This window comes from Podarcis filfolensis (assembly GCF_964270895.1).
Source record: "Podarcis filfolensis genome assembly, chromosome: 11".
Classification (NCBI taxonomy): domain Eukaryota; kingdom Metazoa; phylum Chordata; class Lepidosauria; order Squamata; family Lacertidae; genus Podarcis; species Podarcis filfolensis.
This window is the reverse complement of record NC_139613.1, coordinates 27981791-28103686: the sequence shown is the minus strand read 5'-3', so window position 1 is coordinate 28103686 and position 121896 is coordinate 27981791. Positions and strand designations below refer to the sequence as shown.

The 121896-nt window shown below is 41.4% G+C and overlaps 2 protein-coding genes and 1 long non-coding RNA gene across 10 annotated transcripts in view; 2 read left to right on the top strand and 1 right to left on the bottom strand.

Moving 5' to 3' along the window:
• Nucleotides 1–2622: 2622 nt before the first annotated feature.
• Nucleotides 2623–49012, top strand: PDE8B (phosphodiesterase 8B). Of its 2 annotated transcripts, none has more exons than XM_083576060.1 (22): nt 2623–3674; nt 15099–15155; nt 18241–18431; nt 20224–20283; nt 21265–21322; nt 28797–28885; nt 29871–29949; nt 30218–30358; nt 30764–30852; nt 33647–33707; nt 34113–34164; nt 34595–34672; nt 35109–35185; nt 37241–37405; nt 38004–38049; nt 38994–39132; nt 40159–40357; nt 41120–41337; nt 42140–42269; nt 43816–43983; nt 45226–45355; nt 46222–49012. In XM_083576060.1, exons 1-22 carry the CDS (start codon nt 3348–3350, stop codon nt 46341–46343), a joined length of 2676 nt encoding a protein of 891 aa, XP_083432186.1. In that variant the 5' UTR covers nt 2623–3347; the 3' UTR covers nt 46344–49012. The 2 variants fall into 2 exon arrangements, with proteins under 2 accessions (XP_083432186.1, XP_083432185.1); XM_083576059.1 differs by having other exon boundaries at nt 2924–3674; nt 15096–15155.
• On the bottom strand, nt 44518–69033 carry WDR41 (WD repeat domain 41). 7 transcript variants are annotated; one of them, XM_083576209.1, is made up of 14 exons: nt 68625–69032; nt 66194–66306; nt 62544–62592; nt 60639–60770; nt 59673–59735; nt 58178–58289; nt 57335–57397; nt 56076–56183; nt 54193–54374; nt 52229–52350; nt 51389–51477; nt 50745–50878; nt 49618–49795; nt 44518–44884 (listed from the first exon to the last, which is right to left on the bottom strand). In XM_083576209.1, the coding sequence occupies exons 1-13, from the start codon at nt 68673–68675 to the stop codon at nt 49643–49645; spliced, it is 1371 nt and encodes a 456-aa protein (XP_083432335.1). In that variant the 5' UTR covers nt 68676–69032; the 3' UTR covers nt 44518–44884; nt 49618–49642. The 7 variants fall into 7 exon arrangements, with proteins under 7 accessions (XP_083432335.1, XP_083432336.1, XP_083432334.1 ...); XM_083576210.1 differs by having other exon boundaries at nt 44518–44874; XM_083576208.1 differs by having other exon boundaries at nt 44518–44847; nt 68625–69029.
• A 50011-nt stretch (nt 69034–119044) lies between these two features.
• The window catches only part of LOC310744729, a 23846-nt gene continuing 20994 nt past the window's right edge, over nt 119045–121896 (top strand). Inside the window, exon 1 of the long non-coding RNA XR_014539711.1 lies at nt 119045–121896. This exon is cut by the window's right edge and continues 234 nt beyond it. This is a non-coding gene — a long non-coding RNA (uncharacterized lncRNA).

Here is a 121896-nt window from a genome sequence, read left to right as displayed (position 1 = left end):
AATAACTGTAGCAATCTTATGAACACAGACTAAGATGAGACAACTCCATCTCCCATCTTAGTCTGTGTTCATAAGATTGCTACAGTTATTTCCCAAGACTTGGAAGACAATAGCAGAGGACTGCTATACCACAGCTGGAGTTTTGAGACATTTCACTTTGTTTGTTTATCCAGTTTATGTTCCCCTCTACAGCATGGCAAACACATCAACAATAAAAAAGCATTTTAAATATAGTTATAAAAACATCATTGTCATCCAGTGATTCTGGACCTCACAAACAGTATATTTTAGCCATCAAACGCCTGGGTAAACAGAAACATTTTAAAAATTGTCCTGAAAGTTAGCAATATTCGAGACAGACACACCTCACCAGGGACAGCATTCCACAAATAGAGAACCACCACCGAAAAGACCCTGTCATCAACCAGGCAGCCGCCAGCAGTAGCACTAATGACAAGGTCCCCCCTGCCAATCATAGGGTGTAATATGGTTGATACTTGTTTGCGTCATCTTCAATTTGTTATCCAATATAGCACATTCAACATAAATTCTTGTGGCACCTGAAAGCCTAACATAGCATAAGTTTTTGTGGCTCGTGGTCTTCATCAGATGCATGAAACGTTATCCTGAATTAACAAGCATACAGACACAATTCAAGATTCCAGTTTATGCATCTGATGAAGTGGACTGTGGTCTATGAAAACTTATACCTTGGCTTTTAAGTTTCTACAAGGTTCTTTGTTGCTTCTGCTACAACAGCCGGATATGACTACTTTTCTGGAAATTATGACACCTACCTCTTTCTCGGAATAGCTGTTGACATACCATCATTATTAGATTTGTATTGTATGTCTGGAATCTTCTTAAATCATTTATTAGGAACACAATGTACTTTTGTAGCACTTTTATCTAAGTGCTTTTAAAATGTGTGTAAAAGTAAGAACTAAGATGTGCCTCTTATGCAGAGCTAAGTGAAAGGAACCATGAAAAAGGGCACCGGAAAGTGTTGTTGCCAGATTTGCATCCTTTTATGCCATCACACTCACAGGAATCACTGGGTGTGCATGCACCCAGATGAACATCACACCCACCATGTGGTCTCCTGTGGATTATGTGTCCCAGCATTGCCTCTCTACATTTAGTGGTATGGAGCAAACACAGCAGATTTGTTTACCTGAGATCTCGAATCCTGCTCTGTAGAAGGATCAACTTTTCTTTCTACTGACCCAAACATGGAAAGCTATGGAAAAGGTGGGGATGAGGCAGCTTTCCCCCACCCCACCATCAGCCTTCTTCAGATAGGCATTCCATCAGGAGGAATAATACAGTAATTATTATTTATTTAATTTGTATACTGCCCTATACCCGTAGACCTTAATTCCGGAATTAAGATTGCCGGAAGAAATATCAACAACCTCAGATATTCAGATGACACAACCTTGATGGCAGAAAGTGAGGAGGAATTAAAGAACCTTTTAATGAGGGTGAAAGAGGAGAGTGCAAAATATGGTCTGAAGCTCAACATCAAAAAAGCGAAGATTGTGGCCACTGGTCCCATCACCTCCTGGCAAATAGAAGGGGAAGAAATGGAGGCAGTGAGAGATTTTACTTTCTTGGGCTCCATGATCATTGCAGATGGTGACAGCAGTCACGAAATTAAAAGATGCCTGCTTCTTGGGAGAAAAGCAATGACAAACCTAGACAGCATCTTAAAAAGCAGAGACACCACCTTGCCAGCAAAGGTCTGTATAATTAAAGCTATGGTTTTCCCAGTAGTGATGTATGGAAGTGAGAGCTGAACCATAAAGAAGGCTTATCACTGAAGAATTGATGCTTTTGAATTATGGTGCTGGAGGAGACTCTTGAGAGTCCCATGGACTGCAAGAAGATCTAACCTATCCATTCTTAAGGAAATCAGTCCTGAGTGCTCACTGGAAGGACAGATCCTGAAGCTGAGGCTCCAATATTTTGGCCACCTGATGAGAAGAGAAGACTCCCTGGAAAAGACCCTGATGTTGCTGAAGATGGAGGGCACAAGGAGAAGGGGATGACAGAGGACGAGATGGTTGGATAGTGTTCTCGAAGCTACCAACATGAGTTTGACCAAACTGCGGGAGGCAGTGGAAGACAGGAGTGCCTGGCGTGCTCTGGTCCATGGGGTCATGAAGAGTCGGACACGACTAAACAACAACAACAACAACACCCGTAGATCTCAGGGGGAAGGAGGAGGCAGCACCAGAACAGAAGACTCAGCCCCTGAACTATGCTCATTCACTGTGTAAATCCCTCTTCATGATCAGGAACCCTGCACAGAGAGAGCCTTGCCCTTTGCATGTACAGCTATAGGTGTGGGGGCACTCTTCACATTATAATACTGTAAATGCACCCCGCCCAGACAGAACCACTATGCTACTCTACCCCATGGGCATTCATATTACCTAAATGAATGTCTGAGGGGTCAATAGTATCCAGAGAAATTCCATTCCCTGGATTGCACCTTAGTGTTTTCGCATTCGATAAGGAAATGGTTCCCATTCATTCCTATGGAGAAAGTGAAGCTGCAGCGCTCCTCACACATCCCTGTTTACCAGCTCGCCATTTCCTTTTGCCGACCCATTGAGATGGGGCAAGTTGTGGCCCTCCGGATGACGGTGGGACTCCAGTTCCCATCAGCCCCAGCCAGCACGGCCAATGGTCAGGGATGATGGGAGCTGGAGTCCAAAGAACAACAACAGGTTGCCAGAGCCAAACAGCCCGGCGCTCTGCCTGTGGCCAGACCTCAGACGTAGGCGCGCAGGGCTGCGTGCGGGTACAGAAAGAGAGAGAGAGATGAGGGCGAGGAGAGATGAGGCTGCCACTAGAGACCGGAGCAGCCGGGATTGCGGCAGCCGCGAAAGGTGAGCGAGGCGGCGGCGGCGGCGCAGCTCCGGGCAGCAGCGCGCAAAGTTCCCCCAGGAGGGCAGTCTTCCGGGTTCCTCTCCCGCCTCCCGGAGCGGGGTATGAAAGGATGCCCTGATGGAGCGCAGCGGCGGGCTCCAGCTGCCCCTCTGCGGCCGGCGGCTCCCGCCTCGCCAAGCAGGCAGCAGCGTCGCGGGGAGCCGATGGGGCGCCGTAGAGAGACCGCCAAGCAAACACCGCTTGGCGCCCTGAGGCGGGCGGCGCGCGCCGCTTGCGCCGAGTGAGAGGCGAGGCGATGTTCAGCAGCACCAGGCCGGCGGCGGCTCCCTAGGCTGGGCTGAGTAGCGCCGGGAGCTCTGAGGGGGCCTCTCTCGGCCGCCTGGGCAGCTCCTCCCGGGGAGCTTCGCGGGCCCCGCCGGCTTGCTGGGCGGCGAGGCGGCAGCGGAGGGATGGGCTGCGCTCCCAGCATCCACGTCTCGCAGAGCGGCGTGATTTACTGCCGGGACTCGGACGAGTCCAACTCCCCGCATCAGACCACCACCATCTCGCAGGGCACCGCCGCCACCTTGCACGGCCTCTTCGTCAAGACCGACGCGGCCGACTCCATCCCGTCGGTCCTCGCCTACCAGAACCGGCAGCCGCCGCCGCCGCCGCCGCCGCCGCCAAACTGCCCGGCCCACAGGCGCAGGAAGCCCGCCGGCCGAGAAGGCAGGAGCGGGGTGCACCACTGCTGTGGCGTCGAGGCGGAGACTCAGACCAGCCAGACCGACGTCAAGGTAAAGGAGGCGAGGGGCGGGTTGGTGCCGGCACCGCGCAGGACAGCCTTGGGGGCCGAGAAGGTGGGAGACTCAGCTGGGGGGGGGCATGAGGTGAAGAAAAGAGTGGGTGGGTGTCCCGTTGCCTCACCAGGGGTCAAGGCGACCGCTTGAAGGAACTACCCTAAGCAGGCTTGGACGAATATCCACCCCAGTGGGGCCTATGCACTGGAAGGCAGAAACTTTTGACTGGCAAATCTTTTTCCCGTGGGACACCCTCCATACATGTTGGCTATTAATTTGACGTGGCCTTGGGCTATGGGAGGTGTCCCACTGGGGTGTGGGTGTGTGCTTTTGAAACTTTAGCCTGTGCCAAGTTTACCACCTTACTCCTTTTCTGACCGACTGCCTGACTCCTAAAGGGCAACTTGGGGTGGGTGACTGCCCCCCAAAAAGGGACTTTTAGATGGGTGTCTCTTTACTTGTTTCCCAGGAGATGAGCAACATGAGCCACAAAGAGAGGAGGGGTAAGGAAATGGCAGCATCAAGTGCGCTCTATGTTTTTGTCTCCTACATGGTGCTGTTTTCACTGGCAGTGGCAAAAAGCCTCTCCTGCTCTGAACGGAAGAGAAGGGAGCATGGTGCTGAAAAGCTGCAGCTTGTGCTGGGCAGAGATGCTGCTGCGGATGCACATGGGATGCAGCTGAAAGGAGCTGTTGCCATGGCACCCCAGTGACTCAGTCCTGCTACAGGTCCCTCCCATTCTGGCCAAGTTCTGGTACATGCACATAGGTGACCACACTCACGTACAGTATTGGCAAGCAGCTACAATGCTGAAGCTCAGGGTCAAAGTTACATCACATCCCGAAGGCTTCTGTGCATTTAGCTTTTGTCAGGCCGTTTGCCTTACTCATGAAAAGTGTGCCTGCATTTATTCAAATATAGTATTCTAAGATGTGGCAGCAGAAAGATGGGTTAATGCAAAGATGTATTCCGAAAGGACAAAAGCATGAATTAATTTAAATGTGACAGTTTCCAGAATGGTAGCCATGTTAATTTGTCTGTTGCAGTAAAAACAAGCCATGGGACCTTAAATGATCAACAGATTTATTATGAACTACAACTGATGGAGTGGACTATAGGTTATAAATGCTTATGCCGTAATAAATGTTAGTCTTTACGGTAAGATGCTGCAAGACCTTGTAATATGAGTGGGAGATGAAGGGTGTGGAATACTGTGTGTCTATCCACCCTGCCCCACAGCTTTTTAATATTCTGGATAAACAATGTGTCAAACTTAGACTGTTTCTGGGAACCTGATTGATTTTTGTTTACAGTAATGGGCGACTAGGCTGTTAGCAGCCAGAAGTATTCTGAGTTCCTGGGACTGGGAGTCCATAGAATTTAGCAAGATCAAACATATACACAGCCAGGGTGGTGTAATGATTGGGGCATTCAACTTACAAAAGGGAGACCAGAGTCATATCCGTATTTGCAGTGAAGTCCAGTAGGCAAACTTGGAGCTAGTTATCATCTCTCACCCCAATGTACTACATAGAATTCTGTAGATAAAATGGGATAAATGCGTGTTACCCTGAACTCTTTGGAGGAAAGATGGGATACAATGGTGAGGAATAAATAAGGCAGGAACCAGTCACAATGGGTAAGGGATATTGAGTTTCTAGCTACAGTATCTCAGATTCATGAAATCAAGGCTAACATCAACATTTAAAAACAGATGTCAGAATTAGAAGGGGGGGGGAAGGATAGGAAAGAGGTAGAGACTAATGGCCAGAATGAAAGATCAGCACCAACTAGACAGTGTCCTGGTTCACATGCAATGCTACATTAAACCATGAATATGTGTGAGTGAGCAAACATGGGTTCCTGGACAAAAGATCATAGCTGCAGTCAAAACCTGGGGCTTAGTCAGACATAATACTAAGCCAAATCATGGCTTAGCTTTCAATAGGGCAGCAGCAGCAGCACGACCAGAGGAGGTGTGCAGTCTCCAGGCACCTGCATGTTTGCTCATCCACGCTAAGGACACAAACTGGGCCAGCGTGTTGAAGACAGTACTGAGGTCTGGAGGAAGGACTAGAGAAACAGAATGAGGCAAGGACCAGGAACAGAGTTGTAGGGTAGATAAAGCTACAGTCATTAGCTTAGGGTGGGGAATTACATACTGTTCAAACAGTGACGCTGTTCAGCTTTCTCAGTGGAACCACAATACAGTCTGAAATACCATTCCTGGTACCTGTGAATTAAGACCTCAGAATTAACAGCAGTATAACAGATGGTAAACCTATTACCCTGCAGTGTTCCCATCATTCTGGACCATTTCCAATACTGGCTGGAAGACCATTGCCATTAACATCTGGAAGAGCACGAGTCCTCACCCTGGCTGCATACAGTCAGTCTAAGTCGATTATGCTTGGCAAAGAGCAAGTTAAATATCCGGCTATGACAGCTAGAAAAGGGATGGGGAACCTCAACTAGCCCAGGTGTTTTTGGACTCCAGCTCACATCAGCCCCAGCAAGCATGGCCAATAGTCAGGGATGATGGGATATTCCAACAACATCTTGAAGTGCTGCATGTTCCCCAACCCTGTTCTGGACTCATGAAAATAACACATTCAGAATGCCTTCAGATTAAATGGGAATATTTGGGTCTCTGTATGTATTTGGAGACATGGCGTTTCCCCTACTGTGTAGGTAAGTGAGTGCAAAGGGCTGTCCAGTACTCCAGTCGCAGAGAGCATGCTGGCAGGAAACCTTTGTAGTTGGGGATGCAACTGGCCAGTGACTTAATCTGGATCACATTTTGTAAATATGGAAACTGATAGAAATAAACATAAACACATGAAAAACTCATGCTGTCAACTTGCAACCAGTTTGGTCTTGGTTGGACATTGTAATTTGCATTTGTTGCTACCACTTTCTGCAAACATTTGAGGGAAGGAGTTTGTAAATTGCTTAAAGGTAAAGGGACCCCTGACAATTAAGTCCAGTCGTGAACGACTCTGGGGTTGCGGCACTCATCTCGCTTTAAAGGCCGAGGGAGCCGACGTTTGTCCTCAGTTTTTCCAGGTCATGCGGCCAGCATGACTAAGCTGCTTCTGGCGAAACCAGAGCAGCGCATGGAAACGGCGTTTACCTTCCCGCCGGAGCGGTACCTGTTTATCTACTTGCACTTTGACGTGCTTTTGAACTGCTAGGTTGGCAGGAGCTGGGACCGAACAACGGGAGCTCACCCCGTCACGGGGATTTGAACCGCCAACTTTTTGATTGGCAAGCCCAAGCGGCACAGTGGTTTAACCCACAGCACCACCCGCGTCTTAACACCACATTTAAAAGGAATGGTAAAGAACAGGAAGAGTCTTCAGTGACACCATTCTCCTCTTACCTCCAATTCATGTAGAGAGAAAATGTGCCACTCTGCCAGGAATTTCACTGGGTGGTTTATCCTTCGGTGGGATAGGCAGGCTTACAGCTGCAATGCCATCTGGCTCTCATGCTGCAAGTAAATCATAACTACCTGGACAAATAGTCCCATTCGGGTACAATCTTATAAATCACAGTGGTGTGTCAGCAACCTTAGCAGCATACATACATTATGGTGATTTGTTTTTCCTGTTCAGCTAAAGTTTAATTACAGCCCCATCTTTTATAGTCAGGGCAGATTAAAGCAGGTATGTTGAATGGGTTTTGAACTCAGAAGTGAAAGTAAGTTCTTAATTATGCCAATTTGCTTTGCAGATAGCTTAGAAGGCTTTGTGTAGGATTTCTATAAATAGGGGTGCTAGTTAAATGATGAGGTGCTGGCAGCAGTTATCATCATTATGAACCAGTTATATAACTCTATTATAACTTTTTTTAGTATTCTTGAGAAGTAGAAAGATGTGTTCACCTCTCTCTTCTTTTATAATAAAGTCTGAAAATTCACCAAGCAATATTATAACATAGGAAGAGCTAGAAGGAATCAATAACAACACCTATTTGCCATGCTGTGCTACAACAGGGACAGCACAGAACTGAGAGATTTCTGGATTAAGAAGGCTACCTTAAATGCTTCATAATGCTGGTTTATATTCCAGACTTTGGAAATCTAAAAATATATCAAGTGTAGCTTTTCTTCATGATGATGAGGACCAGAAACCTATTTTCAAGAGATAGATGAAAATAATTAATAAATTCTTTAGCAACTTGAAGCTGTTGGCTCAGTACACTGCAGAATGCAAGGTCATGTAGTGTGTAAGGCAACACTTTAGGGCACAGAAACCCAGTGCAAGAGTGAGTGTTGAAAAATGTGAAGTTTGGTACATTATTAACAGGTTGTACTTCAAATAGTTATTTTAGTTCTGAGCATTGTTTAGCTAATGAGTGCATTTGTACTGCAGAAATAGTTATCAATATTTCATTCCTTAAATATCAGTCCATTTTGTAGTTTCCTGATACAATACAAATTTTTTTTTATAGGAAATAGTAGCATATATAAATACTACCAGTTACTGCATCAGCCCAATGAAAATACTATAGGATTTCCATATGAATGAAAACAAGTTGCGTTGTAAGGGCACAAACTAGCCAATAAGCACTATGAAAGTTTTATTATTATTATTAGGAAATATTTCTTGGCTTCCTGAAAACTGGCTCTGTGTGGCACATCCAATTATAAAAGGTTTTAAAAACGAATAGCACATGATCTGTGCTGCAGCGAGCTTTGATAAAGCAATTAAAAATTAACAGGAATAGAAAATACAAATATTCTTTCAGTAGGAATTCTACCCAGGCAAGGATTTCATCAAAGAGATGGTATAAAATGAATCAAGAAACAGAATTATACAACTGTAGAGTTGGAAGGGATTCTTGAGCGTCATCTAGTCCAACCCTTGAGAAATGTGTTTTTCTCTTCCTGCTGGCTAATTGTATTCTACCCACACAACACATAGGTAGTGAGTGCTGCTTGCAATTGGCTGAACTCTTCAGATGTTAGAATGGAGCTGGGGTGAAGGCAGTGGGCTCATGGTACCACTGGCATTGGTTTGGGTCTTCTGCTGTCACAGTGAGATAAGCAACACAGAGTAGCAGAATATCTTAGAATTTTAAGACTAAGGACTTGTCCACAATACTTTTTGTCCTATGCCTAGAAAGCATGGGTCCAGGTGGCTTTCTGCTTGACCCACGCTTTCTAGGCATGGGTCCGCGTGGGTTTGCCTTTACCCCAACACTTTCCCCGCAAAAAACCCCTCTAGCGCCAAGTCGGAACAAATGTCAATCTGCAGAAAAGCTGATTGCCATTTGTTCTGATCCAGCACTAAAGACTGGGCTTCCCCGGGAGAAAGTGGCGGGGCAAATGGAGGTGTGGATAATCCCTAAGATTAATGTGTGAGTTTTGTTAAATTAACCATATAAATAGTACCTATAGGCTGATGGCTTTAGAAAGATACACTGATAATGCAAATTGATCAGATGAACTTGGGCCAGTTGTACTCTCTTAGTCTCATCTACTTTCAGAGTAGTTGTAAATTTAAAGTAAAGCAACCCACAGTGTGGCTAGGGTGTTGGACTTGGGAAACCACAGATCAATTTCCAATTTGACTATGAAGCCTACTGGAAAACCTTGGAGGCAGTCATGCACTCCTAACCTGTGTCACCCTACCAGCTCAGAGAGTTGTTATGAAGATAAATATATATTATTTGCCCTATAATATAAACTGGTAGATGATACCATATGCCTTGGGGTTTGATTGATTTTTTAAAAAATACAATTATAGATCAAAGCAATTATTGGAAAGAATGCCATGCAATGCAAAAAGAAAAAGGAACTTACGAACACATTTGGTGGGGTTGTTCCTAAATTACATTTTAAGATTAAGATGATGAGCATGATAAGGACAAATGTGAAATTTGCTTTTTTTGTTTCCCCCCTTCATTTTATTTAGATTCATTATCAGTTATGAACAGTGATCAGATTTGGGCTCTTATGCATTTAGATTTGATGAGTAATTATTAATGGATTAAATCTCTCTCTCTGTGGAGAAAGTAGTTTTTAAAAATATATATAATGGCCTCTTGTTTCAGCCAAGATAGTAGCCAGATTCTGTCCAGAATTTTTGCCCATTCCTAAGCTAGAAAAAACAAATCTCAATCACACAAGCACTTTTTCACTGTGAGATGTCGAGACACTATTATGATAATGCACTTCTAGTAAGTTTTACCTCCTGTTTAATAATTAGCCCTTAATGCAAGGCTCTGTGCTCTTTCTTCTGTCATTTCATGCCAGATGTAGAAAAGGAGCACATCAATTCCATTAAAGCTGTCTTACAGATATTAGCTTGCTATTTTAGGGTTTTGCCTTAAATTGCTAGCAATTTAGTGTCAATGTTCCTTGCCTGCTCTAAATTCCTTTTCATTTTAGACAGGGTTTTAAAATGTGGGTGGGTGGGTTGATGCATCCTTGAGCAGAGGGGAGGATGAGCACACCATGGAATAAAAAGAAAGGAAAAATTGGAGAATAAAATATTCATAAAATAGTGGGGGATAGGTACAGGGGCTTGCTTCTCTTTTGCACTTTTTAAAGAAGCAGAACTGGCTTAGTAAAATCTCCACGGCCTGGTTTGATGTTAGTAAGTGTAGAAGCTTATTTTATTTCACAAAATTTATGTGCCACTTGATTGTAATAAAACCTATAAGTTGTTGGCATCTGTCTGTCTCAGGGCACAATGAAGGAGTGTGTCTTTGGGGGAGAGTTACAGCTGCAGAGTTACAGTGCCTGCTGTGTCTGTAGAGACGGATACAGGAGAGACATGTTTTGCTGCAGCTGGGACAGATGAGGGTGTCCGGTTGTGCTGCTGCAGATGCACCATTTGTTTTCTCTGTACTCCTCCCCTTGGTGATTCCTCCTCTGGTCACTGACGTAGATACATGATCTGGCTGTTTGTCTCCAGGCACTGAGGTCGTCTGCAGGGGGTCCCCAGATGGTGGGGTTGATGTTTCCAGCCTTCATTTCTTGTCATATCTTTGTAACGCTGAGCTGGTCTGCCAATGGGCCTGGTGCCCGAAGGCAGTTCCCCGTACAGCACATCCTTGGGGATCCTGCCATTCCTCCATTTTGTGGACATGACAAAGCCAGCATAGACATCCCTGAGACAGGAGTGCAAACATGCTGGAAATGTGGGATCGGGAAAGCACATCTTTGTTTGAGATTCCATCCTGCCATGTGATGCAAACCTATAAATGTTTTACCAAAACAACAACAACCCACCATTACATTTATTAAGAAAAGGCAGTTGAAACAGGTATTTAAAAACATTCAAAGGATAATTGAAATCAGCACTAAGCTAAAGAGTGATTAAAACATGTATATGGTATCTGAAGAAGTGTGCATGCACACAAAAGCCCATACAAATAAGAAACTTAGTTGGTCTCTAAGGTGCTACTATCTGCAGCGTTGGTGGTATAGTGGTTATCATAGCTGCCTTCCAAGCAGTTGACCTGTGTTCGATTGCTGGCCAACGCAGTATTTTCCCTCGCCCTCTTTTCATTCTTAGGGACACAGGTGGCGCTGTGGGTTAAACCACAGAGCCTAGGACTTGCCGATCAGAAGGTTGGCGGTTCGAATCCCCGCGATGGGGTGAGCTCCCATTGCTTGGTCCCTGCTCCTGCCAACCTAGCTGTTCGAAAGCACCTCAAAGTGCAAGTAGATAAATAGGTACCGCTCCGGCGGGAAGGTAAACAGCGTTTCCGTGTACTGCTCTGGTTCACCAGAAGCGGCTTAGTTATGCTGGCCGCATGACCTAGAAGCTGTACGCCGGCTCCCTCGGCCAATAAAGTGAGATGAGCACCGCAACCCCAGAGTCGGTCACGACTGGACCTAATGGTCAGGGGTCCCTTTACCCTTTACCCAATCCTGCAAGTAACAATTTGTCCCTATAGGCTAGTATTGCCTACTCTGACTGGCAGTGACTGTCAGGACTCCTGGTCATTTTAAGTGGAGATAAGGATTAGATTAGAAATTGCCCTAATCGTTTTGTTGCTTCCCATGCCAGTGTGAGCTGCCAGGCGGTAAGAGGTAACACAGTCATCTGAGCCTCCTTCACACATTGCTGAAGCAACATGGGAGCCAGTCCATTGAGCTGTCCTGGGACTTGCCACACAGCTGTGGCTACAAATGAAATAGAGCTGAGTCACAGCAAAAGGAGCAGAGGAGCATAAGGAACTGAAAGGTGCAGAGGAACGTCTGAAGGCTAGTGCCAGAAGGAAAGCCCATTCCAGGCACACACAGACTGGGCTCTTCCAGCCACTAAGACAGCAGGGATGGTGCTCCAGCACTGATTAGAAGCTCATCTGAACATTTATGTGCTGCTGAAGAAGAAGAAGAAGAAGAAGAAGAAGAAGAAGAAGAAGAAGAAGAGTTTGGATTTGATATCCTGCTTTATCACTACCCAAAGGAGTCTCAAAGCGGCTAACATTCTCCTTTCCCTTCCTCCCCCACAACAAACACCCAATGAGGTGAGTGAGGCTGAGAGACTTCAAAGAAGTGTGACTAGCCCAAGGTCACCCAGCAGCTGCATGTGGAGGAGCGGAGACGTGAACCCGGTTCACCAGATTACGAGTCTATCGCTCTTAACCACTACACCACACTGGCTCTCAGAGGAAGGAACACTAATGCAAAGGGAAATGACTTCAGATCGGAAAAAAGTAGGGAACCCAGCCCCTCCTCTCCACAGAGCAAAACACTCTTAACCACACAGCCACAAGAGCAGGCAGCAGGAAGGCCCCTGGTGTAATCTTCCAGGGCCAAACCCAGATACGGCCTCCTTCCTTCCTCTTGCCCTGTGCATAGGGAGATTCCCAGCCATATATTATGATGGAACTGTGTGTGTGATCACAGCAAGCCAAAGGCTTTAGGTGCTCAAACCATGTCTACAGATTTCAAAGAGAAAGGACTGGGAAGAACCAAACAGAGAAGTAAGGGAAGCTTTCAGAATCACCAACACAAGGACTGTAGCTCAGTGACATAGCACATACTTAGCATGTAAAAAGTCCCAGGCTGAATCTTTGACACCTCCAACTAGTGCTGGGGGAGACCCCTGACGAGCTGCTGCCAGTTAGTGTAGGCATTCCTGAGTTAGAAGGACCATTCATTTGACTTTGCATGAGGCAGCTTTCTGTGTTCCACTCCGGAAGCAACAGGTAAGTAAAGTCTGCCATTGTGAGAAAAGCTTGGTGCAGTTTATCTCACAGTAATATTAATTTAAAAGGCTGGGCAAAAGTCAACAGAAATTTCGCAGTGTGATAATTTTGTATTATTGCTGTGTGTTGCACAGCCACAGCCCTTTGAAGTACTGTTCGAGTAAACCGTAGTGATTGTAAATACTTTGCTGGGTTCTGTGGACAGTATCAGTGAAGTGCACCTAATTCCCACGGAAATTAGCTGTATTTTTATGAGTTTGGGGTGGTAAACTGGGTGCCAGAACTCCTCTAATCCCTGGATCCAGCAAGTGTTAGAATGTAATCAAGGCTTCTAATTCTCGGAAAAGCCAAACTAGCCTCCTGGTGAGGTGATAGCTTGGGTGATGAGCCATTAAAGGGGATTAAGGTGCTGGATGCAAGGCAGCAAATGGGCAGGCCCCTCTCCCTCAGGAGATAAAGCCAGAGTTCTGAGCAGAGGTAGCAGTGATGGGACCTAGGAAGGAAAGCAGCAAGATGGAGAAAGAGAGGGAGAGCAATGTTTGGTTTTTGTTCGATCCAAGGCTGTGGCTATGGGAGAAACAAGACCCTTTTGGGGTGTTAATGCTGTGAACCCCTTCACAGTAGGCTCAGGTTGTATTTATGTGTAAATGAACCATATTTCATAAAGGCACCACAGTCTCCGCTGTGCCTCTTTCCCAAAAGGAAACACGAACCCTGGGTAATTGCCTGGAATCTTGCAGCGCTCTGTGATTGGGGTGGGGTGCAACAGTATTGTGCTTTTTCTGTAACTCACTTTGAGAGCCAGAGTTGAGCTAATTAAGGACGGTATCATTAATATTAGAATAAATAAAGAATGTAACTTGCATCTGGATTCCACTCAGACAGCAGAGTTGAAGGCAGATTATAGGTCAGATTATGAGTCAAATATTGAGTATTCATACTAGATTTGCTTGAGAGCTGTTTCAGGAAGGATATATTATGCTAGTATTATGAAGCACTTTACTTCCCCCTTTGGAAACTGAAGTAGGGGGCATCTCTGACTCCGAGCAAAAGCTGGAGAAGTTTGACTCTCACAGATACCCACCGTCATAACTTTCACAAACATTTTTAATATTAACTTCCATTCACTGAAGGTGAATGGAACCATCATTTTCACAACCATCATTCACTACGTAGGCCAACCTGAACCACATTGCAGTAGTGGCTCAGGTATGCATACTAAAAATAATAAACTACTGGTATATAGACACAGGTGCAGTCCACCAAAAGCTACAAGATTAAATTCATTTTCCAAAGGAGATCCTATGAAGGTAAGAAATTGCTGTTTGCTTATTTGCCCTATGTCCAGAGCAGAAATCAAAACAGAGAATACAATCAGTATTTGCTGCTGCTGTTTTTAGCCTACCAATGACATGTTGTTGATTACTTTCCCCCTATTTGTATTGTGTTTTCTTTGCACTGAAATGAATTATCTTTGCATTGAAATGAATAGTGTGGATAATGTACTTAATTACATAATTACGTAAAATTCCACCACAGTGGAGAGTGAGAGAAATAGTGTGGTTTTTATTGGACACCAAACTGCATCGGAAGAGAAACAGTGGTGTATGGGAAGAACATGGGTTGGAACAGAAATACATCCCAGCTTGGAATTAATATACATTATGCACAACTCAATCTTACGCATTTTTCTTAGGAAATAAGTCTCACTGATGTCAATGGACTTACTCCTTACTTACTCCTTACAATGCTAGTTTGCATGTGGCTATGTCACTCATATTTAAATATTAATTCATTCTAAAGGCATTTAGGGTCATAATGAAACTACTGTAGATTCGAAATTTAGGCTTTTCAAGAAGGTGCAGCTTGCTAGGACATTAAAAGTTAGTCATTTGTTGGGATCATATGCTTTTGTAGCCTTGTTCAGACTGACATTGGGGACTGGTTTACAGTCCTTTGCTGTGAACTTTGAGCTTGAATTCCTGCTCCACCACTGTAATAAGCATTAGAGTCTGCAAATGGATGCTGTGGGATAAATGTGCAGATTCCCAAGGGTCATTCTGGTACCCTGCCACATACATAACCAGGCCATGTGTGAACTAAGCCCTCGTGTAAAACTTGTCATGTTAATGTTTGTTTTGTATTAATTATATTCCCTTTTTATTTTTGTGTAATATATTCAGATAAATGCTGTTAACATGGTCTGACACTGGGGCAGAAATCTTAAACACTGTTTTCATTTAGCAGGCTTCAGCAACCGAGACAGAAATTGGGCCCATGAGGCTGACACAAGATCCTATTCAGGTAGGACATTTTTTCATTTTAGTAATAACTATTAAGTTCAGTATTAAGGTTCAACTAACTGCTACAATCCTTCAGCTCAGGAAAATAACAGATTAAACCATACACTTTCTGTATATGTAAAAAAAGACCTGTACATTTTAAACTTTATTCTTAGGATGACTGCGGAGCTAATAGATCATTTGAAACCAGTTACAAAGATTCAGTAAATTGTGTGATATTCAAATTCTGAAGCAGCTTGCCTTACTTGAGAATTATAAATAAAAAAGTAATATCTGATGGCATCATTTTCTGGGAATATTGAGTGGTATCCAATAAGGTTCTGCTAGTGCAATGATGCCTCTATGCCATCTCCAAATCTGCTCTGCATGGATTGGATATTATCCCCAGAACACACTTATGGAGCACTCAAGAAGAGGAGAAGGGAGCTCTGTGGCACAGATTTTGTGGAAACTGAACTACTTTAGTGGATACCACCTCCAGCATTAGCATTAAAACACCTGCAAATTTGTACTTTCCATCTTCAGTTCTTAGTCTCCAGCATCATCCCAGAGTCAGGCTCTCTCTCAATATGTGGAAGTTGTACTTCTGGCTGTCAGGACAAGTAGCCAAAGACTGACCTATCAAGCATCTTTTTCATTATAGGCCATAATATTCTGCAGCAAAAATTGCACTGGGTAATTGCCTGTGGTATAGAAAAGTACTTAAAACCTCTGGCTTTCAATTTTAACGATGAGTTCCTAAGTTTTGTATTCTGAGAGAAGGAATTAACTTTTTTACTTGCTTGCCATCTCTCAAGCAGAGCTGCCAGATTTCTGTTTTAATTAATCTTCCTGAAAGCCAATCCACATAGTCAGGGCACGGAGTGGGAGAGTCTGTCTGGGACAATTTAGTTTCAGAATGCAGGTGGCAAGTGGCATGTTTGGATATCTCCCCGACCGCAGGGATAAGAAGGCTAGAACAGGTTTTGGCCCTGAAGCCTGAGCATTTGGTACCAAGACATTGAATCGCACATGGTTCTAATGCTTTCTAGAGGAATTCCTTAGTTCCACAGATTCAAGAGCTATTTACTAGGTGTGACTGGTCTGTACAGAAAGAACCAGTTATAGCAAAGTTTAAAAAAGATAGAACTTTTCTGCCTACTTAAGTTTCACGTGCCATACTGGCTTGTCTTAGAACTTTTTGAAGTACATTAATAGTCTACAGCCACAAGCACTCAGCTTTCTTAACAGATTAGTCATACACTGACGTTTGTGGTGGTGCAACAGTCGTATTAATCATCATCTCACTTATTGTTAGGAAGTCAGCACTTCAGATAGCTTTAGATAACACAAAATCAAGGTCACCTTGCCAACCTGCAGATTAAATGCATTGACTTTCATATGGTGATGCCATGGCAAAGCACAGTCGTCAGAAACCAGCTAAAGAGAACAAAACTTTCTTTCCTTAACCTATACACAGGATGTCCCAAGGATACTAACAGGACAATCTATTCATATGAAATAAACTGAACTTTGAAACTCTGTACATTTTATGCTAAAAGAGTTCTAGATGGGTACTTTGAACAGTTCTTGTCAATTTTTTATAAACAACGAATCTTTTCTTTCTTGTATTATATTTATTCTAAAGCAAACATGCTGCACGACCCACTACATCTGCCACTGTTGGAGCATCAGTGCCAGCATTGGCACTGGTTTCAGGCACAGATCTTGTGGATTTCAAGTGAGATCTTATGCAATTTTGGTGAGATGTTGTCTAAAATTAGTGCCAATAGTGGAGGTGGGGGGGGGGAATAGCCACAGGAACACCACATCAGGGGCTCCCACTACCTGAGATGATGGTCTAACCCCACCTAATGGCTGTACCGGCCCTGGTGATTGCTGTGATTTAATAATTTGTGTATATTTCAAAACAGAGCAGTTCAATTTCCTATGCTGCTGGCTATATAAATTTGAAAACGACTAGTAAATGTCACAAAGATGACAACATATTTCCTTCTTAAAGCGCTCTCGTGAAAAATCATGAATTATTTACAGTGTTGCTTTCTCACTCAGCACATTAGAAAGCAGTTCTCATCTTGTCACTGCCTTGGGATTGGCAGATCTACCACAGAGACGCTACAAAAATGTACAGACATTTGAGCACACATAATTCTTTAAAGATGCATGAGTGACAACCCTTGGAAGCAGAAAATCCACAAAAGTATCTATAATATGGCCATTTGGGCACTGTATGTACAGTTCTGAATGTGGTGACATGATATGGAGTATTACCTCCTAGAATGATGAGGACATTATTAAAAGTAGAATGGAAGAGGTTAGGGTGAAGCCCAGGTCTTCCCCGCCATATACTTTATCAGCCCCTGACTCATTCCCTTTGTCTCTTGAGTAGTGTTTGTCAATTCTGAATTGAACGAAACTGTAGCTACCATGGATGAATATATTGCCCAGCCAATTTCTGAGTTGAACATTGAAGGTGTTAAATACTTCTAGTAAAGAAAGCCATTCCATACGATCAAAGGCCTTGGCTGCATTCCAGAATAGTAACTCTGTGGGAAACTTCAAAATGTTTGCAGCAGTCTTAGCATTACTAACCATGCTTCTCAGTTTGCTTAAAAAATAATATCCTCATTATATTAAGACTTTTTGCTAATATTGAAGGCAGGATTTTATAATCAGAGTTCAGTATTAATACAAGACAACATGATATGTTTCCATACCTAGTTGTGAATTACTTAGAATTGTATTGTGGGTCTGATTTCTTGCACTTTCATTACTAATAGGCCAGTTGGTCAGCTGTGTGAGTCTCTTTCCAAATTTAGGAAACAGCGCTTCTGATTTCAGTTATTATTCTCATCATTTAACAGTGTTTTACATTGGCTTTTATGGCAAGCTCATCCATAAATTTCATCATTCAAAAGTGTGTGTTTTAAATGCTGCCAACTTTTGGAAAGTGAGTGGGAGCAGTGTTGCAGTAATTTTAAAAACAAATAGTGTAATTTTAACCGCAAACATTATTAGGTTTAAATCCACAGTATCGGAAGGTGTTTTAAGTGTGACGACAGTAGCTTGCCTTCTATATTTTATAGGTGTTGCTGATCTTTGCGAAAGAAGATAAACAGAGTGATGGATTTTGGTGGGCTTGTGACAGAGCTGGATATAGATGTAACATAGCTCGGACGCCCGAGTCAGCGCTTGAATGCTTTCTTGATAAACACCATGAAATAATTGTCATAGATCATAGAAACTCCAGATACTTTGACGCAGAAGCCATCTGTAGGTAATTAACTGCCCTTGTTTTTCATATGAAACTTGGAGTGTGAGTTAACGGTTCTACAATAGTACTATGGTCACTTTATTTAGTGTTGCCATACATCCAGAATTTCCTGGACATAGCCAGGATTTGGCCGTCAGAAACAGTGTCCAGGTGGAAATCTCTGAAGTGTCAGCAAAAATCCAGATGTATGGCAACCCATGTTGGCAGTGTTGTTTTTTGTGATTTTCCTTAAAAATGGTTCAAAAACTTTTTTGAGATTTTGCACACACACAAAAAGCTCAAACTTTGGGCAGTACTAAAAGAAACACTCAACAACATTTTTGTCTGCATTTTCACCTTTTGAAATATGGGAACTCTACTTTATTTCTAAGGCAAATCAGTGCCTGGACCGTGCCACTTCAGACTGCATAGCAGGAGAGATCACAGAGCATAGTTAAAACTATTTGCTACCACAAGATGTGGTGATAGCCACTAATTTGGACTGTTTCTGGAGGAGAAGACTGCCAGTGGCCGTTAGCTGAGACAGCAATGTGTTTCCGGAGGAAGGCAGTATGTGTCTGAATAGCAGTTACTGAAGATCACACGTGTGCCATGGAGGACTTAGCCAGATTTTGGGCTTATATAAGGATTTAGTTGACAACTATGCATGCCAGACTAGAAAGGCCTTGAAAATGCACTATAAAGGACTTGATAAGCACATATATGCTTTTGTTCTTATGATTATTCTATGATTCCATAGAAGAGCTGAACTCCTGCTTTATAGAAAGTTGAATATCAAAGAGAATAGGAACATAGGAAGCTGCCTGATATTGAACAGATTGTTGGTCCATCTAGGTCTGTGTTGTCTGCACTGACTAGCAGCATCTCACCAATGTTTCAACAGACAATATATATATGGATGATTTTTTTGTATGGAGGAGCATTCAGTTAGGTGAGCCCCTTCCTGCAGTCTGATGTGACATACATTGAGGTTTACCACCTCAACATCAAACTAGACCCTCAACACCAGGAATAAAAGGCATAAATGTGAGGTTGAATACTGCAAGATAGTTCTCTGCAAATCAAGCCAAAAGCAGTATTTTGTTTTCACTTCTGAAAATGAAAAGGTTGTAGGCAACTAAACTTAGAGCTGACTTAGTAACCTTGTACTTGAGCTAATTCAGGGTTGTGTGGGTGTTGCAGAGCCTGGTTGCACGGTGGAACAATCAAATGACCTCCTCTAAAGTCCATCAATAGAATCATAGAACTTTGGCGTTGGAAGGGACCCTGAGGATCATCTAGTACAACCCCCTGCAATTCAGTAATATGTAGCTGTTCCATATGGGAATTGAACCTGCAACCTTGGTGTTAACGACACCATGCTCTAACCAACTAAGCTATCTTACCCAGGTCTGAGAAATATGTAAAGATCGGGTATATGTTGAAAGATGAATGAAACTGATAGTTTCTTTCTTTATTTCAGCTTCTAAAAGTTGCAGATTATACACACACACACACACACACACAAAACCAAAAAACCCCCGGAGAAACACACATGTAGCCACAGCTTTTTAAATTATTTCCTCTGAAGATGTTCTTGCTGCTGAAGAAACAAAACACTGTTTTGCTTATAAAATAGCTTATCTCTTCAGTAATATTAACTGCTTCAGACGAAACAAATTTAACTTTGGTTTTGTGGGCAATTTGCCTGCATAAGTAAGAATCCACTCATAGGTTGAAATATGGTGTTTGCTGTATTAATTTTTGTTGTTAAAGATAGTTTCAATGATTATGACATTGACTTTCCTAATTTCAGGTCAATCCGTGCTACAAAGCCTGCTGAACACACTGTAATATTAGCTGTTGTTCCACAAATGTAAGTATTTTTTGGCAAGAATGTTTTCCAAATGACACTTTTTTAATGGGTAAGGTTAACTAATGAACAAAATATCTTAGCAGTGGTTGGACTTCACATCCATAAATATGCTAGTGATAAGTGTTTTAATTGACTCTCTACTCAGAGAAGGACAATACAAGTCTCTCATTAAAATCTTAGATCAAACTATTAATTCAGACAAGAATGTCTATTCACTTCAGAATGTGGTTTGGCACATTATTGAAAATTCATACATTTCCCAAAACTCCTGCACTTAGGATATGGTGCTGTTGCCATTGAAAAAGGACCCCCCCCCCCGCTGCCGCCGCTGCCTCCACCACCACCACCATTAAATTTATACACTGCTTGATTGTACAAAAACCTCAAAGGGGGTTACAAAAAAAATAATAAAATTATAAATAATACATACAGAAAGTCATCAGCTGCTTCCATGGGAACTCCTATCACAAATCTGCAAGAGCAGAATATGGTGTTTTGAGGTTCCTTCAGGATTTAATACTTGCAGGATTTTTGTTCTCAGGCCAAAATGCAATTAAAGCACATTGTGACCGATAGCACACCAAAGCTATTTGCCTTGTGGGGGTATGATGATGAGTTTAACTACTTAGCCAACATACATTGTGCAGTCTAGATTTCTGACTCGTACCAAGCTCATGTTGGCATAACATAACAAATAAGGAAAGGCAATATCTGCAAAACTGATATTAAGAAGAAAACTCAATGTGCTAGAGTAAATATATATTTTGTGCTTTATGACTTCTATATGTATGAATAATATTATTGCACTAATTCCCAAAGGGGTAGCTATGGTAATCTGTGTTGCAGCAAAAACAACAGGCACTTTAAAGATTAACAAATTGATTGTGGCATAAGCTTATACATACATAAATACACATACTTGAGGGAATTATCAGAATTTTTCAGATCTCTTGGCTGACAACATTTTCTACAATTCTGTAGGTCTGGTAACCAAGAAGAAACGTCTGTCCTACCCATTCTCCATGCAGGTTTTAACAGGGTATGTAGAAGTTATTTTCACTTTCTTTAAGTGATTACTAATTTTTCAGTCTCCAGTTATTTTCTCTCAATGATTTGATGCAGATGTTGTCAGACACCTGTTCATCAGCCACCCTGAGTGATGGTGCATACGCATCAGAATGATGAGGTAGAAATTCTCATAAAAACTGAAAATACATACTTTTGTTGCATGATAGCTTTGAGAGCCCCCCACCTTTACATTTTAACTAAAAATGTCTGAAAAGTAAGCAGGGACATTAAGGGAAAGCTATTTTCAAAAATTAAATCAGGGTTCTCTAAGGGTATCTTAGTAAGCACCTTTAACTGCCTGGTCCTCTGTGGTCAGCCCTGAGCAGAAGAGGACTGGAAAGCTGGCTGCCGCTTTCTTTGCCTTTAAGATCCTTATGTAAACACAAAATGAGTCTGGGTGTAAGGTCAGACTCCACAAGCAACCACCTGAACTTCCCAATAAAGACCTGGTTACACTGGAGAACTGCATTTTTAGATGGATTTAAAAAGAAAAACAAAGAGGGACCAACTGTTTGGTGTGTGTTGGTGTGTGCCCCCTTATTTATTTATTTATTTATTTATATACATTTCATATTTAAATTATATAGATAAGACACATAAACTTTGAATATTCAAATACTGTAAATAAAACACATCATGTATTCTTCGCCTTTAACATTGCAGTTGTATATACATTGCATGTATATGCAGTTGTATTTTACCAACTATTGTTACACCTTTCCCTTTCCCCATGTACCCTTTTGACTCCCCGCCCCCCCGGCATGGCTTCTTTAATTCTATTTACTAATAGTGCTATTGTGTTTATACTTACTATCTAACTTATTCAAAATTCCATCTTCAACATCATAATTCTTGTCTTTGTGAGCTCAGTCTAAGCATAGAGTTGTGTGTGTTTCTTTGGTGCAGCCGCAACGAAAGATTGAAAAGTTCTACTTTTAAACTAATCAGACTTCTGTGTTATTTCTGAATATTCTGGTTAGTTCAAGCTATGGTCATTTCAGAGAAGCCAGGATCAGAAATGACTTATGGTGCTGATTTGTTCAGAGCCAGCAGTGTGTGGGGCATCCCCTTTTCTGTTGTTTTTGCCACCTGCTTTTTTCTTCCTCCCGACTTTGACATCCACATGAATTTAAGCCCAAGAGTCACATAAAATTAGACTTGACTCCTGCTTTTAAGCTATCCAGGGTTATCCAAGTTCACACATAATGAGGATCCTGGTTAGTTTATTAAACAAATAAACTGGTTAGTTTATTGAACTACAACTCCCATCATCCCTGACCACTGGTCATGCTGGTTAGGAATGATGGGAGTTGTAGTCCAACAACATCTGGAGACCCAAGGTTGAGAAAGGCTGGTTAAAAGCAGGTGTAGATACTTCCTATGTCCTCATGACCACGTCAAAGGAGGTGTGTGTGTGTGTGTGTGTGTGTGTGTGTGTGTAGACCTGAGTATGATGCAGGTTCTTGCACGTGATGCTAAACCCAAAGTTCAGTATTTGTGTCTGAATTATTTCAGTGGATATGAGCTTAATGCTCTGATGATGCAATTTAGCACTGAGTCACAAAAATGGCATGCTCATTTGCAGGCTGAATTGATCTGCGTTATAGCTGGCCACCTCACGAATCTGGTGACATTAGCATGCATCCAGATAGAAAATGATCAAACATCACCAACCCACATTTGTAAGCTGTGTCATGGTGCTGTAAATGCAGCTTGGTTTTAAGATGGCCTCATTTTGAACCTGCCACTGATCCATCAGCTCCCTTATGGACAGATCAGTTTGGTCTTGTGAATCAGCATGAATGACCCAGTCTAATAATCTCTTGGTGCGAATTCTATTGTCTTTCTTATCTTTCTCTCTCTCATGTATTTGCTGCAATAATTACAACCAACTTGTTCAGACAGGATCCCATTGAATATCTCCATGCCATCTTTAGGTTGTGTATTATAGCTCATTCTTGTTGCCCTTGTTCTCAAGTGACGGGAAAAGGATTAACATACCAAAGAATAGGCTTTAAAATAATACTGAGTGGGTGGACAGACACTTTCTATGCTTCACTGGTTGCCTTCTGGGCTGCCGTTTGTTCACAGGAAAAGCAGCCAAAGGCTGAGCCTCTGATTCAAAGCACAGTCACCTGGAAGCAACTTCATTAGTATTGATGAGGCCAAGGGAGCAATCCTAACTCCCAGTGGGGGAGCAGTGGGGTTGAAAGGAGCAGCAGGGCCGCCACCACATCCAAAGCTACACAACATATACCAAGGAACAATTTTTTGTTGAGCCTGCTCCAAGCTGGCACAGCAAAGAGGCCAGCTCTCATCCCTCTCTGGCAGCTATAATGGTTTAGGATCCAGTAGATCCAGTTCCAGGCCTTACAGCAGGTACTACTAGTGCGAACTTCACTGACAGTACCCTGTCCACAGTCCACACCAGAGGCAGTGAACTCTGCATCTTCACCAGCAGAGTTGGGGGGAAGGACACCTGTGCTGTATCCTAACTTCCTCCAGCAGCATGGATCAGGGGTTAGGATTGCTGTAGCCATTTCAGAGGTTTAGGGTTTGTGTGTACAATAAGAATAAATGTATATTATTCATAGTAGCCTGCTTTTTTCATTAGGACTTCAAAGTAACTGGTCAAAGAATAAGGAAAATGTAAACAAACATTATAGGGGGACTTCCGGGTTAGCGCCATCGGCAAATGGCGGAGTTCCTCCGACTGGAGGAACTGGCTCCATGGAAACTGGGTCTTCCCGCCGCGGCGAAGGTGGGGACCCGCTAGAAATCCCAGGTGGAGGAAGCATGGGAACGTGGGGTTTGGCAGGGCACCAGGAGCGCCTCCCCTACTCGCGGGGAACCCCATTTTGGGGCTCCGGAGCGAAGTGGGGTGAGCGGCGCGGTGCTGCGAACTGATTGCTACTTTCACGGAGGGAAGCCGCATAGCCATTGCCGGAGAGCACTGAGTTTTTCCTGTGGACAATTGGACGTTAAACAAGTACCCGTGAGTAGAAACGGAAAATTGGATCAAGAAACATTCTAATTTGGCATCGAAGTGGGAAGGTTTAAAACAGGAAGTCCGCCTTCCACTTTTTGTAAATAGACTGAAGCAAAAACCTTGTAAGCTAATAGCCTGGAAAGTCGTTTGTAAAGGTCGAAATCTCCTTCATTTATAACCACTAAAACCCCCTTGGAAGCAGGAGAAAAGGGGGGGGGGAATTTTGACTGTTCAAGCCTGCAGGAGAAAGAGTAAAAGAAAAGTAAGTTTCCACCGTCTCAAACCTGGGAATGGGATGTCAGAGACAGAAATTGTCGGAGACGTTCATTGACTGTGAATGGAACATTTTGAAAGATAGCTAAAAAAAGAGAAACAAACTGATTCCAATGTTGCCTTTTGCATCCTAAAGAAACAAAATATTTGAAAAATGAAAGTAACTTTCCTTTGTTGGATATGTTTTAAAAAGATGGACACAAATAGAAATTGTCTCCTCTAGAGGGAGCTTGTTAAATTGTTGCTGCAGTCCACTAGGGGACTTTACAGCTGCGAGATTAAGATTGTGGGACCAGTCTTCTGACCTTGAATAAAAATGTGTTGGGAGGAAGTCTTGGTGCTGGCTTTTTGTAAAACAAATGCTTTGCTGGAGCATTTGCATGAGAAGATGGACCTGATGAATGAGAAGTTGGACTTGATGACTGTTGTAGTCAGTAAATGTGGACAAACAGGGAATACTGACACAGAAATCATACAGGGACCAACTCAGGAAACTGGTTCGACTGGGCAAGTGCAAGGGCAGATGATAATGGAGGAGGTGGCGGATGCACCTCAAGTAATGCAAATGGAGAGATCCGAGGCCCTGCAGGAGCATAAGCTGCTGTCTTTGAAGATTGAATTTGGAGTGGGCCAGGGGGAGCCTGGAGCTGAGGAGGCTCTTAACTTTGGAGGGACTTTGAAATATGCTGTTAACTATTTTTTGGATCACATTGATGACTGCGGGGAGTGGGACTGTGGGGAATGGGCTGGTCTGATGAGGGGAGATGGGAATAACTATCGGCTGGAATCCCCCAGAGATCTACTCCTCAAGGAGAAAGGAAAGAAATTAAGAAAGAGACCAACAAAAGACAAGGAAAAGTGCAAGTATAAACAAGAAGAAGAAAATCTGCAGAAGGGGCATGGAAGAGACTTAAGGGCCTTGGACATAAAATCACCAGGTTGATGGACTGGATGGAATGGACAGTAAGGACTGACATAACCCGAGACCAGGAAGAAGGGACGTTGGATGAAAATTAGAAGAAAGTATAAAGAAAAATTTTTATTTTGGAAATTAGTGTAAAATTAATGAATATTAGGGAAAATGTTGGAATGAAACTATCTGGCTTTAGTAGAAATGATATAAGGAGTTATGTATAAACAAGTATTAAGTTTTAAGCTTTAAGGTATTTTATGGTAAGATAAGGTTAAACAAATTAAGGCAAACTGAATAACAGAATATGGTGAAAGATGGAAAGGATTTGCTGGGTTAATTAATAGGCTAGACTGTCAAGATAAATTATTCAAATAAAAATTGAGAAAGATGGAAAGAATTTGCTGAAATAACTAATTAAGCTAGAATACAAAAAGGGAGGTGTGAGGAGGTCAAGGAAATAAGCAAATGAAAGATGTAATATGGGATTTGTATTTTTCTTTTTTGTTGTGGTGTTGTTGTATTGGCTTTTATGTATTTTTTCTTCTTTTTTGGTTTTTTTCCCTTCTCTTTTCTGTATTTTTTAAACTCTGAATAAATATCATTTAAAAAAAAACCACAAACATTATAGGGAACTACAGCGTATTAGATGCTGCCATTTGTTCTTCAAGTTCCCCCTCCCAACTCTGTCATTCCTCATCTCAGAAGAAAACTGTTTGTCAGCATTATACTTTTGCTGCTCGTTGCATTTGCCAGACCTGCTTTTTCATATATATAGCCTAAATTACGTGAGAGGGACAGGCAATGTGAAGCCTTCCAGATTTTCTGGGACTCCAGTTCCCATCAGGCCCAGCAGGGGCAGAGGAAGTGGGGTGCAGTGGGGCCATCTACCCCAGGTGTCTACACTGAAGGGTGACAAAATGCCGGGCGGCACTCATCGTGGGGCCTGCAGCGTGCCCGAGCAAAGCATCTCTCCTGGGAGTGATGCAGTAGCTTGGGCATCTGCAGGCTCCGCAGCTTGGAGGCTGAGTGGGAGGAGGCAGGCAGACTCCTTGGAGGCCCCACGGAGCGTCCTGCCCTGGCTGGCCCCACCCCGCGGGTGACTGGCCCCGCCCCTGGGCGCAGGGCACGTGCGCCACCCCAGGCGCCCGATCAGCTTGCTCCACCGCTGAGCACCAGCCAACATCGACAATCATCAGGGATGGTGGAACTTGTAGTACAACATCTGGAAGGCAACACATTGACTACCTCTGCTCTGTACCATTCTGTGCTATTAAAATGACATAATTTTTATCTGACAGCCAGCTTCTCAAAGGTCCATTTCTAGTTCTTCTACTCATGGATTTACTTACCCTGCTGTACAGTGCAGTTGTAGTTGCAAAAGCCACATACATTCTGTTCTCCTGTCTGTTGGTACCACTTTAATTTACAATCACATATGCATGACATTTTAGGGGTTCAGTATGCATAATATGTAGTGCATGCAGTCTCTGCAGTTTGCAGAAGTTTTGCCCAGGCTGGTTCCCCCTCATCCACCAGCCCACATTGCTCACAAAAGCAAGATTAGGATTAGGGCAGGCTCTGCTTGCACAATTCATTTTTCCCCTTTTGCCCCCGAAAACTTCCCCAAAGCATATGGGGCCACCTAAATAATGTGTCTGTCTTGTGGAGGCTATAGTAGGAGAGGGGAATTGCCCAAACTCGGTAAGTGGAACCCTGTTGGATTCAACCCAATAAAAACATAAATAAAAACTTAATTCAGAACATGGAAAACATTAAGATAAGCGTCCAGAGGCAAAAACCAAACTGTTCCCTTACACACTGCAATTTACAATTTGCACAGTTTGCAATGTACAAGGCACAAACCAATGCTCTCCTTCTTTTCCTTCCTAGGAAGAAAGTAAAAATCTAAACTACGGGCATTTGCACATACCAGGCTTAAATTGCCTTTTAGGAATTATTTATGTTGACAGCTGATTCATGTGAAAGAGAAGGTCAAAGAGATGTAATTGTAACATGGATGTTATTTGGCCAGGGCAGATTTTGTATTAATAAAAACAAACTGAAGCAAAGCCTGCTTTAAGACTCATTAATGAATCCCCTACTGGGTCAACACTTGTAATTCTAGAAAAGTGGGGACAGGATATTATGGGTCATGTTTTCCTTATGCAAGAAAATGTAGCATCACACCAATAACTAATACATTAAAATTGGTGAAAGTTATTTTGCACCTACAATGGTGATGGTGACACTGCTACATTTTCAGTGGGGAGGGGAAGTGGAGACTTGTGTGGCATATTCTTACTGCTATAATTCTTTCAGCAAGAGCCTTTGAAGTTTCTTCAAAGGTTTGTTTGCTGGCCATAGAAACGTTTGTTCATTTATAGGGCAAGTAACATCAGAAAGTACCATCTGCTGAGATAGCCATCAAAGTCTCCATGTGCTCTTAAAAAAGCCCCCCCCCCAATCTTCAGTTAACAACCAGTCTTCCAATGCAATACAGCTACCAGTTTCACTGGCAAAAATCTATAATCGTCAGTGGGAACAGAAATAAGACACCAAATGTTGTGGCTCCTGTATGGCGCAAATTATTTTTCTCCTCCGGTTTTTACTCAGCATTGCCAGTGACCTTTCAAGCACCTTAACCTTGAGCAGTTGCTGTCACTCAATACCTGCCTTACTAGGGATAGGGTAAAATGTTAGAGCCTCCCCCACCCTTCCATCTTTTAAATCGCACCTCTTATGACTTCGTGATTCTTATGATTTCATAACTGAATGCTTCATCAGGCTGAACAATTTTAGGGTGAATACACATTCTCTTTTGTGGGGTAGGATTCATGCTTTCAGCACTAAATGGCCATACCTCTTTTCTCCAGTTTTGTGATTGCCTCCTTCAGGCATGAAAAAAAATCCATTCTCCATATCACAATGCAATATGCTTGCAAAAAGCTTGTAGAAACTGTGTAAGGGGCTGGGAAAAGAGACTCATGGAGACATTATTTATGCCCACTGGTGTGGACAGAACATAGTAGGATGCAGACATTAAAAAGTGCAATACTACCAGTAAAAGAGAATAGCAATTTCACTTTTGGCTCATTCTGTGTGGAACTGATGGGAGTCACAGTTCAACAACACCCGGAAGGCACCATTTTGGGTACCCTGGAAGAAACAATTAGCAGGCTAGATGGACCAGTGGTCTGACAGCTTCATATGTTTTCTGTGTTGATATATGGTATCTTAATTGCATATAAGGCTTTTTTTTCTATCCCCTAGAGATTTTTGGAGAATAGTAGCATCACTGCTTGTTACAATGAACTGATTCAAATAGAACATAGTGAGGTGCGATCACAGTTCAAACTACGGTACGTAAAAATATGTGCGAAAACTGTTCATGTTCTTGACAGAAAGTGTCCTTGGCAGAAAGGAGGCGAGCCAGTCGCTAGCATGCAGCCCGGAGGGGGAGGAGAAAGGGGGGGCGGCAGCAGGAGGAACCGCCTCAGCCCGCCCTAGCCAAAATCCCAGACATATGCTTAAATATTTAAAAAATCCCCCCGGATGCCCATGTTCCGTGTACAAGACGACCCACAATTTTTTACTTTTTTTAAAAAAAGCAAATAACCTCGTCTTATACACGGAAAAATACGGTAGTTCCAGGATTTGGGAAGTGCAGACCAAATAATTAACCATCCATCAGGAGTAAGTGCTGTTTGGGGCTTGCACAGGGACCCAGCTTCTAGAAGTGCCTCAGAACATAACCCCTGCATAAATGAGGAAGGTGTACTGGGTCCAGAAAATTCTGCTGGCCCCTCTGCCCCAAAATGTACCACCAGTATTTGCCATCCACAAGTCAAGGGCCTACCCAATAAATCAAAATAAATTTGACCCCCATGTGATACTAGACATTCTCTCAGCAAGTGCACATACCACATTGTAACAGGAATGATGGAGTCATGGGGGTGACTTACAGAGGAGGATTGCTTATCCCCTCCTTCACTTGAGAATCTTCCCCTTTTCCCATTTCCCCTCACTTAAGCTTATTCATTGCTCTGGCTAAAGGGAGCATTTACAGAGAGAGAATAAAAGGCAGGAGAAATGCAGGCAACCAGTATTTTCTTTGCAATATCTACACTGTGAATACATTACATATTACCTAACAATCCTCTCCATAGATGTATTGTAGAAAAATACATTGAAAATCCTGGTAGAAATGAAAACATACAAATGCAAAACATCTTGCAATGTTTTTAAAATCATTTTTTTTTTTTTGCATTCAGTCTATGCACTGATGTAATTCTGACCTGTTACACTTGCAGATATTAATGGTGTATAATAACTTGTTAATTTCAGGGCATGCAATTCAGTGTTCACAGCACTGGAACACTGTCATGAAGCCATAGAAATAACTAGCGAGGATCATGTAATTCAGGTATGGAAAAGGCACATTTTTCTTTCTCTTCAGAAACCTGTGTATCGATATATCAGTTGATTGAACACCATTGACTTCTGTGGTTGTATGTAGACATTTGTGCCATATCCCTCCTTTCCTTCTTAAATATCTGTTGGGGGAGGGAGTTCTACAATGGAAATGTATCTAACAGTATTCATACTGGGGACTGAATGTAGCATAGGCATGCGGAATGCATCTTTAAGTTCACGCTTTCCTTGGTTGCTCACATGGTTTCTTTGGTTTATAGTATGTCAATCCAGCCTTTGAACGGATGATGGGCTATCAAAAGGGAGAGCTAATAGGAAAGGAACTCACTGAGCTTCCAAAGAGTGACAAAAACCGTGTGGACCTACTGGACACGATCAACACTTGTATAAAAAAAGGAAAAGTAGGTGACTAGCTAAATTCTACCTCCTGCCTCCTTAAACCTCCTTAAACTGAACAGACCTTTGAGATCATTTTCCTCTGTTGGTAAATTACAAATCTAGGACACCTTAACTTTATTGGAGAACATGTGCAATTGGATAACCCTGTAACAAATCTGTAAGAGGGAAAGAATTGTGTGTGTGCATGCATAAAATCTGCTTTTGTGCAGAGTTTATTGCCATGTGGAGATTCTGGGATGATGGATTCTCTGCTTGTAGCTTGCTGTCAGTGCATCTATGATTCTCTCACGTAAAAGGTGTCTGAGACTGTGGTGTCACAAAATGCTACCAGCTTAGAAATGTTTATTTTAAGAAAGGGGTTTGTGATCTGAGCTTCCTAGAATGTTGTTTTCACTCAACTTGTTTAGGAATGGCAAGGAGTTTATTATGCACGGAGGAAATCAGGAGACAGTATCCAACAGCATGTGAAGATAACACCTGTAACTGGCCAAGGAGGGTAAGTTTGTTAATTAAAAGTGCACTCTGTTGTAATGGTTTTCTCTGTTATACATACGTATATAAATAGATGGAATCAGGTTTGACTGTGAATATATACACCTATATGCATAATTATATTTCTATCAAATATAATAATTCCATATAATAGTGCCATGTTTCTTGGCACAGGTCTGGGCTTTAAAGCTCTGTGTCTGAGTGTGTATTTCTTCTCTCTCAGTGCTTTCCCTAGGAAAACCTGCGTTTCACCGCCAAATCAGAGTAAATGGCAATTAGGTTTTCTGCAGATTGGACCCAGTTTTATGTGTTTGATTCCCCTGAATCTCTGTTCTATAAGCTGGGTTTTCTGTTTGGTTGTTTTAGGATGTGTTTTTTAACAATATTAAAATAATAATAACAGTACACCGCTTGTATAAATGCTTTAAGATAAAATAAATATTATCCCTGTCTCCCTCCCACCAGCTGCTAATCCTCAACTGTACTTCACCTGTGACTCTCACCAAATGCTAGTGCCATTGCCAAGGCACAAGCCTTGTATTACCTGGATTACCTGAGAGTCAAACTACCGTAATTTTCGCTCCAAAACACGCACTTTTTTGCTCCTAGAAAGTAAGGGAAAATCCCTGTGCGTGTTATGGAGCGAATGCACTCGACCGGAGCCATGGCTGCCGTCAGTCAAGCAAAGCGGGAGCCGCTTGCAGGGCTTTGCACGGCTCTAGCTTTGCTTGCTTTACAGCCAGGAGGAGGGGGAGGAGCCGAGGAGGAGGGAGGGAAGGAGAGCCATGGCAGCAAAGTGGGCAGCAGCCGCTTACACACGAGGAGGGACAAACGGGAGCCATAGCGAGCCGGAAAAGCGCCGTGTAGCCAGCAACAGCTGCTGCAGCCTCAGCTAGCAAAGGTCCGTGTGCTCTCTAAACGGAGCAATGAGGCTGCAGAGGGACGGCAGGGCACAGGAGGGCTCTGAGCCACGAGCGCAGTGAAAACCAGTAAAAAAGTTTTTAAAAAGGCTGCTGGGGACAGGAGGGCACGGGATGAGGGAGAGGGGGAAATTACGATTCTCCCAGCGTCTCAGCTGATCCGCTGAGCAGGACTTGGGTTGCAGGGGATTCACCATTAGCTGCGTAAAGCAGCAAAGAGGGAGAGAAGGAGCAAAGCGGGAGAGGAAAGGAGCTGCTTACACTGCTGTAAGTGACTGCTGTCTGGTTGGCTCCTTTAAAGCAACAGTGCTCTTTCCCTCCCCCCTCCCCGCTCAGCTCACCGAAAAGCTCCTTTTCCACACACCCCACGCGAGCTCCTTCTCCCCTTAAACCCCTCTCCTGCATCATTAGCAGCATCCTTCTCTACACACCCCACGCGTGTTCCTTCTCCCCATAAACCCCTCTCCTGCATCATTAGCAGCATCCTTCTCCACACACCCCACATGAGCTCCTTCTCCCCTTAAACCCATCTCCTGCATCATTAGCAGCATCCTTCTCCACACACCCCACATGAGCTCCTTCTCCCCTTAAACCCATCTCCTGCATCATTAGCAGCATCCTTCTCCACACACCCCACGCATGTTCCTTCTCCCCTTAAACCCCTCTTCTGCATTATTAGCAGCATCCTTCTCCACACACCCCACGCGTGTTCCTTGTCCCTTGAATGCTTTTCCTTCCCTCCCCACTTAAAACGTGGTTACAAAGCACGGATCCACATGGATCCTCAGGATTTTTGCACTGGGTCACCCCAAGTTCACCATCAGATCACATAGCATATCCATGGCTACAGCCTGCACCAAAAAACACACACGCACCCACTGTTTCATGGGGCTGCAATGGCGCAAAAACGTGGTTACAAAGCATGGCTCCACGTGGATCCTCAGGATTTTTGCATTGGGCTACCCCAAACTCACCGTCGGATCACGTCTGTGGCCACAGCATGAACCACAAAAATCATACATCCACTGTTTCGTTTAGAATATTTTTTTTCTTGTTTTCCTCCTCTAAAAACTAAGTGCGTGTTATGGTCAGGTGCGTGTTATAGAGCGAAAAATACGGTACATGTGATGTGGAAATTCCATGGCTGGAACACCCATCAAAGCAGCCTTGGGGTTAGGGGCAAATAGTTGAAATAGGGGCAAATAGTTGAATTCCCCTATGCATCTCTGATTCAAACTACTCTCCATACGTTTTCATAGAAAAAAAAGCTGTGAGGAGTTTCAGACTGCAATCTTGTGCACCTTTACTAAAGAGTAAGTTCCCCTGAATTTAGGAGAGCTACTCACATAGGATTCCACTGCTAGTCATGGAATTCCCATGTTGCACATAGTTAGACTCATAGTTGTCCTTAAATAAGGTCTCATCTCTCAGTCTCATTCTTTAAAATGTGAACATAATTGACCTATTCTGTAGGATGAGATGAATAAACAAGTGACAATAATAATTATAGGATTTTTTTAATTTGGAAAAAAAATATTGAAAATACAGTAATTTTATGCAATCTGTATAATTATAATAAGTCAACAGCATCGTATGACTGAATATTGTCCTGATACTTATCATTCCAAAACATCACAGATTAAAAAAAATCACTCTAAAAAATGTTTCCGTTATTTGCTCTTCTGCAATATGTTAATTTAGACATTAGATTTTCTCAAACCTTTCTGACAGTGATGGAGTAGTTAATTAACAGGTTTCTTTTAATTAATCAGATCTGAATTTTTTATTTAAAGTAAATGGTAACAATTTAATCACCAGTTGTGCCAAAATTATTTTATTTAGTAACAGTGCTTTTGTTGTTTTTGTTAATATTGGCAGGAAAATCCGTCATTTTGTATCTATCAAGAAGCTATGTTGCACCAATGACAGCAACAAACAGGTACTGTGTTTTCTTTGTAGTATACAACCGCCTTTCTTGATATCATCCCATAGTAATAACTGTTTTTCTTCACACAGCCAGTACATTATGTAATATTTAAAATACGAGTGTCAAAACATACTACTTGGAAGACTTCACCAGGCAGCATGCAAGTTTATTTGACCAAGCAAAATGACTGGGCCAGATTTTGGGGAGAGAATTATGCAGTCTTTCAAGTTACACAGAATGCATCATGTAGCAGAATTTGGTCCTAGGGAAAGCTAAATTGTTTACAGGTGCAAATAGAGTTGTCAGAAGAAGAGGAAGCACACACCTGCATACCACAAGGTTGTCTGTGCAGCTAAGGTTTAGCTAAATCAGAAGTTTATGTTTCTATTTCCTTTTCTTTTTTTCACATGACACCAGACCTACAAGACCCATCGTGATGAAAAGTGTGCAGGAGACCAGTTTCAGTCAGGTTAGAGAATAATCTTTCTTCAAATGGCATCGTTTTATAACCATCTAAATTCTTTCAGCGGTGTGTGTGTATGTATATATATTTAAGTACCATCAAGGATCTAGCAGAACTGGTACTTTCCCCCCGAGGGCTTTCCTAGAATTATGCCTACAGATTATGCCTTCTGCCATGTTGGATGGTAGATGCAAAGAGATGCCTATCTCAACAGATTTGCAGGTAGAGAATGTAATCCATTATGTATTGAAATGTGCTTTACATGGTGGTTCAAGGGCAAAATTATTGAGAAACATTTTGGCTAGCTTAACAACCTGATCAAGAAAATAAGTTTTCTTAAATATCTTTATCTGTAAATAAGAAATTAGTTAAAACAAATGTGTATGTGAAAATAAATTCTGGCCACTTTTAAAATACCTTCCTGTAATATTTCTAGACTCTCACTCCTTCAGATGCAAGAACAGGAGAAAAGAATCTATTGATGTCAAATCAATAACTTCTCGAAGCAGCGATGGTAAGGACACCAATGTGTGGAGAATATTTCTAGCAGTTCAGGATCCTGGATTAGATTGCTGCTGCTACTGCCACTGTTCATTTTTGAAGATTTGAGAGAGAGAGGCACTTGATGTGTCTTCAAGGTTTTTGTTAAAAGTAGCTCCCTATTGTCTGGGCTATTGAGCAACAATAATAGAAAGCAGTACAATTTAGAACAGTGGAAAGTATTTGGGGGCAGAGGTGTCTCCATCTCTTACTGGCAAATAATTTATTACTCTCTGAGAACATACGATGGGACTGTAGCTTCTTTATTTATTTTATTACCTTTATATCCTGCCTTTCTTTCAACATGGAACTCAAGATAGACCCACACATCTAAAATAATGCAATGTACGAAGATGCAGATTTTTACTTTTGTTTGTTTTAAATGCCAAAATGTTTCTGTTTAATGGCAGCCCCAAGTTTACAGAATCGTCGGTATTCATCAATGGCAAGAATACACTCCATGACAATAGAAGCCCCAATCACAAAGGTAAGAGTCAACAACTTTCTGATAAAATTTCACACACACCAACAATCTGGACGGATACAGCAAGGCTTGTTGAGGCATTCAGATATCTTATGATGCGCTCAGCCAACACAGTACGTTTCACATCACCCCAATGACCTGGTTTGCATGTAACACTAAGCCAAACCATGGCTAAGTGTGAGCATGATAGTGTGCATGTACTCTCAGTTAAAATCATAACTGCTTCACTCCCCCTCCAGTTATCCAGCTGTTACGCTACCTGGAATTATGTCATGGTTTGGCCTGGCATTATATTGCTGTAGGCAAACTATGAGTTGTAGCCACTATTTGTTTTTCGCTTACTATTCATGGTTTGTCTTGGATACACAAACCATGAGCATGAGTTCGGACATAACACTACATGCATACTGGACCAATAACTATGTAGTTTCTACTATAGCAGATAAATAAAAGGTGTGGCAACTTAAAGCCAAGCTAATTTTAAGATGTTGCTTATCAAACACATGAATGGAGACCATGCTATTTATTCATTCAGATGCCTCTAATAACTTATTGTAAACATGTCCTTGTAAACTCACAAGAAATGGACCAAGGATGTTTTTTCTAAAATATTAACTAATACTTTATGAACTATTATTACATAATAGAACTGCCCAACTTGAATCAGTAATCAACTAAGTGTGCACTCCTGTACATGTTCACTTAGAAGCAAGTACCATTGAGTTCAGTAGGGTTTACTCCCAGGAAAATAGGAATAGGATTACAGGCACGAACTTTAATTGCTTACTCAGTGATGCCAATTTTAATCATGTAGGCAAGTGGTTTTCAACCAGTATGCCGTGGCACCCTACAGTAACTTGAAAGATAATAATAATATTATAATTTATTACTTATACCCTGCACATCTGGCCGGGTCTCCCCAGCCACTCTGGGCGGCTTTCATCAGAATATTAAAAACACAATAAAACATCAAACATAAAAAACTTCCCTAAACAGGGCTACCTTTAGATGTCTTCTAAAAGTCAGATAATTGTTTATTTCTTTGACATCTGGTGGGAGGGCATTCCACAGGGCGGGCGCCACTACCAAGAAGGCCCTCTGCCTGGTTCCCTGTAACCTCACCAACACTTTGAATTATGCTCGGAAACATACTGGGAGCCAATGTAGGTCTTTCAGTGTTATACGGTCTTGGCGACCACTCACAGTCACCAGTCTAGCTGCCGCATTCTGGATTAATTGCAGTTTCTGAGTCACCTTCAAAGGCAGCCCCACCTAGAGTGCATTGCAGTAGTCCAAATGGTCAGGGGTGCCGCAGGCAACACTGCCCTCTCTCCCTCTTTTCTTCCCTCCCTCTTCTGATGCCCTCTCATGTCTCTGCCTCCCAAAGGCTTGCATAGCTGTTTATTGCAGCAGCCCAGGCTATAAGCTCCACAGGCAAATGGTGCCTCTGGCAGGCACCTCTCTTTGGGGCGGGGGGGCACTCCCTGGAGAACTCACAAGGAGAGGGGAGAGGAGAACAAGCCGAGGGAACACTCCACAAGGGAAGGTGTTCAAAAAAGGGTGAGAAGCTGCCAGCGCTGCAGGCAAGGGGTAACATAACTGGGCTCCTGAGCCCCACAGGGGTGCCGCAGAAAGAATGTAGTTGGTTAAGGGAGCTGTAGACTCAAAAAGGTTGAAAACCTCTGATGTAGGCAAATTGTAATCAGTTGTTAATGGTACATTTGTTGCTGTTTAGTGTCTATTTTGCACTCATTGTAACAGGGCTTGAAAATATAAAATACAGTCTGTCCCTATAACAGTAAGTGATAGCTTTTGCTTATAAGTTTTAAATTATCATAGTACTTTCAATATTCTCAAAAAGGCACCTATTTTGAATTTTTAGCAATACATTAATCTAAATGGTAAATTAATTTGTTAATCATTTAAATAAGATGATTAATCAACTGCTTTATTCATCTGATGTTCATTTTACATACTAATTCCTTAATGGTTTCATGTAGACTAAAAATTAGCAATAGCTCTGTTATATGTTTTTCCTTTCTGTTTGTAACCCCGTAGGTCATTAATATAATCAATTCCGCTCAAGAAAACAGCCCTGTAACTGTAGCAGAGGCCTTGGATCGGGTTTTGGAAATCTTACGGACAACAGAACTTTACTCTCCTCAGTTAGGTACCAAAGATGAGGATCCTCACACTAGTGATCTTGTTGGAGGTCTGATGACTGTGAGTAAGAAGACACATATCAAACAACCAATTTCACTCACTGTTGTGGGGTGTTTCAGCTGAGCTGATGTTCTAAGCAAAATTCCTGTGGCTTCTCAATTGCCTCATTACATTGATAGTACTACAAATCATAGCATTCCGTCAACCTTCTGTTGCTGGTGCTTGTTGTGGGAAAAACTGTTAAGATTTATGTAAGCAGCATATGGAACGCACAGTAGGAGGAATATATTGAACTTTGCCCTGGTTCACCAAAGCGGAGCTCTGTGGATACAGAAAATTGCCTCTGTAAACTGCTCCAGATAAGCAGCCATGAAGGAGGATAGCATGCAGCTTTAATGTCAGATTGAATTCTCAGTAGTGTTGCAAGTTTTATAGTGTATTTATTTAAGCAAGCATTCACACATTCATTGTATGTGCTTTTCTAATTATTTGGAGCATAATTTATATTGCTTAGTGCATAAACTTAATGATACCCTAATCCTAATCTTCCCTAACCTTTTGCGGCTTGATCACAATGTCTTTTAAGAGTGCACCCTTCTCCTTTTTTCCTTGGTGTATGGAATCCGGCAGTGTGCAAATATTTTTTGTTTTATTTCAGGATGGCTTGAGAAGGCTGTCAGGAAATGAGTATGTATTTTCCAAAAGTAAGTTCCCACGTCCAACTCTCTTTAACGCATGCCTGATTTATTTGTTGCTATTGTTGCAAAGCAATTAAGTCTTGCTGAAAATCACTGGTGCAGAGGTCCAGTTCTTACACAGTAAAAGGTCCAGCTCTTACACAGCAGTTACTTGGTTCAGTAAGGAATATCTATGTATGGAAGATGTTGAGGCTTATCTTGGTGGGTATATCCAGCTGTGTCATATGGTCAACTTGACCCCGTTGAACTGGCTCATTGCATCTTCTTGATGGGCTTATACATCCCCATTCAGGGTCACCGTTGTTACATGTGATTTGTTGCCTGCAATTAGAGGTGTACCAGGACCAGAGAAGACAGTGTTGAAAAACACAAGCTGGGTGATAGGAGTGTGTTAAATACAGAATTGCCCCCGTCACATAGAAAGAGGGTGCCTGGGCATAAAAACTGCAGGGAGGTAAACTACAGGTGAGGGCAGTGCCTTACCACCATGCATGCCACCTTTGCATATGCACCTCTCCACTCCACATCAGGGCAGTTCCATTTACACACACATGAGATTGTAGCCTCTGGATTGGATCCTGATATAGTTATGCTAAGATTAGACCCATTGAAATCAATGAATCACAACTAACAAGTCCCACTGATTTCAGTTACTGATTTCATCCCGTCGTGTCTACCTTGGTCCAAATACTTAATTACTACTAAGGATTCTTCAGTGTGGTGTAGTGGTTAGAGTGGTGGACTAGGACCTGGGAGACCAGGGTTCAAATCCTCACTTGGGCATGAAACTCATTGGGTGGCCGTGGGCCAATCGCTGCCCCTCTGCCTAACTTATAGGGTTCTTATGTGGATTAACTGAGGAGGAAGAGGAGAACCATGTGCCCCACCTTGAGCTCCTTAGAAGAAAAGGCAGAATGTAATTGAAATAAATAAATTTCTCATTTGGACAGATACCACGAACCAGAGCCATGGTCACCTCTCTGTGCCAATTACTATAAATGACGTTCCACCCTGTATTGCACGCTTACTGGATAATGAAGAGAGCTGGGACTTCAACATTTTTGAACTGGAAGCTGTTACAAATAAAAGGCAAGCCTTCTCTCTGCATTGTGTTAGATAGAGGTGTAGAAGTGGAAGGTGTTGCTGAACAAGCTGTGGCACAAATTAAGCTTGTGTCATCTATGACTTGCTTAGTTGTAGCTGCCTGTCTCTGGCAGATGTTGATACAGGAAGCCAGGAGTAACTTGTGCTTCCCCCTCCTGTGCTTCCTGGTGGATGTGTGGAGTGGGCATGATTCCCAAAGCTGCCAGAATAATACCCTTTTTACCTTATGTTACATTTGTTGTGGTTAGTTTAGCAAAAGCAGGATAGATCTATATGCAGCTCCATCCTTTCTGTCTTGCGACTCCCTTCAAGAGCTACTACATGGTGCCACCAATATTTCTTTTCTTTCTTTCTTTCTTTCTTTCTTTCTTTCTTTCTTTCTTTCTCTTTCTCTCTCTCTCTCTTCACTTCCCATTGAAATTAAGCTTAAGAACATGCAACTGCATGTTAAATCTATTATGCCCCTATGACCCCTTGCCTCTTCAGGCCAGAATACATTAAATACAGTTTGAGGTGTTAAAGCTTTCCCCCCACAAGCTGTCAGCTCTCCTAAAATGCTGCTCAGCTGCTGTTTGGCACAGAAAAGTAACTGCCATTGACATCGATGACAGCTTCTCATCTGTGCCAAACAGCAACTGAGAGAGGGAGCTCTTAATTAGAACTACAGCACTGGAAGATAGTGGTAACCCTTCATGCCTTTGCGCCATGGTCCTGATCCTAATTGCCCCCATGTGGCTGCTGTTTTTAAAAAAGGACTGCACAATGCCAAGCTGTGCATTTCACGTCATGTAATTTGGCTCTTCCTTTCATTCCTTCCTTTTATATAAGTCTCCCCACTGTCAAAATGCTGATTGTCAACTTCACATGGCAAGCAAGCACACACAGGGATAGTGGTGAAATGTATCCAGTAAATGGAAGCTGTTGCTAACCAAAGTCTGCAAGAGCAAGAAGACTGATAATGAATGCCTTTCCTGCCTTGTTTTACCATCTCCCTTTCCAATTATGTTTCAGGCCACTGGTTTACCTGGGTCTGAAAACTTTTGCCCGCTTTGGTGTCTGCGAATTTTTAAACTGTCCTGAAGCCACACTGCGAGCCTGGTTCCAGGTGATTGAAGCCAACTACCACTCCTCCAATTCCTATCATAACTCCACTCATGCAGCTGATGTCTTGCATGCCACAGCTTTCTTTCTGGGGAAAGAGAGAGTTAAGGTACAATTTTTGCTGAGATTTCCTATACTTATGTTCAACAAGTTATGACCGGGTGTTTCCATGGTATTTATTTGAAGTCCCTCACTGCGCTGCTTACTATCTGAGAGTAGTTATACAATCATTTTTATATGGAAAAATGTCACTATGTGGTGGCATCTCCCAATCATTTTTGTATGGTTATTGATATTTATAAATCAGCAGTGGGGAACCTTTGGCCATGAGTCTAAGTAGACACACCGGGCTTCCCCATTTTGGCCAAGCCATGCCCACATGCCCTACACTTGATGTCATATATGAGGTGTGGGGCATGTAATGCAGCTGATTATCAGGGAACTGTGCATGGGGCACACAAAGCATTGACAATCAACTAATGGTCAGTGCTTACATAGCTTTATTCATAACGCTATACAAAAACAGATTACTTGACATTGTTGTGATGTCAGGTGATTTGACAGGTGGAAGGAATAAGAATCTGGTCTGCTGGCCAGATCCAAACCCCAGCTCTGTTGTAAATGGATCTTCAGAAGATGAAAATGAGCTGCATCTATGTAGCCATTGAAACTAATGCTGCATTCCCCATAGTTATGGGTGGATTACACTGGATGGGTAAATTTCCCATCGGGAAAATTACAAGAAACTCCTGCCTCTAGATTCTACAAACTCACCCAGACTTGCATATCAGTGACTCTACTGGTGATTACTGTTACATTTTTATTTTGATAAATACTGTATAGGTGAACGAGACTTAATTCTTTCTTGTAGGCAAGCCTTGATCATTTAGATGAAGTGGCTGCATTAATAGCTGCAACAGTTCATGATGTGGACCACCCAGGACGGACCAATTCTTTCCTGTGCAACGCAAGCAGTGAGCTTGCTGTACTCTACAATGACACGGCTGTGTTGGAAAGCCATCACACAGCTCTGGCGTTCCAGCTCACCGTAAAAGACAACAAGTGCAACATTTTCAAAAGTCTCAATAGGTTAGCTTCCTCACAGTTCTCTTTGTTTTGAGTACATGAAGATACATTTTTTTGTGGTTGTGTGCGAGATCTGCCTCCCCCCCCCCCCAAAAAAAAATTCTGTTTATAGATGGATGTCTGGAATTTTGTGTCAACAATCACATCAGTGCTCCAGAATGCAGAGGGTTGGCCTATATGAGATTGCTAGCATTCATCAGCCTATGTCCAAAACTTGGGTTTTTCTTTTCTTTTCCACACATTTATCTGCTATGGTCAGCATTCTCATGTGAACGTTGCCTTTCTCCAAATTTTGGACACTTATTGTAACATACATATAGTTAAAAAAACACACACAACCCAAGCCTTCCATATCTGTGCAGTGTGTACCAATTATATTCCAAGTTGAAGTGTTATGAAAATGTATTTCTTCTCCAGAAATTTGGGATATTTGCTATTTTTTAGGAAAAATAGTTGGGCCTGTACCTTGGGATTACATAGATGAATACTTACTCACTTTGTATGAATATGTGAAAGTGATTACAAGGGATGTATTCATAATGTGATTCTTTGGCTGGAATGTTAAATGTGAATTTGGAGGCCTGATACCATACCTGGGAAATAGTGAATGGCTGCAGATGGTGAGCCACACTACTGCTTAGCAAAGATTCCTCTTTTTTAACAGTATTTGATAACTTTCTTTAGAGCAATTTTAGCCCACTCCTGCTCTCTCTCCTTTTATAATCCTTTCTCTTAAACCTTCCTGCTTCCTGTGGGGATCCAAATGTTCTGAGTTCTTAAACACTCTTCTTTTCCCTTTTCCCAGAAATCATTACCGAACGCTTCGTCAGGCAATTATCGACATGGTTTTGGCAACAGAAATGACAAAGCATTTTGAGCATGTGAACAAGTTTGTGAACAGCATCACCAAGCCCATGTCCTCGGAAGAAGCACAGGTATTTTAAGTAGATGTATATTATGTGCATTTCAGTGGCACTTTCTTTTCATATTACCAGAATTCATACATCCACAACCAGGATCTGTGTTTTATGCTATTAGGTGCAAACAATGTCCAGGTGCTCAATCTCATAATAATATATTACACAATGTGCATTGTTTCTCTTCTGCTGATGGAAGGCATATAGAGCAAAAAATACAGTAACTGGATTGCATGAACCAAATGTCACATAATGCATCACATTGTCATACAATAAATCCACATCTGTACAATACAATAAAAGGGACATATAACACGGTAGGCTCTCTTGTACTGCTTCCTAAAACAACCAGGTTTGTGCAGGGTTGTTTCTTATATTAAGGTGTAGTTTAAAAGCGTTATGATAGTGTTTTCATAGCAGTTGTGAGCAGTTATGCTAACCCCCACATTTATTTATTTATTTATTTATTTATTTATTTATTTATAATTTTTATTAACTGGCCAATCACATCAAATTAAATCACATCACATAATTCCAAATTACAAAGCCAAATTTTTAAATTTTGTTGGGGGAACCCATACTTCAAGATCCAAAGGGGGATTCAAATCATCTTATTACTGCGTTAATGTCCAAATCAGTCCCATTCCACATCATATCTTGTTCATATAATTTCTATTTTTCCTTTACGATCTCTTCTGTTAGTCTCCTTTAGCCGATAAGCAAAATAATAATCCTGTGTGGATTTCCCGTTCCTCCACTAAGTCCAGATGGTTTCCATATATCTCCTTCGTAGATAGCATCGCTCTTTCCATCATGAATTTGGCATTTGTTGCTCTTAAGTCCCACCGAGGAGTTGATCCACGATATGTAAACAACTCTATTTCTCTTTCTCCTCCCAGACCCAAGAGCTCCAACAATGCCTCCCAAAATGGCGACGGCATTTTTAACTGCGTCATTCCAAAACTCTTAGCTTTCCAGCTTCATCTTGAAACATTGCTTTGGTTCGAAAGTTTATCTCCACACAGCCTTAAATCCACAGCTTAAGTCCTTAGTTTCTGACTCATTAGAGGAGGGGATTCTTGTTAAATCACATAAGAAAAAGGAAGGCAGGTTTTTCCCCCCTCCCCCCTCAGTCATTTGTCATACCATATCTTGACGTATCTTCTCATATTTTATTCTTGTCTTGTTATCAGAGATCTCTTCTGTCAGCAGTCTTTACTCCCCTTTTTCCTTGAAGCATGTGCAATTTATCTCGTCCAAATTGTTTCTTTTGAAGATGCTTGCAACTAGCGGCGCGAATCAGGGACGGCGTCCAGGAGTGCCGGAATCCCACAGGAGGGCTTTGTGCCTAGTGCCCCCACCCCCACAAATTCGGGGGTGGTATAGGGCACAGCAGGCAAGGGCCGTCCCCCCCACAATCCTGGGGGGGTTAAGGAGGCTAATTACCCCCATCATAGCCTCCAAATTACCTCGTGTGGGTCGGAGAGATGTTATTGTCAGCCATCTTCCGATGTGCCACCTAGTGGCCCCCTGCCCCACATTTAACTATGTATCTGCATTTCAGAATGAGGGTAGTGACTGTGAATGTACAACCAATCTCAAGAACATTCCAGATAACCAGACGTTGATTAAGCGCATGATGATCAAATGTGCAGATGTTGCAAATCCATGTCGCCCTCTAGAACTGTGTATTGAATGGGCTGGGAGGATTTCAGAAGAATATTTTGCACAGGTATGGCTTTATAATTTTTAAAACTGAATACTAACATAGCTTTTAGCATGAGAAAAATAATTTTACTTCTAAAATGCTGTTGTGTTTTCAGGTGACTAGAAAGCAAATGCTATCTGTATTTCCCACCTCAGCTTCTACCATCAATAACAGCTTCATATGCCATGACAGAATTCATTAAGTATAATTGATCAGTTTAAGCTAGCAGATGCTAAGCAAGTGCACACACTTTTAAAAAAGATACTGGAGTGATTCAGAAGCACTTTGAACATTGCAGCAAAAAAACAACCAACCAACCTCAATTCGGCAAAGATTTGAAGATTCTGCTGAAAATCTTTGATTAGAATGTGTTATGTAACTGAAAAAAAACATGAAAATAATGAAATCAGACTTGGATGATTGTGATGCAGTCAAAGAATCCCAAATTGTGAAATCTGTTATGTGAAGTGCTATTGGGGGGGGGCTGGGTAGATTATTTGAACAGCCAAGAAAGGCAATGCAGTGCACTGAACAAGTAGAGAAAATGGAAGGAACCAATTTGTGAATTGACACTTTACTTATTTTTTATTGAAGGCATTTATATACCACTTAATCATTATCATTTCTAAGCAGTATACATGAGACTTTATAGCCCGAGAAGGCTGCACTGATGCAATAGGATGGAAATATTTTTGAGTGAGAGTGAAGTTCTTCATGCCTCTACAACATCATAGCTGCTTCCTGGTGTACAGCTATTCCCTAGTCCAGTGGTTCAATCGGCCACCTTTGAAGCAAACCATTCTGGAACTGCATCTGCTCACCTTGCCCTGTCCAACTGGTTTTAGCACTTGAGGCTGAGTGTTCATTCTTTACCTCTGGCTCATTTTCCTGTATGGGAACAGCAGCAGCAAAATCCTAAACTGGACTTAAGAGATATTATTGATTATTTCAATTTGTACCCTCCTTTTCTACATACATGTGCCCATGATGTGCAAAATGCCTGTTCATCTTCTGGGATAGTTTGAAGCAGAAACTAATCTTCAGGTCCCATGGATTTTTTTCTCTCATAATTTTGGGGATAGCAGTTCTGTGCTCCTGCTCCAGGTAGAATATTTTTAATTGCAACTGCAAGTAGGGTTTGTTTTCCTGAGCTATTGCTCTGTACTGTTAAGATCATATATGGTATACACACATACACCCCCCCAAAAATTGTGTAATCTTTGCTTTGGCTGCACAAACTGACTACAATTATTTTGTTTTCTACAGACGGATGAAGAAAAGAGACAGGGTCTGCCAGTTGTTATGCCAGTTTTCGATCGAAACACCTGTAGCATCCCCAAGTCTCAGATATCCTTCATTGATTACTTCATAATGGACATGTTTGATGCTTGGGATGGTGAGAAGTTGCATTTTCTTTTTTGTCTGTGGAAGAACAAATTTCTTACTGTTTCACCCCAAAGGTGGTAGGATATGAAAGTCTAAATCCATATGGCCAGGGACTGTGCATCACAGAATAAGCCCAAGTTCTGGGTTACCCAGCACCCATGGGAAATCTGTGCTAGTGCAGATAGAACAACCTCTCAGGCTGGGGTGATTGGAAATTGCACACTGCTGGTGAATGTGTACTTTTAATGGTGAATGCAGGTGAAAAAGAGCCTCCCCTAATGTACTGATTTTAGGGATTACTATGTTTTATGGCAGCTCAGTAAGGACTACAAAATTGCTTTGGATTATTTTTCAATAATTTTTAAATGGTTGCTGTTCTGAAATAAATAGAAACTATATTCTACAGCAACTGTTTGAGCGCAGAGCACAATTTTATTTTCCAGTTTCCTAACTAATGATCTAATTATGTAGCCAAAATGACACTGTCAACTCACAAGCCATCAGCAGGATTGGGAAAACAGCCCAATAAAAACTGAGCATGACAATGCAGGAATGGAAACTTGAGGGGTGTGTGTATGCTGAGTAACCTGAAAAACAGCATGCCTGGTTGACTGGCACCCTGAACAGGAGCATATTCCATGCTGCAGCATTTTGTTGCAGGTCCCACTTGTGCTTTTGGAGAAAGTTAGCCACTAATAAAACTAGGTATAATTTTTTGTATATACTATTCTTTGTTTAGTACCAGCAGTTGACTAAATAATTCAGTACAAAGGCTGAAGACTATTCACTGTGAGAACACTTCCCTGAAGTTGACGCTATGTTTTTTCAGTTGTTGGGCTTTGACAGTAAAGCATTTCTTTTCTCTTCCTCTCTCAGCTTTTGCACATCTACCTGTTCTGATGCAACACTTGGCAAATAACTACAAACACTGGAAAACACTAGATGAGCTAAAGTGTAGGAGCCTCCGGCTTCCTTCAGAGAACAATAACGGAAGCTGAAGGGAGGATATGGAACATCATAGCCTACCACTCACACTGTGAACCACTTACTGGTATGAACCCAAGAGGGGGCAATTTCCTTCACAATGAAGTAACCAACAGGGCAGCATGGAGAAGACTATTGTTTCTCAATTTTAAATTGTTCTAAATTCTACACAACTTTGTTTTTTTATATAAAAATGATAATCGAGAAACCAATATATGCTTTATAGAGCTATTCTCTTTTTGTGGCACAATGGATCCTTTTAAATGTAATTTTATATAAAACAAATTGTTATAATTTGTCAAATTATATGATTGGTTTAAGTTGTTTGCAGGCCAGGATCAATTATACACATGAACTCCATGTAAGAGGGCAGAATTCTACAAAAAGCTAGCTTCTCTAGAATAACTATCAATAACATTTGATAGACATAAGCATTTTGGGGAAGCCTGGTTTACAGCAAATATCCTTTATGTGAAACGTAACCCAAGAACTTTAAAACAAAACAAAACAAAAAGCAATTGGAGAAAGAAATTTGAGGGGGTAAACAGCAAATTCAACTGTCCTTTCTTAGAGAAAAATAATTATTTTAATAACAAAGTTAGTTAATTAACTATCAACTTTGTTCTCTTTTGTATATGGTACAATTTCTGTGATCTAAACCTGTCTGTGCATACTGCTTCCCTCCTTAAGCTGGCTTTCCTGCGGACTTAAATGTTAGGAGGCCATTTGCATGCACAATAGGAATGCAGCCACAGAAGTAGCTCCATTACTAAAGTTGCACAGTAATGTGGTGACTCTACACACTGTGGTTTCTAGATACACAAGGAGGCCTGGGAGCTGCTTTACTTATTAAACCAATTTTGTATAAAATTTTAGTAGGCAGTAATGAAGCCCATAAATTTGAGCCAATCTGTTCTCTTCTCTGTCTTCTAAACAGGTGACAGTGAGCCATACTGTGAAAGTCCATACAAGCAACTAAAGTCAGGGACTGGCACTTGTTGCATCTGTTGCTTCAATAGCACAATCATGCTTTGTGATGTTGTACAGTTCCAGTTTTACATCTGCCTGCTAGAATGGGGAGCAGTGTGTAACAGATGCTTATTTACATGAGCCATAAGGAAAAGAAACCCTGCTTAGATAGATATGCACACCCTCAAGCCATATTCAAAAAGGTCTCCAGAATCTACACTTGTACAGAGGCATCCTATTATCTTTCTATGAGAAGGGAAATGGCTGCTCATACATTGTATTTCCCTCATAGAGGACAGGAAAGCCCCTGTGCCTTTATAGTGTCCTGGATTGCAGCCATAGTAATTACTCTTAAGACAGTGACCTTAATATCAAGGACCCAAGACAATGTATACGCTAAATATAGTCTATAACGTTAAGAACAGAACAAAAACACAAGGTTCAGGTTGTATTGCTATTTGATGCAAGCTGCTTCAAGAGCCCCAGTTAAGAATGATGTGGGTTTTTTAAATAAAAAGTAATATAGACCTAATAAGATTCATTTTTAAATTACGGATAGGGAGGTCCTCTTGGGCAAGCCCCATAAAAATGGATGGAAGTTGCATTCTTACCCACCTACCATTCATTTCACTAGGGCTCCTGTAGGAGTGAATCCTAGTGAGTTGTGCTATTTTCCAGAGTACGATGGAAAATGATTTCAAGTTTCAGGATACCCCCCTGGAGTGAACACTTTGAATAATTTTTTAATATACAACTGACAGACGGAGAATGGGAAGCTCTTTTTATTTATTTATTTATCTTTCCTTATCATTTTCTCTCTTTTCATTTATTATTTTTATCTTTCTGTTACTTTTTATTTCCCTTTTCTGCTTTGCTCCTGCTTCTGGTTTGTTTGTTTTTTTAATGTCAGTGAGGGGATTTTATGCAAATGAAGGTGGAGGATGGCAGGTGAAAGTCCCTGTGTGAGAGGCAGGGAAGATCTCCCAGGGTGGGAGAAGATTAGGAAGCTTTCAGGTGAGAGTTGGGAGGGGCCACCTCTTTCTGTGTGAGACAAGGATTGAGATCTACCTTTGAGAGAGGAATTCACATTTCCCCTCCTCTTTTTCTGTTTTTGTACTGTAGCATGAAAAGCCTTAATAAAATCTTATCAAAAGAAAGAATATGATTTATAGTTTTTGACCAGTAGTTAGCCAATTTGATGATTTTCTAAGTCAGTACAAGAACTATCAGTGACACAAGGTCCTTCAAATTAGTCAACTATTACTTAACGCTGCACATTACAAGGGACTCTTCTAATGATGAAATGTATATGATCTGATATAAAGTATTACACTGCCCTACCAAAAGAAAAAAAAAACTTTGGCCATCTCCATATTTTTGTGCTGAGTCCAAGGAGGAAAACCAGGTGAAGTAAACAATAGTGTTACTACTGATGAAAAATGATTGTAGCTTACATAATGTGCCAACATTTTTTCAATGTTTTGTATCAAGTTATGTAAAATACTGTAAAACATTCATATACTTTCCATGCAGAGAAATGTATAGAAGCTATATTTTTGTTAGAACTCTAACAGCACCTAACTTCCGTTGCTATGTATTATAATGCTACATTGTGTTGTTTAAAGAATGGTGTGTTCACTGCAGTATTCATAAGTTCCATTATGTACTAATAGCAAAGCCTATATCTGATTAAATTTTAATTCATTTTTATTCACATAGCCTTAGCTCCAGTTCTGTTACAGTTAAATGTGTGTGCCTTCTCTTCATGCTCTCATTCAATCCAATTTTTTCATCATCAGCAGAATACACAGTAATTGAGACAGATGCAACAAAAATCCTGGGGTTCAAGGTATATAACTTACAATTAGACAAAATGCACCAGTGTAAGACTACGTTATCAAAGAAGCTCATCTCATTCAATGCCTCCCTCAGAGCAGTTTTAGTACCTTTTTGTTTGGGCATGCCCCTATTGAGTGCATGTTTTCTGTTAATACATGAGTCAACTTACATTTGACAAACTATCCCAACTGCTCTAGACAACCCTTTCAGAATCCACTGGTAAGAGGGGCCTCTCCCAAAGTTAGCTGTTGATATAAAGCAGTGGTTTCTATGAGAGTAAGATAAGCTCTTTCTGCACCTCACAGTCCACCGTCTTTGGCAGTGTCATAGAGGAAAACTTGGCAGTCTTGTGGGTTAATAGTTCCTCAATGCTGATTAAAGTGTTTTTAAAAAAGGTTCCAGAAAAAAAAATACACACAAGTTTTTTTAAAAAATACTTAAGACTTTAAATAGCTTATTTCTATTATTCATATTCCATACCTTTATCCCATATATTTACGTCCTTTTAGATCCTAAGCTGCAAATCTTCACTTTGTTCTAACTTATGAAATAACAGTAAGCTGCGCAATCTCGACTCTCGTTCTCCATCTTTCCACAAAATAACAAGGTGATCAGCAGAGCATGTTGCCAGGCCATGTTCACTGAAGTACAGGAACATCTACAACAAAAACTGTATCATCAATACAATATACTCAACTATAAGACTTTTTTTATCAACATTCACAAAATAAAGTCAAATAAAGTAACACACTTGCCCAAAATGGTAACGCCTCAAGAACATAAAAGCAACCTGGTTAGGCTCAAGTATGTGGGAGACAGCAAAAGATATAATCATAAAATAAGCCAAACAGAACTAGAGCAGCAGGAAGTATGGAGCCAATTCTGTGCCCCTAAAACAAATTCAAGAAGTGAGAGGAAAAACCAGGACCCAATGAACTATTTTAGGAATGTTCAAGGGCACGGGCACGCCTAGCAGTTTTAAACTTTTTAAAAAAACAAAACAAAACAAAACAAAAGAATATTATGCCTGCTTCTGAAAGTTACCTCAATAAGAAGCAGTTTTTATGAACAAGCCCAACTTTGGGGCATGTTGAGCAAGTTGCATGATTCATTTTACATGCCAAAATACTGGTGCAAACAGGACAAATACATAATTATAGTTGCAGTTCTATACACACTTACCTAGGGATAAGTCTCATGGAATTTAGTGGGACCTACTTCTGGGTAAGCATGTAGAGAATAGCACAGGAAGTATTTTCATATGTAGTAAAGACAATGTTGAATGAAGTAGTTTGCTATTTCTAGTTCCTCTAGTTTATTAGAACTGTAACTAACATACCACTCAAAATATGAGGCACCTGAGAGTCAAGGTAAGAGTTTTCTTCCCTGGTTTGTGTCATAATAGAACACAAAAAGAACACAATGAATGCCTTCTAGGCTGAGACTTCAGTTTTCACAGACTACTGTACTTGCATGTCTCAAGATCCAATTAGGGAAGAAGCTCTGACTCCTTATACAGTCTCAAATAAATCTAGTCCCTATGTAGCTGTTTAAGAGAAATAACCCTTATAGTTACAGGAACAATGGCAGCAATAATTCCAACAAACCTGAACAGCTAAAGAGTGCCCAATCAAATCCCCAATGAGATCCAAGGAGAAAACAGTGGTGCTCTCTGGTGGCTTTTTAGCTGTATGACTGGCTTGTTTACTTGTCCTTCCAAATCCCCACATACTGAAAAAACCTGGAAAATAGACAGTTGGTTGAAGTAAATGAGTTTCCTGCAGACTACATCAGGTTTCTACTTCTTCATTCGTTTGCTTCCTGCCAAAATCCAGGCATTCAAACCAAGTGGATGACCAAACTCCATGAACGTATCAGAAGGGCCATGGGATGTTTTGTTACCACAAGCTAGTGGCTGTCAAATGATGGCCCTTAAGCTAACCAAGGCATATAAAATGGGATGCTGTCAAACTAAATATATTTGGCAAACATAAATATACTTCTATCCAGCCAACTCAATGGTCATTATCTTACAAGCTTCTATATGAGAACAGCTGTGTAAAAATGGCTACATGTACATTCACATTAAAATGTCTCTCTTGCTTTCTGAGCAACTTTCACACAAACAAATTTAGCAGCGTGACTAAATAACATTTTAATTTTGTGCAGCCCTGGTCACTCTACTGGCATTCACCAGCATATTCCTTCTATCTCAGATATTGTGTAAACAATCCTCATTCTGGATACAGACCTGAAGGAACGGGTTCAGCTGTAAGCTGCTGTTTTTCTCGTAATTCCCATATGCGAACACTGCCATCTTCTGAACAGGAGATTATTTGCCTGTAAACCAAATGTGACTTACTTATTACTGGAGCGTCATGCAGAACCATCATATTACCGGAGCGTCATTAGCAGAATTTCACAAAACAAAGACTCTAATTGTGACCTAATGTTTAGAATTAATGTTCCCAGTGGGCCTGCTTTCTGAAGGATACCTTGCTGAACATCAGCCCAGATTCAACTAACATCGACAACAGAGGTGATTCTGGCAGTCCCTGTCAAAGAAGGCAGGCAGGAGATATTGCCTGTCTTGAGTGTGGAGTAAATCCATTGCCACAAAGACCGCTCTTGTCCTAGTGCTATTTAATAACTACGTGCTGCTGCTGGGAGAGATCTTTGGTCAGTGGTGGAGTCTGGGTTCTCAAATCTCAGCAGTGCCCTGTGCAACCCTAAAATCCCTCCCACCTCCGCCTCCTGACCTCCATTCTACGGCATTGTTGTGGCACCGCCTGCAGCATGGCATCCAATGTTAGCAATAATGTGTTTAATGAGCATGAATGGGTTTCTTTTTGTTAATTGTACATCAGAATTTCAGTACTGCAATTTAAAAATAAATAAGTGAGCAATTCAGGCTAAAGACCAGGATTATCATGCAGCCAGGGAAGCAAAATATAACAGGTCAATGGTTGCTCAAATATTTTATAATGAAAGGTTGGGGGGTTGGGTGAAATGAACAAACATCAAGTGTGGCCCTCTTCATCTTTCTGGTGCTTACATTTTCAGCGTATGAAAAATTTAGTGTAACTTGCACCTGTTTGGAACTTTTGTAATGTGCAGGACAGTGGAGTCATGAGCAGTCTTCTGGAAGGCAATCACACGCTTCATTTGAAGGTTATACACGTATATGCCCTTTCCAACAGCAGCGAACACACACTGGAAAGAAAATTCAATAGAACATCTTAACAAAGCAGACATATTACGTTGTGTAATGGATTTCCAGGAGGACTGTGACACTGTTACCTTTCAATCTAAACCAAATGGCTCAGAAGGCAAGAGGTGCGTAGCTCCTTAAACTGTAATTACCACTATAATTACTAAAATAGTTTTTGCATTATGCCTCAATTCATATAAATACTACAATCCTATTGCTGTCGGTGGCATCTAATAAACTATAAAGCACAGCCAGCTATTTCCATCCACAACCTTTTTCAAGGCCCGTAGGTTTGTAAAAACCTTGTTCTGCCAGACCTTTGCTGGCCTATGTGTTCAGTTTCTTTCTAGCCCCCTGCTGCTGACTACAATTTAACAGATTTACTACTGACTGGGTGCATTTGGTCAAAGAAATCTCAGCTTAATAAGCTGAGATATGAAGAAGCCACACATGACCACTTTGTTTCTCCCTTTGTGCAAGCAGGAAAACAAACCAGGAAGTCTCATTTAGCCATAGCTTGCCATTACAACTGAACCAGTAGCTATGATTTATGGCTTTGAAGTAAGAAAGGAAATTAAAAGCCAATGTTAAACTATAACTTTGTATTACGACTTATTTGGAAGCCATTAACCACAGTTTCACCATTTGGAAATTATCAGGAAACTGTGATTAATTTATTATTATTATTATTATTATTATTATTATTATTATTATTATTCTGTATTTGTTAGTTGCTTTTCTTATTGCGTTACTCAAAGTGACATATTAAAACCAATAAAAACTTAAAAACATAACCATTCAAATAAAAAGCTAAACGCAGTTAAACAAAAATGGTAGTTAAGTGAGGCTTCCTGGCTTGTTTCCCTGCTCAAACAAGGGAGCAGCAAAGTGGCTGCCATGGGTACATTATGCTTGTTCATATCTCAGCTTTTTAAGATGAGATTTAATCACCTGAACAGGGCCACTGTGTTCCTTTGCGTTTTATGACAGTATAATGTGTATATTTTATGCTATTGTTTTTATGGCAGAACCACAACCTACAAGCATTAAAAAATGCCTAACACAATGTGCTCTAAAGTAAGTTAGTAAACCTGCAACAAAACATTGCTGTATTGTCCCAGCTGCTAACGTGGGTAGGGAATCCCACAATCCTAATTAGGTCTGCTGGGCCACTTTGGGCAAACCACACCCGCCCATCAGTCAGCTGATGTCATATGCTATCAGGTGCAGAGATCTGTTATTTCCAGACTAAACACTAAGGGTTAAGATTGGAGTTAAGGGTGAACACCACAGCACAAAGACCAGATGTAGGTCTTTGACAGCATCTCTCACTTCTGATCTTGGCACTGTGGGGCTAAGAAGAACAACAAGCAAAAATTGACCATGCTCAGAAATTGATGAAATTGCATCCAAAAAAAGATATCTACTTGACTTCTACTAATCTAATAATTGCTAACTTAACGGAAATGCACATTATTTTTGTGAAGAATACAGCACGCATTGCAAATCTGGCAGCCATGCTGTGTTCCTTGTCCTATTCTATTCAGTGCCCAAACCCCAAAACACACTCCATTTCAAGTCTGAAATGACTGAAATTCTGCAATCATTTAATGGGATTCTCACAGGAGTAGTTTCATTGGATTGATCCTGTAGGAGTTCACTGAAATTTACAAAGCTAAGACAAGTTCTAAAATTAACCTTTCGCTCAGGACTCTTAATCTGCATTTCTTGTTGGGATGTAAAAATAAATAAAGCATAAGTACATACTAAATCAGCATTTTTTTAACCAGGCACAGAGGAAACAATTGTAAGTCTCTTTTTTTAATACTGTTTAAAACGTTCACCTCCTCATCAGAAGCTAAATGTTGAATTGAAACTTCATTTTGACTGTGCGATAATTTTATTTCTTGTTGTGGGTCAACATGAAGAGAAGCATCCCATCTGCGTTCATATGCATGCATGGTCCAGTCCAATGCATCCCAGACTATCAGCTCACCAACATGAGAGCCAGTTGCAAAAGTCAGATCTAGGCACCAAAAATATTAGAGTTTGCATAAACACCTATTTACACAGAGGTTCACAAGCTAATCAGATAACAAGCAAAGTCAATGCAAATTGGGCTCTGCCTGGCCCATTTCCAACTAACTCGGGAGGACAGGACTCTGACAGACTTTAGCAACAAAGCCAGCCAAGGTTACTAGACTACCAAAATGTTTACCAGCCTGCTGTCCCACCTACACAAACCTACAATAGACATTAGTGGCTGTAATGCCTGGTCGCCTGAAGGTACTGGTAAATTTCACTGGCCACATGGGACAACTATTTGCAAGCCTAAGTAAAACTCTAGCCGGTAGCTGGAGGAGAAAGCCAAACGTGGAAGCACCCTTTGCACATAAAATAAGAAATGCAATAAAAATTAAAGAAAAAATACAATCTAAACAAAAATAGTAAAACTACTCTTATCATGTCTAACAAGCAATTGCACAAAATTCAAGCGCAGCAGAAGGCTGCACACTCACTTTTGCACTGCAGAGAGCTGATGGGGGGAGAGGGGGAAAAAGACAACTCTGAGTCCAGAAGTGTTTTTTGTTTTGTTTTTAATCCACCAGCCCTGCACCCCCACCCTGAGAATATCAGAATAATTACGGTTTTGCAGGGACATCTCATATATATCCTGGATAAGTATGGTGAAAGTTGTTGATCCCACAGCAATGTTTCATACTGGAGATGAAGCTAAACACAAGACACTGCTTTCACATTTAAATTGACTCTTCTGGATTAAGATTATTAATTGTACTGTAAAGACTTTACAGTACGCGGGTGGCGCTGTGGGTTAAACCACAGAGCCTAGGGCTTGCTGATCAGAAGGTTGGTGGTTCGAATCCCCACAACAGGGTGAGCTCCCCTTGTTCGGTCCCAGCTCCTACCAACCTAGCAGTTCAAAAGCACGTCAAAGTGCAAGTAGATAAATAGGTACTGCTCTGGCGGGAAGGTAAACGGCGTTTCCGTGCGCTGCTCTGGTTCACCAGAAGCGGCTTAGTCATGCTGGCCACATGACCCGGAAGCTGTACGCTGGCTCCCATGACCAATAAAGCGAGATGAACGGCGCAACCCCAGAGTCGGTCACGACTGGACCTAATGGTCAGGGGTCCCTTTACCTTTACCTAAAGACTTTAACACTAAGAGAGCCAATATGGTGTAGCGGTTAGATTAGAACTGATGAGACCCAGGTTCTAATCCTTGCTCAGCCATGCAGCTTACTGAGTGACCTTGAGCCAATCACCCTCTCTCAGCCAAACCCACCTCATGCTTATTTCAAGGTTAAAATGGGCAGGGAAGAGCTTTGCACCCTGTCCAGAAGAAGGATGTGACCAAAATATAACCACACACTTATTTTAAGACCAATGAAAACATTATGCATTTCATTCCAAATAAAAAAGAAGTCACTGTACATGTAGGTTTAATTGAAATCAGTTAAGCGTAACTGTATTTTGATTGCTATCTCAATAAACAGACAAGCAACTTCATGTTGATTTAGGTACAGGCAAATCTATTGTGCAGAGATGTTTGAAAAAAGAAAAAGTTTTAACACAAATCAACTCAGCTGCATCTCAAATAATAAAAACTTCAGATAAACATTTAGTTACATTTGGGAAGCAACATAAGAAACTTTGTAATTTAAAAATGTGTCATGAGTTACTAGCAATTAAATTAGTAACAGTCTTACCACTGACACTGACCAACGATACAATATTGTCCTCATGGTCAAGAAGGCGCTTCACTTCGATGACATCCCATTCAGTTCCATCTCTGGAAGCTTTCAGTCTAAGAATGACTTCAAAGAGAAAGGCAGGCAACAGCTTGGCATTTATGAGAATACATATAATTAGGACCTGCAACAAAATGTTGCAGTGTAGCCTCACCTAACAGGAATGTTACTTTTCAGAGTTCCAGGCAGGCTGGCACATTCTCCTCCAGAATACTCTTTTGCCCACACACCTCGTTTTCTATTTTTCTTTTCTAAGGACACTCAACATTTTGTGGCTATTGAGCATGCAGTGGCTATTTATCAAGCTCAGGGGAACCCTAAAGTTGACAGTAGGTTTTTTTAAATTAAAATAATATAGAATTTAAACACACACGTCCTCCCAAAACAGCACAAAGAGCACACTCTTTATGTTGTTTTGGGAGGACTTGTGGATTTAAAAAACAAAAGACTACTGCCAACTTTAGGGTTCCCCTGAGCATGATAATGTTTCTGGGTTCTCTGTGGTCCTGCCAATTTGGCTCCACTTCCATCAGCACTCACAGCCTCAGTTTTCTTCAGAAAGAATTATTTCTCTACAAGCAGAGGCGACTACAATTCTGATAGGGAGATCCTTGTGTGCTGAACAGATAAGTAGCCCTGTCACTTCTGAAAGCACTGGTCACCTGACTAATGGGGCAGGTGGTACTTTGCTTGCTCCTGCAAAATTTAAGTCCTTTTAAACACGAAGGGGGTATTACAGGATAGATAGTTAAGAGACAAGTGTTTGGAAATCTAAGACCAAAGCTGTTGGCATGGTATGTATTTACAAAAACTATCTGTTGAAGACTTTAAGATCTCAATATTTTATTTGGTTTTGTATATTAAGAAAATGAAATAAATATATATATTTTTAAAAAACCTACTCTTCTTGTTGCAGCTCCCTCAAGGACTGCTGCTTTCCATGTGCAATGTACTGCTGTACCAACATACCAAATAAATATTGATTGCCCTCCTTAATTTCAACCATTGCATGAAATCATTAAAATATACAACAGCATTATATCAAGGGACAGTAATACAAACACAAAGGCTCCAGGATTAAGTGGAATTAGTGCACAGGTGCTTGAATCTTAACCCCGGTAGACACAATGCATGTTCCTCCACATTTTAAAACATACAGAACACACAGCTAATAACAACATTCAAATATTTATTATACAGTATATAGCAATACTCACTCAGTTCTTTGCCAACTGCTGCTGCCACACAATTTTTAGGCAATTCTATCATAGCACTGATATCTTTATTAAGAAGATGGGGGGGATAGACAGCAAGATATTTTATTACAAGTAAAAAGTGCATGCACACTCAATCTATTATAATTATTTCACAAAATTATAAAACACTATCTGACTTTCTCACAGGAAGGTTACTCAAATCATGAATTTCCATAAAGTTTTTCCTAAGAAAAAATGGAGGGAGGGGATAAGCTATACAAATCTCCCTTATATTTTCATAAAAGCCTTTTCCCTCTGTTTTTAGGACATGCAATTCAGCAAGTCTGTCCTCATTGAAAACTACAGAGCAGATTATGGTGTGCAAACTTTTAAAACACCTTTGTACATCTGCAAATCAAAAACATTTTGCAGCACATTCCTACATTATTATAAGCATCACATTTCTTTATTATATTCCAGTTACATTTCTGTATTTTGCTTATAAGGTTGGGTGGAATCTTACAGCATTTATCTAATGCCTACAGTAGATGGCAGTGGAAGAACCTAATTTAATTTCTAAAGGAATATATATTCATTTAGTGATTTATATATACCGACCCAGCTCAGTTAAGTTAAGTTAACATACAGTTACTGAAGTTTGACATATTCTACAATTCATAGGACACATGAGGCTCCAAGTGCTCTTAATTCAAAAATGATTACACTGACATTTTAAAAATAGAGGTCAGCTTCAATATATGTTATCTTTAGAATTAAAGGGACTTTGCCAATTTGATTTTGTGTCATTATATAGATCCATTTTACTTAACTTTAGCTGCTATAATGAGTCATTTACATTTTTACCTGCATCAATAAGATGACTTGTCTTACACAAGAGATCTAATTTTCGGTTCCAAACACACAGATCACTCCCTCCAGACAGCCATACATCCAGCCTTTGAAGAACTGTCAAACACTGTAGAACCAAGTCAAATAATCATATCATGTCTCATAACAAAGCTCTTTAGGAAAAATTTTCAGTAAGATTGCCACCAGCTTTTTCAGTAAGGGTTTGACTATTACAGAATCAACCTGAAATTCTATTTCCCAGCAACATTTCTTGTGCTTATAAACTACAAAGAAAAGTTGATGGACCATGGTGCTTGATACTGCAAGATCATACAAAGGAGGATATGAGGCAGACACAAAACCGGTCATCTTATTACTAAACTTTTGTTCAAGTCTTTTAAAATATTTTTTATGTCAAATACTGTATATACAACAAGCTTTTCCATAAGATGTTTTATTAAAAAGATACACGTTATATCAAGAGAAGGTCTCTAGTGGTGTAAATTCCAAGACCAATGAAATTCTCCAGCTTTTCAGAGGTATAAAATTAACTTTTCATGATTCACAGAAGTAGCTAGTCATAAAGGCCATGATACTTGAACATAGCTCTGTGACATGAAGACAAGAAGAGGGCAGATGGAACAACAAAAAATTCCCTACGTTTTCCACTGATGGAAGCTTTACTGTCAGCGGAGCTACATCACTGGATACAACTCATTTTATATTAGTTTTTTCTTGTAAGCTACTTGGAGTTTATTTTACTAAGTCAAGCAGGGTGTAGGCTGGGTGATGTATCGATACATCATCCAAAATCTGTAAAGTCCACATTGTGGTAATGGTTTCATAATATTTGACATGGGAAATTACAGTGGTACCTCTGCTTACGAACTTAATTTGTTTCCGTTCTTAACCTGAAACTGTTCTTAACCTGAGGTACCACTTTAGCTAATGGGGCCTCCTACTGCTGCTGTGCCACCAGTGCGTGATTTCTGTTCTCATCCTGGGAAAAAGTTCTTAACCTGAGGTACTACTTCCGGGTTAGTGGAGTCTGTAACCCGAAGTGTTTGTAACCCAAGGTGTTTGTAACCAAAGGTACCACTGTACAATGTGTGTACTATGTAAAAGAATTGTAACGTGGGAAAAACTGTGAATCCAGTCATCCCTTGTCTCATGATTCCTGCCACCCCTGTTGCTCTGTACTATAAAATAACAGTTGTAACACCATATGTTAAAGGTAAGTAAAGTGTATCAGTTTTAGAACCATAAGTAGAGCAGTTGCCAGGGCTTTACCTCTACATAGTTCCATCCTTATTTCAGACATCATGATATAGATATATTGCAATGTTAAGCTGGTAATATATCACAATGTTGAAAACCCGACATTGCTCAGCCCTAGCAGGGTGCATGCTTTTAAATAAATAAAAATACCTCAGATTTGCAAATCACATGAATTGCCCCTTAACTGCCACAATCAGTACACACAAATCAAAGCCAGTTTCATTTTTCTTACCTTTACTGTGGAATGAAAGCAGGATACTTTATGAACTTGCCTACCATTGTCACAATCCCAAACCTGGTTTCATTCATTAAGGATCTCAAGACTACAACAAGTTTAAGGCATGTATCCATATTCAAAGGCAGAACTATAGAAATGGAGATGCACAAGCACAAGTGTATTATTATTATTATTATTATTATTATTATTATTATTGATAATAACAATAATAATAATATACCGACCTATGCCCAGAAGTCTCAGGGTGGATCTACATAAAAACCACAATACAAATATTCAAAATAAAAACAACAACCCAATAACACCCCCCCAAAAGAGCCACATTTTTAAAAGGGCATAGGATGTCAATCAGATCAACCAAAGTCCTGGTTAAAAAGGAATGTTTTTGCCTAGAGCATTCCACAGACAGGGAGCCACTGCAGAGAAGGCTCGTTCTCCTGTTGCCACCCTCCGGACCGCTTGAGGAGGCGACACATGAAGAAGGGCCTCAGAAGAGTCAGGGTCCAGGTAGGTTCATATGGAAAGAGGTGGTTCTTGAGGTATTGTGGTCCTGAGTCACTTAAGACTTTATAGATGAAAACCAGCACTTTGAACTGGGCCTGGAAACTAATTGGTAGCCATTGCAGTAGGACTAGGATCAGTGTAATATGCTCAAACAGTCTTGCTCCGGTGAGCAACCTGGCCACTGAATTCTGCACTAGCTGAAGTTTCCGGACCATTTTCAGAGGCAGCCCTACATATAATGCATTGGAAGGAATCTAACCTTGAGGTTACCAGAGCATAGACAACAGTAGTTAGGCTATCCCTGTCCAGATAGGGATGTAGCATAGGGTGCCACTGAAATTTGAGGCCCCAAGGTCCACCACTGTCACCCGCCACACAAATGTTGGAGGGAAAGGAGTACCAGCAGCACATCTCCCTCCCACAAAGAGTTGGGGTCTGGGTCAGATTAAAGGATACAATAACAGTTCTATCAGCACCTGCTGTCAAGATCAAGTGACATTTTTCTTCACAAGTATCTGATAGAGGAAAAGATGCAAGAGCAGTAATCTTTTGTGTATGTGCATGTAGCTCAAATAGCTTTTCTCCAGTCTGGAAAACAAAAAAGACATCTTAATGATCTGAATGAAATAAAATGTTATAGACCAATGCACATAACAGCATAATCCACTGGGATGTGATTTAATGGAACAATGTGTAACTGGAAATACTGCTTTTACTGGTTTTATGTTGTATTTTCTTCATTTTTGTACCACTTACTGTTTTTATGTTGCAGGCTGCTTAGAGATTTTTAAAGTATTACATGGCTTATAAACATTTTAAATAAATTAATTAATTAACGATTTCAAGAAGGTAACAGTCCTAACTGACACTAAAACTTCTGCACTGAAACAAGGTCAAGAACTTGCCATGGAATTATGGACTGAAGCATGTACTAGGGCTGGGTGATAACTGGTTTTCAATGTCACAATATATCACCAGCTAAACATTGTGATATATCACGATATCTGAAATAAGGAAGAAACTATGCAGAGGCGAACAGAACAATGTCCTGGCAACTGCTACTACTTATGGTCTAAAACTGATAAATGATGATATTATCAATCACTTTATGGTCACTTTCAGCAGTAGGCAAGCCAAAATGAATCCAAATGAGACTCTGGTTCGGGGCTTGGCTACCAAATGGTGGTATTCATGACAATCCAAAGTACAGTGATGAGTCATAGTGAATACAAATAATTTGGGACTGTCAAGACTGCCAGCAGGCCTGCTAGGTGGCAGAAGCAGCATCAGCCTGCGAGGCCTTGTCGTGGTGGTGGCAGTAGCAGTGGCAGCAGGAGGCAGTAGCAGAAGAATAGGTGGCCTTCAAGGCCTTGCTGAGGCAGACTGCCACTGCCTCCCACTACCACCAGGAGGACTTGCAGGCTGCTGCCACTTCTTTCTACCACGGCAAGCTTTTGCAAGCCCCACTGCTTGTGTCGCCACATGGTCTCGCAGGCTGCCTCTACTATTGCCACCATCTTCTGTTGCCGCTGCAAGGCCTCAAAGGCCGCCACCACTGCTGCTGCTGCCTCCCATCACTGCCACTGAGTCCTCGCAGGTCGCTGCTGCTACTGCCATCGCTATCACCACCACAAGGCCTCGCAGGCCGCCACTGTTTGTGCCGCTGCCATTGCACACATTGTGATTCGCCATTTATTGCTAGCTTAAATATTAAGAATCAATGATCATGATGTGAACTTCAAACCAGTTTTGGATGATATATCGCTATATCGCCCAGCCCTAGCATGTACATAATTCAAAATCTCAATTTTTATAAAATTCAGCATCCTTCTAGACATTTTCTGTGTTAGTGAACAGTCCAGTATTAAGGAAACATATCACAAGTACTAAAAGCTTTAAAACATTTCTCTCTCTTACACACACATTTACTTTATCCTTTATCTTTCAGATAGTTATAGAGCAACCTAGATAACTGCTAAGTCAGGAAATAAATGCTTAGCACATAATATACGCAATTCTATGTCAGGATAATGTCACAAAACATGCAATTATACTATTATTGCAGGGACATTACCTTAGTTTCACAGGAAGATGTCAAAATATAAACCTAAAATTTGAAAGTCAATTTTGTCTCCAACTTTTCTAATGAGAATAAGATAAAAAACTCAGTAGGGTCATTCAAGATTATTTACAAAATGGAGTTTTTAAGTTTGAACAACTGCTTCTGTGACCTTTTTTATTATCCAATTATCTTTAATTACTAACTTTATATTTAGATAGCTCATGTGTAATGGAATAGCTCCAATTTAAACTTCACCTAATTTTCATCTGTATGCAATGCATTTCTGAACATAAACAAACCTGAGCATTCCACAAACATACAATCCCATCATCACCAGCAGATGCAAACCTGGGAAACAACAAATCAAAAATTAGATACATATATATAAAGGAAATGCTACATTTATATAGAAACAAAAAGAATAGAAAATGTTACCACTAACCATTCTTTAAATTATCTCACAGATAAGCACAGGGCAAAAACACATGAAAACATGATTTTAGTGGAAGCTGTTCCTTAAAATGTCTAAATCTTCAAAATTAAAAACAGTTTTCAATTATGCAGTGAAGGTGGTCAATGTCCTGTGTGAGGTCCTGTGGAGGCAGTTGGAGGATGGATGGCGGCTAATGGATTGAGGTTGAATCCTGACAAGACAGAAGTACTGTTTTGGGGGGACAGGAGGTGGGCAAGTGTGGAGGACTCCCTGGTCCTGAATGGGGTAACTGTGCCCCTGAAGGACCAGGTGCGCTGCCTAGGAGTAATTTTGGACTCACAGCTGTCCAGGTCCAGGTGCAGGTCAATTCTGTGTCCAGGGCAGCTGTTTACCAGCTCCATCTGGTACGCAGGTTGAGACCCTATCTGCCTGCGGACTGTCTCGCCAGAGTGGTGCATGCTCTAGTTATCTCTCGCTTGGATTACTGCAATGCGCTCTATGTGGGGCTACCTTTGAAGGTGACCTGGAAACTACAACTAATCCAGAATGCGGCAGCTAGACTGGTGACTGGGAGCGGCCGCCGAGACCACATAACACCGGTCTTGAAAGATCTACATTGGCTCCCATTATGTTTCCAAGCACAATTCAAAGTGTTGGTGCTGACCTTTAAAGCCCTAAATGGCCTCGGTCCAGTATACCTGAAGGAGCATCTCCACCCCATCATTCTGCCCGGACACTGAGGTCCAGCTCTGAGAGCCTTCTGGAGGTTCCCTCACTGCGAGAAGCCAAGTTACAGGGAACCAGGCAGAAGGCGTTCTCGCTAGTGGCACCCACTCTGTGGGATGCCCTCCCACCAGATGTCAAAGAGAAGAACAACTACCAGACTTTTAGAAGTCATCTGAAGGCAGCCCTGTTTAGAGAAGCTTTTAATGTTTAACAGACCACTGTATTTTAATATTTTGTTGGAAGCCGCCCAGAGTGGCTGGGGTATAAATACCGTATTTTTCGCCCTATAGGATGCACCGGCCCATAGGACGCACCTAGTTTTCAGGGGGGGAAATCAAGGAAAAAAATATGATTCCCCCCCCCCCGCAGCTCTGGGAGCAGCGGACAGGCTGCACGCAGCCTGTGCGCTACTCCAAGACCTTCTTCCTGCTTTTGCGGGAGGTGGCGGAATTCCCCCACCTCCCGCAAAAGCCCACAGGAGCCGTGCGCAACTCCTGCGGGCTTTTCGACCAGGAGGGAGAAGGGACTGAAACGGCCAGTCAGTCCCTTCTCCCCCCTTGGGGAAAAGCCCCCAAGAGCGGTGCGCTCTTTAAAGGCTGCGCGGCTCCTACAGGCTTTTCTACGAAGTGGGGGAATTCCCCCACCTCCTAGAAAAGCCAGCAGAAGCCGCGCAGCCCCTTTAAAGAGCGCACGGCTTTTGCCTGCTTTTGCGGGAGGTGGGGGAATTCCCCCATCTCCCGCAAAAGCCCACAGGAGCGAGAAGGGACGGACTCCGCCAGTCAGTCCCTTCTCCCTCCTTGGGGAAAAGCCTGCTTTCCCCCACCGCCAGCCTCAAAGCCGGGTTGGAGAGTAGCGGAAAGGTGTCGCGCGCCTTCCCGCTGCCCCCCATCCTCTGGGGCTGGCGATGGGAGAAGCGCTGCTTTCCCCCACCGCCAGCCTCAAAGAGCAGACTCTCCTGGCTTCAGCGGAAGCAACGCGAAGCCTCTGGAGCGCAGGCTTCGGAAGCTTCGCGTTGCTGTCGCTGAAGCCAAGGCGCCTGCATTCACCCCATAAGACGCACACACATTTCCCCTTCATTTTTGGAGGGGAAATAGTGCGTCTTATAGGGCGAAAAATACGGTAATAAGTTATTGTTGTTGTTGTTGTTTATTATTAATATCTCAATTCAAAAATGAACCACAGTCTTTAAAATAGTCTGAAATATGAAGCCCAGGATTTCACATGGAGGGCTCATAGCTGAACTACCAATCCAACAAATGGATTCTTTTCACCAAGCTGGTGTTTCATGGGTCACCTGATTCTTTTCCAGTCATGATCACCATCCTCTATAACCTTGTCTGCTTCCTGGAGGAGCAAGAAATGGTCAAACGAGCAACAGAAAAAGCTATTCTTAAAGTGTGTTATGAATTCAGTCTAGTTTAATGTGTCAAATGCTAGAGTATTACTTGCAATTTTATCTCATTCCATTTTTTGGAAGACTCTTGCTGAGGCTTAGCCTTCTTTAGTGATCTTGCAATCAATATGACCCTCTCTTCATGTTCAAAAACACAAAAGAAAAGAAGTGAAAAGCAGCTGTCGGTTAGGTTGATACAGGATTTATTTAGTATCTTCAGAAACCAATCTGAGAAAATTTTCCACTCACTGGTTTTAGCTGAGCCACCGAGAAAACAAGAAAATCCTTCTGCAAAATTCTCAATAAGATGATATTATCTAAAGAGCTGAAGCGTGAAACCTGGCTTACAACACTCGACAAAAATGCAATGAAAAAACTATGAAAACTAAATAAAACCATTTCAGAAACCAAGTAACAATGCTAATGCTATTGGAAAGAATCAAACAAGGTGGTGGTGCCTGGTTAAAACAATGCTCTTAATGACTATATGCACGCAAAAGATTTAAAAAGTTGGAATACCTACCAAATTAAACTAGTCAAAGAATAAGCATTATTTTACTGCTTATATTAGATAAAAGCATTATTTTTTCTCGGTACATATACAGCATTTTGCTAATATGACTATAAAGCACCCAGTATTTTGAACCAGCTTTGCATTTCCCCCATATTTTTAGATATATTTCAAGCTGCTTGGTGACAACAGGAAGTCAGCTTAGAAGCCATGAAGTGCAAGGAGAAGGAAGTGGGAAAGAGAGAGAAAAGGAAGTGCACAAGCCTAAGGCTCAGCTCTTCTCATGTTTGCTTGTGCGTGTAGCTTTACATCTGAATGCGAAGATGTAACTACTTAGTAGCCATTTTGGCATACAAGCAGTGTATTAATAAAAATAATTAATAATGAAGATAGTTTTCTCAATGTAAAACTTTATATTAAAGGGAATGCACTAAAAGGCACCAAAGTCCAACAATGTTTGTGGTGGTTATGGGATAATTTTTTCTGACATTACTGTGTCATATGAAGTATAAAGAAGTTGCAGCCAAAGGCAGGAAAATCACTGATGATTGAGCGCCTAAACACTGGCTCAGTACTGCACTGAGAGAAAATATGTAATGTAATTTCTGTAATAAATGGCTCACTCATGCATTAAGATTTTGTATGTAAACTGCCAATACTTTGGCAAAGAATACTATTTAAGTCAAAATCAGTGGGGGGGCATATTTTACTTAGATTTCACCTAAAAGTTTTGCAAAAATTTCCCTTCCCTATGTATACTTTAGATCTAAGCTACCTGTCATATATTCTTCAGTTCTGAGGAAAAGAAACAGAAGATTTGATTTTTAAGACTTGCAGTGAAATCATCCCTATGGTGCAAAAGGAGGTTATGAAAGTAATGTATTACCTGTAATCATCTATTGGCACTAGAAACCGCACTATATCATGATGACCTTTCAGTACAAGCAGCTCAGTGTAGGGATTTTGTGTTTGTTCTTCGCCAATGGTCTGTACAGATTTCTAGAAATCCACAAAGTCAGAAAAATAAAACTGTAAATCAACAAATTTGTTATCTTAATCTCTCTCTCTAATCAACAGATGTTTCTAGTTACTTGTTTTCTTTTTTGCAATATGATTTATTCCTCAATAATCCTCCACAGTGTGATAGCTTTAAAATTCTAACTATGGTGCTAACTATAAAGCAGCTATCCCTCCAGCATTTTATCCTGGAGGAAGGAACCAATATGCCATGTGTTACTGCTGGATGAGGTAAGGGGTCTTAAACTGTACCAAATATGATTAAAAAGGGGAACTGGTAGCGGGGACTCAGCAAACTTTATAGTTCTGTTCACTTACCATACAAAGCAGCTGAATGCAGGCACATGAAACTTGTTCAATTTTCATATTATCTGATCACCCAAACGCGGCCACTGAACTGGTTTTCACATACTGCTAGCCAAACCATAGCTTAGCATGAATGCATGAGCATGACGGTTCTCAGAGAGATCACAACTGTTGTGATAAACCACAAGCCTGGATTCAGACAACACACTAAACCAAACCATGTGTTTGCTTACAGCAGTGTTGCAGCAGCAGCAGGCCTGGAGGAGCAAAACAGTCAGTCTCCTCTCCATGAATACATCTGTTCACACTAAGTTTGGCTTAGCTTTACATGCAAACCAGCTCAATATCTTAATACCAATCCAAATGCAGCCAGTATCTTGATACGGTGGTTTGACATTATGATCACAAGCAGCATCAGACTTCCACTGACCATTTACCCTTTCTCTGTAGAAAATCAGTTGTCATTTTGGCCAAACCCAGAAAGCTGTTACTCAAACATGGCTTTGAGATCCATGTTTGCCAGGTTTAGACATAACTGCAAACTATGGTTTGCTGCAAACTGAAATCAAGAGTTTCTGATCTCCCCTCACACGTTATGCTCATGATGCCAAGTCATGGTTTGCCATTACATATGCATGCAATAATTATATATAAATATAATGATTCCATGGAGGTTTTAAGCAGAGGTTGGATGGCCATCTGTCATGGACGCCTTAAGTGAGATTCGTACATTGCAGGGGGTTGGACTAGATGACCCTTGGGACCCCATCCAACTCTACAATTCTACGATTCTATGAAATATTGTCATTATATATTATACCCACATTTGGAATGCAGTTCCAGTTGCTCAGAAAGGTTATCACATTTAGGTACGGTAAATTACAGAACATGGTAACTAAAATGATCAAGGGGTGAGAAGCATCTTCTTTAGGAAGAAAAGTTTAACAAATCAGTGGTTTTTAGTTGGGGAAGGACAAAGAAAAAACATAACATAATTTCTTCAGAAATACATTAAGATTTATTAGAAATGGTATCAATATATAAATGTCTTTATTTTCTGTATCTTTTCCAATAGAGCTCAGGCCATCAATTCATTTGATTAGTGATAGGTTATAAACAAAACCAAGTGCCCCCACCGGAACACATACTTAACTCAGTCTTGTATTTAAGCACCAGCAATAATAAGCATACTTATTGCTGTCCAGTGATAAGCATTAAGGCACAGTATGCGGACGAGTACCTAGAATTCTGAGCAGTAAGAAAGGAATGAAGTGCTCCATCCCTCCTCTGTGATCAGTATAGAAACCAAATGGGCTGCCAGCAAAATCCCTCCTCTGCTAGTCCTCAGCAGACTAATACATTGGGGTGGGGTGGAGGCAGCTAGTAAATGCTTTGATTTTACAAGGCTGACTTGAGTAAAGGAACATTACCTCAGAATGTTGTGATGCAAATTAGCACAGATGGATTCTTTTAAGGATCAGGCTTCGCTTCATGGAGAATTACATTACTCTACAAATGACTTATCTATCATAGCTAAAAGGAAAATTCCACGTCTAGAGACAGTATGCCTAATTGCCAGAAAGCAAGCACTAAATGACTATATTTACCATGTGCTACTTGTGAACATCACAGGCATCTCTGAGTGGCCACTGTGGGAGGCAATACTGGAAGCAATTCTTTTATAATAGCTTAAATTCTGATATATTGTTGGCAATCTGAACCCACCAAGACTGGTCTTAATCTATGCACACTAATAATATAGCCATCACCAAATTAATTATTATCATCACTGCAAAGACTATCGGAGGAAAACAACAAGCGCCCACGCAGTATTATCAAGCGTTCGTGTTTTGAACGCGTCATTTGAGGAAGCGGCCCTTTCTCCAGCCAGCAATACACTGAGCAAGAGCCGGTTGCTGCCTTCGCGGCGCGCAGGGCTCCGAAATGAGACTCGAGAGTCTCTCACAAGAGCCCACACCAACCGCTCCTTTTACCTCGGCCAATCCCTGCGGCTCGCGTCCCCCTCCTATGAGCCACCGCAGCATCGCGAGAGGTGGGGTCCGGGCGGCCCTCGCGGACGCGCCCTCGCCTCGGGTTGAAGCCGCAGCCCTCGCCCCGCGCGCGGCTCCAGTCAGTCAGCTGACGCTCTTGCTGTGAGGACTCGTCCCTCGCTTCAGTCCGCCGTTGGACTGCGCGCGCCGCCGGCCGAATAGGACGCGGGGCTGTTTTCCTTCGAAAAGGGACTCGCTAGCGCGAGCTTAATCTAAGGCAAAGCGTCGGCGACTTAATCGATCCCCGAATCTTCAGTGAACAACACAAAACGAAGCAGGGACGCGTCTTCCGCCGCTTTCCGCCCTTAGGACTGACCGCCGCGCGCTCGCGAGCTAGGCGAAGGGGTGCGAGTACCGAATCATCGATCCCCCTGCGACGCGCATGCTTTTAAACACGCCCACGAAGATCCCCTATTCTGTATGTGTAAATGTACGAGAGGCGTAAGGTGCGGTGTTCCAGTTTAGGGTTGCCACTTTTTATATGGACAGAGTAATAACAAGTATAATAACAAGATCATCATCATCATCACCAGGAGCAGTTTTCCTCCCCAATGTATCTCCGTGCCAGGAGAAGCTCGTGTTGGTTTTCTGCCTGACATACAGCTGTTAAAGGCTGTAAAAAAAACCCGTTTAAAAGGTGGGAGTCCCGGGTTCAGTGCCATACAGCTGTAATAAATTTCGATTTATTTGTGTATACTGTATATTTATAGCAGAATGGTTTATGCCCTCACGTGGAGCAGTCCTCGCCAGAGTGGTGAGTTTTTTTTGCGGGAGTCTTCTGCAAGATGTCATTGATGGAATAATAATGCATGAGCAGGGAGGTTATATATTGGACTGTCCACACCTCATTCTGCTTTATTAGTTCTGCGATGCTCCCCCAGAGTTTGCCGTCTCGAGGGGCACACCTGAGCTATAGCGCAACAAAAGTGGGACAGAAAACCCAACCAACCAGTGCAGAACATGGGTGGTATGAAAATTTACCAGATTTTAGCAGGAAACTATGGGCTGTGCATCTACTGAAAACTGAAAGAAAGTGCAAACAGACTTCTCCATAACAACCTTTGTATGAGATTCAAGTAGGTAGCTGTGTTGGTCTGCTGAAGTCAAAATAAATTAAAACAATTCTTTAAAAGGATATTAAAAAGACTCTTCTTAAAAACCTAAAAACTCCCTTAAAAGAATCAAGTCTTCAAAAAAATTATATGATCTAAGAAAGTCTTTAAAAGAATCCTTCCAAAAGAATTTAAAAATTAAAATGTAACACCTTAGAGACCAACTGAGTAGTTTTAGGTATAAGCTTTCGTGTGCATGCACACTTCTTCAGATACTTTTGTATGGAGAGCCATAAACAATGGATACTACATGGTATTATCATCTCAGGAGGATAAAAAATAATCAGGAAGGGTGTCACAGTTTGCTCTTTGAGACTACTTTTGTACAGACTTAGCTGTTACAGATTTTGGTCCGAAACTGGGACTAAATCCCTTCTTGATCATTTTTGCTCTATTCCACCATGGATAATTTTAATGGTCTTTTAAAAAACCCATGAAAAACAGATTTGGGGAAAACCCTGTATCCCAACACCTGGAGTGCTATATGGGACAAAAGCCCCTTCTACTCTGTGTAAGCCAATGAAGGGGTAAATTCTCTTGAAACCGTTCACTGCTGGTATCTCAGGTCAGTGCACATGGGGTGTGGGGAATGGCCAGGCTCAGTATAAGGCAGTTTCCTATTTTCCTATGTGATCTAGGGTGGGCAGACTTGCAAGAGCTGCTTGGTTGGGTTATTAGAATTTCCACCAACCAGAGCCTGGTGTAAAACAAGTGCTGATGTTCTTGGCATCTGTCCATCTTGGGAGGCAATGGAAGAGTGTGCCTTTGGGGGTGATGTCAAACCCTTGAAGAGCAATTGGTCCTGCTGTAACTGTAGAGACTGATACAGGAGAGACATGTTTTGTTGCAGGTAGGGCAGATGAAGGCGTCCAGATGTGCTGATGCAGGTGTACCATGGCATTTCTTCTTTTTGTGCTCCTCCCAGCAGTCATTTCTCCTCTGGGCACTGCTGTGCATAAATGACCTGATTGTCTCCATCCACTGCAGTTGTCTGCAAGGGATTCTCAGACAGCAGAGTTAATATTGTCAGCCTTCATGTCACATTTGAATACATCCTTGAAATGTAGAGTTGGTCTGCCAATGGGCCTGGTGCCTGAAGCCAGCACCCTGTACAGCATGTCCCTGGGGGTCCTGCCATCTTCCACTCTGTGAACATGACCAAGCCAATGTAGACATTGCTGAGACAGGAGTGCAAGCATGCTGGGAATGTGGGCTTAGGAGAGCACATCTTTCTTTGAGACTTAGAATTAAATAATTCTGAGTTCAGGAGTTTGTTTAGAGTACCAGAACTGAAAGAAGCTCACGGTCATTTCACACATAAAATCCCATTCCTGGCTCCTCCAAGATTTATTGATTTCAGGAATATAATTTTGCTTGTGGGGCAAATGATTTTGCAAATCATTGGGGGATCTACCAATAGATTATCCAGATCCACCTTTTGCCCACAGACCCCCTTCAGATATTTGTATTGGAATTTAGTATATGCTCAGAGTCACTCTGCCCTGATTTTTTAAAATATTAAAATTGACAAGCCCGGTTCTCAGCCTACATCTCAAAGGACCAAGGCCCACTTTAGTGCAAAATAAAAAGCAGAATAAGGAACTGAAAGGTAGGCTGGCAGGCAAAGCCTGTTCCATCCCCTGTGTTTAAAGAAAATTGCTATTGATGGGAGAGCTCTTAATGCAAATGAGCTAAAAGGAGCTTTTGCTGGCATATGACTTGGTGACTTAATTGAGCCCTTCTTTTTGTCATTTTTGTATTCAAGGAAGAACTTGTAGATTGCTTAATGGGAGCCGAGAGACGTGGTGTAGAATAAAATTCAACTGATCTCTCCCACAGCATCCCTAATAGCTTTTCATTCATAATTACAGTATTTCTAATGAGTGTTTTGGTGATGACAGAAATATACCATATATTATCCATTGCCTCATTCTGATGCAGGCTTTTTAGCTAATGGCTGTAGGCATCAACTGCACACAGTCAACAATGAACCATAAAAAGGTTCACTGTTTATTCCTGAGTGTTGCATTTTATTTTCCCACCATGTTATTTGGAAAACAATGATTAATAATATGGCGCTGTTCACATATTCATCTGCAATTTGATTAATGGAGTTCAGAGCAGGTTAGTTTGGCTGTCAGACAGGCTGTCGGATCAGGGTTCTAAGTGAGAAATTTCCAAAGCAGAGTAGCTGTGATATTTCCATGAACCCCCAGATGGCATTATAGCCTTGTTTTTCTAATGTGTTTGTTTTCATATTGGAGGAGTCGCAATCTTCAATTTACCCCCAATTTTCCCTCATCCTTATGGTGGATTTGAACAAAGGAATCACAGCCACACTCTCTTCTGTTTATTTTTAAATAATCCAGTTTGTACACATCCAGGTACCCGAGTGCAATGGCTGTGAACTCATCCATGAGAGATGAAATCATGTCCGTTAACTGTGTTCAGCATATTAAAGTCCACAGGATAACGAGGTCCTGCAGCAACTCTTCAGTAAAAAGCACCATTCAGATTTTAAAGATCATAACTATAGCCAAATTAGTTACATTCCAACAGCTTTATGAGAAAAGTGTGAATTCAATTATGACTAAGGTTTTATTACACATGGCTATTAAACTGATGCTACATTATAACAGAATCCATATAGGATTATTGTAGGCAGTGGGCAGTTGGACACTGAAGGGTGTGGGGGGGAAGGGCATGTTGTCATGGAACACATGTCAATTGTTTTAAAAGCAAAACCACTTTCCCTTTTTGCTACTATTTGTAGTCTGCTTTCTGAATTATGGCAGAGTGGGTGGTTTTCACTTAGAAGATCCTTGGGTTCAACATATGCTGCCTACACTCAGAGAAGACGGGCTCTTTGGGAAAAGAGATAGCTCAGGTGAGATCTCCACCTGAGACTCTGAAGATTTGCTGCCGTTAGTCCAAGTAGCCTAATCTACAAGGATCAGTTTCCTTAAAGATGCTTGAATTCTGTGGTGTGAATAGGAGAAAGAAAACGTTACCGGGACTAGCTGAGGCTGATGGGAGTTGTAGGCCAAAACATTTCGATAATGGCACCAGCTTTGCGAAGGCTGCTGTAGGCTTACAGCACTGTTTAACAAACATAACACAAAAGGAGAGAGGTGGAGAGGTAGCAGGCAGACTTAAGCACTGAGTCCTTAAAGTTATGTAATTGTTCTTATGATGATCAGCTTGAATGGAGATGGTACAGCAGGAGCCAAATGTCAGCAAGTTCTGCCTAGCCCATGGGGTAGGGCTCTGTGTCCCATCTCTCTCTTTGCTGTAGCCAACAGTTCAGGGGGAGAGAAGGAGCCCAAAGGCACTGTTGTGTTATTGTTTAACATGCCCCAAGCTGTTTAATGAAGTCGCAGATAAATATCTCTTGTATATCTCTTCTGCTATTCATTTTAGAAGGTTGTTCATTCTCTATGCAGTTTGGAGGCCTCTTACAATATCATAACAAAATTTTGCATTGTGGTTCGTGAGATCAAGGAGCAGGTTTTCACTTATGTATGGATCCAAATCCAAGATGGCAGACTGAAACTTTCAAAAACTGCACTGATTTTAACCACTGATTTCAAAACCACACCGACCTTTTTTGTTTGTTTCTTGATATTCTCAAACAACCCTGGGTATGCGGCTGTTAGTACTTGAGAAGCAGGCAAGCCTGAAGAGCTTTCATCCTCCATGATTTGTTTTTTTTTATAAGATATTTATTAAGATTTTTTAAAGTATTACAATAAAAATGAAAAAAATAACAAAAATACAAAATAAAAATAGTTAAAAACACACAGATTTTCCATTGCTTATTTTCCTTTAGCTTGTTTCCCGGACCTCCTCATACCTCCCTTTTTTTGTATTCCACTTCAAATTGTTGGTTCAGCAAATCCTTACCATTAGATTTTTACCTATTTATAACCCTTTTTTCATATTCTCTTAAAGCATTACAGCTGGAAACCACTTAATTTCTATCCAACATCATTCTAACATTCATTAATTTTACAATATTTCTGTAGATAGTCTTTGAATTTCTTCCAATCTTCTTCCACCGACTCTTCTCCCTGGTCTCGGATTCTGCCAGTCATTTCTGCCAATCCCATATAGTCCATCACCTTCGTCTGCCATTCTTCCAAAGTGGGTAGATCTTGTGTCTTCCAATACTTTGCAATGAGTATTCTTGCTGCTGTTGTAGCGTACATAAAAAAAGTTCTGTCCTTCTTTGGCACCAATTGGCCGACAATGCCGAGAAGAAAGGCCTCTGGTTTCTTCAGGAAGGTATATTTAAATACCTTTTTCATTTCATTATAGATCATTTCCCAGAAAGCCTTAATCCTTGGGCACGTCCACCAAAGGTGAAAGAATGTACCTTCAGTTTCTTTACATTTCCAACATTTATTATTGGGCAAATGATAGATTTTTGCAAGCTTGACTGGGGTCATGTACCACCTGTATATCATCTTCATAATATTCTCTCTTAAGGCATTGCATGCCGTAAACTTCATACCTGTGGTCCATAACTGTTCCCAGTCAGCAAACATAATGTTATGTCCAACATCTTGTGCCCATTTAATCATAGCAGATTTCACTGTTTCATCCTGAGTATTCCATTTCAACAGCAAGTTATGCATCTTTGACAAAATCTTAGTTTTGGGTTCTAACAGTTCTGTTTCTAATTTTGATTTTTCCACCTGGAAGCCAATTTTCTTGTCCAAATTATATGCCTCCATTATCTGATAATAATGAAGCCAATCTCGCACTTTGTTTTTTAGTTTCTCAAAACTCTGCAGTTTCAGTCTATCTCCCTCTTGTTCCAAAATTTCCCAATATTTCGGCCATTTGGCCTCCATACTGAGCTTTTTCTGGGCTTTTGCTTCCATTGGTGACAGCCACCTTGGGGTTTTATTTTCCAATAAGTCCTTATATCTTATCCAAACGTTAAACAATGCTTTCCTGACGATATGGTTTTTAAATACTTTATGCGCTTTGACCTTGTCATACCACAGATATGCATGCCATCCAAATACATTGTTAAAACCTTCTAAGTCCAAAATGTCTGTGTTTTCCAGAAGCAGCCATTCTTTCAACCAGCAAAAGGCTGCTGATTCATAGTAAAGTTTAAAGTCTGGCAGGGCAAATCCACCCCTTTCCTTTGTATCAGTTAATATCTTTAATTTTATTCTGGGCTTCTTGCCCTGCCAGACAAATCTAGAAATATCTCTCTGCCACTTCTTGAAACAGTCCATCTTGTCCACAATTTGCAATGTTTGAAACAAAAACAGCATTCTAGGCAATACATGCATTTTTATCACAGCAATACGACCCAACAGTGAAAGCTTCAAGTTCGACCAAATTTCTAAGTCTTTTTTCACTTCCGTCCAACATTTTTCATAATTATCTTTAAATAAGTTCCTATTTTTGGCTGTCATATTAATCCCCAGCTATTTCACTTTCTTAACCACAGTCAAGCCTATCTCATTCTGAAACCTCTCTCTTTCAATCGGTGTTAAATTTTTCTCTAAAACCTTAGTTTTTAACTTGTTCAGTTTAAATCCTGCCACTTGACCAAATTCTTGAATTAGTTCTAAAACCCTTTTAGTACTAGATTCTGGCTCCTGTAACGTCAATACTAAGTCATCTGCAAATGCTCTCAGTTTGTACTGTTTGGCTCCGACCTGTATACCTTTAACCAACCGGTCCCTTCTAATCATATTCAGCAGAACCTCCAGGACCGATATAAAAAGCAATGGGGAGATTGGGCACCCCTGTCGTGTCCCTTTTTCTATCTTAAATTCTTCCGTCACCACATTATTTACAATTAATTTAGCCTTTTGTTCAGAGTATATTGCACCTATACCATTTTCAAAACCTTGGCCTACCCCCATCCCCTGTAGGTTCTTCTTCATAAAACTCCAAGAGATGTTGTCAAAAGCTTTCTCCGCGTCCACAAATATCAGAACTGCTTTAGTGTTTATATTCACTTCTAGTTTTTCCAAGATATCAATTATGTTCCTCAAATTATCAGACAAGTGTCTTCCCGGGAGAAAGCCCGCTTGGTCTTTATGAATCTCTTCCATCAATACTTTTTTCAATCTCTTGGCCAAAATGTCAGCAAAAATTTTGTAATCCACATTAAGTAACGATATAGGGCAGTAGTTCTTAAGCTGAGTCTTTTCAGTCTCTGTTTTCGGTATAAGTGTATTATACGCCTCTTTCCACGACTCTGGTGCCCTTTTCCCTTCCAGAATTTCATTGCAGACTTCCTTCAAAGGTTGTAATAGCCACTCTTTCAAAGATCTATAATATCTAGAAGTCAGCCCATCCGGTCCTGGAGATTTGCCCAATTGCATATTTTGAATGGCACTTTCTACTTCCTGTTCAGATATTTTATAGTTCAACATTAATTTGCTTTCTTGGGAGATTTTTTGTAAACCATTTGTCTTCAAAAATCGGTCTATGTCCATTTCTTTCTGTAGCCCTTGTGTATATAATTGTTTAAAATACCTCTGGAAACAGTTTCTAATCTCAATTGGGTTATGTATGTTCTTTCCTTCCACTTCTAAGTTTGTAATAGTATTTAATTTTTGTCTTTTTTTCATTTGCCAAGCCAGCAATTTCCCACATTTGTTAGCTGATTCAAATGTTTTTTGTCTCATTTGTTTAATTTTCCATTCTATTTCCTGATTCATCATTTCCATATATTGTACTTGATATAATTTTATTTCTCTCAAAATCTCCTGCGACTTTGGTTTTGCTCTCAATTTCTTCTCACTTTCTTTTATTTTCTCCAAAATTTTATCTTTCTTCTCATTTTGACTTCTCTTCTTTATTGCATTCTGTTGTATCAAAAACCCTCTCATAACAGCTTTGCTTGCGTCCCAGATTACTCTTTTTTCTACATTGGTATTCATATTTATTTCAAAATAATCTCTCAAAGCTCTATGGGCCTTTTTATACACTTCTTCATCTCTAAATAAGGTGTCATTCATCCTCCATCTGAAGGAGCCAGTTGATATTTGCTTCATCTCCATCCTTACAGCGTTATGGTCGGAGCAAGTTTTTGGGCAGATTTCCACTTTCTTTATCTTTGGTGCCATTCCTCTAGTTACCTATATTTGGTCAATTCTAGTCCATGTCATCTTGGCTTCAGAAAAGAAGGTTCCCTCTCTTCCCAAGGGGTTCTTTATTCTCCAAATGTCCACTAAGTCCATATTGTCTGTCATCTCAAAAAATGTTTTTGGTAGTCTACCATCCTTGGTAACTACTTGTCTTTGTGCCTTGTCCATGTTTGTAGATACTACTCCATTCATGTCCCCCATCAAAATCAGATTGTAATCCAAATAGTCCAATAAGGTCTCATGCAACTTTTTAAAGAATTCAGATTTCCCCTCATTCGGTGCATAAATTCCTACAATCAGAAATTTCTCTCCTTGAACTTGAATTTCAATTGCCAGAAATCTTCCTTGTTCATCTTTAAAGATTAATTTCGGTAATAATCTCTCCTTTGCATATATCACAACTCCTCTTTTTTTAACTTTGTCAGATGAGATAAACTCCTGTCCCAATCTCTTATTAATAAGTAGTTTCCTGTGTAACCTTGTTACATGTGTTTCTTGTAGACAAATCAAGTCCAATTGTTCCTTTTTTAGTAAATGAAAAACACTTTTTCTCTTCCGAGGAGAGTTAAGACCGTTACAATTCCAACTTAAAAGTTGCAGAGCCATGATGGGGTTACTTCGCTTTGCCTCCGACTGCACCAAGTGTCTGTTCTTGTTCTGTTGATGGTGTCTCTTTCTCTGGACCGTGCAATCCAAAAGATAAGTTTGCTATGTCTAGTATTCCTTTTTCCAGTGCTTTTGGCTCTTCTCCGGATTCCGCTTCTTTCTGTAGATCTTCTTCGTGATCTTTCAGAAACCTGTCTTTATCGTTAACTGATCTTATTTTTATCTTTCTTCCTTTGTATTTAAAGGATAGGCCTTGAGGAAATTCCCACCTAAAGAGAATTCTATTTCTTCTCAACAGGGCAACTAGGTCTCCGTAGTTAAGCCTTAAGTCCAAAAGATGTTTTGGAATGTCCTTAAATATCTCCACACTTGAGTTGTGAATTTCCAAAGTCCTTTGATAGTGCAGGTTCAAAATTTTGTCTCTCTCCTCTTTTGTTCGAAGAGTAATCAAGCAGTCCCTCACCTTGTTCCTCTTTTGTCCTCTTCCAAGTCTAAATGCATTCACTATCTTAAATTCTTCCTTCCCCAAGTCCTGTTGCCAAAAATCTGTAAATTCCTGTGTAAGAAAGTCAGCCAGATTATCTTTCTCACGTTCTGGTACAGCTCTGATTCTTAAATTTCTTTGTTTCTCTTTCAATTCAATCATAGACAATGTCAAACCGTGGTCCTCCAATTGCTTATATACTGGTGGTATCTTCTCTTGAGTAGCAGTTGCAATATCTTTTGCTTCTTCAGCTATCTTTTGGGTCGAAGCAGATTCCTGTAATAATTTTTCAATAGACTCTGTATTGGTATTCACCTTCTGTCCCAAATTATTAATGCTTGTAGTATTCAGGTCAATTTTAACTGATGCTTCAGCTACTTGTTTATTTGTCTCAGCTACCTGCTTAGCTAAATTTTCCAAAGATTCATTAATTTTTCCAAGTGCATGTGCCAAAACGTCTTCGGACGACATAACTTTTGGTTTGACCTGTGGAGGAGCAGCCCCTGATGTTCCAGATGCTCCAGATGTTGAAGCCCTTCGCTGCTGCGCAGTGTCTGTCCGATAGTCTCTGCCAGACCTAGTAGTTTTTTCCTGCGCCAGCTCTAACTTTCCTCTCCCATCTGCCATAACACTCTCATGAGAATTCAAGGTCGATCCCACAGTTGAAAGTTTGTTTTGAAATGGAATTTTCCTCTAACCCAGTTGTTATTGTAACAATGTCAATCCTCCTCTAGGGGGACACAGTAACAGCCAAAGCTTGCAACTTTTAAAAACAAAGATAGTCCTTATAAGTCCCCCAATTCATTTTAAAAAAACAAGTTTCAGTGCACTTAGACAGTTACTTTAAAACCAGGAGAAGTCCAGAAACACTGTATCTCTTTTGCAGAGCTAGCTGTCAAAAGTCCTCTGCTTACCGATAGGCTTTCCACTGAGCGGCTTTCCTTGTCTAGGGGCAGTCCGTTCCCAGGTTTTAGGCAGCGGATTTTAGCTTCCTTGTCCCCTTTTTTTGCAGGTAAATACAACTCAAACCTTCCCCCCTCCTCTCCTGCAATCCGGAGGGGAGACCGCTTTCCTGATGTTAAGATTTAAGTCTTTTTCCAAACGTCTTTCCAAGTTTCCGCTTTACAGTCTCTTTGCTTTGATCTGTTTACAAGAAAGGAAGGCAGACTTCCTGTTTATACCTTCCCGCTTCGGTGTCAAATTAACTTGTTCTTTCTCCTTTTAAATCCAATTTAATCCTACTCACGGGTAGTTGCTTTTGAAGTCCAATTGTCCCAGGAAAAAGTCAGCGCTCTCCGATAACGGCTGTGCGGCTTCACTCCACGAAAGAAGCAGTCAACTCTCAGCACCGCGCCGCTCACCCCGTCCCACTCCGGAGCCCTTAAAAGGGTCCCTTCGCAAATTGGGGGGGCGCAAATGGTGCCCGCCGAGTCCCCTCCATGATTTGAATAAGGCAAACAGAGATGGCATGACAGCAACCCAGTCAGAAAAGCTGACTATCTGAAGTCTGCATCACCGCTACAGCTTAGGACTGGCAGCTTTTTAACTTTTTAAGCAGCGGTGGGGACTCTCAGGGAACCTCTGTCTTTCTGGCCCTCAGGGATCTCTCTCCCCAGGTCATGCTGCTTAACAACTCTGCTCCATTTCGTCCTTGAGTGCTTTTGCCTGACTTGAATGTGTCTTTGAACTATGATAAGGCCTCTTGATTGCCTGGATTCAAGATGGAGGGGGAGGGGTGTATAGAAATCTCTGATGTGTGTGGCTGAAATGAAGTCTACTATACACATGTAAGAGTCACATTGGAAGCTCTGCCCACCTTTTGCCTCTGGCCCTGAACAACATCAATCTGTTGCTCCCAAAAGGTTGCCCATGAAGGAATAAAGCCCTCCAGCTGAAAAAAAATGCTATCTACCCCTATTTCAAAACCCCTTGACCCCTTGAGCATTCGGTGAATCAGGAGTGAATCCAATATCTTGTGAGCTGAGGATATAAGCAGATGGAACATGCTAGTAAGATTACCAGGAAGTTATTGCCTAGACATATATAATCTGCATTCCTAGGACCTTAGCAAATGTTCTCACAAAGCATCTTAGATCAGGGATAGGGCACCTTTGGCTGCCCCGCTGTCGTTGGACTCCATCTCCCATCATCCCTTATAATTGGCCATGCTAACTAGGGCTGATGGAAGTCGCAGTCAAACAACATCTGGAAGTTCACAGATCATCTACACTCTAGATGGATCTCCATTCTTTCCCTTTTGTCTTGTAGCCAATAATGTCTCTAGAAGTAACACATAGCAAGGGGTGAGGCACCGATGCCTGGAATAGTGAACCTGACCTTATCAACCCTAGAAGTAGTTTAGGATAGAACGTGGGACCTACAACAAAATGTTGCAGCCTGGAGTGCTGCTGCTTAGGATACACCATTTACATTTCCCTTCCCACCTGTTTTGACACAAATGTACACACCAGCCAGTCAGCATTCCATAGTTCCTGAGCATACTCAGTTCTCATTGGGTTAGTTTGGCATTTCCTCTCCCCCTGCACCACCCGGTTTAAAGCTTTCCATATTTTGCAATCCTACTGGAGATAGCTCAGTTTTGGCTACGTAAGCAATGAAACTCACCTCTAAACATTGGAGGCCGAAGGAATTATATATAACCAGAAAGAGGCCCAGCTCCGGTTTCATTGCCCTCTACTTCTTTCCGATGGAAACCACTCTCATCTCCAAATCCTACCCTCTGGGAGGCCTTTCCATTCACCTCCACTCTGATGTTTAGGTAGGAAGGTGAATGCTATTCCAAATCATCTTTGAAGCACCACTTTCTGGCATGAACACTTTCGCAAGAATACTCTGATCCTCCATACCTATATGGGTGAATGATCATCCATAGAGGAGGAGTCTATAAAAACCGTCCATTGGGGAATGAGCTGAACCACTCTCTCTCTCTCTCTCTCTCTCTCTCTCTCTCTATATATATATCTCACTTAAACACTTAACCCAAATTGCTGTCACAGTGACTCATAATCTCCCCATGTATATTCTGATGTCGGAATGAGCACCAAAATGTTCTCTTTAAATAAAATTTAAAAAACTAGAAAGCTGGAATAAGATTAATTTAAATATAAAAGACATGCCAATGGAAATTAAGCTCTTACACTTTTAGCACTAGCCCATCAGATGTTAACAACATCTGATATGCAACAGTTTTACATATCCCCTTGTGGGAGAAAGATCAACTTGCGAACCGCTTTGTAAATCCGCCACAGTGTTAGAGTTAGGCTACTGTAGCTAAATGGCTTTTAGATATGCTTCTTCTTTTGAGCTACCATATTTACAAATGAAAGCTTTTCCAAACCACGTCTTTTAATATAATTTGCATATTTAGTAATACATTGATTAACATTAAACACGGATTATTGCAATTTATTTCAGAAACAGATGGGATGCATTAAGTGAAAAAAAAAAGCCAGCACATTTAAATAGAACAGACTCACTGGCTGACGACTGATGACTGATGAATACAAAAAGTTTGTTAATTGACAGGGGGAGTAGGAGGGGAAAGGCCTTTGGAGCACTGCTTTCTTTTTCAAGTGCTTTCCTTGCTAATGGTTCCATGAAGCTGGTAATAAAGTTAATTTAAAATGAATAATGTAGCTCAAAGGTGTGCTTCACTTTAATGAAAGCTGTAGCACAGATAAACGACAAAATCCTGACAGCAGAAGCAGATCGCAGTCTAAGAACCGAGTAGTGTAGGTGGGTGGGAGGGAGAGAGAAAGGGAGGGATAAATCTGACAAACTTCTTACCTCCTCTTTCCAATGTGATTTCCCTGGTCTTTTGCCTTGTCGTGGTATACAGGCCTACCACTAGATGGCACTGTACTATAAGATACACTATCTTCACCCACTTCCTTCTCAAATCTGTAGAGCTGGTTCTTCATCACCAACCAAGATTGTCATCTTGCCAACTTTTGGGGGACCTTTCACAAGCCAATCAAAACAGGGGTGCACTGATTTTAAATGGATGCAACCAGCAATTAAAGCTTTTGTTATAAGAACAAAAGAGGAGTCCTGCTGGATCAGAACAAAAGGCTCATCTAGTTCAGCATCTCCTTCTCATGGTGACCAACCAACCAGATTCTTCACATATATGTGCAGCACCCATTTGTTTTCTGCAGGTATTCAAGGACATCAGAACTCATAAACTGACCTGGATGACTTCTTTCAGGCAGCAGATTTTACACGAGGGATATGCAATTTTATAAGCAGCCAAGTTACATCAAACCCACGCTAACAGTCCTACCTAGCTTGCTACTGTCAGACCTGATAGACAGCGACACGTTTCTCATCTAGATTTCCAGGAGATGGAGCTGAGGAAACTCTAGGTTCCTGGAACCCGAGGCCCTTTAACACAGCATTCCCCAGTCTGGTGCCCTCTAGATATTTTGGACTACAAATCCCAGCCACCATTCAGCATGTTGGAGAAGGCTACTTTAACTAATATTGCTGCTGGCCTCCAGTGGTAAAGTCAAACCTCTGTGTTAGCAGCACCAAAGTGACCTCCTCAAGAGTCTGTGGTGGTCCTGGCCTGCCCAGCTGACAAGACTCAGCCCTCTCAGCCGTGCTGATGTGGTCCAGAGGAAAGCAGAGCAATACGCTTGGCACCAGCTTGGCTGCAGGAGTTGTCGAAAGGATCCGTAGAAGCCGCCATCCAGGCGTTTTAGGGACTCCACTCTGGATTTGTGGCCTTTTCTTCTCCCGAAGATATCCAGCAAGGCACCAGAGGTTTAGGATCAGAGTTTTCCTTCTTTTTGATGGGTTGATGAGCCCCATCTGCCCCTCATTTCCCTCTACAGCGCATGCAGGAACCACCTTCTTGAGCACTGGACCCACTATTGGTCTCATCTGCTCAATCCGCCAGGGTGTGGCTGCCACATACTAACAGTTTCTAGGAGCCACAGGTCAGACCTGAGTGCAGGGTGGGGACCAAAGGTGGACAAACCACCAGTAGAAGAAGCATGACATGTCTCCCAGAAGAGGTGCTACCCATCCCCTGACAACCCATACATCCCAATTGATGGTATGGACCAGGCATAGGCAACCTTCAACCCTCCAGATGTTTTGTCCTACAACTCCCATGATCCCTAGCTAATGGGACCAGTGCTCAGGGATGATGGGAGTTGTAGTCCAAAACATCTGGAGGGCTGAAGGTTGCCTATGCCTGGTATGGACAAACAGAATCCGAATCCTCATGTGCTCTCCTACTGAATTATGGCTATGTTGTGAAGCCTTAGCACAGAGGTGGGGAATCTCAGACCCTCCCTCTTTTCTAGAAAAAACAGCACTGCATTGCGCCTTCCATTTATTTATGTAGTAAAATGATGAACTTTTGTAAAACCAGTTTGGGGGGGCTGCCTTTGTGGGGGGTTACCTGCTTCCCCCCTTTTCTTGTCTGTGTTTTATTTGTTTGTGGGCATGTAGGTGTTTGGATTGTTCTGAATTCCTAGCATTATCACGTTTTCCTTCTGTGAAATGGGTGTTTGGAAGTGGCCACAAGTATCTTAGATTTCCCAATGTGTGCCTGAGCCCAAAAGGGTTGAGGATCCTTGACAGAGTAGGTGAAATGGAGTAACTAAGCAAGTACAGACTTGTTCCAACAACAGGTCTAGCAGACATTTAGCCAAATTAATATAAAAGTTGAACTTATTGGCAGATTTACTGCTGGCTGCTAAAAAGAATAAGACATGTTTTGTTTTTGCTAGTTGGCCTTGGTCTTCTTTGCTCAGAGAGCTCAAGAAGACAGCAAGGCCGTCCTCTGCATGGACACCAGTAGGAGTCCTCTGCTCCAATTATTTGCAATACAAAGGGGGATCTTCCTAAACAACAAGACTCTGTTCTCTCCCACTGAATTTAGGCCTACCCTTTCAGAATATTAACTATACAATAGCAGAGTAATATATACAGTCTTCCTCAACATATCTACCAAAAGCCAACAACCATGCATCTCTATGAAATTAAAGGCTGCTATTTTTATCTCTCGCCCATCTCATTTTAAACTTCGGCTAAAAAATTGCTCTCCTGAACACCTTTATCACATCATCCCTCTGCCATTTTTCCATTTTAATGCTGTAGCTCTTTATTGCACTTCTATATACCGATAGGAGAGACAGCCATTCATCACAACGAAGCTGTGTGTAAAACACACAAGAGTACAAACCAACAGGCTTATGCTTTTGCAGAACAGCTGAACTACACCGAGACCCACAAACTAATTAATCTGGTGTGCTTGGATTTAATTAGATTTATCCTCTAATTCCTTGAGAAAATTACTGGTCAGAATGGGGCATGAGCCAGTCACCATGCCATTACAGCATCGTAATCAGTCGTATCATTATGGCAATTCTGTGGGTCGTTGATATTGTTGTTGCTGTTGTTTAGTCATGTCCGACTCTTCGTGACCCCATGGACCAGAGCATGTCGTTGATATTACCACATGCCTAACAGCCAACTCTGAGCAAACCCATGTCATGGCACCAGATGTGGGTGGGCAGGGCTGGAGGGGATCTGTTTATGCACTATCCAGGCACTATGGAAGGGTGGGGAAATTGTTCAATTTTCATCAGCTACAGCAGCATGGCCAATGATCAGGGATGGTGGGGGATGGAGTGCAACAACAACTGGAAGGCCGCAGGCATAGCTTATTCCATCTCAAAATCTCAGGACTAGGAATGATGCGGCAATGTTAATGGTCAGGCGGAAGACAGGTAAAACTGCTTTGAGCTACACCACCCTGGTGCTGGCATAGCAATCAGGCCTGGTGCTGGTGAGCGATGGCAGCGGGTCTAACTTGGGATCTGGACGATCTCAGGCTGGCTTAGTTCCTCCCCACTGCCATTGGTGGGAATCCTGCACTTTTGGCCCAAATAGCAATGTTTCTAGAGCAGCAAGAGACTGCAACGAGCTTTAAAGCATCCCTGCACTGCACACTTATTCCATCAGCCCCCGCAGTCAGGGATGATGGAAGAGACCACTGTTTGAAACCCTGAAGAGTTGCTGCCTGTAGACATTACTGAGCTAGATTGGCCAATGGCCTGGTTCACTATAAGGCAGCTCCCAATGTCCTTAAGCATCTAATAGCATATGGAGAGGTGGCAGCAGAATGAGGGCTTGATTACTAACATTACCTACCAAGGGCTCTCATTAGAAAAATGAGGCATGCACAAAGCTTACAGTGCAAGACTTTCTAAGCAACTGGGGCTTAGAAGGGCAGCATCACCTGGTGTTGCTATGACGTTCCATGTCTAACACGTGGATGAGCCCCTACCCACCTGTTAAATTTGGCCCACTGGGGTGAGGAGATTGTTACCTGGCCCACCGACCAGAAAAGGTCCCCCAGTCCTATTCTAGATGTTGTTGTTGTTGTTTAGTCGTTTAGCCGTGTCCGACTCTTCGTGACCCCATGGACCAGGGCATGCCTGTTGCCTTTGTCCATGGAGTTTTCTTGGCAGGGATGCTGGAGTGGTTTGCCGGTTCCTGCTCCAGGTGGATCACATTTGGTCAGAACTCTCCACTATGACCTGTCCATCTTGGGTGGCCCTGCACGGCATGGCTCATAGCTTCTCTGAGTTATTCAAGCCCCTTTGCCACGACAAGGCAGTGATTCATGAATGAGATTCTGAACTGCAACTTTCATTAGCCCCATCAAGCTTGGCAAGTGGCCAGGAAGTTTTAGTCTGGCAACAGCTAGAGATCCACAGGTTCCTCAGTCCTCCTCTAGAATGTTAGAACTATTTCAGAGAAGCCCCAACAGTCAACTGTGATTACCTATCTCAATTAGAACAGCACCAGAAGAACATAAAGGATCCCATTTGTTCAGAAAACCTGTGAATATACCCCTAGTTGGTACTATTTATACCTACAACAGCAGCCCAAACAGATACATTTAACTACATTTCTAAAACTTTCTCAGGCTGGAGCTTTGATAGGTTTCCAAAAGATGAGCATCACCATTATGGTGATGCAATCATGTCTTTGTGTACCTCCTGGTTAGCCAGACATGTGGTACTGCAGGTCTAGTTAAAAGAGCCCTCTTGGTCAGAGATTATGATGAGGCAGGGCAGAGAAGACTATCACTTTGAGTGAGATGCTGGATGCAAAGTGCTCTCCTTTCCCCTAGCTGTCCACAGTCTATGGGTCTATGCTGGTATTTGCAATACCAGCCCAATACATCTTACTGCCTGTAGCAGAGTCCCAATATGTCACTGCTGCTAGCAGGTAACACTTAGGAATGGACGAATATGTCAGTTTTGGGTTCTCTCAGTTTCTCATTTTTTCAATCTTATGTCCAGTTCTCCACATTTCCATCTCAGAAATGTTTTTAAATTCCACACATTGTGTCTGCACAATGCTGCCCCAGCTGCCCATCACACCCATTTTCTTTCACAATTCTCCGAACACAGATATTTAGGTATGCAGTTTTCCCCAACATACACATTTTTGCAAGCATTTTCCCCTGGAACTGCAAACTTTGGAAAGAAGTGTGAATTGCAAAGCAGAGCATAATTTCAGCATGCATGTTGCTTCATTTGGTGCAAATTAAATAGGCTCTCATTAAAATGCAAACTGAACGAAAATTCTCCCCATCCCTACCGACCCTTGTGGGCCTGTTGGGGGCTGGGTGACTTTTCCGCACCTTCATCTCTTCCTCCCACCCCATGACTGAAGCCAGTTGCTTCACTGTGCTGCATGGCAGTGCAGGCTGTTTGTTTCATGGGGGAAGTGTATACCCGTTTTTACAAAGGAGCTGCAGAGCAATCCCTAGGACATATCTAAGGTTTCCGGGCATTTGGAGACATGTGTGTAAAATCATACAACTGAAAGAAAGCCAGTGGGGTCATGTAGTTCAATCCCCTGCCTTCAAGCAAAATATCCTGTACATGAACAATGCATACCTACCTCCACAATGCACATATACCTCCACCACAGCCATGCAACAGTAAATAAATTTATGCCTAAATAACCTCGCCTAAATGGATTATGGATTAGGCTGCATATCTAAACACAAGACATATCCCCTTTAAAAATCTTTATAATGCTTAGCTTTGTTACTTAATAAAGAACAGAATATACGTGCATTATTATTATTATTATTTTGTACCCTGCTATATTTGTGGTTTTAGTTGGAGTTCTATATATCAACAATAACATTAGATCTCAATTATTATAAAAATGGAAATCCTTTGTTCAAAGTGTGGCTTGGAGCAGCTGAAAGTCGGAGCTTCAGCTGCAGTATAAAAATTACCCCAAAATTACAAACTACCCTTCTTCAAAGTTTGATTAAATACTCCAAAGTGCTTTAAAAAGGGGTCAGTTTACCCCTTTTGCCGCTATCAGGGATTATTCTAACATGACATGTTTGCCTCCTATTGTGAGTTGCGAAAATCCCCCTGTATCCAATGTGTTTTGTTTGGATTGAGATGGCATGCAGTTGATGGCTGTGACCTTCATGGTGGCTTAGATCCCTGGCTGGCACTGATTTTTGATTTAGTGCCGATCTGCTGCGCTTGTCACAGGCTGCAAGGTGCTTTCCATGCACTAATGGAACAGCTCAAGGGCAGAGGGGCCCTGTAAATGTCTATCTCACACCAGCAATGTGTTAAATAGAGAGCTGAGTTTTCTACATGTGAATGACAGACACTGAAATTGCATATGGAAAGGAACACAGAGCTCTTGCACCCAGATCGCTGCTGGAAAATAAATAACTGCAATTGTAAAAGTGCAAACCTGCTCTTGTTCCAGGTGCTAATGAATATATATGCAGAGTGTTAAAACCGAATGCTTAAGACAAATACTGATAATATATCTTCATTTAATACAAGAGGGATAACAGTGTACATTCAAGATGCTGTATTAAACACCATTCAAGTGAAGGGAATCTCACTGGGGATGGGTTTGTGCTTATGTGTCCAGCGATGCATCTAAAGTTGCTAATAAATTTTGTTACTTAATGATATATTCAGCTGGGGGTGGCAATGAATTCAGCCAGAAATTTCGCCTTGTAAGAAATCATCAGAATATTTTGCATGCTGCCCTAAGCCAAAATTAGGAAGGGTTGTATATTTATTGTCTTACCTTACCTTGTGAAATTTCATGTGCAATATGATCAATGCATTGCTATTTACAAAGATTATACTCCCATGGCAGTCAATGGATACTTTCCCATAAATACAGCATTTTTAACCCAATTGCAGAGAGAAAGAGAATGATATGCAAAAAAACACAAATTGCAGCATTTAAAATAATCTGAATATGTTCTATAGGCCTTTGGCTAATTAAACTATCTATGGCCTTTTAAACGGTCTGTTTATTGTTTTTGTTTGTTACTATATTATGTATTTTTGTGGTTTTATGTTGCAAAGCGCCCTGTGATCATCAGATGAAGGGAGGTATAGAAACTTTATAAATAAAATTAAAATAAATAAACTAATGTTTGATATTGGCTCAGGGTATTCAATATCAATACTTGAGCTGCGCTTGTCACAATACATTGAGTTCAATATCAACTCAATGGGAGCTACTTCTAACTCAACATTTATAGGATTTCACTGTTGGATAATTCAATCCAGTTTGACTTATGTGAAGTCAAGAGACGGAACCTGGAAGTGTAGCTTGTGCTTGACCCCTAGCATCAACAGAAGTTGGCCTGGACTGCTTCCCGGCTTCAAAGGGAATAAATTAAGAGCTACAGGTTCCATTTCAGAATTTAGCGGTAGACTTCAGTCAGGAAAGAATCACAGTGAGGAGTAAATATCTGCTTTTTAGCCCTCATAACAGTATTTATACACCACAGTAGCTTTAGCAATAGGTGAAAAACCAACCCCCTTTTAAGCAAAGAGATTTGTGCTATGCTTGGCTAGTACAGGTAAAGGTAAAGGTAAAGGGACCCCTGACCATTAGGTCCAGTCGCGGACGACTCTGGGGTTGCGGCACTCATCTCGCTTTATTGGCCAAGGGAGCCAGCGTACAGCTTCCAGGTCATGTGGCCAGCATGACTAAGCCGCTTCTGGCGAACCAGAGCAGCACACGGAAACGCCGTTTACCTTCCTGTCGGAGTGGTACCTATTTATCTACTTGCACTTCATGCTTTCGAACTGCTAGGTTGGCAGGAGCAGGGACCGAGCAATGGGAGCTCACCCTATCACGGGGATTCGAACCGCCAACCTTCTGATCAGCAAGCCCTAGGCTCTGTGGTTTAACCCACAGCACCACCCGCGTGCAGACATCCATTTAATATGGGGATGGGGAACCTGTGGCCCTCTAAATCAACTTCCATCAGCCCCCGCAGTCAGAGATGATGGAAGAGACCACTGTTTGAAACCCTGAAGAGTTGCTGCCTGTAGACTGTACTGAGCTAGATTGGCCAATGGCCTGATTCAGTATAAGGCAGCTCCCAATGTCCCTAAGCATCTAATAGCATATGGAGGGGTGGCAGCAGAATGGGGGCTTGATTACTAACATTACCTACCAAGGGCTCTCATTAGAAAAGTGAGGAATGCACAAAGCTTACAGCGCAAGACTTTTCTTGCCTCGCGCACGTTGGTGAAATTGTTCAGGAGCATTTCATTTATTCCCCATTAACTTCTCCTCCATAATGCCACCAAGGTCAGGCAGACCTTGGTTCATCTGCTACATAAGTGCCGGTTGCTTAAGTTAAAGCTGCTGTGGGACAAAGTATCTGAAAACATTTCCACCTTTCAAATTTGTGAATTGGTGTAGAACCTCGGGGCAAATTTGTGTCAGCTCCTCTTCTGCCTGTCTGTCACTGCACTCCTCTTTCAAATTTTCCACAGTTGCATATCTCCCTGCGGCTTCCCTCCGAAGTCCTACATGCAATAATGCAACCTGATAGCTTAAATACCCATTTAATATCAGTAAAGGGGAAATGTTTCAATCAGCCTTTTAGAGGTGGTGGTGGTTGGTTAAACCTACACCCCGCTAATAATAATAATAATAATAATAATAATAATAATAATAATAACCCATGAAACATGGAAAGTACTTACAATGAATGGATAAATCCCATTGGGACGGTGTGGGACAGTGTGTAATTTCTGCAGTGGTGCAAACTTCCACTCTTCAGATTCAGTGATATCTCAAAAGCCAAGTCATTTTTGCATAACCTTCTCCTTCTCTGGGTTCAAATATAAATATACACACATATATAAAAGTCCCACAGAGGAACTTGTTGCATCTTGCTGGCACTGTTCAGAGGCATCCACTATTTGCATGAACAGCCAGGCCTTTATGCAAGGCGCAAGCCTAGGTATACTTACTTGGGAGTAAGTCCCATTGAACTCAGTTAAGACCTACTTCTCAATAAACATTCAGACGTTGGGGCTGCATGTTGTAACTAGCATAGCTGACAAGCTCTGTTTCAAGAGTAGGTAACCTCTAGCCCAGGGGTAGGAAACCTAAGGCCCATGGGCCACAAGCGGCCCACGGGGGGCGTTTAACTGGCCCACAAGCCACCCCCGAACTGAGCCACCTGCTTGGTGAGTCCCCGCATGCTGCGCTAAACTGGCACAGCATGGTGCGGGACTCGCTTTCACGGTGTTGGAAATTGCGTCTGCACATGCTCAGATGCCAAAAATCGCATCTGTGCAAATGCTGATGCCAGAAATCGTGTCTGTGCAGACACAGATGCTGGAAATCGCAGTCGCGCTCACACACACGCAATCTGGCCCACAGAGGGATCTCCACTGGAGAGAACCGGCCCAGGCAAGGTATACCCCGCCCATCTGGCTGAGTTTCCCCAGCCACTCTGGGCGGCTCCCAATCAAGTGTTAAAAACAATACAGCATTAAATATTAAAAACTTCCCTAAACAGAGGCTGCCTTCAGATGTCTTTTAAAAAGAAGATAGCTGCTTATTTCCTTCACATCTGAAGGGAGGGCGTTCCACAGGGCGGGTGCCACTACTATCTACCCTGCCCACTTTTGCTTCTGGCTCTGCCCATCACTGACATGTGATCCCCTCATCCCCACCCTCAAGTCTGCTCATGAGTAAATGTGCCACACTTTGGCCAAAAAAGGATCCTTACCCTTTTTTACCCTTAGTCAGGCTTGGGGAATCTTTGCCCCTCAAGATGTTGCAGTCCCGCTTTTCCCCAGAAGGGATTTGGGGAGCTTTAGTTCAGCAATGTCTAGAGGGCCACAGGTAAAGGTAAAGGGACCCCTGACCATTAGGTCCAGTCGTGGCCGACTCTGGGGTTGCGGTGCTCATCTCGCTTTATTGGCCAAGAGAGCCAGCGTACAGCTTCCAGGTCATGTGGCCAGCATGACTAAGCCGCTTCTGGCGAACCAGAGCAGCGCACGGAAACGCCGTTTACCTTCCCGCTGGAGCGGTACCTATTTATCTACTTGCACTTTGACGTGCTTTCGAACTGCTAGGTTGGCAGGAGCAGGGATCGAGGAACGGGAGCTCACCCTGTTGCAGGGATTCGAACCGCCGACCTTCTGATTGGCAAGTCCTAGGCTCTCTGATTTAACCCACAGTGCCACCCGCGTCCCAGAGGGCCACAGGATCCTGCTCTAAATGAAGGTTTTTTTATTGAATTGTTTACAGTTTTGCTTATGGAAAGGGTTGCCAAAATGTAATATTTTTCAGAACCAGCACGCATCCCGATACTTCTGTGTACAGTGCCTAATGTTGTAGGTACTTCACAAAGGTATTTGTTTATCTGCTTACTTATGTTATTAAGAAATGCACCTGATTATGAGGGCTCTAGCTTGTGAAGCTTATGCCACAGTAAAATTTGCTAGCCTTTTGTTTACCCCAATCCAATGGAAGTTCATACTCATAAACAAGGGGGCTTATTCCCTAGGAAGTAAATCACGTTGAAGTCCATTGGACGTCCTTCTGAGTAAGCATGTTTAGATGTTTAGCATTGTGCTGCATTGCTGTAATCCTGTCCACACTTACTTGAGCTTACATTGCTGTAATCCTGTCCACACCTCCTTGAATTTAGCACGGCAGAAAGGCACAAGATTGGACTGTTAGTCTATAATATGCCATAGGCAGAACCCTTTGCTCTTTCTGTAACAGACTACGGCACCTATCCCTCTATAAAATTGTTATTGTTGTTGTTGTTGTTGTTATTATTATTATTGCAACTACTATTTTGATGACTACTATATTAAGGGCACTGGCAATTTGTGGATCATTCTTTCAGGTTTCTTAATCAATTCTGCACAAACGATCATGTTAACTATTAATGAAATAATATTTAAAAAGAAAAATGTTCCTGGAATCCTGCAACATTTTAATGGCTCATTAAAATCATTAGTAATACTAATATTAGAAAGAACTTCCTTCATCTTTCAGGGAACCCCAAAATAAATCATAATCAAACATTTGCTAATGCATAGGCAGAGAAATAATTTATACGTTGCTGGCATATAGGCATCGCGTCCTCTTCAAAAGATGATCTAGTAAGGTCACACCATGCAAACATTTGCAACTAGTTCTGCCTTTGGAAACTCACTGTAGACAATATTCTCTTCTAATTTTCATTAAGTACACTGAATATTGTTTATGTTGTTTTTTTTATCTATGAGAAAAATATATAGTGTGCCTATCATCCAGCCGGGGCCTTCGTGGAACTCTAGATGCAAACAATGACATGCTTCACTGACCTGAATGACTTACAAAAGCCATTTATATTCAGTACTCTCATTTAGGCTATCTTTAAAAATGAGTAAGAGACATATATTAATAGCAAGAAACGGGGAGGATGATTGCATCACTACCCATCTCCAGACTTATTGCAACACTTCATTCTCCATCAGTTCAACTGACATGGGAATGTAAATGTCGTATATAATAGTCAGATAAAATTTTTACTACAGAGAGGAAAGGAGCCAAGATGCACCATTTCCATCACTTTAGGGCCCAATTTAATCTCAGCCCAAAGGCTCCCTCACATCTTGCACACACTTACCGTATAACGGGAATAAGGGCCACTTCACACATTTCAAAGTGCCTGCATATATAACATTTACACATGAAAACAGGGTGCTTATGGCTTTTCTTCCCATGCATGGTGATTTTCTGTGGCCCTTCCCAGCACATGAAGACTGTATGTACAGGGTGCAAATGTGGAACTAATATATGGTGTGTGGTCATTAAATAGAGCTATCTACCTTTTGCAGTGGAATTTTGTGATGTGTGACGTGTCTCATGATTACTCAGAAGTAAGCTCTATTGCATTCTATGGAACTTACTTCCAAGTAAGTGACAGGGGTTGCCACCGGAGTGTCCATGGATGTCTCTGTATGGAATACACAGAAAATATACTATCAAAACAAGGAGTTAATTGGCATCCAACAATTATCTCTCTGAGGGCTTATTTAGAGTCTGTGTAGGGGGTTGAATCTGCTTAACTACCCTTACTTGGCATTGTAATACCTGCCTGACCACAACACCATTTGTACCAGCAGAGGCCAGTTGTATCAGCAGAGTTCTGAGGTGTGCCACCACCTCCCCATATTTCCTCTAGCTTTGGCCAGGTAAGAATTCCAGAGCTATGAGCCACTAACTGCGTCTAGCTAGCCCCTTGTTGTCTCCATGGGACTTGCTTTCATCCTAGGCACACTTAGTTATTATGAAACCAGTTAGTCTAGGAACAAAGCCCCAAAGCCAGAATCAAGAAGGATGTTATCAAGAAGATGAGACACAAAGGGAAAACAGAATGGCAATGTACAGTATATGAAAATAATGTTAAAAAGCTAGCCAACCTATGGAAAACTTTTAGTTATTATCTAGTAACTCTCATAGTGAGAGAAGAGATGGTATAATAGGTGAAATTGGCCGAGGAAGAACTGGAGGAAGGGGTAGCTGGTACTTGCGGTGAGGAATAGTACCATGGTTTAACTTGATTAAGATGGGCGGGGGGGGGGGGGAGAGATTTCCCTAGTATAATATTTGACTAGTGTCCTCAAATACTTTTGTATCACTGTACTATAGCCTACCAGCAGGTTATGAAGTCTATGTTGGTATTCCATTTTGTACATCCCCTTTGAGCTTATGATGAGAAATACGTTGAAAGCTAGGGTACCATGTTGTTCTATAAATTTCTGTTCCTGTTTGTATTATGGTCTGTGGCCTTTCCCTCGCTTTTATTGCAATCTGCTCTATTGGCTATACTATAATGAATTACATGTTATAGGTATGAACATGTCAAACATGGGTTTTCATGAAAGACTCAGTTCTTATGCATACTGCTTACTTTCTTTATGGTATGGAACATTGGACTGTGGGCCCTTTTTCAGGTCAAATTTTCTGTGAAAAAAATTGACCTGGTGAATGACGCATTAGAATATTTGGCCCACAGCCAGGCTAAATTAAATGCTGAACTAATATTCATCCACAGTCTCCTATTTTAATATCCCATTTTGCATAGCTTTTAAAATTGTTCTTCCATTTTACTTGAGACCACTCTTCTGTGCACCTAGTTCTTCCTGTGCATTTTCAGGAGACTGATTGCTACACCCATGCTTCTCCTCAAGAAAATGGAATTTTGGACTCCTGGAGAAATCCATCTTCCCATATGATTTTGGAAGCGTTTCTCCCCATCCTGCCCAATTCATCAGTGATACTAGAAATGGGCACAAGTCACAGCATGCTTAGTGAACAGATGTTAAAGTGTGAAAAGGGGCCTACAGATTACACAGAACTCTTCTGCAGGAGTAGAGAAGATATCTATGCAGCACATAAACTTGCTTTGCTCTCATTGTTCAAAAAAAGAGAAAATCATCTGAGCCTCTTTGAATCCTACCCATATTCATACCCATTACCTTAAAATATAACATTATCCTGCCCAAGTTATCTCAGTAACATAGGTTTATACCTGGAAAGTCCGTTTTTAGGCTTTCCAAACCAGATTCCTGATTCTTTGTGCTTTCTACTCAATTTATATTTTCTTTAAACTAAAGAATAATTTTGCTGGCTCTTAAAATATTTAATACCATTCTGTAACAAACACGGTCTAAGAATGAGAAAGTCATTTGTTTTGAAAAAAATTGGCTACATCATTCTCATCCAATAATGTTCCCATCACAGCTAAAATTAATTGTTCCAATCTAGTAAGCTACGAAAGAAATACAGTCGACAAAGGGTGAAATATGAACATCAATGGTAAGTTTTGAATTTACCCTATTTATCTTGAACGCAAGATCTCATGACCCACTAAAATTCAGTTCACAGTGTTTTATGAAAAATAATGGCTGAAATTGAATGTCTTAATTTACATTTAATGCAATTAAGAATGGTTTAAATTATGACTGATGAACAGCACACACAGATGTCAGTCAGTTTCATCAGAATAAATTGAAGTCAGTGTCAATGAATGCTCCACTGATAAATCCCACTTTACATAAAATTAATAAAAATAAGGAAATATAATCCTTAACTAATTGCAAAATGTGTTGGAATTCCCCTGAATTTTGAATGAAAAGAGAGAGGAAAGTATAGCTAGAGACAGCTATGAAGTAGTTTATAAAATTGATCTTTATTCACAAGCTGCACTGCATAAAATTGTTAGGATTTTTTGTCAAGTGATCAGAAGGTTTGCAATTGGAATAGCTCCTCTATAGCAATGTTGGCTGTACTCGTTGAAAAGCAGGCAAGGGGTAAAATCTGGAATAGAATTAGGCATCAGTCAGTGAGTAGGACTGCACCCAGAAATCATAGGACGTAAGACAACATGTACCCCAGATTTCCCCACCCTGAAAATCCTAGCCGTTTAACAGGATAAGCCTATTAACCTACTTCAGCTGCAGAGGCGCAAACAATGGCATGTGCAGTTGTAGTGAGAACAGGGTCTGGCTCCCAACTCAGTCCCTTCCAGGAGTACCTTACAGTTTCCTTCTGTTACCTTACTATCAGGCAAGTACTGGAGTGATATTTCCTCTTTCCAGCACCAGTTTACCTTAAAGCAAAGGGTTGTAGCTCAGTAGTGGAGCGTCCAATTTATATGAAGAAGGTCCTCTGTTCAATCCATGTCATCTCCAGGTTGGACTGGGAGAAAATCCATTGAAATCCTGGAGAGACGCTGCCAGTCAGTGCCCAGCAATAATGAGCTTGATGGACCAAAAGTCTGCCTCAGTAGAAGGTCTACTCCTGTCGTACGTCCCATTACTCCATTTCTGTGTTACATAATGCAAGTGTGCACAGCACAGCAGTGTGCCTGACACACATAGCTTTTGGTTTACAGTGTTAATGCAATTACACAATTTTCATACTGGGCCAGACCAGCAATCATATTATACATTCTGGTGCAAGAACATGGCTAAGTACACATTACCATTCACTCCGACTCTAGTGTGCTCCCACCACATGTTAGCCACAATCCATATGTATCTGCTGCTAGATGCATTTTCTCTCAAACCAGCTTTCATCCAATTTGAAAACATAAGCCACAGTTAAGCTGAGGTGTGTACATTTGAGACAGCCATTGCACATGTGCAGATGACAGTGCACGCACAGTTGGCAGCTTCATTGAATGGGAGTTTGGCACAGGGAAACAAATCAGATAATGGGCATTGGGTGAAGACATCCCCACTCTGGTGTGTACAGCAACATAACAAGAGACTTGAAGCTCAATGGGGCAAATGGTACAGAGATTAGTATTTCCCCTTGCTAATGTTTGCAGATGAATCTTCTGTAAAAGGCAAGTGAGTAGGAATCAGTTAAAAGTTGGCAATCCTAGGCACCCTAAAGATCATGTTAAAAGCTAATTGTTGAGTAACTTTGAAAAGAGCATTGCGACGTACCTGATTTAGATATTGTGTCTCACTAGATAATCATACCATGCTTCTTTTAGAAGATGCATATTTGCAATTACCTGAAATATCAAATTAATCAGGATGCCTTAATTGTGTATTCATTTTGCTTGCGGATATTCATTGTCGGTATGCTAAATAGCCAGTTGTCCTACCTGTCCTTATAGAGTATGGCCACCAGGCCAATCTCTTTGACAGATCAATTGAAAAACAGGTTATCCTAGAGGAGATTTGAATTATTTATGTAGGTCCCTCCCTTGACCCCAAAAAATCACACTTCTGAAGTTCTGTCTTTCATAGCATAACATTGTACTGTACTATATTCCCTGTCCTTGTACACCTGACATAGTACATCACATTATGAATGGCAGGTGTATCCATTTTTGCTTTCTCCTGAGAGACCTATACCGGGGTAAAAATGTTCACAGGTGGAAATTGAAGTCTCAGGTGATGGAGCTTCACAAAAGTACTTCTGCAAATATGGGATCATATAGCATACACTTGTTTGTTTGTTTGTTTGTTTGTCAGTGTGTGTCCAATATCTATCACAGGATTCTCAATTTTAAAAAATATTTTAATTTATTTTTAGAATTGGACACTTTGACTGTGAAATCTGAGTTTTTACTGCATTATACAGTGGTACCTTGGGTTACAAACACCTTGGGTAACAAACACTTCGGATTACAGACTCCGCTAACCCGGAAGTAGTACCTCTGGTTAAAAACTTTACCTCAGGATGAGAACAGAAATCATGCAGCAGCGGCCCCATTAGCTAAAGTGGTACCTCAGGTTAAGAACGGTTTCAGGTTAAGAACGGACCTCTGGAACGAATTAAGTTAGTAACCAGAGGTACCACTGTACATCAGGGAGTTTGAGACACTAGAATTATGGGTTTTCTCACTGTTCGTACATTCTCTTCACATATTAAAATAAAACCTTAAATAATTATAACTTTGCATCATTTCCAGGCTGAACCCTAGCACTGAAAGCCAGTTAGTTTGAGGGCTAAGCCCTGTCTCAAATTAAGCCTGGCATTATTATGCGCTATTTTTGTGCCTCCATTACCTCATGCTGTGGTTCTTTATTTTGCTTACTTGTCCAGACTGTTTACTTGTCCAGAAATCATAGCTGAAGCAGAATCTCAAAAAGCTAAGGCCAACATATTAAACTGCACAAAGCCAACTAGTTTCCCCTAATGCCTGCACTGTATTTTCACCTTCTTTTTTCCTCAGCTGCTTTGTCCAGTCTCATTTTAAACGTCTTATGTGATGAGGCTTCACACCTTCCCTTGAGAGATGGCTCCACAGTTGTATAGATTTGACTGTCAGGAAGCTTTTCATGATGTTTAACCTAAATTTTCCTTTTCTTAATTTTATGCCATTACTCCTACTTAGACCTTTTTTCCCCAGGAGTACACTTTGATCCACAACTATGCTATGTTCAAATACCTCAGTCCTCCACACCACCCTCTTTTAAACTGGTTCATGCTGAAGTCCTAAACATTTTTACTGGAACCTGGGTCCCATAGACACCAATAGAACTTACCTCCAAGTAATGTGTTAGAAATTAAATAAATGCCATTCATATCATTCATATTAAATCCAAATAATTTGACGTAACTCGGCTTTAGATCATAGTCCATCCTATATTGTTATTTCCAGCTCTACAATTCTATGGTTCTATGGCTTATCTCAACCCTAGTCATGTTGGGCCCAATCCACAGAATGGCAAGAGCCAGTGCATGGCAAGCTGCACACAGGGTTCAGGAAACTTCTGAGGCACAAGGTATGAAGCTACAAGAAGAACAGAGGTGGCAAAATCCAGATCTTGTGCACGGATGCATTACATTCTCACTCCTAGACTAAGGGTAGCCAACATGGTGCTTTCCTGATACTGCTCCTCTGGCACAAAACTGCTTCCTTTGTTATCATACTGCGCAACTGTCCTGTTTCAAGCGAGACATCCCAGGTTGACAGAAGCCCCAGCTTCTGCTTAGGACCAAAAGATGGGTGTGTTTTCGTCCCATCCTGCGACCCGAGTCAATTTGTTCACACCAGAGCGCCAGGGGGAAAATAGGAAGCCAGAGCCTTCTGCCTCCTTCCCAAAGTCCAGTACCTCTGTTACCCAGCTTTGAGAAGGCGGGAGGGGGGGATCTCAAATGTTGGCCTTCACCAGGATGCCATACTACCAAGGTCCATCCCTGCAAATATCTCATACTACCTAATGTGAGGGGCAGCCCTGCCCCCAGGGGTATTGTTGATGGGAGAGGCCCAAACCATGAGTATTTTGTGCCATGCCCCATATGTTTTGCCCTTTCCAGTTTTTTTTAACTTTGCTTATAGCTAAGCTGCGGGACCTGTGACCCTCCACAAATTGTTGGACTACAAGTCCCATCATCCCTGACCATTGGTCATGCTGGCTAGAGCTGATGAGAGTTGGAGTCTAGCAACATCTGGAGCACCATGAGTTCCTCATCCCTGGCGCATAGGGCAGCTGGGCACCCTGCAAAACCCAATGCTGGTGAGAGCTTACCCACCTGCAATTTTTAACCTGCCATCTTAACTTGCCAGTAGTAGCTATACATATTTATTAACATATGTAAATTTATACACATATGTGCCATGGTACTATGCTCTGAAGAAGAAGAGAAGAAGAGTTTGGACTTGATATCCCACCTTTCACTCCCCTTAAGGAGTCTCAAAGCGGCTCACAATCTCCTTTCCCTTCCTCCCCCACAACAAACACTCTGTGAGGTGAGTGGGGCTGAGAGACTTCAAAGAAGCATGACTAGCCCAAGGTCACCCAGCAGCTGCATGTGGAGGAGCGGGGAAGCGAACCCGGTTCCCCAGATTACGAGTCCACCGCTCTTAATCACTACACCAAACTGGCTCTGAGTTATTTAACTGCCCTAGCCTGTCTCCTCCACCCCACCACCATATGAGGTGATACTACAGAGACCTAGGTTTAGTTTCTTATTCCCTCCCTCCCGATTCGCTGTCTATAAAAGACAACCCACCCAAAAATGAAGCAACAACAACAATAATAATAATGTTGCACTGTTGATATACCAGGTTTCCTATAATGTCCACCAATTCATGTGTGCATATGAAACGTACAGACAGAAGAGCCTCTGACATATGCTCATATTTGCTATCTGGGTAGTGCTATTTTTTTATTTAAAAAAAAAACTTTTAAGTTTTCAACAATGCATTCTCTCATTTGTCTTTAAGAGATCATTACTCAGTGCTATGTCTTGGACCAAAAGAAACCAGAAGCAAATGCTTTGACTTGATATTTAAAGGCACTGATTCCCTCCCCCCCACCCCCCGCTGGTATAAATAGTATGGACACAGTAAAAGTACTTGAGGAAGCCTAATGAACCATTTCTTACACCCCATTACCTTTAGTCTGATATGACTGAGAATATGGGTGCTAATTATGCTCTCTCTCATAGACACCAGCAAAGATCTACAGTCACTCTTAAAGCACAATATTCTGTACAACTCTTGGCAGTTTCTCATATGATACATTTCTGGCATTTTGTTTCTAATTGAAATATAAATTAGTGGCGTGCCAATTTCCATACAACCTATTCTCCGCTCCTTACTGGGAGCAGAGCATGCATGTATTTTATAGACAGTTCTTCATGGCAATTTCATATTGTCATTCACCCTCAACATCACTGATATGCTGAAAGAACTCTAAGAGAGAAGACCCCAAAATATGTGAAGCAGCAGAAGACTAGCAAAGGCAAGTTCTGAACTACTGATGGATATTTCCTTTCAGCCAAGGGTTGGGACCATGCTGCCTTTTGACAGAAACCAGGGGTAGTCTGAAAGCTGCATTCCCTCATAGCTAATCATGTGGAGCCCATATACCAGTAGTAGGTGGGGTCAATGTAAAAGTGGACAGGGTCACCCCAGACACATTCTCTTTCTTCTCTTTCACCTCCCTCCCCCCCCATGCATAAGATCCACACAGGAACATCCACACATATCTATGCACATGCACACAGAGGCATACACATGTGTGTTTGATATAATTTAATATATTTTGGGGCAACAAGGCATATCTCAGCATTATGTGTCTTTTCTCCTCGGATTCAGAACGAGACTTCTCAAAACTATTCTCATGCTAAATCTTTCCCCCTCCTTAATTCAGAAAGCCATGCACATGAAAGTCTACCAGTCACCAGCTCACAGGTAAATAAAGGGTAAGTAGCACTATAAAACGTGTGAGCTATATGACACTTTGCGATAATTTACAGTGTCCATTTCCACATGGTGTCAATCGAAGTCACACCAAAATAATGGAGAGTAATATTTAAACCTGTGGCAGGCAGGAGATGGAGTTGGAGTTTTCCGCTGGCTAACGAGGAAACACTTGGAAACATATGACCCGCATATTAGGATGCAGATGGTTCTATAAGGCAGTACATACATTTATAAAGGAGACGTGTAAGGTCACAGGGAACCATCTGTTTAAATATTTAAATGTCCTTACACTAAACGTATGATTAGTTTTGCCCTGGACTTGTAATCTTATCAGTCTACCAATTTTTTATAATAATGCTGAAACAAAAGAAAAATGGAAGTGTGGATGGGAAGCTATGGTAGCCAATTTACAGCATATGGGCCTTGCATAGTCAGTTTACAAGCAACATTAAATGTCCTGGCGCTCTTGACGCCTTTGAAATAGATCTCACTAGGACAAATATATAGTACATGTTGTTCTATGCCAGTGGGTAAATTCACACAGGTGTGTTTTTTTCACATGATGATCACAGGCATCACTTGACAAGCTGGACACCAAATGGCTCTATCACTCACCAGCTTTCATCAACGGTATTTTTTATTTTAATCTCCTTGTCCTTTTGGTGAAAGAAGAGTTGGATGGTGTGTGTGTTGTGGCAGGTGAGCATCTTCCAATCTAATGGATGGCTGTCAATTGGTCCTAGACGTTTAAAGTTTCCCTGAGCAGGGCTGACAAGAAGCAACAATTACAGAATTCCTGAGGACCATGTAGCTCATATAGAAATTGTACCCTCGCTTCCATGTTCATTGCAAGGAAACACAACCATTTAAATGCAAATACACCATCCGCAATTGACAGACTCTTTGGTGTACTTTTTTGCCATTCAAAATGCAACTTATTAATTGGCCCAGAGTCCTCTGGGGGGGCTTGTCTCTCAGCTTCTCAACGCCAGAGCAAGACCATGGGCAGCTGTAAGTCAGGCTTGGTGGCTTTCCAGCTCAAGGTTCTGACTTGAATTAGGAGCAGCTGGGGCCTAAAGGGCAGTAAGCAGAATGTACTGCTCTGCTTATCAGCAGGCAAGTACAAAAAAAGGCTTTAGTGTGTGTGAAAGACCAACAATTGCATATTCTCCAACATTTTTCTGATGAAAATAGGGACGTACCATTCCATAATGATAATTTTACTATTTATACCCCACACACTTTACTTGGTTGCCCCAGCCACTCTGGACAGCTTCCCACATATATAAAAACATAATAAACCATGAAATGTTTAAAAAACTTCCCTACACAGGATTGTCTTCAGACAGCTCTGGATTCGGATAGCTCTATACCCTCCAACATTTCTCCAGTGAAAATAGGGACACCCTAAGGAAATGTGGGACATTCCAGGATCAAATCAGAAACGAGGACAGCTTCTCTAAACCAGGGATGTCCCTGGAAAATAGGGACACTTGGAGGGTCTGCAGTTGTGTTGAAACAGAAACTTTGTGAAGTGCCTCTCCCAGAGGAGATAGCCCCTCCTTTCTTGAATTCCACCTCTCCTTCCTATTCTCTCTTTAACTCATGAAGTATCATGCCAGTAGACTTCTAGGGTTGCAGCCAACCAAGTTCTACTCAGAGTAGACCCATTGAAATTAATGAACCCATGTTAGTCCTGTAATATATTCATATTGGTTCTGGCAAATCCAGCAGCTTCATACTATCTGCCAACCACAGAAGATGATGTTGCATACGCGTTCCTCTTCTCCTTGATGAAGTGGACACTAAAGACTGAGCATGCACAGTTCATGGTAGCTTACGATGCCTATCAAGATCCATGAGCTGACACTCCTCAGGCTAGGTGGTAAGCTACCAGACCTGAAGTACTGAGAATCTCCCTGGACATTGTGGACAATCCTCTTTATGGAGCTCCCTGTCTTAGGAGGTTTGTCTATTACTTGGGACACACCTCTTCACTCAGGCATTTAAATCCTACTGATGTTGTTCTAAGGAGATCTTTGACATCCTGATATGCAGAACAGATTATAGCGTGTATTATCTTGCTGCTGTCGGCATCAATGAGAGTTTATTGGATTTTTAAGAATACTGTTTTATTACAGGGTTGTGCTTATGTTTTTTGTATTAGAGTCGTACCTTGGAAGTTGAACAGAATCAGAAGCCATGGAAGCCCTGTCAGACATTCGGGTTCCAAAAGAACGTTCGCAAACCGAAACAATCACTTCCAGGTTTGCGGCATTCGGGAGCCAAAACGTCCGAGTTCCAGGGCATTCGGGATCCAAGGTATGACTGTATTACTTGTAATCCACCATATATAATAAAACAATAAACTATTCTCATTTCTGGATCCAACCAAGACTGAAAGGGCTTCCTGCTCTGCCTGGTCTCCCTTACTCTAATATGTTGTGGTTTATTCTTCAGCTCTGACTCCAGACTTAGCTCAGTGTGAGAACAACTGCTTTGCTTGTAGAAGACCCCAGGTTCAATAATCCCCGGCATCTCCAGGTAGAGCTGGAAAAGTCCCCTGCCTGAAACACTGGGGACCTGCTGCCAGTCACTGAAAGCATTACAAAGTTAGATGGACCAATGGTCTGACTGAGTATAAGACTGAGTATAATGCCTATGTTTCAAATCTCTATTCCAGATTCCTGGTACAATCCCTGGCTCCCCTCTGACAACCACCTTCAGCCCAGATCTGACAGAGTCACAGTTCCTGAGGTTCCAAATGCAAGCCCTGGAGTCCTATCCTTAGCAGAGGTTCTCGTGAGGTAAAGTAATGTGATTCTGCGCAATTTGAAGAAAAAACAGCCTAAATAATAATAATGAATGAATGAGTGTAGCATAAGCAACTGAAGGTGACGCTCCTTTCTTCATCATATTCATAGCCTGTGAGACTAAGAAAGGACAGGAAATGTATGGCTGGTTATTGTTCTTTTTAAACCTAGTAAAAGATAAGGGGAAGATTCTGTAAAAAAAAACACCACCAACCTCACACACAACCCTAAAAACTAAAAACGAACAAACCCAAAACCACCTTGGTATCTAAGATATAAACGGACAGCAGAGATCAATGAGTTAAATTAATTTTCTGTGTTTAAATGAATTTTAAATCTATATAGTTATAGGCCAATTAAAAGCCCTCTAACAACAATGCATTTGTGAAAAATATGACATTCTTCTGCAGCATTAAATGGTCTCTGTGACACGGACAACCTCTCATCCTTTGGCTCCACAGGTCCTTCCAACAGTGATTTCAACCTGTCAAAACCACAATGCAGCTGCTCCATCTCTGGAAACCAAACAGCTCAGCCCTCCCCTCCTTTCCCCTTTCTATAGCAACAAGCTCTGAGCCCTTCACAATCTGACCTGCTGAGGAAAACCTGTTTTTAATTAAATGTTAATTGCTTTAATGCAGCTTGCATTATGTGGAAAGCTCAAATTATTTTAATCTGGATTAAAAAGAAAACATCTGAGGCCTCAGGCCACAACTGGAAGCAGTTTATAACGGATGGATACCAAGGGGTTCCTTTAAGCACATCCAAGGATGGAGCGTTCTCAGTGGGATTTTAGACCACCACCACCCCAACTTGGATTTACTTTGTCCAGGGCTATAACCAAAGAGCTCTAGGCCACTTCCCTGAATTTTCAACACTTAAAAAAATAAGTCTGTAGTCTCTTTTGTTTGTGGAGCTATGAGGAATAGCATTCAGACAGGATTCTCCACAGACCTCCTCACAGATTTCTCATAGATTAAACAAGATGCTGCACTAGATGGGCCTTTGGCCTGATCTAGTAGAGCTCTTCTTGGCTATCCTTGACTACTAGCCATGGTGGTTATGTTCTCTTTCCACGGTGGGAAGCAGTATTCCTCTGAATACCAGCTCTATATCCTATATCATACAATTATTTTATTGTAATAAAGAATACTGTATTTTTGACACAAAAACTCTGGTTTTGGCTGGATTCACATCATCATCCAGATTACCACAAAGAGGAAACTTGAGGGTTTTGTAGGAATGACTTTTGGCAGGGGCATGTGAACAACTTATCTGTGGAGAAAAACATATGATGGGCAATTATCAATGGTTACTAGCTATGTTAGCGGTGCTCAACTTCTGCTGGAGGCAGAATGCCTCTGAAGACTAGTTGATAGGAATCACAAGTGGGGAGAGTGCTGTTGTGATTCATATCCTGCTTCCCATTGGCATCTGGTTTTTCACTGGACGCTGGACTAGATGGACCTTTGGTCTGATCCAGAAAAGCTTTTCTAAGGATTATGAAGAAATAAGTTTCTTAACAATATATTTCAGTGTCTAAGGCCCTCTTTTTGTCCCTGGCTTTAACACATAAAAGAAACATGGCAAAAATTCTACCATGAACCACTCCCTTTATCAATATTAGTTCATTGTCTCATCAATAGCATAAATCTCTTCAGCTAGGATGAAGTTGTAGGAGTGTTGTTTGTTTGCATCTATAGAATGGACAATACAGCATAGATGGTGGAGGTCTTCTTTTTGGTTTTGTACATGGCACATTTCAAAAGACAAAACAGCCTCTTCTCAGAATTTATGGAAGATCAAACTAGCAAGCATTTGTTTTTGGACCCAATATAAAATTATGGGATATGGTAAGTGAAACCTTATGGAGATAAAAAATCATTGGTTTAGTACAACTCTTTTAAGAAATAGATTCATTGAAAAAAGAATTCTACATTGGTCCCAGTGGACATAAATCCCTTTCATTGCACCTGCATATGGAATGTCTGAATAAGATCCAATAAGCTTATAAATTTTGGGACTGTCTCATTGTTTTCATAATTTTATGTGCATTATTTTTCACATCCTAAAGCTGTCCAAGTATAGAAAAACACAGGACTTCAATAACAGTTACCAGCATGATTTGCTTTTATTACCTTTCCGTTCAAGACCCTTGTTTCCCCTTGTAGCATGTCAAATTGCCCCCAAAACCATATTATACAGCAGAGAAATGTCGTTCACACTTCACTGGCTATTGATTTACTTTATTTATTGGCACAAAATCAGCCTGAGATAAACATTTTGTCCCCCATTTCCACTATTGTAAGCGCTACAGTTCACTGTGAGATAGGTAGGCCCAAATGTGCTGGGATCACAATTCGACATGGCTTTCTAATCAATGTGTGAAAAATTACCTAATGAATAATGGGTTGCACATTTCCACAAACAAATTAACCAGGGTGAGACTGAAACTAATGATTATATTTATCTAATGTAATTTCACATCTGTTACTAGTGGTAGTAATTCCCCCCCCCCCTTCTACTGTTCTCAGAATTAGGAGTAAATTTTTGTGATATGGCTTCAATATGAGGTTTTAACTAGGACATGTGCCAGTTTTGTTTCATACTTTATTTATTTTTAATACAATTTTAACCTGAGGAAATGGTATAATGCTGTGTTAGATCCTGGTATATTACAAAAGCTCCTGTGATGTAAAGCAGCTTCCTTTGCAGGATTTTAAACATACATCTTGATTTCTTCTCAACAGTAGTGTCACTTTAATTATCTGAATTCTGCTTGATAGAGAGGTATAATTCAAAATTCTATACACACCCACAACGAGCATAATTCATAGAATCAGACAATGTTGCCTTATACTACTGGTCTATCTTGCCCAGTATTTTCCACTCTGACTGGCAACATCTGTCCATGTCTCAAGCACAGCTCCTTCCCAGCACCTTCTGAGCTGTGCTTACATCGAAGTGTTATTGTTAAGTTGTGGGTGAACATAGCAGACGACACAGCGATTCTTCAAACAGATCTTGTTTATTCAGAGGCCAGAACAGAACTGAACTGAAGGGCTCGGTCAGCCTGCTTATATAGAGCTCCAGTACAACGTTACTGTAGCAACTTTCTAAAACTATCCAATCACTGAACGTCACTTTTGATCCTTCATTTGCATAGAAACTATCCAATCACTGAATGTCACTTTTGATCCTTCATTTGCATAACTATCTACAGTATCCCCCTGCTGGCCCAGGGTGAGAACTTCAGTACATAACAGTTATCATGTAAATTGCAAAACTGATTTTTAAAATCTCCTACCATTCCAGTTGGTGCCATTGTCAGACTGCCACTGTCAGACTGCCAAATATTTTTATTAAAGCTAAGCATGAGGAAGAACTTTCTGAGTGTAAGAGCTGTTTGACAGTGAAATGGACTACCTCAGAAGGAGGTGGACCGTCATTGGAGGTTTCTAAACAGTGGCTGGATGGCCATCTGTCAGGGATTCTTTAGCTGTGATTCCTGAATTTCAGGGGGTTAGACTAGATAACCCTTGGAATCCCTACCACCTCTACCATTCTATTATTCTAAAACACATTTTAGACTGCATTTAAAAAATAAAAAAACCCTGTGAATGCAATTGTGCAGTAACAGCAAAATTTAAAAGCGCTTTAGCACAAATGGAACAATGGATTAAATGATTTTTAAAAGCCATTCTGCCCACAAGTTTACTGTGAAGCAGCATGGGAAGAAATCAAAGGGAAGCAGTTTTCACACACTAAGTAATGTATGGTTTAGCTCCTACTTTCAAGTAAATGTGTTCAGAATTATTGTATATTAGATACCATGGGTGGTATTCAGCTGTTTTACTCAGAGTAGGACCAGTGCAATTAACATGACTAAGTTTAAGTCCATTGATTTCAGTAGGTCTAGTCTGAGTTTTTGGTCATCACTACCTCTAGGGTTTAACTATGCATTGTGTGAAGAAGTACTTTATTTGTCCTGAATCTTCCAACATTTAGCTTCGTTGGTGGTCCACAAGTTCTAGTCTTACAAGAGAGGGAGAAAAACTTTTCTCTTTCCACGTTCTCCATGCCATGCAAAACTTTATAAACTTCTATCATGTCAACAAAGGTCTGTATAGTTAAAGCTATGGTTTTCCCAGTAGTGATGTATGGAAGTGAAAGCTGGACCATAAAGAAGGCTGATCGCCGAAGAATTGATGCTTTTGAATTATGGTGCTGGAGGAGACTCTTGAGAGTCCCATGGACTGCAAGAAGATCAAACCTATCCATTCTGAAGGAAATCAGCCCTGAGTGCTCACTGGAAGGACAGATCCTGAAGCTGAGACTCCAATACTTGGCCACCTCATGAGAAGAGAAGATTCCCTGGAAAAGACCCTGATGTTGGGAAAGATGGAGGGCACAAGGAGAAGGGGACAACAGAGGATGAGATGGTTGGACAGTGTTCTCGAAGCTACCAGCATGAGTTTGACCAAACTGCAGGAGGCAGTGGAAGACAGGGGTGCCTGGCGTGCTCTGGTCCATGGGGTCACGAAGCGTCGGACACGACTAAACGACTAAACAACAACAATGTCACCTCTTAATCAGCTTTTCTCTAAACTATAAAGCCCCAAAAGGTTCAACCTTTCCTCACAGGTGAGTTTCTTCAACCCCCTGATCACTTGGGTTGCCCTTTTCTGAACCTTTTCTAACTCTCCAATATCCTTTTTGAGGTGAGGCAACTTACATTCCCATGTTCTTAAACTCAGATCCCTGATTACAGGTAGGTAGCCGTGTTGGTCTGCCGCAGTCAAAACAAAATTAAAAAATTCCTTCCAGTACCACCTTAAAGGTAAAGGGACCCCTTACCATTAGGTCCAGTCGTGACCAACTCTGGGGTTGCGGCGCTTATCTCGCTTTATTGGCCAAGGGAGCTGGCGTACAGCTTCCAGGTCATGTGGCTAGTATGACTAAGCCACTTCTGGCGAACCAGAGCAGCGCACGGAAACACTGTTTACCTTCCCACCAGAGCTGTACTTATTTATCTACTTGCACTTTACGTGCTTTCAAAATGCTAGGCAGGAGCAGGAACCGAGAAACAGGAGCTCACCCCATTGTGGGGATTCGAACCACTGACCTTCTGATCAGCAAGTCCTAGGCTCTGTGGTTTAACCCACAGTGCCACCCGCGTAAGGTAAGTACCACCTTAGAGACCAACTAAGTTTGTTATTGGTATGAGCTTTTCGTATATCATTCAGATCTCTGAGGCATCGATGGTGCTAGTGTATTCAGGCATGTAGACATGAAGCATAAAGCTGGATACTTACAAACCTACTATAATTTGGGTGGGTTTTTTATCCTAGAGATGCAGCTAGTTTGCTCCCTGATGTTAGTTTCTCATGGATAAAGATCCCTTCCTGATCCCCACATCGTACCTCTTTGCTCTCATGGTTTACTTCTACTGTCCTACCTACCAACATATTTTAAGCATCGCGTGATAATAAATAAATAGGAACTCCAAAGTGATGTCACCACCTGAGCCAACATTATTAAACAATTTCACAACCCATCTTAGTTGTGGTGGCAGCTTTCATAAGGATTTATTATCCAGAGAGCAGAGGCGAAGGGAGGGTATGTGGGTGCAAAGGTACATGGAGGCTTGAAAATCATTGTACCGAGAGTTTAATTATTGTATTTTCACTGAACTTGAAAGTATGGAGAGAGAGGGAAAAACTAGCCAATTTCATATTACCTCATTTTATTAAAGAAGTTGTATGATTGTTCAGAATGTGCAATTACCATACCAAACACTGGGTAAGAGAACAGCTTCTGAACTTTGTAACTTTAATATCCATCTGTAGTTTAATGCCTCCCCAAACAAGCTGCATTTGTAACCTTAGTCTTATTCCAAATACATTAAAGGACTAATTCAGGTGAAGATGCTTATTTGTTAATAATTCTTAACATGGAAAAAAATAAAATGTTTCATCATAAGCAAAGGAAAAACATCATCCCAACAAAACATACAGATTGCATCCAACCACAGCCCAAAATCCAAAGAACTGTGTTGTTGTTTCATGCAAAACACACAGGTTCCTTTAGCAGGCGGAATAATAGGCAGTTCTTCTAGAAACAGAGGCATAGATTAATTTTAGGAGGTGTTACACAATACCTAAAGCATAAATCAGTTTTTGCCCGAAGAAGGAAGCAGAACTAAGTAATGGTTGCTTTTTGTGTTTGAAGAGATCTGGGATCAACCATTAAGTGTTTTCTCTTTCACAGGGGGCCTGTGTGCAACCTGAAACCTGCAAAGTGCCTGAAAGGGTCACATTTGAATCACTGCTATCTCCTCCTATACAGTATTTGATAGATGCTTCCATTCTTTCTTGCCCTCTCCTCGATAGATTAGTTGTCATTTGTGATCCTTGTGGGGAGAGGACATGGCTGTGGAGCAAATAGCTTGGAAGCTTTTGCTATCATGAATATGAGGATAATATTCAGCAGCACTGTATGGTGTGGAAAAATATTGAGCTGAAATTTATCAGAAAACGTTATGAAATTTCATTGAACATTTTCTATTTTGACCTGTTGGGGAATTTTCTTACTTCTCTGGAGAATATTCAGAAAATGGCATCCCCACTTTCTTTATCTATGAATTTTAGGTAAAATTGCTGATCCAGCATCATTATTCTTTCAATATTATATTAATATTCTGGAGATAAATAATGGGTCTAGCTCTGCTCCTTCAGTTAACTTCCCCTTAGGCCGTTGCTTCCTTTATCTACCAATATGGTCTAACAATGAAGTTTACTTCAATATTAAGTCAGCAGAAATTAAGCAGAAGTGTTTCTTGATAACAACTGTTGAAGAATTTTACCTCGTCCCCAATAATATTTGGTGAAATAATATTCGGTGAACCCACCACCAAACCACAAATAACATGAAAAATCTTGGGAGTCCATTTTTCACTTGGTCCTAAAAAATACTAAAGGAGGCAGTATAGCCTTATGTTATATTTTCACTCAAGAGACTGGTGGCAGCTTTGGCACACTCTGAAGTCCATGATACCAGAATGAATTCCTACAACATGATTTGTGGCAAGGCCTTATATCACTCATATCCCCAGAACATTCTAGGGCCACATTTACAAAACAAATTTGAATCAGTATGAACGTGTTTGACTGTCATGGCATACATTCTCAGCACCTCTACAAAACTGTCATTTGTACAGTCCTTCATGAAAATTGTCCATAACAATAACATTGACTTCCAACCTGATCTAAAACTTCTGTCCAAATGGGTCTTCTCTGTGCATTTAGACACATGGTCCAGACAAAATATGTGTTAGGTCCTTTCCTTACATCACAGCTCTCTGTAACAACTTTAACTTTAACAACTTGAAATGTGGGGAAATGACAGCAGCAAATCTGAAACAAGTTGACAGAGAATGGAGTAAGGGAAGTTAAGGAAGGGTGTGTTTATATTATTTCCTACCTTATTTATTTATTTAATAAAATTTATACACTGCTTGATTATACCAGGCTAGCTATTTAAATGAAAAGAAACAAAGAATACCGTATATTAAACATTGTGTGAGTAATGCAGAATTGGAACTTAATATTATTCTCAGCATGTGTCAGCTGCCTAATGTATGAATTATAGGCCCTAAATCCAATACTGTGAGAGAATGTTGACTGTGAATAAGTATAGATGGGTGTGCTGTAATTATTTGCTATATAATGACATGTGTGTTTTACATTTTTCACTCTCTGTTAGAAAAAGCCAAAATCCTCCTTGTGGGCACAATCCACAGAGGGTTGTTGTTTTTAATTAGTTAGATTCACTCATTGGATATTGCAGAGAATTTCCTGCTTCTCTGTTTGTCACTATTAGCTAGGTTCGGGCTGAACTGAGTCAGAATAAAAGTTTATTAGCAATTTGGTAATATAGACTGTCCTAATAATTATTCAGCACAAATATCTCATCTGAAAAAGCACCAGCTATTTTCTCTTACATCCTGATACAGATTGGAACCATTTTCAGAGAGTATTGGTGTTCTCCTGTGAAGTCCCATTTAAAGTCCCCTTGCATGGACCATTTGAATGGGTTGGCTCAATGGCTCGATGACTTATGCCTTTTGTCCTCTATGTTGTTTTTTTCATGAAATGCTAAAAAGGCATAATTTCCTGCAGTGATCCACATGGGCATGATCTGTGTTAATACCAGACTGAAGGCGACTATTTTATGGCAACCCATTAATATTCTTTCTTAGATACAAAGATGGCCTAGTTATTAATCCTCATATAATATACAAAACACATTCCTAGTCAGTTGTGTTCTTTCATTTCTCTCTGAACATGAGTGCAACCTGTATTAGTATGTAGGAGCAAATGGCTGCTACTCTCCACCCCCCAGGAAGATATATTTATGCTGAATTATTAGGGTAGTCTGTATTACCAAATTACTAGTAAACATTGCTTCTGCCTCAGCTCAGCCTGAACTCAGTGAACCTAGCCAATAGTGACAAATGGAGGAAAAACCTGCTCTGAAATCTCCAATGAATGAATCTAACTAATCAAAGAACTGCGAAGGAAGTAGATGCCAGGATTAATGATCCAGGGGTCTCCCCATGCCATGGTTCTATTTCTTCACATAAATGTCCTCAGATAAGATTATCTTTGTCATGAAAAGGAGAAAAGGAAGGTTACGCACTTTCATCTGACAGGTTAACTGCCATCACTCCATTACTGCAAGAGACATTTTCATGTTCTGAGGTTTTTATTCTGAACATGAAAATTTAAAGTGCACAACACAAATTAATACACATTTTTGTTGCCAGTGGCAAGGATGATTGCTGGTGATACTAAAATAGCATAATCTATTCTGTAGCATCCCTTTCCCAAAGTTTCTGCAACTGTTAATTATTGCTCACCAGAGGCAGTTAGAGAACCATAAAGCAGGAAGTGGCATAAGAGTTCATCTTCTAGTGTAATCCTTTCCTGCCTTTCCAAGTTTGTTCAGATTCTCTGGATTGCCATTCACCAAGCAGAGAGCAAAAGATTCATCCACAAGGCATTACACTAGTGCTATACATGAATCATACCCAATGCTACAGTCTACAAAGTGATGGAATTTTGCATTCCCATGAGGAAGAAGACGAGAGGGAAGTGATAAACCATTTTAATAGAAGTAAATAAAAGGTTCTTCCTAATTACACAGCCATCTGTAGGTATAAGGGGCAGAAATATTTAAAGGGGAATAAACATGTTCGCAAGCCTGTTGGCATGGAAATAAATCAATATCTACTTGCTAATAACTGAATCTTATTAAAGCTCTATAAATATTAATACTAAGGAAGGCAAATATGTCCAGCATATGCAAGTCCTGACAAACAGTAAAATATTATATTAATGCTGAAAGCTTTGAGAAAGCTAAATGTAGGCTAAATATAAATTTCCTCTGTGTGTGTGTGTGAGAGAGAGAGAGAGAGAGAAATGTTTCCTCTTTCCTGTTTCAATTCAGTATTTGTTGCAGTTGTTGAAAGGATATTCGGTTTATTCCATTTTCCTGCCTATCAGAAAAATATTAGATGAACAAGGTTGGCTATATCCCAGGCACCTTAGTTGTGCACGTAGCCAGAAATGTGACCCTGGCCTACTGTCACCTGAAATATTTATAAATAAAGTATTGTACAGGGCTGGAATCTAATAACTGATCCTTGCTTAAAAAATACTTTTGCTGATGTTTAGAAACTGATAGCATTTTTCCAGTTTTATAGAAGGAATTCATCTTTGGCAAGCCCTTCCCAGGGAGTTATGAATAGTCTCCTTTCTCATTATTAGGAGATCCTTTAAAAATGTTTTTATTCCAGTCTGTATTTAATGGAGCTCTGTTTTATCAAATATTCATTAGCTGATGCTAATGAGTGATATTCAGTGTTAGTCATACTTAGAATAGTCATACTTAGAATAGACTTGTTGAAATAAAGGGATATCACCCAATATTTTTTAATGTTAATGGCTTATTGTTGCTTGTGAGGTTAGATACCCCATCCTAAAAAGCGGGATAGGAATCAGTAATAATAACAATAAGTAAACATCATAATCTATTGCATCATAATCTTTCAGTCCAGTCCAACAGGGGGGAGCCATGTGTGATGCTGATGCAAATACATTTGCATCTAGATGCATATTTTCTGGGTTACCTTAAAAAAAATAATATTCTGCTTTACCCCTCAGCGGTTGCTCAGTGTGGCATACACGTAAGTAGTAAACATGAAAACAATAATAACCATTAAAACAACAGCCCCCCCCCAAAAAAGCCCACCAGGAGTAGTACCATCAATACACTAATTAGCAACAGAATCAAAATCTTTCTTAAAAAGGAAAGTTTTATATTGTCAACAGAACAAAAATAAAGACCCAATGAGACCTAACCTCTTGGGCAGGGGTCAGCAAACTTTTGCAGCGGGGGGCCGGTCCACTGTCCCTCAGACCTTGTGGGGGACCGGACTATATTTTGAAGAAGAAAAAATGAACGAATTCCTATGCCCCACAAATAACCCAGAGATTCATTTTAAATAAAAGGGCACATTCTACTCATGTAAAAAACATGCTGATTCCCGGACCGTCCACAGGCCGGATTTAGAAGGTGATTGTGCCGGATCCAGCCCCCAGGCCTTAGTTTGCCTACCCATGCTCTTGCGGTATGGAGGTGGAGCCAGTGGCGTAGCATGGGGGGTGCAGGGGGGTCGGCCGCACCAGGCGCAACATCTGGGGGGGGCGCGCTCACACTCGCAGCTCTCTGCCCCTACCTGGCAGGGGCGCAAATTACTTGCCTTGTCCCGGGTGCTGACAACCCACGCTACGCCACTGGGTGGAGCTTCTGCGGGATGGATGCCACCACAGGAAATGCCTTCTCATGTGTTGTTACCAACCTTGTCTCAAAAGGCCAATGGACCAGGTCAAGAGAAGCACAACATGAGCAAGCGGATTCACGTAAGAGATTCCCTTTAAATAGCTTGGTCCCAAACTGTTTTTGGCTTTATGGATAATAACCAGCACCTTGAAACTGAATTGTACTGGAAGCCAGTGATGCTCTTCTGTTGGACAACAGGGCTTCATGTTCCTTTTTCCTTGCTGCCCTCAGGCATGATAGAGGACGCTATCCCCCATCACCAATGCTGAAGGAAGATACACCAGGCAGTATGGTTAGTTTCTAGCAGAGGACATCATGTTACCCATCATTTCAGAAATCAAAATGTGTTCTTCCAGCTCTGAAAGCAGCCTGCCCATTTCCACTCAGTAAGCCCATGGGGTTCTTCCCAAGATTCCACTTAATATGTGAGCTCTTATTTATATGTTTATTTTGGTGATTTGTTATGTTTATTTTGGTGATTTGATAATTGGTAGAATGTGTTTTTTATGGTTAGACATTTGAAAAGGACACTGATTTGTGAGCAGATCACCCTATGGAAATATGCTTGAGGCCTTTAACCTCAGGACTGCTGAGATTAATCATAAACAAAACAAAAGCAAACAAACCAAACCCACAGGTGAGGTAATCACACAGAATGATCTACTACACATATGTTTTGCAGATATTCCAACATGAAATTGCCTTTACCTGTGTTTTTAAAATATCTACATCCTTTGTTTCAGAGTGGCTGATTAACACGTGATACAACCATAAAACCAACAAGATGAATAAAAAAGAAAAATGATCACAATAAACAGCATAAGTAGTTAAATGAATTCAAATTTACTATGAGTGAAGATTTTATCTAGTGTGAAGTAACCTTCCACATAGTCCAATGTTTGTACAGTGGTACCTCGGGTCAAGTACTTAATTCGTTCCGGAGGTCCGTTCTTAACCTGAAGTACCACTTTAGCTAATGGGGCCTCCTGCTGCTGCCGCGCCGCCAGAGCATGATTTCTGTTCTCATCCTGAAGCAAAGTTCTTAACCTGAGGTACTATTTCTGGGTTAGCAGAGTCTGTAGCCTGAAGCGTATGTAACCTGAGGTACCACTGAACTGCTGAAGTTTGATCTGGATTCAGATTCTGTGATATGCAGTTCTAGTCCATTTCTGTTTACTTAGAAGCAAGCCTCGTTATGACCAATAGGGCATGCATCCTAGTACGCGCAGATGGGGCTCATTAACATGGGAAAGTAGCCCATCTAGAAGAAGGAAAACTCTGATCCTAAACCTCCTCTGCCTTGCGGCAATACTCATTCTTGAGAAAGGCTTTGGGAGTAAACCCCGAGGAAAAATCTGTACCCATTACCTTGTGAGATATATTTAGGAGAAGAGGAGAAGAAAAGACTAACGAGTAAACCCTAGACAAATCCAGGGTGGAGTCGCTAAGACGGTTGGATGGCATCTTGTACACCTCCTTCTGGCAGTTCCAGCAGCCAGGCTGGTGCCATTTGTATTGCTCTATTTGCCTTTGGACCTCATCCGCAAGAATGAGAAGGGGTCTTATTGTCTTGACAGCCCAGGGCCTCCATACACACTGCCCAAGCTTGCGCCCCAGAGAAGTCACTTTAGGACTGCTAATGCATCTCCAGAGGTTTGACTTCATCCCCGCAGGCTCACTCAATTGTCCCTTGAGACAGACAGATGCCAACAACACCCTAGTAAGCATGTTTAGAATTGCAGCCTCCGTTTTCCTCTGCAAAGTGAAGTTAATGACCAGTCAGACGAGAGACTTACAAGGCTGTTGTGAATATATACGATGTAGTTTGTAAACACTTTGTAAAGGAAAATTGTTCTGGGAATTATTACTCATAAGTTGCACTTGCCTTATTTTCTTTCACCACGTTCCAGTTCTAAGTGCATCGCTTCCCCTATACTAGGCAAATGTAGAGCTTTTTCAGGTCACCCCGATCCACCTGGTTCCACAAATTTCCAGGCCTTCATATAAGGCAAACATCTATTGCCATGGAAACAAATATTACATTGAGGATAAGTGAAGCCAAGCAGCTTTGTTCAGAACCAGGACATTTTTCATTAAACCCTCGAGAACATGATGCATATTTTGGGAAGAATAATTAAGTGGAAGTCTTTGCAATGCTTTACCACATTTCCATTAGCGAATGGAGTTGGACCTTTTGGATTGGTACCCCCCTCCCCAGCCTAAGAGCCCATTTCCACCTAACACTTTAAAACACATGGTTGATGTTGGAGTTGTTGTTTTTTTTTTAAAAAAAAAACCTCTTGTAGACTATATTTTATTACATGCCTACATCATAAACCTGTCTCACTTAAAGCTATATAAAAGGGCTGTAAAATTAGCATGCTTGTAAACAACCTTTGCTGCACTTTGGTAAGGAGCAGTGGGAGATTTGCAGAGATCACCTAAGTGTGAAGTGAGTCATGCCTCTTATGCACAAATGGAAGGACAAAAGCGGCTTACATAAGAACCCTCTATGCTGGTGTGGCTCAGTTCTCTATACTTCTCTACACTATCACTGCTTGGAGACCATTGGCTCAGCCTCTGAAAGGTTTAGGATATGGAGGAGTCAGATGTATTTCAGAAGAATGAAAAGACCAGCACTTAAGTTTTAAGCTTACTTAACATTGTATCTGTTTAAGATAATAGGACACATTCTTGAACCAGCAGGTTAAGGCATTGACGTAGCGTGGTTTGCTGGTGCCTGGGGTGCGCACAGGCACGCCAGGAGGTGTCCGGAGGGTGAACTGAGCCCACCACACCAGACCAGCCCTCAATGCCAATGCTGCCAGAGTGACACCTCCACACCAGAGCCTGCCTGTCTGCGGCGGGGGAACCCAGCCAGTCAACATGACCCTTGGTGGGCAAATCCCCCTGACACCCATGTAGAGGAGCACCAGGCTAGGCCATACTGGGGTTGCCCCTTGCTTGTCTCCCTCCATCTGTACCCACTCACTGTCCGAGGAGCACACTGAGCCAGGTAGCCATTCAATGAGGGGGTTGGGGATGCAGTGGTGAGGCCAGACTGGGCTCCCTGAAACCCCCCAGTGACAGGCAGGGAAGGATGAGAAGCCAGGGACAGGGCCTGCCAGGATATGCTTGGGTGGATCCCTGCAAAAGGCTGTGCCTGCATGGGGACACCTAGTTCACACTCCTCAAAATTGTGCATTGGGGGCCATGGTCCTCCTACCCCCCATGCTACACCCCTGAGTTAAGGATGGCAGTCCATGTACTCTTTTACAACTAAAGCAAGCCACCTGTGGGTTCAATAAGTCCATCAAAAACCTAGATGCATTGGAGCATTAGAATTTAAACCAATATTGGATGTGTTTACTTCAGTGGTGGAAATACATGTACCTCACTGCTATTTGCTTATGAAGACAATTTGCTTTGCCTCAAGCTCAACCCAACACATGTGACTTAACTGGTTTTCAAGTTGGGCTGCCAAAACATATGTTATCTTAGTAAAGCAAGTTAATGTCATTATTATCCCCGTATATATTGCAGATTTGGGTCACTTTTTGGGTATATTCTAATATTTTAATTGCTCACTTAAAAATACAATACAGTGGTACCTCGAGTTAAGTATTTAATTCGTTCTGGAGGCCTGTTCTTAACCTGAAACTGTTCTTAACCTGAAGCACCACTTTAGCTAATGGGGACTCCAGCTGCCGCTGCGCTGCCGCTGCACGATTTCTGTTCTCATCCTGAAGCAAAGTTCTTAACCCGAGGTATTATTTATGGGTTAGCGGAGTCTGTAACCTGAAGCGTCTGTAACCTGAACTGTATGTAACCCAAGGTACCACTGTACACAGCTGCATTTGGGAACTCTTACAAATATGCTAGTCAGAAAGCTGAGCTGGCTGCAGATCCCAGTTGAATTTATCCATTCTGCCTCCACAATGTGTGAAGGGGTCCAAATAGAACAGTAATGTGCCTAAGGTCAGCCCTGGTGCAGTTCTGACAGAGGTTAGAGTTGGCATATCCTACCTTGCTCTTAGCCACTATGTGAGGCCAGCTCTGCAGCAACTAACCCATCAGAGCATTTCTCCACACACACACACCTTGTGTCCTCTTTTTAAAAAAATAGTATTAATCAAAATTCTGTAAGAGAAGAAAAATTCTCAGAAGTAGGGTCTTCCTTGCTCTCAGTAACATCAAACAAACAAGAAATGGAGAGGGAGGGAATTGTATTTTATTTGAAAAATACATTATAAAGCGGATAAAAGACCTACTGTATTTCAACTAAAGGCATAAAGCACATCATAAGGAAACTATGATATAGATTGAAAGACAAAAGGCAGAATGGAAGGATGACATCTATGTGGAGTGATACTGACTTGGGGGGTATTAAAATAAGGGCTCTCTGTTATGTTCTCTGAAGCCCTGGTGTTAAGGATGTTAAGATTAAGGATCAAATAGATCCATCTGAGATCTCTAATATCAACTGAGATTATAGAGACACACAAAAGAGGTCATGTGCATCAGTGGATAGGGACTGGCTCTACAGACCTTAGAAGTCAATGAGAGAATCAAAATTTGTCTCTAAATGTATCCCCAAGACCAAAATAGGTGTGATGCAGTATGTTTAATTAAAGTCACTGAATATACATTCAGTTCACTGTCTGGGGAAAAATTAGATTCTAGTCTAGTTTAACAAAAACGCAAACAAAAGGGCATAATAAAAATTTCAAGAGTATTCATTTCCTGGGCCAGTGGAGCTCTAGTGTCATCAGGAGGAAGGATTAATATTTTTGCTTGAAGAAGAGGGAGCTTTCAAAAATTATTTTCAAAATGGCTCCATATGATTGCACATTCTCATCCGTTAATCTGTATATGATATTTGATTATGTTTACCTCCTGTGTGAATGCTGAATCTCAAAGCTGATATTAAAGAATGATACCTTTCTCTTGCCATTGTGGTGTAACCCTGGAGAGTGACCACTTTTAAATTAGAGCTTCATTTAAATGGCATTTGGGGTGCCTAAGTTATCCAAACGGCTCCTTCTTCAGGGCACCAAAGTGATTTCCTTCTCATCCTGGACCTTTAATCATTGACTTCTTTTTTTATTTTATTTTTAAATTAAAGAAGCATCTGTGGAATTCACTGGGGAGCAACCAAGGGCCCTTCTGTGAAAGGCTCCAGACTTGGGCACCCTCTTGTGTGTAATTAAGAGATCTATAATTGATGTGCAGACAAAAACGATCTGAGGGAAGCATTAAAAAACGAAGCATCCTTTTCTACCTGGTGCTTGACAACCTTCTGCCCTTTAGCAGAGCCCAAGTTTGCAAACAGCGAAGGGAAGGGAAGCGAATGTCTTCTCTGCCGTAAGATCATGTCTAGTGAGTCACAGCAACAATAACAGCGGCTCATTTGAAAGCCGGCGAAAAGATAGATTGCAAAATGCACCTTCTGCTTTCTCCAAATACATGTCAATTTCATTTCGCCCTGCCTACAACCTTTAGTCAACTGAGATGAAAGAAAACACCCGGACGCTGCTTTAATCTTAACCCGCCCTTTCAGATTTTTATTAGCAATTCTTTTTGGCTTCATATAGTTCGACACTGGGGCTTCTGTTTTTTTATTTATTTTCTTTCCTTTTTGGAGCTCACAGCCCTCGTATTCGGCAAAAAAAAAAATAAAAAAAAAATGCTAAGATTTTTACCGTCAGAAATCTGTGGACTTTCCTTGCAGTCAGCCGTGCATGCCTCTTCTCTCTGTGAAACTGAAAGGGCTTCTTTGAAATTAGCCGGATAAATTTTTGCTTTTGGCTTAACAACTAGATGATGTCACTTCTTACAAAACGTTGCCAACACAAAGGGCCCTAGACTTTTGCTGCCTTCTATGTAACTCTCTCCCGTCCTTCGATGTGCGGGGACGAGCACAGGCGCGCGCGCACACACACACACACACACATCGTGTGTTACTTGGTTTAACTTCAGTTGCTTCCGGCTGCTGCCGCTATTGTCATCATAACCTTGCTCTTGAGAGTTAAAAGGTCATTTACGCAGAGAAATTAAAAAGTTTATTCACATAAAGTATCCAAATTGTAATAAATGAAGTGCTTCATCGCAAAGTTCAAGCAAGCAAACTATTTCCAAATGTATGACAACCCTCCCCCCCACCTCGCTGGATCCTAAATTTAAAAATAAGGTAGCAAGTATCTTATTTCTTCTCTCGTTTAAAACACCTCTTATCTCAAGCCACACCATCGTTCTCATTATCACATATTGAAAATGATTTTATTTATCCATTTACATTAACTTGATATATAAACTTGTTGGCAAAAGTCAAATCATATGCTTTATAGTAGCCTCAAACATTTATTAAGAAACCCAAAATTCCATAATAAATAAGCACAGACAGTAAGTTTTCTTTTCTTTTTTCTTTTAACATATCACAAATCGACCAGTATGTAACAAGAATGCTTTATCTACACAAAACATCCTATTTCACGTTGTTTGTTCATTCTTCGAAATTGCTTCTGTTCTCTGGGATTGGACCAGCACATGCAGAAAGGGAGAAAAAAATAGCTGATTGTTTTATCTGTACAAAGTCTTTGCCAGGTTGGAGATGTCTCAAGTCCACGTGCGCCAGGCATCTATCTATCAGCCTGCTGCTCGGAGAGGGAGGGCAACAAGAGAAACTGGAGGGACAGCAATAACCGAAACAAAGAAATCAAAACGCCCACAAAAAGAAAAAAGAGTAATAGGAAGTGTTTGGAGTGGGTTCTTTTTAAAAAATGGTTTGAATCCCTCCCCCGCCCCCCAAAAAATTCGCTTAAAAATGCTTTTATCAAAATCGGTTCAATTTCCCCTTCACGCTTCGCATCCTGACCACTATTCTTGCCTCGCAGCCACCCGAAGGCCAAACTTGCCCGTTAAGAAAACCTTTCTATCAAAACCCCTGCAACCAACTTTCATCTTTATTTGTACACGCACATGCACACATTGTATACTGTCTTTCTACATGAGGTGGCTTTTTGTTTTGGTGTTTTGTATAAAAAAATAAAAGCCCAACAGATGCCTGGATCTGAATTTGGCTGCGCGGGCTTGGAACTTGGGGGGTAAATTAAAGGAGG

Bases quoted from the DNA above. Each gene is read 5' to 3' on its own strand.
- PDE8B (XM_083576059.1), top strand. From the start codon at position 3,348: ATGGGCTGCGCTCCCAGCATCCACGTCTCGCAGAGCGGCGTGATTTAC. The intron at 35,186-37,240 runs GTAAGAGTCAAC...GTAACCCCGTAG, and splicing joins TAGAAGCCCCAATCACAAAG to GTCATTAATATAATCAATTC. The intron at 41,338-42,139 runs GTTAGCTTCCTC...CCCTTTTCCCAG, and splicing joins ATTTTCAAAAGTCTCAATAG to AAATCATTACCGAACGCTTC.
- WDR41 (XM_083576211.1), bottom strand. From the start codon at position 68,675: ATGCTGCGGTGGCTCATAGGAGGGGGACGCGAGCCGCAGGGATTGGCC. The intron at 58,290-59,672 runs GTAAGAAAAATG...TTGGTTCTACAG, and splicing joins GCTTTCATTCCACAGTAAAG to TGTTTGACAGTTCTTCAAAG. The intron at 50,879-51,388 runs GTCTGTATCCAG...TCTATTTTCCAG, and splicing joins AGCTGAACCCGTTCCTTCAG to GTTTTTTCAGTATGTGGGGA.